Source organism: Epinephelus lanceolatus, chromosome 9, assembly GCF_041903045.1.
Source record: "Epinephelus lanceolatus isolate andai-2023 chromosome 9, ASM4190304v1, whole genome shotgun sequence".
NCBI lineage: Eukaryota > Metazoa > Chordata > Actinopteri > Perciformes > Serranidae > Epinephelus > Epinephelus lanceolatus.
This window is the reverse complement of record NC_135742.1, coordinates 7,648,684-7,763,891: the sequence shown is the minus strand read 5'-3', so window position 1 is coordinate 7,763,891 and position 115,208 is coordinate 7,648,684. Positions and strand designations below refer to the sequence as shown.

At 40.2% G+C, this 115,208-nt stretch overlaps 1 protein-coding gene across 1 annotated transcript; it reads right to left on the bottom strand.

Moving 5' to 3' along the window:
* Positions 1-34,667: 34,667 nt before the first annotated feature.
* On the bottom strand, positions 34,668-89,716 carry npffr2a (neuropeptide FF receptor 2a). The gene is made up of 4 exons (XM_033620069.2): positions 89,474-89,716; positions 79,810-80,144; positions 64,114-64,213; positions 34,668-52,407 (listed from the first exon to the last, which is right to left on the bottom strand). Exons 2-4 carry the CDS (start codon positions 80,135-80,137, stop codon positions 51,555-51,557), a joined length of 1,281 nt encoding a protein of 426 aa, XP_033475960.1. The 5' UTR covers positions 80,138-80,144; positions 89,474-89,716; the 3' UTR covers positions 34,668-51,554.
* Positions 89,717-115,208: the final 25,492 nt, after the last annotated feature.

The following is a 115,208-nucleotide window of genomic DNA, read 5'->3' as shown; positions in this document are numbered from 1 at the left end:
ATTCTCAACCAAACATCTGCAGTACTTCAGTGACCGGCTGTCTGCAGATCTCCTGTTTTGAGTCACCTCCACCCTCTGGTTCAAATATGGTCACTTCTGGCTCCAAAAAAACAACATGACAACAGCCAAAATGCCGAATTTGAGAGCCCAGTCTCACTCCACAGTCATCTAAATCCGGTGCTTGGGCAATGACTTGTGGCGTCAGAAACCAACAAAAAACGCCATTCTTTAACGTTGGCATGTTACGTGGCTAGTTGCCGTTAAAGTTTAACAGCATCCAGCGGCTTCAGGGGGAATCACGGCAGGACAAGGATGAAAGTTAAGGCTGCAAAGTCCGAGTGGGGTGGGCAGGTGGGGTGGTGGATGGGTCCAACAAACACTGACTTTCACCCGAGAGAGTGGTGTTTGTGTCCTGTAAGATTCTAACGCCAGACCCTGTTGTTTTTCCTAAACCTAACCACATGTGTTTGTTGTTGAAAGAAAAAAACATGTCAATTCGCGGTGTTGTACTGATGTAGTGCTTTTAAAGAAACTGTGTGTAAACGTTAAATTTCCTGTGAAACGGAAGTGCATTTTGAAAGAAGACAATGCATGTGACAGGCAGAACTTGACACGGCTTCTCAGAACATCAACATCCAACACACCCAGGGTACCTTGCACATCATACGTGGATGTGGAAAGTCCATGACCATCAATATGTGACGAGGTCGGAGTGAGAATGTGTTGAGGCTTCAAAACAGGCATCCACAAAGCAAAGGGTCCATTATTTATACAGTCAATGCCTTGAACCCATCCAACACCTTTGGGATGTACTAGACTGTTTGTTTTTGTAGGGTGTGGAGCATGAATCAATGCCACATATGGATGTAATGTTCAGGTCTTCAGATACTTTTGAACATGTGTCATGTTACTCATTTTAATTATATTTCTTATGTAAAACTTAAAATATTAAGCAGCGTTGCATAATTTTGTTTAGCAATGTGTTATATTTAACTGCTCTTCATTGAATCTGTAAATTACAAAAAAAACAAAAGTCAAACAGCAAAACAGAACATGCACATCTCCCTGTTTGTATGCCTTTCTGCAGCATTTAATTTGTCTGCACGGCATGATTCAGATTCTGGTTATTATAATTCTGACAGCATCGACAAAAGCTCAGTGTGCCTGAAAGCTGTAGAGCAGCGACTATCTCCCTGGTTTTAAAATCCATTTACACTTTATGCAATTGCTTATATTGTACATAGTATGCGGCTAATATGAACAACAATAATCCAATAGTGGATAAGTCTGGTTGGCTATTTCAGCCTTTTAATAGGGATCTAGATTATTTCCAACAGCGATGTAATTCCCCCACTACAAACACTTTGCTGGTTTACTGTACTGCTGCAGATTTTTTAACGCTCAGATCAATGGGATGAGCTGCAAAATGGATTTCTATGTGAAATGATTAGGTGGAAAATAAGTCCAAATGCATAGGAAGTAAGTTTTCTGCCAAGTACAAAACCACTATTATTCCAGCTCAGCATTCTCAATCTGCTCAGCAGTGCAGTGCATCTTTTCTGAGACGCTGAGGAGAGACATAGATAATAATAAAATCCTAGAAAAAGTACCACGGCTGGAGACATCAGTGCATGTAAGCCTCTGAGCTCTCCTGAGAAATGGGATGAGACAGAGGAGCCCAGGACACAGCGGCAGAAGGAAAGGAGGATGACACACAGCCAGGGGGGCGGATTATAAGTGAGAACACAACGTCCAGTCTGATTAAAGCGACATAAAAGAATGATGTACAAAAAACGGCCTTCATTACCTTTTGTTATGTTTCTTTTTGTGTAATCAGGTTTCATGAAAAGCAGCACATGGCGGTAATGAGCACGAGCAAAGAAAAATGTGGCTTACGTGTGTGACTTACTTCCATGTGTTGCTTTTCCTACTGTATGGCGCTCAGAGCGTCTGACACTGAGCCAGTAGCCACTGTGCACGTCTGATAAGGGCTGATCCTCTGAGCTGACACACTATAAACTACTTTGCACTTTGGGTGGCTGCTTTTGGCAAATGTTGCAAAAGTGGGACGCTGATGTTACATCTCCTGGCTTGACATCTCAGCATGCTCAGACGCTTTTTAGTCTCTTCCTATCATTGGCTGATGGATCGACATGTCAGCTGCTCTTACCGTCAGTAAGGAAGTCTAGATTGTGCCTCAGTATTCTCTATTTCAGTCTCAGCTACGGATCATATGAGCAGTGCAGCCCAGTCGACAGAAGGAAATGCTGCCATTTTATATTTCTGTAAAACAGAATTTGATACTTTTGCAGGTTTCTTATGTATCATGTCAGCATATTTAAAGTGACAAAGTCTCTGAGCTGACCTCGTGGAGGGGATGGCCACTTTTCCAGACCAACAACACCAGCATGGCAACATTACTGTGTTTCCTGCCAGAGTAGCTGCTTGAAAGAGGTTGTATTTTCACTGTATTTACACCGGGACTAGTGGCACAAAAAACAGTTGTTTTTTACCAAGACATTGCTGAGTTTTCTGTCAGAGTAATGGCACAAAAGAGGTTGTATTTTCATGGAGATTTCACTGTGTTTACAGCGGAGCTAGTGGCACAAAAAGCGGTTGTTTTTTTTAATCAAGATATCGCTGTGTTTCTTGCAGGAAATGTCATGGTAAAAAACAGTTGTTTTTACCATGAAAGCGGTTCTTTTTTATGGCAACATTACTGTGTTTCCTGCCGGGGTAGTTGCATGAAAGAGGTTGCATATTCACTGTATTTACACCGGGACCAGTGGCTTAAAAAGCGGTTGTTTTTTACCAAGACATTGCTGTGTTTCCTGACAGAGTAATGGCACAAAAGAGGCTGTATTTTATGAAGACATTGCTGTGTTTCTTGTCAGGATAGTTGCATGAAAGTGGTTGTTTTTATGGAGACATTACTTTGTTTCCCACTGGAGTAGTGCCATGAAAGAGGTTGTATTTTCCACACAGACTACACTGTGTTTACACCGGAAATAGTGGCACAAAAAGCAATTGTTTTTTACCAAGACATTGCCGTGTCTCCTGCTGATCCTACTGCAGTTGTATTTTTACTAAGACATGGATGACTTTTCCAGCTGTGATTGTGCCTCCTTTTTTAAGCCCCAATGTGACCTTTTCCTAATCGTAACCAAGTGGTTTGTGTGCCTAAACCTAAACACACTTAAACCACAGCATTGATGAAATGTGAAGCTTCAACACATCTGCTTCATAACGTACACATGTAATATATTTGTGTTTGTCAGAAGCATACAATACCAACATTATTTCTGGTGATTGGGTCAAGTGGAGTTACAGTTGCAAATAAATGCTCACACATTACGTGTGAACATGCATACACATGTTTCTGAGGAAGGAACCACTGATAAATGAATTAATGACTCTATTGACTCTGATTTATGCACTCTCAATGGTGCTGAGAGTACCCACATTTACCTATTGATGTGTTTTATAGTGTGTGCTACTTTATACTTGCTCCAGTGCATTTATCTGACAGCTATTGATACTAGTTACGTTACAGATTATTTTTTCAATTTAAAAATGCATTTGATACATTTACGTAATGAAAAACACTTTTATAAATTAAACCAGTGCTTCTAAACCTTTTTTGGCTCGTAAAATGGTTTCACTTCAGCAACTGCTCATTCCCAATGAGGTGATGTCATCTCACATTAACCCAAGAACAAAGATAAGAAACAAGTCCACAACATAAATGATTATAGATACAGCAGAACTTTGTTTCTACATCTCTCCTCTCACAGTAATCATTTCATGCCCTCTCAGATTTATCTTGTGACACCCTGAGAGGGACCCAACCTAACTTTGAAACCACTAGATTATGCCAGGCAACCAAACTGTATATGAAGTTGTTGAAACTAGCTTCACCTCGAGCAGCCAAGACAATAAAATGCATCCGTCACAGTTGCTTTTCGTGGCACCATCCTCGCTGAAACACAGAGACAGATTGCTGCAAAACACCCACGTGTGGAGCCTAAAAAGTTGCTGGAAACACAGTGATGACTCACTCAACAGTTCTGTCGTTTGTTGGTCTTGAACATTGTTCTGCTGCTTGGCAGGGATCTTGCTTAGGTATCACACCGTCCACTATCCCTTTGACCTCCAGATGACAAAAGTCAAGAATACTTCTGTAATTTAACTTGAGTAGGATGCTTATCTTGTACTTGTACATGCCTGTTTGCACAGGTGTAGTGTAGATTTCCTTGTTTGGAACATGTGCATTTGTCCCTGTGAATAAGAATATGAAAATAGCAATGGACTTATTTTGTTGTTGTTGACAAAATGAAAGAAATTTACACTAAAAAGGAATGCATAAATCGCATAAGAATCACCAGAATACAGGAAATTATTTGTTTGATGCTCAAAGTTTTCTGTCCAAGCACCCAAAACCCAACAAATGGTAAAACAAAAGCTACGGCCTTTGTCTGTAAGTGTTGTGGTCCAGGGCTGTGTTTCATGCCTTGGACCTCTTAGTTCCAATTCATGGAAATCGTAATGCCACAGACCACCTAAAACCAAGGACACATGCAAGAGTTGCGCCATCATCATCATCATGACTCCATGGTTGCCGTGGTTACTGTTTGCATCCAGCCAGGGGACGGATGATTGTTTTTCTATCAGCTGACTTCGTGGTGTGTGCAGCCAAAGCAGCAGTCCGTCCCAGTGGCAGGCAGGCGGCCAAGTGTGGCTCAGCGTGTGTGAACATTGGCGTGACAGTGTCTCTAATTGCATAAGCCCCTCTGAATGAGGGGTGAGCTTGCCAAAGCGTTTCCATGAGATGGCTTGGCTTGGAAGACATGTGAGGGGCTTCTTGACAGACTCTTGGCCAAACAATGATGGTTACATTTGATGAACATCTGTGATTAGACTGATATGAGCTGAGATAACAGCAAGTGCCAATCTCAAATGAATTCTGAGAGAAGCCCGTTTGTCCTAATGCAACAGATCAGTCATGTTTGTTACTGTCTGTTCATGTGAGATGAAAAACCAGTGATGTTTGTACGTAACTGTCACAAGGCGGAAGTACTAGTTTTATGGTTGTCTTTTCTGTATGATTTTATATTTTGCTGTGCTTTTATGTGTTTCATGTTTTTGTTGTGCTTGGTTTTACTGCTTTTATTTGCATGCTCTTTTTTTATATAATCCCATGGTTGTTATGATTTTAGTAAGTTTAACTTCCTGCTGTGGTCCCACTTCATTAGTGCCAAATAACCTGCATCTGGCAGAAAAGTCTTTTACAGATGGACAATGAAGCCGCCCAACCAGACGAGACTGTTCTGGATAACAATTAGTGAAGTGGCGGAGAGGAGGACTTCAGCGACAAAGGTGCAGTAATAAAGAGGCAAGGTGAGGCGAGGTGAGGCGAGGTCGGATTGGGGGACAGCCAGGGAAAATAGCCTGACTGGACGGCTTGAGAGGAGCACCAAAACTGGAGCAGAAGAACCATGAAGGAAGCAGCACGGCAGTCAGCAGTCTATCCAGGGGTGGTCCACTGACAGAGGCCAGTGCAGAGGAGTGACCAGCAGCCACAGCACTAAGGGGCATCATAGCTCTTGAGTGAGTATCTCCCACCTCGACATAGGTGTTGCGGGTCATAGTGCTGTGGACCAGTGACTGCTGGATGTCTCTTCCAACTTGAAGGAGTGGAGCTACAGTGTCGCGACGCCATTTTGGCCAGAGCCTGCTGCCAGATAACCCTGCCTGACTGAGATAATGGGTGTGGTTACATGATGGCTTCTCATTTGGAATGAAATAAATCTGAATGAAATCATTCGGAAATAAAGTCTTTCCAGGTAGTTTACATGGGAAATATTCATTCCGAATGAGGGTTTACATGGAGATCAGTTTTATCGCCTTTTAATCACCTTTTTTCGGGTCCGTGCAAGGTTTGGGGCAGGGAAGGTTTCTGATTGGATAGGGGGCGGGGTGGATGTTATGTGTTTAAGTTTACCGGAAGAAAACACTGTAGTCCTCGCTCAGGATAACAAGATGCTTGACAACGCCGTTCTTAGTGCCTTTATCAGGCTTGTTTTGCTTATATTCTTGAAGCAGCAGTACGACAACAACCTTGTTCTGCTAATGCTTCATCTATTGAGGAGGAGAAGGGAGGTAGAAGGTCGAAGAAGGGAGGTAGATGACCGCTCGGGACCATGTCTTGTTTTTAGAAACTGCCATCTTGTCGCGCGCTATATACGTCATCGTCAATTTTCAATCACATTGGCCATTTTCATTCCGAATTAGGTGTTTACAAGATCACTTTTAATAGGAATGAACTTTCATTCCAAATGAAAAGGGAATTAAACTGTCCATGTAAACGCACAGCTGATTGTTTTAATCCTCGAGCTGCTTCCCTGGACATTTTTAAAAACATTTTTACTTGGGCCTTTTATATATATATATATTTTTTTATGACTGTTCCCTGCTTTTTAGTAAATAGTATTTCAGTATTTCAGCTTATTGTCTTTAAGGGTCTTATCCACACCACTAGAGGGTTTTTAGTACTGTAACCATTTTAATCTTTGTAATTAATGTTTGTAACTTAACCTGCACTCCTTGGTTATTTCAGAGTTGCTCTCCACCCAATTTTAAAATCTACAAGGTATACTCTACCCCCTCAGGTTACTGAGAGTAACCTGTTTTAACCAAGGAGTCATTTTAACCATGATGATGATGTCTGTTTACCCTGGCGCCCCAGCTGCCAAAGTTTAAAGGCTTTAGTGATGACTTGAAATACAATGGATTCAATCTTACATAACATTTTTCTTTAATTATTATTACATAACAAACCTGCTATCTCGCCTCTTGGTTACGTGATCATGTCTTTCCTGGACCTGGGGAAGATAAAGTTCTCACTGCAGGGTTCAGGTGCAGAGTTCTTCAATCACTGACTGCTTTAAGAATTTATCCTGTCTCTCCTCTGATTAGTTATTTAATATCATCAAGATTAATAATCACCTGGAGGGAAAAAACACATGCATAGCAAGATCTTGTATAACATGGCATATTCTGCCTTTTATCCATTAAACTTTTTTATTAGTTTATTCTTACTATTTATTAAATTTTTACAGTAAGTGATGTATTTCTATATATGTGTAAATATACATATGAATACTGGGGTATGTGAATACATGTATAGGCTCTATATATGAAAATGCAAGCCATATATTATAGCACTATAAACTATGGTGAGCTACAGTAGCTCACAGGGAATAAGAGTGGAGAGGGATTTAGTAAGAGATGTTTGGGTCTTATAGGTTCATTATTTAAAACATTCCTTGTGATGCTGATGTCTCTGTTACTGTATTTGTCACAGCAATTGCCAACACCCACTCCAGGTGTTCTTGTAGTTAAAGATATATAATAGATGCCTTGTGTACACAATAGACCAACAGCAAGAAAATTACAGTATAAAGACATTCAGGATGACAGAATTATAGATAGACTATTAACATATATGAAGATTATGGATCCAGTAGGATGTCAAGCAGCTTTGAGGCGTCTCCAAACAGCCACACGTCCTCCTCTCCACCATGGACAATTAGTGTTCCCAGTCCCAGTGCCGTCCTGGAAATACAAAAGATTTACAGTTACACCAGCAGTCTGAGTAAATCTTCACTAACGCTGTCAGCTCTGCTGGATGTGATGCGCTGACTCACCTGATGACAGGCCCTCTAAACTCAGGCAAACTTTGACAATCTAATATGACACATGGAAGGCACACAGACAGATTCGGCTCATTCTGCCTCACAGAGCTCCAAAAGTGCTGTTTTGGTTTTAATATGAGATCCACTCAGCACACTGCTGGATGTGTTTGTGACTCTGCAGGTGTTGGCAAATAATAATGGAAAACATATTTCATACAAGCTTAAGTGCATTCCTGAGTGGCACACAGTGAGTTAAGGTGACATCTGTAAACCATTTTGCAACGTTGTGGATTCTCTGACACTGAGCTGCAGCCACTCAGGGAGAAATCCTTCATGCACGCAGCAGAGAAACTCATCTCTTCACAGAGCCCCAGTGGACAATGATGCAATGCAAACGCTGCACCTGCCACAGTGTTCATTAATTATTCATATCCTCATGCATCAACATGGTATTCTAGCAGGTTCATTTTCAATCCGTGGGAGCTGTCAAATTTCATTCAGGGAGATCAATGTGGGAAATCAGTAACTAATGTAGAAGTGGTCAGCTCTTCATTACGAGCTCGATCATAGGCACGCTCTGCTGTTGACACCAAAGCAGCTGAAGATGGATTTTCATCATGAAAACAAAGTGCTTTACTGACAACAAATAAATCAATAAATGAGGAGAAGTTGTCTCTTGTTGCCTTTCAGTCCTCCACTGTGGTCTCTCATTGGTCACCTCCCTGTGGTTTGGTGGTGGGTCGCTGCATATCGGCTCATTCGCCACACTGAGGCATGTTGTTCCAGGGCTAAATTTGGTCCAGTGTCTCACCTTATTCTTTCTGTCTCAACTGAAGGATGGGTTCACAATTTTTCAGGTCAGGTGCCCACATGAACAGATTTTACTTGCTGTAATCATTCCTCTAGTTCAGACTGGACAGTTAGAGAACCCTCTCTGTGATGGGGGACAAACTGCACAGTGCTAGTTTGGTGCAGAAGTACACCCAAATTTGATCTTCCTTAGCAGCCCACGAGCTAGAACCAGCCGCCAAATGGTCCAATCTGGCCCACTGGATGACTTTACACACCAAATATTGATGCACTTCTGAAGGCTGAGAGGTGCCAGGTTTTAGGAGTGAGTTAAACAGTGAATGGTCTACTTCATAATAATGCAGAACGGCTGAAGGCTCTAGAACCCATGGTGGTCAAGCCGCAGATGGTGATGTGAGCTGGATTGCAGAAGAGGATCTAAGAGTATGGGAAGGTGTGTGGATATGAAGGAGTTCAGTTCAGACAGGCAGGAAGGGGTTTAGTTGTGAAGCAGAATCTCGAAATCGATGCGATATTTAACAGGAAGCCGGTGAAGCTGCTGGAGAACAGGAATGATCTGATCTGTGGAGGAGGTTCTGGTAACGATACGACACTTGAGAGGGAGGCCAAAGTTGCAATAATCAATAGGAGATGTAACCAAAGAGTGAACGAGGATGGCAGCACTCTGAGGTGTCAGAGACGAGCGAAGATGATATATATTTCATCGATAAAAGTATGCAGACCGAATGTGTGCCTCAAAGGACAATGTGATGCTTTAGAGGCTTTTCCACCCTGACCAGAATACAGCTCTCTGAAATAACAACAAATACGTATTGTGGTCATATTAAAAGATAAAAATACATTGTGCAAAAATATTGAGCTTCATTGCAAACGAATCTGTATCATGTTGAAGAATTTTCAGAGCTGATGATTTAATAGCTGAAGAAGACCTCAGGAGACTTTGATGGGTCACACACAGTATTTAATGAAGACTTGATGGAGGAGAATCACAGCTGAGATTCTGACGGTGTCCTTCCAGTTCTTGCATTTAACCCAAACAGTTTTCTCTTTGTGAGTTACTCCACTTTCCCAAATAAGGTTGTTCTGTCCTGATCTATGGCTTTGTGATGTTTCCACTGGTTACTAACTTTCAACAACAAGTACTCTCACCCGGCTCGCACATTATGTAAAAAGAGACTTTCATCTGTTGAGCCTGGAGCACAGGACAATCTCCTCTTAACCTTGGGAGCTATGGCAACAGAGCCAGCTAGAAACCCTTATCGGGGCAGCAGTACTCCCTCCGCCACAACTAGGAGACAATAGATGGAGTGCGTTCATAACGAGGTCAAGTAGCCTGACCTCGAGGCCTCTTTTAGGCCCTTTGTTGACCTGACTGTTACCTAAAGCATAACTATTATCCATTTCCTTTACTGACCAAAGCTAAAGGCTGAGCCACGACAATACTCCTTCACATATCACACTTAAAACAATATTGGTTGAACCCTATTGCTAAGGAACTGCTAGAACTTCAACTCTGTAAATGGTTTGTAAGGCAGGGAATACTTAACCTGCTTCCTCAGACATCCTCTTCATCTGTTTAATAAATGAATGACCGTTTTCAGGGTGTACTTTTTTTTACACTAAAAGAAAGGGAACATTTTGGAGGTGTTGTTATTTATAGGCTAGCAGGCACTGGTTTTTAGGGTCCGGCCCATTTGAGATCAAATTGGAAAATATTCGACCTTAAAAATAATTGACACCCTTAATGCTATTGGGTTGCTTTAATATGCAGTTTTTAGGAAGTATTTTTAACATAATAAGGCACCTAGAGGGTAGAGCTCAGATCACCTCTGTCTTTAAACAGATATGTGATAATCCTGATTTCTTACCAGGTGTAACAGACCCTGGCCTCCGGATTTGGGCAACAAAAGGCAACTCTAACCTTGGTGACTTATTTGGTGGATCCACATTGATGTTTTTTAATCATTTAATTGAAAAATACCATATTTTAAAACAGGACTTTTTCTGTTTCTTGCAGATAAAGAGATTTTGTTCGTAAGGACACTACTCTCAAACCAGAGTCCTTCATGTACAAAGAGGCAGCTTTTCTTATTACAGGTGGGAAATTCCATAAACTTTTTCACGCATGGTACAATAGGCACCTGTCACTGGAAGGAAATGTAGGAAAAGGAGCTCAATATAAAAATGACAGATGATAAATGGGATGATGTCTGGGAAAGAGTGAAAATCCTAAGTGTAGAACAAAAGCTATTCAACTCAAGATTTTACACAGAGCTCATATATCATCTTCCCAATGCCATAAGTGTAATACGGACTTCTCTCTTTTATGTCTCAAGTGCAAAATAGACACAGGTAGTCTCACCCACTGCCTGTGGTCTTGCCGTAGGATACAGTAGTTTTGGGATATTATAGGACAGGACATTAATAACATCTTAGCAACTGATCTAAGAAATGATCCAAAATACATGCTACTTGGTTTATGAAATGGTTTTATTACAAATAAGTTTAAAGGTAAACTCTATAAACTGCTAAGATTATGTGCAAGAAAGTGAATACTTCTGAACTGGATATCAGAATTCCAACTAAAACACAGTGGCATAAGGTTTTACTTAAATATTTTTCTTTGGATTATTTTACATGTTTCTTGCACTCAAACGATGATGTGGTTCATAAAACATGGGAGCCTTTTATGTCCTATATTGGACTGGATATTTCAACTGTTCTTACAGGAGGGTTTATGTCCTGTACTCCTGGGGGACTAACGTGTCTTGTCATTTGTTTTCCTTTATTTTAATTATAGTGTATAATTCCTGAGTCTCTTCCCTTTAGAATGTTTGATCTGTGAGCCGAGTTGACTTTGTTTGTATATTTTGTTGTATGTTATATGTATTATTTTCCCTTAAAAAAAATCAATATATATTGAAAAATAAAAATAACATGATTGTATGTGATTTTAAAACTGCATTTCACTGTTATTCTTTTTTGTAACACGGTTTGTGTTTTCTTTCTGATTTTGATTTTGTTTGTCTACAACCCATTGTTACGTCTCCTTATCTTCTCCCAGATTCTCTTAAAAGGAGATTTAAAAAAAAAAAAAAAATCTTGGCAACAACGGTGAAGCAATCCTGGTTTAATAAAGACCATACACTGTCCTTAAAAAAAACAAAAGTCTATCTGGAGCAAATTGGTAGCCAAATGATTACAGTGCATGCCCGATAACTGCAACATCCCCTCACACCCATCTCTTGCTTCCCCTGTTTTCAGTCCACCTCTTCACAGTTAACTGTCAAATACAGGCAAAGATGCCCCCAAAAATAATCTGAAATTTAAGAAAATTAAGACATCTACATTACATATAACCATTGTTGCAACATCGTTTGAACAATCACATTTCAATATGAAGCAACTCCTAACTGCACAAAGTAAAGATATTAAAATGCTAACTTTAACCTAAACGAGCCAGGTCTCACGCCAAAGCTGTCAAAATCCTGTGACATGTGGCGTCAGACACTGATGAAAAAAGCTGTTCTTTAACGTCGGTATGATATGCAGCCGGTCGCCTTTCTTGGTAGCATCAGGGGGAGACGCAATGCGACAAGAACGAAAGCTAAGGCAAATAAAGTGGTGGGTGGGTCCAGTTTTCCTAAACCTAACCACATGCTTTTGTTGCCTAAACCCAACCACATGTGTTAGTTGTTGAAAGAATGAAAATGTCAATTTGTGTAGTTGTACCGATGCAGTGCTTTTATTTTGAAAGAGACTGTATGTAAATGATAAATAGCCTGTGAAAACAGAAGTGTATTTTGAAAGAAGACAATGCATGTAACAGGCAGAACTTGACACGGCGTCTCAGAGTGTCAACAACCAACGCACCTAGAGTACCTTTCACGTCGTATCTAGGCGTGAAAGGTCCATGACCATACAGCGATATGTGACGAGGTCAGAGTGAGAATCTGTCGCCTAAACATGCAGCATCTTTTAACATGCATACAAATCAACATAACCCTGCTTACTGGGAAACAACCAGCCCTATCACTCTTCTCTCATTGTGAATCACGGCTCATCAAAGTGACTGTGTGGATGTGAGCTCCACCAGGCCTGAGTGACTCAGTCTATACCGGAGTATCAGCTGTGTTGTGAATCCTGTGTGCATGACTCCACACCACTGGAGCTGGTGCTCCTTTCACTCACTCTATTAAGTCAGGCTCACTGGACCTTGTCACTGTCCCCTGCAACATAGCTTCTCTTCAATCTGCCTTATTAGTGGAGCTGTGGTGAGCCATGCCACTGTATTTAAGTGTCTTATGAAGCTCTACAACTAGGAGTAGTTCTGTGGAGTGATATCCCTGTTACACACTCAGAATCTACTCATCTTAGAAATAGTATGTTTTAATTATTCATTATTTGATTAAAGAAGAGTTTGTATTTTAGATTTAGGTTGCTGTGATGCAAAATAAATTGCCCATTTGAAGTGTGACTGAGTGAGGTACATATTCATACAATTGTCCCAGGTGTGACATGTGATGGGAGTGAAATTAGTCAGATTAAGCTTTGTTATGATGTGCTTTTGATGTCAGCTATTAAGGTGGAGGTGAGCGATAAACAAAGAAACAAAGCTTGGCGGATCACACAATAACCTGAGGCATGCAGAAAATCACATGACTAATACTGATTATGCAACGATGTCATCATTGTTCAATTTTAGAGAATATAACAGAATAAACAAACTGTCAAAGATTTGTTTGTGTTCAGGGGCTCGAATCCATCACCAAAATGGCTGATGAACACTCATCCAACTGTTATTGAAGGAGACATTTGTGCTGTCTTGGGAAAAAGTTCAATTTACCCTCAATTAATTTCACCCCCAACCATTCCAAGAGATGTCAAAGGGCCTCACTGATGAATTAAATCAATGCTGTGGCTAAGACACTGGTCCTTCCTTTTTCTTTTTAAAATAGATTAATTTAGAATATTTCCTTTTCTAACATTTGTTAAAACAGATTGTCTTTCATTTTGTCTGTATTTGTCACAGATTTGCCTTTAATCAAGTACTCAAGTGTAGGCTTATTGTTGATAATGTTGTAAGTATGTTCTTCTTGTGTTATTATAAATATTCTATGTTCAGTAAAAATTAATTAAACATAGTGTACGTTTTGAATTACGACGCTTTCACAATGATGTATAATTGGGTAACTGTCCACCATTTTAACTGCAAGGTGCTTTTTGTTTAATGACTTTGCATCACCGGCGGGGCGGTGTCAGCTACCATGTAGGAGTCATGGATGTATTAATAGATATTTAAATGCATATTAATCGAATAAGTAGCTCTTTAATAATCAATTGATAATCAACTGTCTGCGCAGGTCAAACGGTAAACCACAATATGAAGTGCTAACACCGCCTCTCCGGACGAGTTTCGGCGTACGCCTGGTGAAAGTACAACTGCGCCCTGAAAAAACAGTCGGGTTAACTGAAGAACATCTACTGCGCATGTCAGAGCGCGATGGACAAACTGACCTATCTGCTACCTGTACTGGATCATTAAGTCTTACTTTTGTGAGTTTTAGCGCTATAAATATGTAAACTTGATAACTTTAAGTGATGTTACAAACAGACAAAATGTCTGTCTTTCTCGCTGGGTGGCTTTGGTGAGTCTTGCTTCATTGTTTTGGTGAAAAAACACTAACCTATTAAAGCTAGCTTAATTGACAGGCATTAAAGCTAGCTAGCATTAGCTAGCTGTAGCTGGATAAAAGTATGTTCTCTGTAATAATGCAAGTTAATTTAAGCCTTGCTCTAAAGCAGGAACTGTCAGTTTTAAGTTATATTGATTATGATAATTTAAGAGGGTAGCTACAGCAAAGGCTGACTGTGCACATTTAGTTATTGTAATACCCTAAACTTAAACCCTAAAATATCAGTTAGTGCAATATGATCTTAGGCATTATTTTGAGCACTATCTGTATTTGAGTGCATTCCCTCTTTATCCAGGTCATGGGCTTGCTATCTGGAGAAATGCATTTGCCAGCATGGTGACACAAGGGGTGAGGACAGCTTTTGACACCAGTCAGATGCCTAACATACTTTTTTGTTGAATTGCTGTTACATATCAAAGAGGTAGTGTGTGATTTTAAATTTTGGTGAGGTGATGTAATGGAACAGGGCGTCTACAGGTCCTTCAAAAGTCTTAAAATGTCTTAAGTTTAATGTTACAACAGTAAGGCCTTAAAAGTCATTGATGGACTTAACTTCTACAAACATTTTTATCTAATTTCATTAATACATTTTTTAATTAATTTTCTGAAAATAAGCCTTTCTATGTAAAAGTCCACATTTATAATGTTACAAATCTTTAAAAAAAAAACAAAAAACTATTACACTGTCATTTACTTCATACAAGATTCAAGATTCGCTTTATTGTCATTTTCACCGGGTACTAGACGCAGAAAAAATCGAAATACTGTTTCTCCATCAGTGCAGACAGTGCATTAAAAGTCAATAATAAATATTAAGAAAATAAACAAACAAACAAAAAGAAAAATTAAAACAAGATAGTAAAATTTAAAATCACACAACATACTCATACAGTCACAAATAAAGTGCTGGTAGTGCATCGAGTCCAATCTGTTGCCCTGACAGGTGGCTAGCTGTCAGGAAGGGGGATGAGTGTGTGTGGGTGTAAGTGTGGGGAGGGGGGACAGTCCATTGACCAGCCTGACAGCCTGAGAAAAGAAGCTGTTCAGCTTCCTGGTTGTCTTGCAGCTGATGCTGGCGTACCTTCTCCCTGAAGGCAGTAGGGAGAAGATGTGATGGGAGGGGTGATGAGGGTCCTTAATGATGGAGGAGGCTTTGCGGATACAGCGCTGCTGGTATAGATCTATCAGGCAGTGAAGTGGAGCACCAATGATCTTTCTGGCTGTCTTTACAGTTCTGTTCAGCTGCTTTTTTACCTTGGCACTGCAGCCGCCTAACCAGGAAGTGAAGCTGTATGTGAGGATACTTTCCACAGTACCTCTGTAGAAAGTGATGAGATGAGAGAAGGGAAGGTCAGTTTTTCTCAGCTGCTGCTGAGCTTTCTTGACAACTACCAAGGTGTTGGTGGAGGAGGTGAGGTCATTGGCAATGTGAAGGCCCAAGTATTTCATGCTGTTGGCCCTCTCCACAGCAGTCGGGGTGCATGTTGTTTGTGAGCTCTCCTGTAGTCACCACAACCTCTCTGGTCTAGTCCACATTGAGGGAGAGGTTGTGATGTCTGCACCATGTTGTTAGCTGCCTCACCTCTTCCCTGTCTGCAGACTCATCATTGTCCTTAATGAGACCTACCACGGCTGTGTCATCTGCGAATTTCACAATGTGGTAAAAGCCATTTTGAAAAGATGTGTTTTGAGGAGTGATTTGAACTGGGAGAGGTCAGAGCAGCTGTGGAAAAGGCTCTGTAGCCCCAGGTTCAGTGCTTGGTCCTGAGTGGTGGAGTTAGGAGGCTGGCATCAGAAGAGGGGAGACTGCAGGAAGGAGTGTGGCGGTGGAGCAGGTCAGTGAAGTAGGAGGGGGTTTGGTTATGCAGGGCTTTATAAGTGATCCTGACAGCACTGACACATAGAGACAGACAACCATTCACGCTCACATTAACACCTACGGCCAATTTAGAGTCGCCAATTAATCTAGCCTGCATGTCTTTGGACTGTGGGAGGAAGTGTGATAACCCACCGAAAACCCATGCTGACAAGGGGAGAGCATGCAAACTCTGCACAGATGCGCGCCCACCATGGGCTTTGAACCCATTACTCATTACATCTGTGGGCGGCTGCGGCGGTCGTCCCCCCTCATGGCCCAGTTGTTGAAAAACGCGCGCTAAAGTGCCCTCCTGGCAGCAAAAATGTCCTCCTGGGAGCCAAAACGCGCGCTAAAGTGCCCTCTTGGCAGCCAAAATGCCCTCCTGGGAGCCAAAATGCATGCTTAAGTGCCCTCTTGGGAGCCAAAATGCGCGCTAAAGTGCTCTCCTGGGAACCAAAATATCAGCTAAAGTGCCCTCTTGGCAGCCAAAATGCCCTCCTGGGAGCCAAAATGCGCGCTAAAGTGCCCTCTTGGCAGCCAAAGTGCCCTCCTGGGAGCTAAAAATGTGCGCTAAAGTGCCCTCTTGGCAGCCAGAATGCCCTCCTGGGAGCCAAAATGCGTGCTAAAGTGCCTTCTTGGCAGCCAAAGTGCTGTCCTGGGAGCCAAAACGTGCACTAAAGTACCCTCTTTGGAGCCAAAAACACACTTAACTGTAGGGTTGGGTTGGTTCTTGGTAATACCAATTCGTTCCGGTACTCCGTCTTGGACTGGGTTTTATTTTTTGAGACCGACTGGACCGCATACTCGGGCAGAACGTACGTGGAGCGGACACCGCGGAGGTCTGCCCGGTAAAAGTGGACGTCCGCAAGCCCTGTGCGCGCAAAGCACGACCGCGCGGACTTCGCTCCGCTCACCAGTGTCACACAAAAGACTGTTCGGCATGTATTTTTCACATCCCGGGGATTTTTCATGTAGTCCGCTCCGTTTATAGTAAGCCCAAGTCTGTGAGCACCTGTGTCTGCCTCTTCATCAAGCGCACAGCAAGCAGGAGAGAGAGGGGGGTGGGGCGGGGACTGAGCTAGGAGGTGCGAGTGCGCATGCGCCTCTACTGTAGCCTGGAGTTTGTTTAATAGTGACGGGGAGTTGATAATGGCGGACAATTTAGTCTCAACGAAATCAAGGAATGCGCCACTATGGCAACACTTCGGCTTTGAGCCAGACGAAGGAGGCAACCCTTGTTTGCACTGATTGAGTAAGCTGCAAAATTTATTTGTAAGGAATAAAAGAAACAACTTGTTACTGTCACTCTGTTGTCCTAAGGTTGTTTTTTATTTTAAATGAGTCAATTGCGCCCCCAAGTGGCGAAAATCCGGTATTACCGACTTGATGCGGTTTTTTTGTTTGTTTGTTTTTGTTTTTTGTTTTTTTACAAAAACCAGACCTTTTTTCTTTTTTTCCTCATACCGACCCAACCCTACTAAACTGCCCTCTTGGCTGGTTAAAACATGATAAACTGCCCTCTTGGGTGGTAAAAATGCGTGCTAAAGTGCCCTCCTGGTTGGCAAAACACACTAAACTGCCTTCTTGGGTGGAAAAAACAAACTAAACTGCCCTCTTGGCTGGTTAAGACATGATAAACTGCCCTCTTGGGTGGTTAAGACATGATAAACTGCCCTCTTGAGTGTTAAAAACATTACTGTTGCAATGACTTTTATGTTGGGCCCTTTTTTGATCTATACTGAGCAAGAACTATATCTCGCAGAACCAGTTTGGATTATCTGGTGCTAATATGGTGTTAAAATGCACTAGAATACAGGAAATGGCATCTGCTTAATTGAAAATGTTCTGGGGGAGGACCCCAGACCCCCCCAGGGATTTATTTCTTTCATACATCCATGTCTCTGTGTGTTCTTCACAGTCCAACATTGAATCTACACAGTTCTGGTGGATGCTGATCCTAACTACAAACTAACTTGAGTAGTCTGTCTAGTTTGTCTGTTTTAAGGCTATATAATGTGCCATTTGTATAACATATAAACATGTCTAAAGTGCCCTCAAAAACATGCGGAACTTAGTGCCCTCTTCAGTGGAGAGAATGCGCTGTATGTGCCCTTCTTTTTTTCTTTTCGCTGCTGGGCTTTTAAAAGTCCCTACAATCATAATTCAGACTCATTCTATTATTCACTGGGTGAATTCAACTTCAGAAACTAAAGCAGCTCTTCTCAATCTAAGAAATGTTCATTCACTCTTTCCATAAGACAGAATTATGTTAGCCTATTTTTTCTGAACTCCTACACTGAACTCATTGACATTGACCTTCTTTATTTTGTAAAAATAAGTAACACAAAGAACCATACTTTCTGATGTCTCGGAAAAAGACTTCTGTGAATGACTGGGAACTCTGAGGGAACACAAGATGTTATAACCTTAAAAGAGAACCTAGGAATATGGAGGTCATATTCCTAGGTTCTCTTTTAAGGTTATAACGCAAGATGTTATAACCTTAAAAGAGAACCTAGGAATATGACCTCCATTCCAACAATTTAAGTGCAGCTGCATTTGCAGTTGCATCAGGAGAGATGCTGTTTTACATTTATTCAGCTGCTAATCTACGTTTGTGTTGTAGCAACTCCCCAGCTGGCCACATTTAAACCATCAAAATAATACTGCTCCTGTATGATATAGCTGTTTTTGACTTAAATCATTATAGGATTAAATGGGTACATGCAATACAATGCATAATGTTCTTTAAATTGTTTAGTAGTCATTCTGGATTGCCTTGGATTTAGGATTGTTTTTGGATTTCCCTCTTTTATTGCCTCTCATTTCTCGTATTTCATATTTTGCCCCTCTCCATCTTTGGGTGTCTTTGTCTCTCTTGTCGTTTAAATTGCTGTTTGCAGTTTGAATAATTACTATAAAGAAACTGCTTTAAAAAGACAAGGTAGCATAACATGGTTGGTACCAGTGTATGCCTTATGTCCTCCAGTTTAATGTCTTTACTGTAGCTTCAAAACCGAGCCAACTACAGCAGGAATTATTTGCTAATATAAGTCTGCCTCACTCTTCACCTTCACCTTCACCTGCCGTACCTGTTGCTTCTTCACATTTTTTTTTGCGAGCCATTTTTCCACAGTCTCTCTGGGGGGGCATGTTGAACTGTGTTTTAATGATAAAAATAGATTTATTTATAATCTAAATACATATAAATTGTCAGTGGTATAAGTCAGTAAGTAAATTGTAGTACTTGATTCAAGTTAAAGGTCAACCATAGACCTTTTCATGGGCCCCCCCTTGGCTTTGGGCCGGGGTCATCTGTACCCTTTGACCCCCTTGACAGTGGGCTTGTATGTTAGTTAACTGTAGTTGTATTGTGCAGGCATTTTTGTGTTGAGCAAGTTACTCAGCAGAAGTTATTTTCCTTAAACTTAGAGTGTTGTTGGCCGGTTTGACAAGTGGTTTATTTTTTTTGTCTTTGAAAGGAATACTTCACCCCTAAATATCATTTGTATATGTTTTACTCACCCCGTGTTCCACTGAATTCAGGAAGAAAACTTTGCTTTTCCTGCATATACCTTTGTAGTGAATGAAGAATCAAAAAAAGCCAAAAATTCTGAATGAATTAAAGTCAGCAGAACTATATCAAATGTTTACAAACTCTCACACTACTTGTGCAGTGTAATCCCAGGCTCATTTATCCAGTCATATGCTCAGTATTTCCCAAACATGCATTTTCACTTAAACATAATATTAAAAAAAAGCGCAGTTGCTCTACTCGTTAAATCTTCAGGTATTAGTCTGAACTAAATGTAGCTGTTAAGCAGACAACTGCAGGATTTGTCTGCTGAAGCTTATTTGTTGTCTGTTGGTAATTCACTTTCCTCCCACAAAACTTGTATCTTTCATTCCTGAGTTGTATTTTAGCACAAGAAAATTATGTTTCTTAAGTTAAGTTTCTTGTTCTCTGTTCCAAATACAGTTTGCCAGCTGCCCTCTGCACAACCTCTCATTTGTTTTAAAAGTCTACCAGGAGATGTAAAGTGAAAGTCCCAGTCGCAGTTAATCTGCCATAAAATTACAGTGTCTGCAGAAAAATACAGCGCCAAGCACTTCTAGTGGGTCATAAGTGATGATTGAGAGGGACTATGTCTGCGTGAGTTTAAACATTGTTTTTAAGGAAAGTATGTCTTCCAAAGACCGTGCAAAAAAGAACCAGCAGATTTCTGAAATGATGAAGTACAACAAAAAATACTTCAATATTGCAGAAGTTTTAAGGGATAATGTTTCATGCTGTCTTTGGGCAGAGGGGTGTCATCCATCACTTTTTTAGGAACTACTACTCAGTCTCTTAATATTTCATAATTTGGGTAAAAATCAGCAGGATGGAGCTGTGAATGGGGCCTGGAAGGTTCAACACTCACAACAAAAATACGTTTTACTCCTCTTCCCAGGGCCTTTGCTGTTTGGCTACAAATCAGTGCATTCAGAATATTTGATTCCATAGATTAATGGACCAACAGATAAGAAGAGAATGAACTTTTTTTTTTAAATAACAAATGGATAAATATTATGTATTAAACTTAACATTTAAGGTTGTAATAATGCCCCTTTATCATGTGTAGTTCCAAGTATTGCATTTCCAAATATGGTGGTGTGATTTCCTAAAAAAATAAAATAAAAATTAAAAAAAACATTCTACATGCTACAACCTCCCAGTTGTAGCATGTGGAGTTGTGTGAACCGTACAGTATTTGAAAGACAACCCCAAAGCAGTCAAAAATATTGACGTTCTTGGAAGGACGGAGACATCATCAACCTTGCGACCAAAAGAAAGTGGAAAGCAAAATTCCAACAAGAAATGTCTGTGGTGACGTGGACATCCGATCTAATAGCTGGTGTTAATTTAAATGGGTATGGAAGCGAATCGTGACTAATATTTAAATTAAAATGTATTTGCAGAAATGCTTTTTCATTTTAAGGTTGTGGCTGCATTATTTGACTCATAAATAAAATTAATCATCAATCATCCTATTTGCATTTTAATTTTCTTCTTCAAGACTGCTCATTCTTTTACTTAGTTAAAATGAAAAAGAAAAAGTCATTTGAGATTTAATTTTCAAAATATGCCCCAGCAAATAGATACCAAAATTCAATATGAAATGTAAAATTTGAAAATTAAAATGCATTTACAGAAATGCTTTTTCATTTTAAGAATGTGGCTGCATTATTTGACTCATAAATAAAATGAATAATCAATCATCCTATTGCATTTGCATTTTCTTCTTCAAGACTACTGTCAAGTCTCTTTGTTGAAATACCAATCCCCCAAGAACCAGAATTGGAATTGAAAAGAGAAGTCCTTCCTGTCATCTTTACCAGTGGTAGCCATGATACAAGTATAGTTTTTAATATCGTATGAAAAACTCATTTTGTGATACTTGTGATATTTTGACTGGTTAATATATATCGACGTCATACTGCAACAATTATGGTTGAAACTGTATCACTCGTTGCAATTCTGTTTTTTTTAAAATTAATATATATACATTTTTTTCACTAATCTGTCATATCGTGAAGAATATTGTTATTGCAAAAATACCCTGAAATATTGTTATATTAATTTAGGGCCATATCTCCCACCCCTAGTGACCAGATGATTGCAGTTTATTAAAAAATGCAGCACAATGACAATGCAGACATACACCAGACGTGTAGACGCAGACCTGCTGATGCGCATTCAACCCACATTGGACCCATTATGTGAGTCAGCCCTCACTTGGTCACTGTTAGTAGAGACTTCTGAATGCATTATGCACTCGCATGAATCCAGCCAAGGGAAGGGATACTTTCATAACTCTTGAAAAACTTTAAAAATGTCTCACGCACAGCTTACTCTAACAATTGCCTGCAAGAAATGAGCCGACCTGTGAGCCTTAAACATCTGTACAATTGTCTGCAGTTTGGTACATTTTGTGTGAAGTAATCCTTCCACTCATAAAAACAACGTGACCAGAAAAAAAACTTGTTCAGTTTGAAAAAGATGTCATTCAGTTTGAAGAGTAGGAGTTATGCCTTTCATCATCCTATCACAGGCTGGGACATGCGTCATGATCCAAGACTGACTTTTTATTTTGGCGAATGACAATTTAGAAGAGAATTAGAGAATGTTCTCATGTATTAGAGAAGACATTTCTATGAATGTTTCTGTAATTTGAGAATACTTTTAGTTGAGAATCAAAACACAAGTTATCAGTGTTTAATAAAAATAAAAAAAATCACTGGATATGAGTTAGCCTGATCTACCATACAGCCCACAAACTACTGCATGACCTTGAGATAGTCACCCACGCTGTCATCTCCTCCTGTTTGGACTACTGTCACTCTCCTCACAGGTACCCAAAGGAGAGACCATATCACATCTGTTGTAGCCTCTCCCCACTGGCTGTCTGTAAAGTTCAGGATTGATTTTAAAGTTCTCCTGTTTGTTTATAAAGCCCTTAATGGTCTGGCCCCATCCTGCATTGCAGACCTCCTAAGCCCTTATTCTACACCAGGTCCCTCAGGTCAGCTGACCTGGAGCTCCCAGCTGTCCCATGCTTCAGACTCAAGTTCAGGGGTGATTATACCTTTGCAGTGTCTGCCCCCAAACTGTGGAACAGCATCCCCTCCAAATCAGATCTGCCCCCTCTACTGATTCTTTTAAGTCCAGGCTCAAAACCTACTTTTAGTCATTAGCATTTGAGTCCCCTTGATGTGATATTGTGAGCCATATCGCCCACCCCGAGCAGCCATTAAAACAGTTACTGTAAACTGATGAAAACCTCACTGTACCAACATTCCAGTCAACACATAACTGAGGCTCCACGGGAATTAAGTCTCGAGAAGGTAGATGGAGCCCTGGTGTGTCAGTCATGATATGAGAAAATAAAAATACGACAAAATATGTGCCACTGTCAGCACTTAATGTCGTGAGGACTTTCTGTTGTGCCTGAAGCATGTCTCATTTCCTTAGGAAATATTCTGTTGGCTTCCCAACACATCCTGGCAGCTTTATGTTTAAGTGTCCCCGGAGCTTCGATGGTTTGGGGGCCTCATTTGACAGGATTTCACCACATTCAACACGCTGTATTTTCTGCTTGGCATCTCTGCCTGCCATCGTGAATCCAAATGTGATGTATTTAGGGTCATATTTCCTCACTAGGCTTTGGAGCTGTTCTTGTTTTTCTCCCACATCACTTTTTTGTTTCAAAAACCGATCCGTTATGTATCACTGCTTTCGAGGGAACCTGATGTTGTGATTTGTGTAGTGATATTTAAACGTAACTGGTCACTGACATCATTACCCCCCAAAATTATTTTCAACTTAATCTAATCAATTGTAACTGCAGTAACCCCTTGGCCCACTAGATGGCACTCCAAGGTCCGAGGATCGCTGATCTTGGGAAAATGCTGTAAGGGTTAAAAGATGTCTGAAGATGTAGGATTATTATAATAAAGGAGTGTGAGATTCAACAATTTGACTTAGCTAAGGAGACCCCAATAATAAAAATCAGGCTTTCCACGATCATGGAAAACCTGGAGAAGTCTTAAATTAGTAACAATAATTAAAAGTTTTGGAAAAGTCATGGAAATCATGGTCTTGTTGTGTGTAATGAATTGTTACAGTAATCTTCCGTGGATAATCTTAAACAAATTTAATTTCTGTAGCTGTCGAGGTAACGTTGCTCCAACACGTGTGCGCCACCCAGCTGAAGTAAGGGTTGAATTGAGTTTGTATCTGATATCTTTAAGAAATGCCGGGCAAGTGGTCGGGGAAAGTTTTTTATATTATTGGATCTTGAAAAGTCATAGAAAAGTTTAGAAATTTAGTCCATGAAAATATGTGGGAGCCCTGTAGAGTTATGGAAGTATACAGTTTTGCACATAATTTCTTTTCTTCTCTGCAGTCTGTTGTCCTTGCACAGAATCACAACCAAATTGAGAAAGTGTTCAATAATTTTTGACCTGCAGGAAAGGTAGGAACAGGTCAAGGTGGCTCTCCTCGACAAGTTAAGTTGATCTGGTCTGGTACTTTTGAGAAGTGGGGTTTGTTATGTGGAAGGCTGCAATTAGCGCTCGCTGTGCCCTTTTCTTTAGTTCGGAAATTCTGTGATTTCTTACAAGGTCCTGACCCAGCACCACTGTTTTGAGAAAACCTCTTCCAGTTATTAAATTAAACCAAGTTTGGGAACATTGAAAAAACTCTCTGTGATAAAATATCCAGTTTCAAGAACAGACCAGGAACACAGACGTAAATAGTAGTAAATTCATTCTTCCTTTATCTCTGGTATCTGAGAGCACGCTGGCATCTGTACTGACAACCATGATGAATTTATGTAAAATGTTTATGTATACTCTATGCTTGCTGGAGGGTGATGTCACGCTTGACTAGAAGTTGGCGGTGGCTTTATGTCTACAGTACGTAGTCTCACAAACAAGTAATTTGTGTCGTCTCAATCACTGAAAGGAAACTACTAATTTAAAGAAAATGTTTTCAGGGATAATTGTTGAGGTACATGTTGGAAGAGATAATTACACAGCAACTGAAGCGAAATATGTAACTGAATTTATCGCCTCACAAGCTCAAAGTTATACTCAACTCAAATCTATTTATAAAGCACATTTAAAAACAACTCACGTCGACCAAAGTGCTGTACAAACGGAATAAGACGCTAAAAACACACACACAAAAGGCAACATAACTGTCAGGTACACAGCTCAAACATTCAGAGACACAACAAACTAGGGCTGCCCCCCGACCAGTAATATTCCTAATTGACCACTAGTTGTCATTTAGGGCCATTAGTCGACTAGTCGCCTGCATGTTTATGCTATTAATTTTATTATTAAATGATATCTTTGAGTTGAAAGTGTGAGAAAGAATAGTATCAGTAACATTGTTAACACTGTGCTACATTACAGAGAAATACAAAACCGTACTAATGAACCTTCATTAATATAGGCCTATATTTTATCTCCAAGTGCACGTCACACACTGAGCGAGCCGCCTGTTAATGACGCTGTGGGCTAATGGGCATGTAGCTACTTCCATGTTTCAGATGATACGTCATGTTTGTAGTCGACCTATGAAGATGAGTTTACATATCACCTTGGGTTCGTCCTTCACCTTCTCAAAATGATCCCACACTTTGGATTTCCTGTCCGACATGTTATTAACTAGCCTGTGGAATAACTGCAGGTACCAGCCCTGAAAATTAGGGGCTGTACACATGCTGTGTCTTTGACCGCCTGGAAAACTTGAGGTTGTGCGCTGGGCCCTACCGTTGGGCCTTTTTTTGTGCCAGCTTTCAAGATCGCGTTGGCATTTGAGGTTGCTAAGCAACCTGTACAAACAGTGCAGAGCTGATCTTCTTCCAGGCCCTATTTATAAGTGCGTAGGCCTATCGTCCGTGGGACAGATGTAAAGCTCTGGGTAGCCCTGCACTAACGTGATCAACTTTTCTGTATTTATCAGACTGAATATTTACAGAAGAAGGGAAAGATATCTGTTGGCTGTGATTGGTTTGTAACCTGACTCCTATCTGACTGCTGAGCGTGGCCACTTCCTGTGTCTTTTTTTGCAGCTAAGCAACCAATGAAATTTTGCAGACTAATGACTTTTCTGGTCAACTAACGTTTGGTCAACTATTAGGGGACAGCCCTACAACACACACAGGCATCCATCAGAGAAAGCCACATCAAGGGGACTCAAACGCTAATGAATAAAAGTAGGTTTTGACCCTTGACTTAAAAGAGTCAATAGAGGGGGCAAATCTGATTTGGAGGGGATGCTGTTCCACAGTTTGGGGGCAGACACTGCAAAGGTATAATCACCCCTGAGCATGAGTCTGAAGCATGTGACAGCCAGGAGCTCCAGGTCAGCTGACCTGAGGGACCTGGTGTAGAATAAGGGCTTAGGAGGTCTGCAATGCAGGATGGGGCCAGACCATTAAGGCGCTCTGTAAACAAACAGGAGAACTTTAAAATCAATTCTGAACTTTACAGGCAGCCAGTGGGGAGAGGCTAAAACAGATGTGATATGGTCTGTCTTTTGGGTACCTGTGAGGAGCCTAGCAGCAGCATTCTGAACCAGTTGGAGGCATGACAGGGTGGACTGACTAATAACAGTAGTCCAAACAGGAGGAGATGAGAGCGTGGGTGAATATCTCAAGGACATACCGTGGTTTGTGGGCTGTACGGTAGATCAGGCTTACTCTCATATCCACTGATTATATTTTTTATTAAACACTGATAATTCGTGTTTTGATTCTCAACTAAAAGTATTCTCAAATTATAAAAACATCCATCGAAATGTCTTCTCTTATACATGAGAACATTCTCTAATTTTCTTCTAAAAATTTTTATTGTCATAGTTTTGCCAAAATAAAAAGTCAGCCTTGGATCGTGACAAATGTCCCAGCCTGTGATAGGATGATGAAAGGCCTAACTCCTACTCTTCAAACTGAATGACATCTTTTTCAGACTGAACAAGTTTTTTTTCTGGTCAGGCTGTTTTTATGAGTTCTTTGTGCTCTGGTTGAGCTCTTGTTTTTTGGAAGGATTGCTTCACACAAATTGTACCAAACTGCAGACACTTGTACAGATGTTTGAAGCTCACAGGTCGGCTCATTTCTTGCAGGCAATTGTTAGAGTAAGCTGTGCGTGAGACAATTATTTGAAGTTTTTCAAGAGTTATGAAAAGTCTCAATTTGCCTGTTTAACTTAAAGCCAAATGTGGGATATGAGACAATTTTTTGTGAGTGCATCAGTGCTACTGGTCTCAAACTCTGGAGCCCTGAAATATGCTAAAAATATTCCCAAAACACTCAGGCTGAGTAAAAAATGTATCAGTGTTATTCACTGCATGCCAAAGGTGTGCACAATCTCATTTTTCATGGCCTCAAAGTACAGTACCCACAGGCATGCCTGGGCAATATCTGTTCATCCGGCGAGGTTAACTGTGGACACTTCAGCTCCTCCATCTGACCTGACACTCTTCCCTTAGGGAGGCTGGTTAACTCGTGGCAGCAGCATTCTCTCTCCGCAGTGCTGTGGTTTGGTTCATGTAGCGCTGAGGAATGACTGACTTTAATGAAATGTGGTTAGAAATGCTTCTGACAGAGTGGCTTCATGCAAACATATTTGCTTCAGCTGTTTTGTGACAAGTTAATTCGTCGGCTGTGGTCATGTTCTCCTGCACGGCGCTAAGTGGTTTTAAAAGAGAGACGTGTTGATGATGAGCCAACAAAGAAAAAAATCACCCCACACTTTTTATTTTCCACATCTGATAGCACAAGGTCAGCCTAAGGAACTGGCGGTTACATTTATGTGGCATTGCTGCATTGCCCTTTTTTTAAACTGTGTTGTTATTTACACCAACCCAACAGTCATATATAATAATCAAAATATATTGATGGGAATACAGTATTATTATATAGTCCAAAAACATCAGATTTGATGCTCAAGAGATGACAGCATAGTTCGTAGACCTGACTTAAATATTTTACGAACTGCTGATTGCCACAAAATTTTGTGCAGACATTCATGGTAGGCATAGACCGATATGGATTTTTTAGGGCAGATGCCGATACCGATTTTTTTCCATCACCCTTAACCGATGACTGATTATGGACTGCCAATTTTCTTGAGCCGATATTTGGGGCCGATGCTGCTTTTGCTCCCTCAATTTACATAAAAAAAATGACACAATGATAACAAATATTACAGGTCTCAAGTTTAAAATAAGAAACATTTATTGAACAGTAAAAAATACTAAAACAAGATGGAAAGTTGAGGTAGAACAGGTAGAATATTATTATTATACATTCAAATAAAAAAAAGAGTTCAGTGCTCTTAAATCTTCCAGTAATGTCTTATATAAATAATAATAAATATAATAAATAAACACATATTTAAGTTGAAGCATAAATAAAACAACAACTACTGTACACAGTAGGATTCAACAGCTTTGTTCAACTTAACCACATACTTTCAAATGAAAAAAAGTGCCAGGGAAAAATAAATCCACAAACCCACGCGCGTATTGGCCGATGCCGATACAAGTAAAAAACTCAAATATCGGCCCAGTATATCGGTCGGCCGATGTATCGGTCTATCCTTAATTCATGGTACCCGGATTATGAATCCGAACTTTTCCTCATGTCACCTTAACATTAATATTTATGGTTTTACATGTTTCAGCAACTATTGAAGAGATTCAGATTGCCATGAAAATTTGAAAAGACATCCATGTCTCCCCTGGATGAGTCATATTGATTTTGGTGATCACCTGACTTTTCATGTAGCGCTATCATAAGGTCAAAATTTTAATTTGTCCAATATTTGGTTTGTGACGTTCTCCCACAAGTAATGGCATTTCTGTCATCCTCACCTGCACTTTGGGCTTATCACTTACAGGTAAATGTTAGTGCGGCTTATTACTCATTGGCAAGTATAAGATGGCAAACATCGTGAACAATATACCTACTAAACATGAGCATGGTAGTGTTGTGAGCAAATATAGTCTCATAGGCTGAAACCTATCCCAGCACAGCCCTGTCATCAGAAGACATGTTGGCATTGTACGTTATATTTGTATCTATTCATACATTTCTAAAGTGACATAGTATATGAGCTGACTTTGCCATCGGGAAATGAGGGGATGGTGGACGGTGTGACCTGTTGACCTGTTATTATGTTTCCAGCAGTTTTGTAGCCACCAAATGTGGGTGTTTTTTAGTAACCCATTACTGTTTTTCCATCGGGAATAGTGGCACAAAAAGAGTTTGTCTTTTACCAAGACATCGCTGCATTTCTTGCCAGGACAGTGGCATGAAAGCGGGTCTATTTTAAGAAGACATAGCTGAATTTCCTGCTGGCATAGTGCCACAAAGCTGTTGTATTTTTACTTAGACACTTCATGTGTTTTCTGATGGGATAGTGTCACAAAAGGATGTTTTTTTTACTGAGACATTGATGGCTTCTCCAACTTTGATTGTGCCAAGAAAACAGCGTTTTTTGAGCCAAACATAATCTCTTCCTAACCATAACCATGTGTATCATGTGCCTAAACCTAATCACACTTTAACCACAGCATTGTTTAAGTGTAAAGGTATCTTTCTTTACAATATAAGGTTTGCAGAAAGGTACAATACCAAGAAGCACACTCTATCACAGTTCACCAGTCTGTCACATCTACCCTCTAAGTTCTAACCTCTATATCTGTGGACTGTGGAAAGAAACCAAAGCACCCAGAGGAAATCTGTGCAGGCAGAGAACGTGTTAACTCCTTACAGATAAATGTATTCAAGTATGATTTAATTCTCCTGATCTCGACAAATTGCCGCTCTTTGTCACTGAGGCACCAGGTGGTCAAAGGCCACACCATTGAATCCTCAGAGTCATGGGATTTTAAAACCGTCTAGGCAGAATAACATTATTCCAGTCAGACCATTATGAGCATCAGAGTGTAATGGCTCTGTTCAGTGCAGCTTCTATGCCCAGACAGAAAGACATTTCACACAGGGAAGAGCAGACTAAACCAAAAAGACAGCTTGCTATAATGGCCCAGCACTGTCAATCAGTGTTATGTGCACATGCTGCGACAAGGGCTGCATCTAAAGACGGTCTTTATTGAAAATTAATTTTCCAGTTATTTTTCAATAAATCTTTTAGTTTATTCTCAAAAGTAGTGAAAATACACATCACAATTTTTTAGAGCCCAAGATAACATTTTATGTTGCTTGTTTTATCTGAAAAACAATACAAATATGCAATTTAATATGCAAATGTATTCTTTCTTTTAATTTTATCAACAGCTAATGTTCAAATCTGCTGCTACCCTCATTTTATTACTCCTCTTTTTACACACTATTACCTGTGTTGGTTTAGAGCTAAACATGACTACAGAGAAAAGCAACATTTGAGATGTATGAACCAGCAACTGGTTGATGCAGTGATGTCCTTATCAAGGTTTTTGTCCCCAAACTGAGTCATTTAATATTGAGTGCTTAAACTGAGTCCCAGTCCTTCCACTTTCTAGATAATTCAGCTGCACAGTGCATACTTCAAGTACATTAATGCAATTAAAATCAATCCAGTGAATATGCTTGATGATTAAATAGCTCTGCAGTGCATGAAGAAAAAAGTTCCCGGCATCCAAGCTGTTCCTAAATTATTATTTTTTTCTTTTAACAAATAATCAAGTATAAAATAACAAACTCTCTCTTTTATCATAGTGGCCTTGTTGTCTTGAGTGGATTTCTCTTTTCCTGTAAGCGAGTATTGCCCAGTGTTTGTCGCTTCAGTGCAGTCAGGGCTGAGTGAATTGAATTCCATTGAGTGTTTATTTTTATTGTCTGTGTACATCTCTTGTGCAGACTAGGCAATGGTAATACTTGAAATAGCTTTTTACTACTGTTTTTAGCATTTTCCTTGTGGGGTGTTTATTGCACTCTCAGTCATGTGATGAGTGTAGTTGTCAAAAGCTCTGCACCCCGTCTCTCCACCGAGCAGGACGTTGAACAGAATGGACCACAAATGAAGCACAATGCAAGAGACTCTCGCACTGAGTTGAAATGAAATGAGTGCTTATAATTTTGTTTATTAAAAACAAATTAACAGTCTTTTACTGCATTTTGCTGTTGTTTATGGCGTGTAATGTTGCGCCACGGACAAGGCTCTGTCCACACAGAGCTTGGCGAAGTGGAAGAGGGACAGAGAGCAGAGAGTTGGAGAGTTGATGACATGTTGGTGAAGATTCTCAGTCTAAGATACACAGGTGTAACCCCTTTGTAATCACCAATATTTTTATTATTAACTGTAATCCAATTACATATTTTCTCTCGGTAACTAACTTATTACAATAACATTTACATTGTAATTTACTGAGATGTAACTGCTTACAACACAGGGTGTCATATCTAGATTATACACATTCATTTTGCCCTGCAGCAGCCACCACTGAATAGCATTCAGCTGTTTTATGCGTAGTTGGTGGGACCAGCTGATCATCAGCTCATGTGGATGGTATAAATTACATCATGTGTCATCCCAATACTGTGTTATGGGTCTCATGTCATGCACGAGATTCATGCATTCATTTATGTGTCATTGGTATATTTAAATATTCTAGTTTACCCAGTGGGAGAAGAACTGCTGTGATTGAAACAGCTTGCCAGTAAATAGTAGTTTTATTTCAGAGAAATATATCTTTACCTTTCAAAAATTGTAATTCGTGAAACAGAAAGGCCAAAATGTCAATACTCTGAAGGCTTCTCAATGAGAAAAAGTAGATTGGGGAAAAAAATTATCTTTTCACTGAAAGTTTGATTCAGATTCACTTTTTAGTAAAATATGGAAGCATGGTGAATGGAGGACATGAATTTCAATTATTCTAATTTCTCTGCATTGAATATTACGAGGTGAAACTAGAACGTTTTCGTTTTGTACCACCGCTTTTAGTCTGACTGCTCCACCACCTTAACAAAAGCTTTATTCACACTATATGCTCTGGGTGAAGAAATATGCCGTAAAAACTCCTGTGAATCAAAGTCATTTGAAACAATTTTTACACTTCCAAGGTTAGAAGTGTTTGGTTTCCTAAACCTTTAACAGCCAATCCACACTGAAGGTGTTTTTTAGGTGCGCCCCCCTTAATATAATGGTAGGGGAAACAGAAACACGGATCTACATCGATTAATTAAGGCTCCCAGGCAGGTTCCCCTCACTTGCTATGGTGAGTGGGGAAATAAAATTACTAAATCCATACATAAAAACACTGATTTCTACTGACATGAAAACTATTGAATTTCTGCTGTCAGTCAGCTTGGTAATGGCAGGTTAGCACCATCTACTCAGCTCTCCATCTACTGACAGGCAGCTGAGACGTTTACAAAGCTGGAGTAAGTGTGGATTGGATGATAAGACCACTCATGTTTTGCTTATGTCTCACTTCCAATCGGGATTCCCAGTAAGAGACAATTGATATTGACATTGGTGTTATCTTTGGCTTCACCTTGGCAGCCAGTGACCCAGGAAAAAAGTCAGATTCATTTTTATGAGGCTGTTTAAACTGGCATCACATGATCTATTTAATTTTTAGAAGCATGAATGGTTGGAAGTTCTGAAGTTCCGAGTGTGAAAGTACCATTGAAATTCTAATTTTTTTTCAATTAAAAATAATCATTGAAAAAGGAAATGACTCAGAACATGACTCACAAGATCATTCAGTTCATCTCTTTCATTGAGGGTCTTTCGTTTTCTCTGTGCACCAGCTGACCTCCGTGCGCCAGCTGCTTTACTCCAGCTGAATCCTCTCTATAGTGAAGCCTCTTCTGACAATAAGGCGCCCCAACCATTGGTTCCTCCTCTCCTTTATATAATCCATCTGGACTCTTGACTTGCTCCTCGCACACTTAGAATACACTGTGTTTTAAACCAGTTATCAGTTTTTTAGAAGCTCAAGTGTCCTAGTGATCAGCCATAATCTTTGTCACCTTTACACATGTTCTGTTTATAACCTGCAGTTGAGCTTGTCAGTTGCTTTGAGTGAAGTTAACAACATAATATTACTGCCTACTTGTGGAGTCCCACCGACACGGCGTCCAACAGCAGTTTAACCAAATCAGCTACATTCTAATGAAAAAGAAGTGGGTTAAAAACTGGAGGAATAATACCAACAATACATGTTTTTGACTGACTTATTAACCTTTTTTTAATTATTATTAAAGCTACTTATAACCAATATTTTGTGTCAAATATTTGTGCAGTTTTAAACAATTTTAATGCCTTAAAAAAACATCTCAAATGTGACTGTAGTCTTTCCTTTTGAATGGTTTTGTTTTGTCAAACAAAACCATTTTAGCATTGTTGACTATGTTAGCACCACTAGCCATGTCGACACTGCTAACAGTGGTAACATACTAAACAATGCTGAAGGGGTTTTATGGCTCAAGTTATTAGGAATGCAGGGTATTGGATTTTTTGCCGATATCCGATATGCTGATATGTTACAACTCATTTGACCGATAACTGATGCAAATATCAATATAGCCTGTTTTTTCTTACTTAATAAAGCGATTGAGTCTCTTCTGTAGTGGAATTAACATCATATTCTGCCTGCATACTCTTATCATGTTGACCCACCAGCAGATGGAGACATGAAGTACTATGCTTTTTAATGTATGTAATATTTATTCATTGTGCAATAAAAGAAAAAGCATGTTGGCAAATTCTGAATTTAAAGCTGAAATTAGACAATACCGATGATGTGCCAAAATCATTGTACAGCCCTACAATTTATTGCTGCTTATTCACTGGGTCTAGCTGGGAGGAGATCGAGGGCAGGCACAATGTTTCCACAGTGATACTCTTGGGTCGGGATGGCATCCAAATAAGCAATGCCGCTAGCTAGCTAGCTTCTACCAGACCTGGGTGGTGGGCAGTGCAGTAGATTGAAGAGTGGCAAAGTTGACCTATAGACCGACATGTAACTGGTCAAAAATGTTCTCAGTGTTTAACCAATTAATGGTAAACGTTGACGTCCCTAGTATATATGTTTATATAGATATATGTATGTAATGTATATGTACTGTAATTTATACGCTACAGACCTGTATAGCTCTAAAGTCACATCTTCTGAATGTTCCTCACTCGCAAAAAAACCCCAAAACAATATGAAGCTTGCAGAGATCTGATGTTTGCTTGCAGAGAAACTAACTTTTCAATTCACTATTCATGTCATCTCATTGAAAACAGTATTTTCTACTAGCCACTCACAGTTGTCATTGTCTGATGTGATTTTTCAACCCGGTCTCACCCAGTTGTTAAAAGCTGGCGCTTGGTCAATGACTTCTGATGTCAGACACCGATGAAAAAAAGCCGTCCTTTCACGTCAGCATGATACACGACTGGGTGCCGTTTCTGTTTAATTGCGCAGGGTGGCGTCAGTGGGAAGAGCGACGGAACAACAACAAAAGTTAAAGAGGCGCAAGTCCGGATAGGGCAGGCAGGAGTGGTGGTGGATGGGTCCTACAACCACCAACTTTCATCCGGGTGGACTGTGTTTGCTTTCTGTAAGATTGTAAAGCCAAAGCTTGTTCTCTTTTCCTAAACCTAACCATGTGCTTTTGTTGTTGAAGGAAAAAAACTTTGCTTCACAGAGTTGTACCGACACAGTGCGTTTATTTTGAAAGAGACTGTACAGTATGCAAACTGTACATTTCCTGTGAAAACGAAGTGCATTTTGAAAACAAACAATGCACGTAAGAGGCATAAGTTGACACGGCGCCCAGAACGTCAACAGCCCCCACCTAGGGTACCTAGCATGTCATATCTCAGCGTGGAAAGTCCATGACCAAACATTGATATGTGATGAGGTCGGAGTGAGAATGTGTTGGATTTTTGGTCTTTAAAAAAAATAAAAACATCAGTCAATATCCACTAAATTTCTGATCTCTCACAAAGCCCAGAAGGAGCTGCTTACAAATGAATCGCACTAATTACTGTAAACTGCAATGTGTGGCATAGTTTCTTTAGATTGTTGACACTGAATCAATAACTGTGGTGGAGAATGATTTTAGTACTTTATTGTTTCCAAGTTAAGACCAGTATCTTTATTAATGCCCATTTGGACATTCTGCTCTTAACAAGAACACAGATGCACCCATTCACAGTTTGGGCACATTGAAATATGTCTTTAAACAAAGGCAGGACAGAAATGAGCTTGACAATTTTAATTGCATAAACAGAACCACAACTTTTTTCCCATTAATTCAATACTACATACTACATATTAACAAAATAAACAGGGGAATTATACACTCAGTGACTGGAGAAATGGAGCCTCTGTTTCTTCAGACAACCATTAATTTTCTGTTATGTAACGTGAAGGTGTGATTATTATTGGGACTGCAGGGTGAGTGGGTGCCCTTGGTGGATAATTGTGGGAGACCCTTGGCTTTCAACTGCTGCACGGTGGGCCATTGTAATACCTGGAGGTCAAAACCTTGATGCCAGAGCTCTGCTTAACAGGTTATCAGAACAGTGCAGGTTCATCCACTCATGGATTTTATGTATCCCCAAAGGAATGACTGAAACCTTTAAAGAGGGTCGAGAATGAATTCTAAAACTGGAAATGTGTCAGAATTTTTGCACTTGCAATTCCCTCATCTTGAAGTCAATGAGTTGTTTGAATGGGTTTTTGGTCAGGTGCCTGAAATAAGGTCTGTGGTTAACACAAGCAGAGGAAACTTTCACATTTTGTTCTGTGACAACTAAATGTTCATCTGTGCCCCACTCATGAATTTTGATGAATTTACGTGTCTTAAAAAAGGCGGTTGCTAACAAGTGGCTAAATGAGACTACAGAAGTTAGCCACTCAGACGACCTTGGTGTAGCCTAATGTCAGCTTTTTACTTCTGTGATTGCATCTATGCTTCAATAATCATAAAATGGGTATTCATTTGTGAAAATTTATTTTGTTGAACAAAACATGCAAGTATCATAAATATTTGCCACAGAGCTTTTTTTTCCTGCAGTAATCCAAAATTTGAAAAACTGGGAAATCCATTGGCTTTTTTCAAGGGAACCAAGGCAGGTGGTAACTTCTGGGTTGTCCTACAAAAATCTTCATCCATTTAGCACTCTATTGCCTCTCTGGTAATCTTGCATGATTAGTAGGGATGCACGGATTTTGAAATTCTGGGCCGATACCGATGTTTTTGTATTTTAGTTTATTTTGGATTTGTTGTTATTTATTGCCCCTTTTGTACCAGGGGAAAAAGAAATCTGAACTATAGAAAATGAACTGTTTTAAAGTAATTAAGCCCTCTATTACACTACCTTTGAATGAGCACAAATTCAGTCATACATATTTATGAAACAACCTTTGATACAACATGAGACATCTCTGTAAAAAGCTGCTCCAGAAGCTTTTTCTGCTCATAATTCCCTCTCTAATATCCATTTTATATTGCTGTGAAAAACATAAACAAATTTCTTCTTTAAACAGCTGTATTTATTCAAGTTTCTCGCCAAAAATTACATTTTACAAGATTACACTGAACACATCATGAGAACCATATAATTTTCCTCTGCCTAATATTTAATTTTACTAAATAGAGCTTGAACGCATCATAATGCAACTCAACGCAGCCTCCGTGAGCTGTTGTGGCCACGGGCTGCTGATGAAGAAACAGCTTCACCAGTTTGATGACACATGCACAGCATTTAGAAAAGGGGGACACCAAAAAGTGATGCACACAGCTGGGACTAACTTTATATTACCATTGCATAAAACTTAATTTTAATTTGGGTGATTTTCCAGCACAACTACAAACCACAACCACAAACCAGGCCAAAAACAAGTGCCGCACATTGGTCATCAAATTGATGATGATGTTTCTTTATCTGCTTGAGTTGTGTCTATTTGTTTGTGCTCTCTTAATACACTGTACATTAAGCTCTCAGGCTCAGCATACAAAACACTGAGCACACACAGAAAGCGTATCTGACATCCAGCCATGATGTAAACCTGCAGCTTAAGCAACTGAATAGTGTATGCAATAATACAAATGAGGCCTCTTTCAAAAAGACATCCTGTCTAAGTCCAAGGACACCAAATGAACAGTTCAAGTAACATTCATGTTAGAAAAAGCTAAAGGTAATAAACAGGGGTCTTTTTTTTCGGGTCACTGAATGTATGTAGAACACAGAAAGACAGAAGGCAAGCAATATGCTTTTCAGTTACAGTAGGTACACTGAGAACAAGGCAGAAAAGAACTCAATCAATAGAAAAGTTGTGTCGGAAATCACTCACAATACAGGCTGTATAGTGTGTTGGTTGGGAAAGATATGACATTATTCTGGTCATGGCTCTTTGTTGAAAGTAATTTCAGTTCAGCAGTTAGTGGCTTTGATAACCTTTCTTAAATTTCCATGTCATACTGTGGGATGTTATGAGTACAAGGTATGCGAACCCTCACTGCACAGCTGGACTCCACTACAGTATAAAATGACAAGTATATAGTAAATGATTTCAGACAAAGCCTTTTTGTTTCCCTTGTTCTCCTGTAAATAAATACACTTTTGCATCTTTTTTCATAGACAAAATGGTAAACATATAGTTCAATAGCCCAGTATTTGTTGAATGAAATAACACAACAACAGTATGAATTGTATGATGAAGAAGTTTTCACTGTTTCACAGATTTTTAAAAGAAAAACACATCTTTCAAAAGAAGGAAAGCGCCATGCCGGGATGAATTCAGCACAGATATTGATCTAGTCAGTTCTTTCTATCCTTATCATTATCACAAAAGAACAGAAATATTTCCACATTTCTTTGCAAAATACAGTAATAAATAGAAGGGTGTTTTGCTTTGCCAACATTCCAATTTATTTGATGGCACAAATTAAGTGGTTGTTACATAGTCAAAAAGAACAATACAATAGAGTCAGTCAACCTTAAAATAGCTTCTAGCTTACAAACAGTCGCCCTACTGGGTTGTCAAAGGGGATTTGGCTGTGATTAGTCATGTTCTGTTCCATTCTTGCTTCCAAAAATTCCCCTAAATGAGTCATTCCTTGACATTAACATTGACTGTGTTATCAGAGTATTGACTGTATTCTGTATAAAAACTTTCTTTTTTGTCTGTTTTTTCTTAAACTTCTCTGTTTAAAGCAGCTGTGCGGAACTTTTTACCATTTATAAAACTGCCCCTAGTTTGTATCACCCCCCCCTTGAAGATCCACATATTTATTTGAACCCAACAGCGACAAAAAAAACTTTCTCTATATGGCTATTTAGCGTAGCCTCGGTTGGGTCAGACACAGCGGAAATCAGCAAACCAGAATACGGCACCTGGAGGCGGAAGTAAGTCTGCAAGCCTGCAGCGGCCCGCAGCCATTAAACCACAGAAGAAGAAGAAGGAGCCGTGTTTACAAGTAGGATTTAAGAAACAGGCTAAATGACATGTAGTAGGGAGTAGTCTCTTGTACAGTAGGTGGTGGTATGCACCTGGAAGTTGTTTGCGATCCGCCAATAAATTGAGAGAAGAAGAAGAAGAGCCGTGTTTACAGAGAGTGTCCTTCGAGCAAGCGGTACACAGTGGGCATTGCTGAACACATAACAGTTTTACCAGATGTATCTATAAGGACTTGGTTGTACTTTCGATGTCATGGCGGATAAAGAAGGAGCACCATCTAAAAGAAAAGAACAGAAGAAGGCTAAACGGGACAGTGATAGGGCTCGAGCCCAAATCCATGTAAACCTCGGTCGGGCATTCACCAAGTGGAGAGAGCTGAGAGATTTGAAAGGTTTTAAAACTGATCCCTAGTTGGCCCTTTTCCTAATCGACAGGTATGTAATTTTTGTTTTTATTTAGAGAATATACCGCAATTTGTTAGACGTTGTTTCACTTCAATATATGACGACATGGAAGTTATAAACAAGCTAAATGTACCGTTAGCTGATGTGAACCACTTTTGTCTAGTGACGTTACAACAAACGCCACAAAATTATCTGTGACTGTGACCATGAACACAAATACACAGCAGGCAGTTGTCCTCAGTTTATAAGAAATTCAGAGCTACACCAGAGCATTTATGATTTTCCTCTCACTCTCCAAAACAAATGCATGCGGTAATTGCCGGTTGCAGTTGAGATTTTACGAATGAAGCCGAAGGCTGCAGTCGGAATTTTACGACACTAGGCTGTGGGTGTCATACCGCTTCGACCAAAAGGGGCGCTATAATCAACAAAAACGGAAAGTTCCGCACAGCTGCTTTAAATTGTGTATCATGATACTGGTTCACGATCTAGCAACTGGTCTGAATCAGTGTGTTGGACATATTAAACTGCAGATACCCAACTAAAACTTAATATGCAACTGAAAAATTAATGGTGCTTTCACACCTGCCCTGTTCCTTTGCCCCCTAAGTTCGCTTCGTTTGGGCAGGTGTGAACACAGCAATAACACTCAGGTGCGCACCAATAGAGACCACCCTTCAAGAAGGTCTCAGTCTGGTTACAAACGAACTCTGCTGCGGTTCATTTGTGGTGAGAACATGATCCGACCTGGATGTGAACCAACTGCAGTCACATGACACATTGTTTGGGTTGAACATGAGCATGTTACAGTCCTGGAGGATTATTAATGTGCACCTCCTCCTGTACTGCCTTAATATGCACATTCAGCACATCCAATGCATCAAAACATTGTTTTCTAGTTGGAGCCGCGCCTCGTTTTCAAACTGTATGGTTTGACTAAAATGAACAATGACAGCAATATAGTCCACGATGAGCAGCGCTACAATCAACCTGCGTAGTTGTCCCTCCATTGTGACATTAGAAAGTGTCACATTTATCTTTCAAGTGTACTCTTCTTCAACGTTTGCTTTACTTCCTGGATTTTGCCCGCATGGAAATTCTGACCAATCAAGAGCAGCTTTCTCACACAAGGTATTTTATCTGGTCCACTTGTAAATGCTGCCGTGAGAACACGAACCAACTCTAGGCAATTATACAACTTTATAACAAAATTAGTCCTTGATTCAGACCAAAGCAAGACAACTCTAGGTCTGAAAGCAGTTTAACATTAAACCAACTACAAACACACTTAAAAAAAGTGGATGACAATTTGAAAACTTTCCTTTTTTCTTTGGTCGCTGACCACAGTATAAGCGCTCTAATTCCCTCTGAGCTGTTCTGATACATGAGCAGGCCTGGTGAAGGAAATGCTTCGGCTTTCTATCATGGTGTTCTTTACCTTTACCTTGTCTGTTGTTTTCAAATGAATCAGAACACCTCTTTGTGCATTGCTTATATTATGCAACCTCTACAATTCCTTGTGAAGTCAGTTACCTTCCAGTGTTATACCTCAGATGCTCTTTCATGTTAGTTTTCATGATGTATGAGTTTTGAGTTAGCAGCCACTATCAGATCAATCTGAGACCAGCATGAAAAAAAAAATGCAGCCAGTTTGTCAAACGCTCTATTGTTACTGTTCACCTCACAATTGTAAAGATGAAAGATAAAGCAGTTTCTGTCATGTTAATTTTCCAGAGTTGTAAAATCCTGTCTGTGGTAAATACAAATGTTTGTGCAGTGTTTGGGTGTCTTTTAAGTCTTCAGATGCATTAACCTGTAATCCAAAGGGACTTCCTGGATTTTATTTCATTGTCTCATCAGTATCTAAACAACACTAAGACAGGACATATGTATTTAAGCAGTTAGATTGCCATGAGCATAACATAATCCTAATGGGATTAGTAATCAGAATGCTTTTCTTACTTGATTTCATTGCCTCCATCAGGCAAATATAATATTGAAGTCCACGAAAGTAAATGCTATCATTAGACCCACTTTGTATTCCACAGTGTGTCAAAGATTTCATTCAAAATCTGTTTGAAATTGTATTTAATTATGAGAATTTGCTTCTTACCAGAGACACAGCAGTGAAATCTTCTTATAATTAAATTCTTGATCCTCTTGATATACAGCAGATTACATCAGATCATGTGCAAATGAAATAATAATTATGCTGCAAAGCAGTGGCATTCACAAGCCTTTGTTGACACTCTGAATCTTGACGATAATTCTCGCAGTTATATTTTTTGCAGACAATCACAGAGGTAATATATAATGTGATGAATAGCCCTTCACAATTAAATAGGACACCATTCACTTCCTTACTTTCTGTAAAAACCTACTATCTCCATTCCTGTAAAAACAGCAATCTGCAATTTGTGTCCCAACAAATAAATCTTAAAAATTGTTATTTTTGATATTATATAAGAACGCGTAGGTTCAGACACAAAAAAACACACATGCTAGTACACAAGATATACACGTGCAGACTATATAAAGGTACCAAGAGTCTCTAGATCCCCAAAAGGAAATTCACAGTAATGTGTCCATACTTAAAAACGATGATGCAGAGAGAAAAGTTTTTTTTCACCACAGGCACCAAGAAGTACAAATTCATTACATTCATTACTGAAGTGTCACACTTTACATTTTGTTTGTGCTGAATGTCTCACAGGCAATGCTCATAATGCCAGCAAGTCTAAAGGTGTTTTAAATTATAATAGATGCCACTGACTTTTTGGCAGCAATAAATCAATGGAAATGGCTGCTTAAAACAGCTGTTTGAAAACAAACTAAAAATTGGAACAAAATTTTTTTTTTTTTTTCCATTTTTAATTACTCTATTTTTGGTTTTACTATAAAGTAGAAAATGCTGAATTAGAAGCTGAAGTTGTGAGTAGCACTGGGTGTTGAGTACTTTATGTGCACCTATGTGTCCTTAGTATCAAAAAGTGTTGAGAATTGGAAGTTGGCATCGAATAGTTGGTCTGAATTTCGGGCTTGTTGACATATTCTTTGATAGCTTTGTCCTGATCTAAATCAGAGAAAGAAATATAAACTTAATTATATATAAAATGATACAGAAATTACATAAAAACTATTTATATATGCTGTGGACAAAATGTTTTTTTTAAAAAAAGACAAAAGCATTAAGGGCCATTCACAGGTTGCATCTAAAAACGCAAGGCAAACGCCAGCTCTGTGGCTTTCATCCTTTAATCCAAGATACTTGGGAGGTTGTGTTTGCTGTTACTATGCAACCAAAACCTGTGCAAAGCCATGACTACAATGATGATGTGAAAATTTAGCAGTCAGCTCACTGACAAAACTACACAAAATCAAAACAAAGATAAATAGATTTCTGGCACCGTAAATCATTGACAGCAGGCTGACCTCTCAACCAAATGTCGTGACGTCCCTAGATGGAAAGGCTGAAGCAAATCCTGTGGAGCTGATTGGTTAATACTTATCACGTGACCTGTGGTGTTCTTGCTACATTCGAAAATGTTGAGATTTCTCCATCTCAGTGCACCCATTGACTGCATAAAATAATGGATGTATTATGATGTTACCCGTTTTGAAGCATTTTAGCTGTCGCCGTCTTGTTTTTCTGGAGCCAGATGTTACCTTATTTGGACGAGAGGCTGGAGCTGTGGAGGAGTGACGGTTGGATCTGACACTGACTGTAGCGACACTTAGTAGAAAGCCTATCACTCAAACGTCCCGCCCTTAAATATGCACATCTTTGAGCCTTAACAAAATGTAAACTATGAGTTATAAATAAGATATCTATAGAGACCACCATCCCTTTATGTACCAGGCTGTTAGCATGTTTATTTCTGTTGTAGAGTTTGCCATTTTATCATGAAGGTCATGATTTACTCTGTTTTGGAGCCAGCCACAAGCCTCAAGTTTTTGGCACTTTGCATCGTCTTAATTCCTCAGCCTTGGAAGGTGCTGCTAGTTACACAACAGACACGATCAAAAAATACAGGTGCATTGCAACGAATTTGCCCCGTGACAGCTTTGCTTTCAGTATTAAGCGTGCTCGTCAGATGTCTCCATTTGAAATTATAAATTTGTATGTGCAAAAGACACAGCATGTGGATGGCCCCTTAAGCAGTGGCCTATGATGTTACAGGAAAAAAAAAACCTAACCCTGACATATTTACTTTCTCCAAGTATGGTATCATAAAAGGTATTAGTTTGGGATCAGTACCAATCAGTGTTGGCACTGAAAGCTTACATTTGCCCAGCCATAGCTGTGATGCTACAAAGGAAACAAACTGACTTGACCTCCCTGATGTTTTTTAACACTGGCTTATTCCCACTTTAGGCTTGTAAATGCTGGACTTCTGATTGCTGGTCCCACTTTGAATCCTGATTCTGAGCTGGTAAATCACCCTGATTTCTATAGCTTAACTTAAAATATCAGAAATCTAAACTACATTCAATTGATTTAAAGGAATTCAGATTCACACCCCAACATGACTTGTGGCCCACAATGCTTTGTAGCGTACATAACAGCACTCACAAATGCATTCAGCATGTTCAGTAGCCTAAAGGAATTGCATCTAATTATAAACTGGATGCATGAACAGGGTTTCCACATGGTCAGTCAGCCAGAAAATCACAGCAGGATAAATTCTGCAGGAGTGTATAATAGATAATAGCACTTCCCCCAAGTGAACAGCACTATTCAGTGAGGAGGTGTGAACTGGCTCTTCAAAAAGGGGTCAAAACAGGGTCACAGAGGAGTTTCACAACTGCATGTGTTAATAAGCACACCCGAAATGGAGACAGGATGCCTCCAAACTGGAGAGGTCAAGGTCTCACTGCTGGGTGCAGTAACAAACCATGGCAGGATGAGTTATGAGCACAAAAAAGAAGGGTGTGAGGGTGTTAGAAAGCCATGTCTGGTGTCATGTTAGAGGTCTCCTGGAGAAACGGCAGCTTGTTTGATGATCCCTGTGGTGTTTCTAAATTCACAATTATTTCATAAGCATTGAGGCTAACTTGGTCTAACAATTCATAACCTTAGTCAGTAGGGCCGTAACGGTACATGTATTTGTGTTATTGGGCGCAGGATATTATTTTATTTCATTTTATTTTGTTTTATTTTAATTCCGTTTTTGCGAGCCGAACCATTTAAAATATCTAGTTCCCCGACGGACATAATTGAGTGATGGACCGAGTCCAACCGTAAATCTCCGCTTTCACTTTGTGCAGCGCATTCTTGCATTTTGACAACATGGCAAGTGAGCCTGACGAACCTGAAGACCCACCCGCAAACCTTAAGTCCTCCGTTTGGGAACACTTTGGTTTCAGGGTAAAATACGAAGATGGAAATAAACAAGTTGATAAGACAAAAGCAGTGTGCCGACACTGCAGAACAGCGGTCGGGTATGTACTTGGAAACACGTCTAACATGCTAACGCATCTATAGTGACACCACCCGAGTTTGAACGTTAACCAGCACGACTAGAAAAAGCAATCTGGTGCAAACCACGATATTGTTGTCATTTAAAAAGAAAGAGCGTTTCCCTGACCATCGCGCTAAAGAAATAACCAACGCCATTGGAGTTGAGTAAAATTGTTTAAGCTGCACTTTAGATATAAGCATGTTTTGTTTACTGCACTTTAACAAAGTAGGAAAGCTAAGTAAGTTCCTAGTAAAACTGAATCTGAGCAGGCTTTAAAGCTGACCAGCTGCACTATACTTTTTGTTTTAATTGAGTAAAATAGTTTAAGCAGAAATTTATATTCTTCATTCAAAAAATGTGTTAAAAAAACAGCAGGATTTTATTTTTCACTTTTATATTTCTATTTTCATTCAAACAGTGTGAAAAAGCAGGATTTTATATATATTTGTTTCATTCAAAAATTGTGTAAAAAGAGTTAACTGCTGTGGTGGTATGTTTTAATAAGGTTACCAATAAGTAAAAGATATTTAATAGTTGTCTATTTTTTTCATTACTGTACCGAAAAAAAACGAACCGTGACTTGTGTACCGAGGTACGTACCGAACCTTTATTTTTGTGTACCGTTACAGCCCTATTAGTCAGGGATGGCCAAACTACAGCCCGCAGGCCAATTGCAGCCTGCTGCCCATTTTTAAATGGCCTGCGGCTAATTTTTCAAATAAAGTAGAATATGGCTCAAGCATATTTATAATAAATTGCACCGCCCAGTTTAAACACAATGTCACTGTCATCTTAAACAACTAGGCTACCACTAGCAAGACCTGCCATTGCACTTAATTTAAACTCTCAATGTCGCTACCTCTAGTCTCATAAAAACATTCCCTCAGTAAACATGGTGGCAGGCCTAAAATTTTTGTATTATGTGGGCACACTAATCAAACAGTTTAGTAGTGTTGTGTAGTACTTTTGATAGAAAATTAATTGGGCTTTCCTAGTCCAGAAACACTGACTTTCTTGCTGTGTAACTGCTTGAAAACTATGCATTTACTATTGTTTGTATCATGACTCCTTTTATTTTTCTGTTTATGGCCCACAAACAAAAAAGTTTGGCCACCCCTGACCTGAGTCACGTGTCTCTGATGAGTCTCATGTGACAATATTTGACCCCAGTAAATCTCATTTTACACCAATGTGCCAAATGTCACAAAGGCTAAAATGCCCGAAGCCTGCAGTCATTTGTAAAAAGCTTCCTCCAGTTGATTTTGACTAGTACTTGTAGACGTCGAATGATTAGGACAGTGATTTTAGTGGTAAGATTAGACGTGTTTGCTTATGACAAGTGTTAAAATCTTGTAGTGCTGTCTGAGCCATTTCTTTCCCCTATGATTAGTTCGTTTTGTGTATTTTTTCTGGTCAGTTATATACAAAAGCAACACATTGATGATACAATTATGAAAGTAGTTAATATATCAAATCATAAGGCCTATATCAAAACAAAACAGAATCAAACATAATATTCTCTGACCTAACAAAAAAAAAAAAAAAGGTGTAGGTTGAGCCTGAGCTTATTTTGCCCACCTATACCCTTAATAACAGCAGCAGTGGCAGTGATCCCAGCGCAGAGCTACTCTCAGCTATTCAAACAATTAAAATCTGCAGTCAAAGTGCTCAACTAATGGCTCAGATGATCTGGCCCTACTTTACGTCTGACCTGTCACACCTCACGAGCAGACAAATGGCCTAATGTACACAGCATCCAACTGCGTCACGCTCCAGCTCCATCACAGCTGCCATCTCTGAGGCGTGAAACTCATTTGTGAATGTATAGAAATGCCTACTGGCAACTGACAGGGATTAATTTTTAATGGTGTGTTTAGCTAGTTTCTGACTTTCTATTCACACACACAGAGTGCGCTTTTTTCTGTTGATGAAGTCAGAGAGACAGATGGAGAAAAGTGAGTGGCCCAAATGTTATTTCAGTCCTCTCCTGCTCTGTCAGCGCTACTGTGTTTTAGTGCAGTTGAATTCACAATATAGTTGTCCTTGCTTACATATTTTTCTGTTTCTGTTGTCCAATAATGAACCAAGTGTAAAATTTTGTGGCAGCTCATAACTATCACACTATGCTGACCAGCAGCCATTACCAATTTGCTGATCTGCAGGTGATATCATTGTTTAATAATCATGGAAAATAAACAAAATTAGAAGTTAATGACAGCAGCTGTGCCGGGAGGTTGCCTTTATTAACATTTAAAACCACACGAAAAAAAAAATAAAATCAACTAAAGGTTGTCATAATCAAGTACAACCAAACAGCATCTGTCAGCACATCTAAATGAGCTGCTGTATTTATGCTTGCAAAACAAAAATAATGTCAGCAAAGCATGTCTCATGAAGAACAGATGTCCCACTTCTGAAACGTTTCCAGTGGACATTGAAATGTGGTGCAGCCAGACACTGTGTACACTTGGCTTACAACTTGAAAATTGAATTGTGCTATAGATCTGCAAACGATATATGGATACCGTATGGCGCTTTGTCAGTGTCCTGAAAAAGCTGTTGGGTTTTGCAGATAGAACAGTTTACTCAATCTATCACTTGCTGTTAATAAATTGTGCATCATTTTCACACTGCTGCTGTCAGCACCCATTAGGAAATTTAGTTCTGTCTGAATTGGCACTGATGTATGACTCAGCTGGTTGTGCCACAAAAGAAAAACTGATGATAAATTAGGTGAAGCAAACAAAAGTATTTGTTTAAACTGCCTAGAATAGATCACAATCAGTTTGTCTTTGAGTTTTTACTCGTGCGCTTTAGATGATGTTAAACTGTTTTGAAACCTCTGCCACTTGTTGCTGCTAATGTAGCAGCTTTCCAACACATCCTGTTGCCTTTTGTCTCTCTGTAGATGTATGAACACAGCCTCACACTGAACAGCTGACACTGTTTTTCATTGAGTTAACCTTAATTATCCGTGAAGCACAGCTCTTTATTTCGTCTGTTTAAGCAAGATGTTTGTGTTCACAACAGGTGAGAGCAACAACAAGCTGCAGAGGGTCCTCGCTAGAAAAAATTGGGGTGTAAAGGTTCCTATGAACAGAGTAGTGTCACTAGTACACTGCGACTGAAAAGACAGAAGCGCTAAGGACCTCCAGTATGGCTGCCAGATAATGTACCATGTCACTTTGCTTTTTGTACCTTCATTCTCAAATTAGTTCATGACTGTGTTGTTAGAGAAATGCATTGTTTCTGGTTCTTACACCTTTGCTGTACAAATTTTGCAAATGGACCCCTTTAAAAATGTATTAAACGCCACACCAACAATAGATGTTTAAAGTATGTAAAACACCTTTGACTCAAAGGTTGTCTGGTTCACTACCCTGCAAGAATTTTTCCCTAATAGCCAGTTCACAAAGACAGCTTCACATTATCACTTGTTATCTAAGCTTTAAACTCAGTCACAAATACTTACAGCGGACGATAACATGTTTTGGGGCCAATGCATGCCCACTGTTTTCCCGTTTACTGTACGAGTTAACTGCACAAGACTGTTAAAAAAATAAAACAAACAGCAAAACACTTTCAGATTTACATGGCACATTCGTAACAGGCTCATGAGATATTCATGAACAAATAATTTTAAATTCAGCATCATTACACCTTTTATGTACATGTTTACAGAGCAGATTTCAGAATAAAAACCTAGATAAAAATAATTTGTAAGTAGTTCACTCACACACAATCAAAATCACGGTTCTCTTCTAAGCTCAAAGGTTTTTCAAGACAGGTTTAAAAAAAATAATGAAAGCATTAACATGCGTGTCACTTGCAGAATTGGCCTTTTGCTTTTGTGTGCAAAAGTGTGCAAGATTTCCTGCCTAAATGTCTGTTTTATCATTAAAATAAGCCATAATTTAAATGGCTACGGTGAAGTAATTTTAAGTGACTCACTAACGATCTTCAGTTTCAAGTAACACCTTTATAATTAAAGGTTTTGCAGTTTCACACCAGCAAATCATTGTCACATCAATTGTAAGTCATTAGTTAAATTGCCAGGAGTAAAGCTGTCTGATGAAGAGCATAATGCTCGAAACGTCACTTCATTAAAACTTTAGCACAGGAGCCCTGCAGTGTGCGAGCTGTTTATTTTTTCATCTCAGGAGTAAAGCAGACCAATAGAAAAAACATTTAGCAGCTTCTATCAGCCTCTGTACTACACCTCACATTGTGTACCACTGGTCTGGAGTAATATTTGCTGGATTGCTTTAGCCTGGTTCCAAACCTTAGTAGCAGTCGAGCCAGTATGCCCTGGATTTAGGACAGGGATGGCACCTTCTTGGGTCATAGCCAGACATATATATGGGTAGAACAATGGCCACAAGTGTGGATGAGGCTGACACACTTGAAAAGGTTGTTGTACATCAACTCACAGATCTGTGTATTTCTTTAATCATCATTGCATTGTTGCAAATGTTAAGCGCTCTCAGTAACTGCTTCCCCCAGCTTCTGTCTCAACTAAAAAAGGATGTTGGCTGCGGCAAAACAAATACATCCCCCTCTCAAACAGAAAACTAGCAGACTCAAGGCAAGATGTACAGTAGGACGCTTACAAATTAGGTACAATGATTCGTACTGTGCCTGAGTACAATTGCCCCCAGCCCCCTCATTGCCATCCATTCCCAACACTCAGCTTTCTTTAGTAATTTTATTCCATACCTAAGTACACTTGCATCATCATCTACATGACATTTTTGTTGTGCTAGAGTGTGGCAAAGGGCGCTGCAAACAGTGCATTGCTGCCCCAGGGGCCATCATCAGCAGAGACCGGCGGAGCAGCAAGGCGCAGCTCTGTTGCTGGCCAGAGGAGAAGCCACTGCTGTCGAGCTCAAAGCTTTCTGCCTTCCGCCAGCAGAAGCTCCGGGGGCCATTGACTGCAACTCAGTGTAAATATGAACTGTACTTGAGATGACCTTTTCAAGTGGACCAGGGCACGGCTTGCTGTACTGCACCAGTATTCACACTGATCTAACAAAGTGAGCTTTGGGGTCATGTGTACTGGGATCTGGGCCCAGGTCACTGAAGTGCAAACACAAACACAATTCAGTGTGATAATCAGGCTTGGATTGCTTTATGGCACAAAACAGTGGAAGGGTGTATTTCGTCAGCTGCAGACTAAACTAAAACCGGTCTACACTAAAACCGACACAGGAACAGTGAAATGTGGATTTAAATAATCCTTACTATTTCAGTCCCATTCAGTTAATTGAAAGCAAAAACTTTTGTCCGAGAGGAAGCTGGGACATGTGGCCTGAATTTTGAGAAGCACCAGCAACAACAGTCTGACTGGTGTGAGAGGGTACAAGTGGTCTCCGACATTACAGTAATTACACTACCATAAAATTAACTTTTTAATCAGCATAATGAATCTTAGCCATTGGCATGCTGTCAGAGCCTCATATGCTCCAAATGCTAGTGATTATTCTTCATTAAAATGGCAAAATGCTCAGATCTACTTGCCAGATGCCATGTTATCCCATAATGAAGACAGAAAACCCAAAGGATGTTTCAACTTTTCAGAAAAACTGAAAAGATAAAGACCTCTGTTTCACTCTTCATAGGCCATTAGCTGCTGGCAAAACAGTTTCAGTAGACTAGTGCTGCCCCAGACTGAGAATTTTCCTAGTCGACCAATGGTCGTCATTTAGGGCCATTTGTTGACTAGTTACTTGCATGCTTAAAATATTATTTTAATTATTAAATGATATATTTTGGAGGTTTGAGTTGAAGGTGTGAGAAAGAATAGTATCAGTAACATTGTTAACACTGTGCTACATTACAGAGAAATACAAAACCGTACTAATGAACCTTCATTAATATAGGCCTATATTTTATCTACAAGTGCACATCACACACTGAGCGAGCCGCCTGTTAATGACGCTGTGGGCTAATGGGCATGTAGCTACTTCCATGTTTCAGATGATACGTCATGTTTGTAGTGGACCAATGAAGATGAGTTTACATATCACCTTGGGTTCGTCCTTCACCTTCTCAAAATGATCCCACACTTTGGATTTCCTGCCCGACATGTTATTAACTAGCCTGTGGAATAACTGCAGGTACCAGCCCTGGAAATTAGGGGCCGTACACATGCTGCGTCTTTAACCGCCTGGAAAACGCAAGGTCGGGCGCTGGGTGCTGCTCTTGTGCCTTTTTTGTGCCAGCTTTCAAGAGCATAGTGGCAGGTTGCGTCCAAGGTTTAACAAGCATTGTATAGCCTGTTTACCTGAAATCCTGAGTGCAGAGCTGATCTTCTGCCAGGCCCTGTTTATAAGTGTGTCGACCATCGTCCATGGGACAGATGTATGATCAATGATCAACTTTTCTGTATTTATCAGACTGAATATTTACAGAAGGGAAAGATATCTGTCGGCTGTGATTGGTTTGTAACATGACTCCTGTCTGACTGCTGTGCGTGGCCACTTCCTGTGTCTGTCCTTTCAAATTCCCACATGGTCCAGTCATATAGGTTTTGATTTATTTTGACAAGGCACAGCTCCTTACAGAGTTACACTTTTTTTTCTTTTCTTTTTTTTTCTGTGACTAAGTGACCAATGAAATCTACCTGACTAATGACCTTTCTGGTCAACTAACATTTGGGTGACTATTGGAGGGCAGCCCTACAGAAGCCTGGTACATTTTCTCACATTTTCCTCACAAGAATCAACTATTCAGTAGGAAATGTACATTACAGCAATGTAAGTAGCCTGAAAAGCTGTAAAATAATTTGTAATCCTGACTTACTTAAGACTGAGTTACGTTGCTAAGGGTTCATTGTTGTTATTATGTTTAAAAAGAACAGTATGGCTACAGTTTAGAGGTAGGCGGGCTTATTCTCTGCAGTCTGTCAGAAATGCTGCTGTGAAAATCATCCTAACAAAATAAAAGCCTTGATCAAGTTCAGCATCCCTCTGAAGAATTTTGTTCTCTGAAATAAAAATGTGGTTGTGTAAAAGGCCATTATGATACTTGAAAAAGTGTTACTTCAACTTCTGTCGCTGTGCTAAAGTCTTTGATTTGTTGTTGGAGCCCTTTTGAAATCTGCTCTGCAGACATCACTGTACATACATGTTTGATGCATCTCTATACATTTATACATACAGGTTTTATAAGGTACGTCATGGAGCAGGACAGTAGCCTGTTATCAATGCAAGTTATGCAGTCCAACGAAATTGTTTTCCCTTTGTTGATAATTTCAACAGCACATCCTGCTGCCATTTTTAATGCGGCACAATATGTGCAACATACATTGTGTGGCTTAAAGGTGATAAGAAAAGGTTGACAACCAGTATTTTCTTTCTAAGTTGGTAATTTAAACATTAGTTTTGGATATGTATTTATTTCAGGAGCAAACACTGTGAGGTATCCTTCTGCGTTAATTGTTTCTATTGTTCGCAGGTCAGTCAAAACGATAAATTACAGCTTTACGTGTAATCTTATCCAATCATGAACTTTTGTTTTGCCTATTTTATTTTGACAGTTTTGAAATTGCCTCAGACAAATTACACATGAATAGTCAGTGGAGGAATGATGTTCAAAAGATAAAAACATTTTTTCTTGATAAGTGAACGCCTTTGCTTATCACCAAGAAGAATATATCTGTGTCTCCTCAAATAGACACTGCGGTCACACCACCACTGCTGCATGATGCCTTCTCCAGGTCCTCCATGACCAAGTCCTGTTCAGTGACGTGATTGGGTTGCCTGGAAGAGGTCTTATCCAGGCTGTTGAGAGAAATAGGCTCCAGGGACGTTGGTGCATTATTAGCTGGCAGCACGGAGTTTCCCTGAAGCCTGTGCGAGTAGGTTTTCCTCCGCTGTCCGTCCGCACCGCACAGGCTGATCTTAAACACAGCTTGAAATCCTCTGCGGAAATTCTCATTGAAGAAACCGTAGATGATAGGGTTGACACTGCTGTTGAAGAAGGCTAGCCAGTGGGCAAAGGGATAAATGTAAATGTTGATGATCCTGTACTGCTGCTCAGTCAGGCTGGCATAGTCGCTCAACATCATGAGGGTCCACAGAGGTAGCCAGGAGAGGATGAAAAGCAAAGCAACTATTAGAAGCATTTTAATCACCCTTTGCTTTTTCTTTGACACAGTGTGGCGGTTGTCGTGCCCCGGCTTTCCTCCCGTTGGGACTGCTGTTTTGAAAAGCGTAATGCCAATCCGGGCATACATGATCACAATGAGGGAAAGGGGAGCAAGGTAGATATTTGCAAACAGGACAGTGGTGTAAATCTTCCTCATATCCTGGTTCGGCCAGTTCTCTCTACACCAGTAAAACGGGGTCGTTTTGTTGTCATACCCCAGTAACACCCGAATGGTTTGCTCCTTGGTGACTTGTAGCATCACCCCAGATGGACACATAATGGATATGGCCAGAACCCAGATAATGACTATTATCAAGGTGGCTGTGGATATGGTCAGCTTTTGCTTGAATGGGTAGACAATGCATCTGAATCTGCAAAGGGATTAAAAAGAAAAGACTGGATCAGGAAGGTGCATTAAGACATTTAACCTGCTTTTAAAAAAATCTTTTCCACATGAAGTTAGTGACAGCAAAGAGAATTTACTTCAACATTAACTGATTAGAGTCACAGTAAATAATAAAGGGACACATTCACAGGTAGAGCTTTTCCTTTGGCACTTTTGGCTGCACTGAGTCAAATCATGCAGCATTGATTTGTGTTTCCATTGCCCATTTAATCGCACAGAGTTGTGTTGAGCCACGCCAAAGGTGGATCTCAGGAGTTGGGCCAAAAGCATGCCCTAATGCCTCCAGGCAAGTAGTGTTGATGTCTCACTGATCTCTGACCAATTATCCTACCCCCGTTAAACAAGCATGTGTTGTAAGACTAAACTGATGTTCGTGCAGGAGACCAGAGAGAAAGAAGTTTTTTAAGTCTTTGTGTGTAGCTTCTTACAGAGTATCTGTGATTTGAAGTTTAGTTTTAATTTAATCTTCACTTAAAATGCTACCATTTCAAAGTGAGGATTTAATTAAAATAAGTCATTCCGAAGCAGTGTGGACATAGAAATCTGATTTGTTTCCTATCAGTTCTGGCCCACTTTCATTTGTGGTCCTAAGTCCGATCAAACAAATTCAATCATTTGCCATTAAACCACTGTGACAACAGTTATATTGGAAAAATTGTGTGTTTTTTCCCATATAGCCCATTTTTCATGTCATACTTCACTGCACAGGAACAGATCATTTATCATACAGTGTCAGAGCTGTCTGTTGAAACTACAGAAGGATGCAGAAGCTGTACTGCTGCTGTGATAGGCTGCCCCGATAGCTAGCCAATAGAGCATGACTGCCAGACACTTTCTGAAGCTTTCTGATGTGGCCCTAGACATCTTAAAGTTCTGGAGAAAATGTGGTTCTCGGTGAAACCCTCCACATCGCAGCCCCACCACTCCTGACTCCTCCTGCACCTTCACCTCTCTCCACAGAACCACAAGCTGCTGATAGAGCTGTGGCTTTTGTGTTTCTTTGTCTTCTCACTTCTATGCCTTTGTTCCAACGGCTCATAATTCCAAGCCTCTATAGTCTGAAAAAAATATCCTATTTTACGACAGCTCGGTATCTTGAAACAAAGGAGCCATGTGCCCCTTCTCAACATATGGCAAATTGTCTTCAGACCTGTGCAGCAAATCATTCTGATGATGGATGTTTGCACCACTTTGTCATTTTCCCCCCAAATGCCTTTGTCTCAAAAATATGAGTTTGTGTTGTTGTTCCAACATGCATGTTTGTGATGTTACTGGTTGCATGTGAGGCATGTCACGGCAGAGATAACTTCATGCTGATGTCAGATATGGGTCACAGAAAAAACTGGAATTGAGCATTAAGCCTTGTCCTGCAGGGAGGAACAGAACGAGCAGAAACAGCCACCATGAGATGCAGGATGAAGAGCTGCAGACAACAGGCTTTTACTGCTCCTCTGATGGCAGCTCACCTCCAGCAGGTCAACTTCTTTTACCTGCTGTGCTTTGTGATGGAAAAACACTCCCAGCAAAATTACAGAACTTTTAGCCATGGATCGGCCTGCTGCTTTTAAACTTTATTGACTCAAGAAACGCGCACTGTCAGTTAAAGGCGTCCCTTCAAGCGGGTAGCCCTGTTGTAATGGAGATGCAAATCCCTGTTGCTCTGGGCTGTCAAGCCAACTCAAGCCAAGCCAGCATGTGTGTGAAAAAGCAATAATGGAGGGGCTGTCGTCGGGAGACGTGGGGTCACACTTGTATAGATGTTACAAACAGTATTTATTAAGTAACAACGAACAATTAAATGAAAGCAAATACACAAATTTTGACTGTTGGACTGCTGCTCTCACTCTGGTACACTCATGTTCAGTGTTAAATAAAGAACACTGATGTCTCTGTTCATGCTTAATTTCCCATTTTCCTGTCTGTGTAACGCAGTTTTTACCGCAGACTGATATATGAACCTTCTATGACCCTGAGGACATCTGGGGCTGGCCTATTGACTGTCCCAAGAGCCAGAACAAAACATGGTGAAGCAGCATTTTGTTATCATGCAGCACAAACCTGGAATAACCTAGCTCAAAATGTTCCTTTTCTACACTGCTTACTCCACCCTGTAATGACTGCAAACTTATTGTTAAACTCAATTTTAAATTATTTTAAATAATCTTTGCACCTCTTATCTGCACTCTTGCTCTGTGTTTTTTTTTTTTAAATTGTTAATCATTTACTAATTAATTTCACCTTTTATATCTATTTTTCTCTTTAGTCTTTTATTGTAAATCTGTATCCTTATTCATGTTTTATATTTTATTGCTCTGTAAAGCACTTTAAATTGCCCTGGTGTATGAAATCTGCCACACAAATGAAGCTGCCTTGCCTCGCAAATCAATTTTAAAACATCAGGAGCATAATTAACCTAGATCTCCTTGATACCATCACTGTGATCCACGACTAAATCGGCACCTGTTTATAAAAAGGTACATAATGTCAACAGCAAACTGTGCACAAATGTTTTTAGAAAACCTTTTTCACAGCGGATTTTTTAACCTGTCAGTGGGAAAGCACAAGCGTTGCTAACGACACTTTGTTCTATTCAAGAGTCCCAGTGTGAGCAAGCATGCACAATACCAGGATTCTGAAATTAAAGCTGCTTAATTGAATTCAGCCATTGTTAATTTCATTATTTGTACTTGTGCTTTTCTTGCTGTGAAATTGTTGTCCATAAAAGAGCCTATGGTGCTGAACAGCTTGTGGAACATTTGAGATTTTCAAGGACTGTTGTTTTGAAGGTCTGTGTAATTTTTCTTTGCACAGCACTGCTTCCTGAGCCTGGGAGGAGGGAGACAAACAGCATGGAAGTTTGCACTGAGATCAGCCTGAAATGTTATTTAAATTCTCACGGAAGGCAACTGTACATTTTTATATTTGTCGATCCGCTGATACAGGTGTGCTCTCTGTATTTTTCCATCTGCATGTGTCTCCCTGCAGTCGAGCAACGCAGTGTGTCTAAAGTTGGCAGCCACAGTCAGTAGTAATAACAGCCTGAATTTTTTATCACGCCTTTCAAGGGCCCTAAGGACGCTTTACATATAGGAAGGCAGAACGAATCACACACCAATAAGAAACTGCGATATGGCCCATAAGCTGTGACTGCTATTGGGGTTGCTACTGTAATGTGCTTTCTGGCCTTCCTTTTGATGTCAGAGCCATTGCTGCTGTCACTTTGCAGAGCTGAAAACATGTATGAGTAACCACAGCAGTGACCATCTAGCCATTCTTCTTTTATTCTTATTCTTATATATTCTTATACTGTCAGAGACATCTTACCTATTGACTTTACTAAATATTTTTAATTAGATATGGAGTTGATACTTGCATGCTCACATGGATAGGTTTGACACTAAAAATCCATCTCCACAGCAGCTTAATGCAAAACAGACAAAGGTATTACACAGAACACCTATACAATACTAATTGGCAATACATTTACAACTGCACATGTATATCAAACGGTTAGTGATTTACTGGTGAAAACATTGTTAAACTCCTCATGCAGAGACGCAGGAAAATGTGTTCACTCTGTACAAACACTCCTATAGATCGACCTTGGAATTTGAAAATGGGTTGCTGTTATAGGAGCTTTCTGCATGATGTTGAACTCCATGTATCTTTGAATCAGCCATCACTGTCAGACACTATTAATTTTTCAATGTATTGTCTGAATGAATAAACATAATTCTATATGATATGACTCATTCAAGAATGTTTATTTGTGTTTATACGTGGGTAGGTTTTGCTTTCATAGTCACCAGCATCACAAAACCTTTATCCACAGTTACTTTTTAACAGACAAGTAAAACTGCAGAAGCCAGCGCAATAAACTTAAAGTAGAGATTTTAATGGTTAGCCATTAACTGCAGAGAGAATTTTTGATGCCCTATACAAGCGGTACTTCCTGGACCAAAGCATGATGCAGATTTCAGTGCCAGATTGTGTGCGTAGCAAGTGTATAGCCGAGAGAGAAGAAAGAGTGTGTGTGTGTTTGTGATGGTGACGGTGAGGCCGCATATAAGTTAAACATAGCAGTGCAGTGTGTGTACAGTTAAGACTTTTTGTCAGTGAATAAATGCTACAACCCCTCAAGATCCAAGCCAAGCCCCTGTGTTTTGCTTGCCATCTTGCCTTTTGTATGTCACATCATTTTGCTTTTGTTTCTTAGAATTAACTGGTTGGTTACAGGTTAATGGAAGTTGGGCTACTGAGAGAAAAATTAACCAAAACCTATATCCGTAACTTCAAGTACTAGACTACAAGTACTCATTATGCAGCAGTATAGTCCCAGTTATGTATTGATGTATGAACATATAAGAAGCCTTTTAACATTGCAGTTGGTCTTAGTATAAATCAGCACACAAAAGAAATGCCCAATTGACCTTTCGCAAAGCCACGCCACTTTGTGATGGTCCGACAAGCTGGGCTCTAGTTTCCTGGTGCAGCGCAGGGTGGCGCAGGGTGGCGAACCCCACGCAGAGCTAGTTTCGAGCAGCGCAACCCGATGCGCGCTCAGTTTGGTAGTTTAGCAGACCGAGGTGCGCTGAGATGGGTGTGGCGGCGCGGCGGGGGGAGGTGTCGACAGATCCAGCTTGGCGCAGTGACAGTTTCGTGCCAAAAGGCTTCGCCGAAGGTGCGCTAAAAGCTTGCCAGCTGAAACCAGGTCTACTGTCAGCGCAGGCAGAGCGCAGCCGGTGTAAGCCGAAGTTTGGCTGACCGGCGGACAGTGTGCACACGTCACCAAAACCTCACAGGCAGGTTTCCAGAATATCAGGCACATTAACGATGCAATAAATACCCAAAAAAACACTATTCAATGCAACTATGTGCAATCAGCACATAAATGTATCTCTGTATCAATTGTCCCGTCACATCTGATGTCAGATCAAAGGGGATTGGCACCGTTTGGCATGTTTGGCACACGTAATGGAAACCCAACCTGATTTGATTAACACAAACTAATGAGTTCACGTCCCTGTCAGCCAACCACAAACAGCCACAGCATCAGATAGGGAGTATATATTCAGCATCTGTCATCTTAGAAAAGTCAAAAGAAAAGAAACAGAGTGAGACTGCGAGAGAGAAAGAGAGAGAGTGTGTGCGCGCGAGAGAAACGCAACACTGATTTACAATTGTGGTGACCTCCTCCCAGGCTACCTTTGCATCATCAGCCCGTGGAGGTCTGCTCGCAGTTCCGTATATTCGGACACTGCGAGCTTGGACCTCCCGGACCAAAACATCAATTTCCTCCTGGGAGAAGTTTGGCCATCTGACGTTGCTGCTCTCTTCTGCCATGGCGAATTGAGTAAACTCTCATTACGCCTTCGCGCGGCGCATTTAAGGGCAAGGAGAGGGGCTCATTTGATTGGTGTGATGTGTGTAAAACCCACTCTACGCCTTCTCTCCTCCCTCTTTCTGACTTGCGGAGGTAGGAGGGATGGAGGTGGGAAAGAGGAGTAGCTGCGCCAGGCGCACACTGTGCCAAACTTGCAAAATCCGCCTGGCCACACCCAGTTGACGAAGCGCAGGTGTGCTGCACCCCCGCCTTGCCCGGTCTGCGAAACTAGAGCCCGCTGTTGCAGTAAGCATGGAGCCCACACTGTAACTAACTGCACTCCCTGAAGAAATATTATCATATTTTTGGAAAACCGAAACAGTGATTCCAGAGAGAAGCAGACAGAGGGGTCTACAGTCTGTGTTTGAAGGATATATCCAGGATGTCAAACTGACTCAGCAGCAACAACAGGTTAAAAAGACAAAGATAGTCAGAAGCTAAAGCCGAACTATAGGCTACAGATCACAGTGTAAAAGTGAACCACCACATCACTGCTGATCACCACACAAGACAATGAATATAAAGGGAAACTTTGCTGATATTGAACCAGCTGTGTGGCATCACAGTGTGTGCAGATGAACAGTGTTTGGCTTTGTGCGGCTGCTAGCACCCAGACCTCTGCTGCAGGACGGGCAGTGATCTCCGGGGAAAGTCAAACAAAGTTTCCCTGCTTCCCTTCACTGGTTCCTGTACAGCAGGGTCGGTCTTTGTTTCACTGTTACAATCATTCAAAAGCAAAAGCAGCATGTGTATACATTCAGTAGGCTGTATCTTCAGTAGCTAGCTAGCTAACCCTACACTTTTCAGGGTTTGATTTTGGTTTTGGAACAGGGAAGAAACGTATATCTTTTTCCAACCTCTCCAGGTAACGAGTATCATTAATACACGACGTGCCCCAGGCACAACATTTAGCTCCAAATCCACAAAACCAGCCTGAAAATGAAGGAAATCTGAAACGACTGCATTAGAGTCAGTGGAGCACAGCTGTGTTGTTGTCGGACACTGGTCTGAGCCAACACGATGCTGGGTTATGATTGGTCAGTTTGCATCCAGGTGTGGGACGAAGGGTCAATTACAACTCTGGGGTACTTATAATTAAGAAGTTTTAAAAAAAGGTACTCAGTTACATCACTTCTAGGAGGAAAGAAGGTCACGGATGGTTTACATCATATTGGCCCTGCTTGAAAAACACTCTGCCATTGTTAAACTCAGTCAAAAATAGTCAGTTATTATAGACAGAGCTGGAGGTTTGTACTTTGAAGCAGCTGCAGGCTTGTGATTTACAGTCAAGGGGTTTGTTGGATGGAAATCAATACAGCTGAAACTAAACTGCCGACTCCCATGTTGGGTGGGATGTGGAGTGACTCGAGCTCTCACCAAGAGCGTCTTATTATTGTTGGTTTGAGAATAGAGACATGCAGAGACAGCCAGACTGATCGATTCCTGAATGACTGCAGTTTGTGTTAAGAAATAGAGGAAAAAGGGGAATTAAGAGTAATTGTATAATGAATGGTGTGATAGCAATGAGCAGGAGGTGATTTGTTTGTGAATGTGTAAGAGTCCGTCTATTCTTGTTTTTCATTATCTTCTTTTCTCTGTTTAGAACACGCCATGTGAAATTACTTTAATCTAACTCACTTAAATCTCCAACTATTGTCTCTCGTCTCATCTCTCGCCTGTATGTGCATCTCAATCACTCGAGTCACAATGCTCAGTATGAAATTTGATTGGCTAAGTATCATCATATGAGATGATTGATAATGCATCCAATGGAGTGGTGCAGGAATGGGTCCTCAAACCAGGAAATGAATCAGCATTTTTGCACCCACAATTTGTCTCAAATACAGTGGATTTTTTGGTGGTTTTTGGTTAGATGACTGAACTAAGGTCTGTGGTTTTGTTCTGCAACAAAAAATATATCATGAAGTACCCCACTTGTGAATTTAGAAGCTTTTCGAATACCAGCAAGTGGTTAAATCAGAGTACAGGGTGTCACCATGCTGAGCACGGCTTTACAGCCTTGTTGTGGTGCTGACATTGAAGTCATGCGACTATGGTGTAGTTTGTTTACAGTGTAACGTTAGCTTTTTAATTTTGGTGATTGCATTTACACTTTAAATCATTGAAGTGGTGTTCATTGGTGAAAATGATCTTCGTGAACAAAACGTGTGAGTCACATAAATGTTTGTTTGCCACTGAGCTTATTTTCTGCAACAATCCAAAATCCAATAGAAGTGTCCTATTGGCTCTTTGTCGAGGGACCCAGAGTGATGTTAGTGATGTTTGTTGGCCTGCAAAAAATGTCGTCCCTGCACCAGTCTATTGGTCTGTAAGTTTCCTTAGCTGCTAAATCAGTGTCATAAAGGCGAGAAATACTGTGGCGGTTAAAATAGAAACGCTCTGTCAAAATGTAATAATTATGAATAATTTATCAGGAAGAGGTCTGGGTCTAAATGGAACAACGTCTGGTTCTAGACGTGGGGAATGAAGAAGGGATGTCAGGTTAACAAAAGGGTTTGCATTTTAGTCATTTGCTAACAAGGGAGATGTCATTCCCCCCTCATCCTCCCCCCAATGGCAACAAGGTCGAGTTAGAATAGATGCAGCCAGTTATTAAGATCTGGCTTATCTGTGCATGAATACACTGTTCAGAAGAAGAAAGCCTGTTATCTCCTCATTTATTCAAATCTTTTTTTTAATCATGTGGCTGATAGATATGTAGAGTGAATTTGACTTTTGGGTGTCAAAGCATTTCAAACTCCATCTGGCCTTTCCAGAGGCAAAGACACTCTCCCATGATTTAAAATTGTGACAGTGACATCACTGCACATCTAGTGTGTGAGGACCAGATGATGATAATATCCCAGCTCGGACATTCTTACAGCTTGAAGAGCTATTATAACTCCACTAAATGTGTTGTTTGCAGTTTCCAACTGTGAGATTCTGCAGCTTCCTCCAGTGGTTTATAAAGTGATTAAACACGATTAACAGCCAGCTGGCGCCATCTCCATGGACAGCAATTAGGCAATTCAGCACAATCATTCAAAAGAGGACAAGTACCAGATAAAGATGAGAGAGCTGTACAGTCCTGCTCATTTGTCTGTACCGATAAGTGGCGGAAAATAATACATCGGGCCAAGAACAAATTACGTGATTTTGGCTCATTTGTTGTTGAAGATTTCTGAACACAGAGACTGGACATTTTTGCTATTTTTTTCATGAACTAATTCAGTTACGTGAATTAAGAGAATCTGTTTTTTCCATGTTCACACAGGATTCTAGTTTTTAATCTGCATCTTATATTTGATTGTGATATTTGTAAGCCTATAAAGCTTTGTCTTGTACTCCAGCAGGGGATATTCCTGAAATGCACCATCCATCTGACCCATTGCATGCCTCGTTACTGTCAGAGCGCTGTGTAATGTTTGTTCTCTCTGCTTCCTACAGGGTTGCAAAATTCCATGATTATTCAAGGTGGAAACTTACATGGGAATTACCAGGGACTTATGGGAAATAATGGGAAATATTGGGGTTATCTGCTCAGGCTGTATTTACATGTCACATGCCGATTTAAACAAACCTTTTACCATATCATTAGCAGACATAATCTATTAATTTGCCGAAGAAATCCATTAATTTGTCAGATACATAGGAAGTTGACATGTGCAGTGAGTGCAGTGAGTGGGTCATGGTACTGTGAAAATTTAAGCAAAACTTTGTAAAAATAATTTATAAAAGAAATGTTTTATAATAATGAGTGAGTGGGATTGGATAATTACAACTCTACAGTGTGCAAAGTGCACCATTTATGATTAAAAGGTTATACAATTTGTACTTTGCTTTAAGCTACAATCTGCTGATTAACTGAAATATCATACAAAATACACACTGTATTTTCAGTAATATAACAAAACTTTCATGAAAACATGTTGCCCTTTGGCTCAGACAGTGCAGTAGTGTTGGCGGTGGTGTGGGCTGCACGGGGGATGGGAGAATGCACTGTGCATGCAGAGGGTCGCAGTTTTACTGCATTCCTATTGAAGAGGATTCTGGCTAATGATGTGTACATGTGATGAAGAATGCTGAATGCAGTGCAAGGTTACAGTTCAGTCAACCTTATCCACTCCTCCCGTCCCAAACATGGACCCATTTTTGTCTTTTTTTAGGTCACAGGGGTACCTTAGGAGAAAGCAGGTCAACAGCATATGTTCCCTATAAAGTGTTAAAGCTGTGAATGTGAAGATTATTTTTAGGTGCAGCCCCGCATTGTGTGTTAAGTTTATCTAGTCATAAAACATTGTCTTCTGGTCAGGCAACTATTCAAACTATAAAGTTTATGGTGTATAGGGGCTTAGAACATTATGATGGAGGTATATGATGGCCATTTCCATGCTCAATTATGTCTCATAAGTTGTTGCAGCAATTCTTGGGTTGTTGATACATAGATTTGGTGCTAAATTTGAACATTTTCACCTCTCAAGCTTGATAGAAATATAAAAAATCCCTCCAAAGTGATACATCAAGACACCAAGACCTCGAGGAACACCGCAGAAAAACTCATGCTGTAATTTGGTATCAAGAACTATTGACATTTGGAGATTTCTTTTAGAATGGTATTTATTAGCAATTGGTTTGTGAGCACTTCCTGTTCTGTAAACTGCTGAGAAACCCTTATTGTTAATATAACTATGAAAGCCATTCATCCTCTGAAAGCCTGAAATCTCTAGCTTGTGGTTGTTGCTGCATTGTGTGGGTACCAGCATAAAGTGGGCATGTCTATAAAGGTTAAACTGGTTGGTATCCATAGAACACATTTTCACTCAGATATTTTGAAGTGAGAGGTCAAGGAGCCTCTGTGAAAATGGCCATGCCAGTTATTCCCTCTGCAAAATTTAGCCCAAATTCAACACATTCTCACTCCGACCTCGGTCTTGGACTTCCCATGTCAGGATACGACATGCAAGGTCAAGTTCTGCCTGTCACATGCACTGTGTGTATCCAAAATACATTTACGTTTTCAAAGTAAATGTACAGTTTGCATACAGTCTCTTTCAAAATAAACGCACTACATCGGTACAACAACACAACAAATTATATTTCCTTCAACAACAAACGCACATGGTTATGTTTACGTACGTGGTTGGGTTTATTGAAAAAGAACAGGGTTTGGCTTTACAGTCTTACAGGAAGCAAACACCGGCCTCCTGGGTGAAAGTCGGTGGTTGTTGGACTATCTACCACCCTTCCTGCCCACCCTACTGGGACTTACGCTGCCTTAACTTTTGTTGTGTTTCCCCCCTGAGGCCGTTAAACAACAATGGTGATTGGCCGCATACAATGCCAATGTGAAGGGACGACCTTTTTTGTCAGTATCTGACACCGGAAGTCACTGACCAAGCGCTGGGTTTCGAAGACTTAGGAGTGAGACCGAGTTGATGAATTTAGAGTGTCATTTGACCCCCATTTGACCCTCATCAAGACAAGCTAGCATGACATGCTTTTACCAATGGATTCCTTAGGTCTTCTAGTTTCATATAAAACCAGCATCTTTACTCTTTAAGACTTAACCCACTATAGCCCCTTAAAGACAGTAATGTAGGCTGAGGACGCTGAAGTCTTTGCAGAGTTGAAGAAGTTAAATGGGCAGACTTAAACCAAAACATGCCAAAAGACCTAGACTTGCTTTTTATGTGAGTTTTCTCCCCAAATAAGTTCACCATTAAAAGGTATGATTTTTACATTGAAATAATGCTAAAAATGACAAAATTCCAGAGCTTAACTTCCCTTGGCAGTTTTTCTGGAAATGTATGTAAAATTTTCAGACTCTTTGCAACCCTGTTGCTATTGCCAAGTGAAGAACACTGTGCTGTGGATAATTGTGACACCAAATTGTTGCTTCTTTACCAAGAAGTAATGTGAGAAAGCTTTTGAATTGTTAGTTTGAATTTGTTCAGACTCGATTTTCTTGAGAATCACATCCAAGTGAATCTAGAGGAGCTTTTGACCACATCTTTCATTCACAGAAGACGCCTGTGAGAAACAGATGAAGGCTCTGGGGAAAAAGGCAGTCAGTGACCCCTGAGTTTAGAATATTTTATCACATAGCTGATAGGGTTGTGTAGCCTTTGTGGGGGGTTTTGCTCTCTGAATTGTATCTGGTTTCATCTGTTGTTGTTTTTTCTGCACATAAAACACTATTTTTAAGGTACCATTGAAGTGTGAAAGGAGCTTGGGAAAGGTTATACTGTTATATGTAGCAGCAGTAGTAATAATTTACAGCCACTGTACCTGTCAACAGCAATAGCAACCAGAGTGAAGACAGATGCTGACACGGAGATCCCTTGAACCATGCCGCTCATTTTGCAGACCAGGCTTCCAAAAGGCCATCCTGTCGACAGGAAAGATATATTCAGCGGATTTTAAAGACAATGCATTGTGCCTCAAACAGATTGATATCCACAAACACATAAGAGTACAGGGCAAGCTCATGGGTCTTGCCATAAATTCACTTAAGTACTTAAGTATCTTGGGGGGGAACAACCCCTTTTTTTTTTAGCACGACTTCATCAGCGCTGCTGGTGACTGGTAGCAGACAGGCTGACAGTGTAGGTGTCGTACTGTGGCTGACTCACAATATTCAGACTGCAGGCGATCATCAGTACAACCCCGAGTTTCTGTAACCTGTAATTTTGCTTGATTCTTTGTCATACACTTTCATAATTAGGACGACTGGGGATATAAAGCTATCTGGAGTTCACTGCAGTGGTTATTCATGGCATGAGTAAGGAAGAAACAAAATCAGAGAATTAAGATGTTGATTGTTGAAACAAGGGAGACAAATTTGAAGGGAAATTTTACAGACATTCCAGCAATTTTACACCTCAAACTCCGTTTGCTTGGCACCAGCAGTGCTACTCAATGGGTGGAAATGGTTGTGTAATATCTTCTGTGGTTTTGAAGTCTGAAAGAAAATAAACCTGATAACATCAGGGTTATCACTGCTTGGGTTTGAGACTTAAAGCTTTTAGCAGTAAGGCTGCATTACAATCTGGGGTTGTGAGGTTTGAAAGAAGTGGGAATTTAGAGGCCAGCGGGGGGTCTGATGAAAGACGCTACAGGCTTGCATTATGGGAATTGCAAGATCTAGTATTTTTTGGAGCTTGACTCATGCTGCTAACTAAATTCTGAAAATCTCAACCTCTGCTGCGTCGACTTGCTGGATTATCCATTTAAAGAATTTGGTTAGTACCAGATGCAAAGCAGGGTGTAAGGTGATAGAAACAAAAAGCTTTCCCTTGCATTTTTGTCTTTAGTCAAGAAGTTTTATAAGCAATAAAATGATTCACATTTAAAGCCCTTTCGTGGCAGTACTACACCATTATGGTATGCCTAAGGTGTTGCTAGATGTTTTAGAACAATGTTTTGGTAGTTCGGAGGGGTGGAAAAAAATTGATACGCTTAAATATTCTATTTTTTTGTTTGTTTGTTAGTGATTTTTTTTAATCGCCTGAATCACCATAATTCAAATGCAGAGGTATAAAGAAGTTTCTGTTTTTATTGTGGTAATCTACGAGTAATGTGACGCCATATCTGTTCCAAGAAAACAAAGCCAAAGCAAGAAAGCAGACAATGGTGGACAACAACACAGACCTTAAGCTGTTCAGATAGCAACTCTGATATAGCCAGCCCAGTGCAAACTCCACACTGGATCAGCAGACTTTCTGATGCTGCAGTTACAAATGAACAATGGTGTTGGGGTTTGTGCCGGCTGAATTTGAGTTGCGACAGCCGGTACTGTAAGCTCAATTTCCGAAGCTTTGGCCAACTCTGTCCCCGTGAATAGTCTCTTAGCAGCTGGGAGAGGCAGAGATGCGACAGGGTAGCTAAGGGTAACCAAGCAACTCTACAATAAAAGAAGGCTTTACCCATTTTATATACTAAAATAAATAGAATATCAATGAGTGGCAGTCAGTATTGATACTGTGGCAGCTGCCACAAATGAGTCAGTGTATGGAAAACACTGCAAGCTTGATGAACAGGGATTGGACAGCTACATGTGGCAGTTAAAGTTAGCTTCAGAAAGTATTCTTTCAAAAGTGTTTATAGCAAGATTTGTGATAAATCCTAATATCAAATTGCAATACTTATAGAATTGCTTTACTTAAAAATTGGAACACATATTGAATCAGTAACTTGGTATTGTGATGGTATGGCATCCAGGGGTAAGCAAATCGCTTGCCTTCACTGATATTGTATAACCAGATTAAACATACAGTAGTTTTTTTTGTTTTTTTTTGCACATCTTTTCACTAAATAGTTGAGGAAACTTGCACATACCCGTTGAGCTCCTTGAGAAGACAAAGGTCACTTCAAATACCTTTTAAGTTGATAATCAATCTGTTGGGTTGTCAACACGTGATAAATGGAAGACACTGCATCGTGTTGGCTTGAGCGCTTGTTTTTCATTAGAGACAGTGATGACACTGAAGCTTGTGGCAGCACTACTGCTCTAATTGTTATTTCCACTGACCTGATTTTTCACCTCCCTGCTCTGCATTTAATTGAAATTATTTGAACTTTAAGTGTGGACATTGCTGACCTTTCAAACATGCCCAATCAGATTATAGATGAGCAAGAGATTTAAAGAGGGAGAAATCATATCTATCTCCAAAGCTAGATTGGCGTGATTTTAATGTTTGTGTTGGCATTTCCTCAGCATGAGTTTACAGTTGATGTGTTGGCATCAGGCTCAACTCTTGAAACCATCTCTGTGATCAACACAGTGAAGGGTGCAGCCCAGTCTGCTTGTCATATTGCTTTTTACACTCCAGTCTCTACAAGATTTACTGATCTTTGTTCTGTTAGATGAGGACGGTGAATGCAACTGAAATGTCATCTTCATAGTTTTTTCTTTCACTGTTGTTAATGGTTTCACTTGCACTTTGCTCCTTTTGTTTCTATATTATGTACTTTGTTCCTTTTTGTTAGTGTTATGTTGGCATTCAAACAGCTCCTTAATCGTTTTTCGGAACCGAAATCTTCGCTTACAGCAGAGCCAGACTCCTTTGCAGAAATGCCATTACCACAGCCAAAGGCTCTGACAGGTCTTGAGCTGCCGACCAACCCACATGGCAGGTGCAGTTGATCGGTGTCTTTTTCAAGAACATTGTTCAAGAACATTAGACTCATTTACAGATTCTTGGTTGTTGTAAGACAGGTGAGTTCGCAGCTGCTTGGACAGTCTCTAAAAGAAACAGTTCACTTAGATTTCTAACTTCATAAAAGTTCTAAGACCTGACAGGTTAAGGTGATACTAATGCAGCTCACTTGTTGTTTAATAATGTGACAATCTTAAAGATTTCAGTCCAGGTTGATGAAGCGACACCAGATATTACTGGTTGTAAAAGCAAATGTGGTGTAACACTACAGGTTGCAGAGTTCTGGGGGTGGCAAAACAAACTTGTAGTTTTTTGTGAGGAAGGCAAAATTGGCCTTTTTTCCCTCATTCTTTGAGCAAACCTGATCTGATTTCATGCTGCACACAGCGTGAGTCTGCGGACAGCAGGGCCCACTTAAAGGAGTTGCTAGCATCGCCAAGTTGAAGGCATGCAGCCTGTTGCCTGCAGCTCTTCATCTTAGAGCTCGCTGTGGCTGCTCCTTCTTGTTACCTTACTCCCTGCAATATTTCAAACTTATCCGCTATTAAAAAATGCTGAAAATGACCGGTTTTGTTTTGTAGGTGCATTTTTTTATGCTTTTTGATTACACTGTGACTACAGAAAAGTCAACTCTTGTTTTGCTATTTACATTTTCTTTAAGGAACAATCGAGCTGAATATCAAAACAACACTTTTCCTCTCACCTGCAGTCCTATTTATCAGTCTTTATTGTTTTGGTGAGAGTTGTCGAGTGTTGGAGATATTGGCTGAAAAGATGTCTGCCTTCTCTGCAGTATAATGGAACTAGATTGCATGCAGCTAGTTGCGCTCAGAGCGCCAAAAAAAAAAAAAAAATGCATTTAAAGAAAAGCAACAGCAATGTCTCTTTCTAGAAATTATGATAATTAAGATAATCCCTAGTTTCATGTGAGAACTATTTTCTTTCTACTAAACCACACCTGCCAACCATATCACTGAGCCAAGGGAAATGTGTATCTACTGCTAATTCACCTAGCACCACAGAGCTCGCTAAGGTTACAGCTCCGCCCAGGAGGACGCCATTAATGTTGACAAATTGCACTGTTAGGAGCATGAACCTGTGGTCTATGAATAGATCCACGCTTCCTTCTGTGTAGTGATTTGGTTTGCGGTGGAGTTCAGTAGAAAGAAAAGCATGTCACAAGAGGGTCTGTGGATTATCTCAAGTAACTGAGTCATGATTTCTGAAAAAAACACATTGCTGCTGAGATTTCAAGTGTACTTTTTTGGTGCTTTGAGCACCACAAGCCGAGTGCCATCTAGTTCCCTTTAATGTGAAGCTGCAGCAGTAGGGAATGTTCTCTTTTCATTAGCAGAAGCTCACGACAGCATTTTTTTCTATGAGTGTCGCTCTCAACACCCAGTTCATTACACTGCAGATTTATAAATATTACACTACTCTCATTAGTGGGCCATAGGCTCAATCACCATTGTCTTACCTCATTTGGTGATAGATTGTGACTTCACAAACATTTATTTGAGTGTAAGTCCTCGAGATTATTACTTTAACCTGCAGAAGTTTGCAATGTGATGATTCAGTCCCATTATTCACAGTATCTTTAAAAGCAGATTGGTCGTTCTTGAGGTCATTTGGAGAACACTTTTGGGTGACACTGTTGCTTTCATCTCGTTATTGTGATGCTTCTTTTATGTGCTTCACAAATTGTAAGGGGCTGATAAGCATTAATACAGATGACAAAAAACCATTATGGTCCATTAAAGCATTATTCCCTGTAAACATCCTGATGTAACATTAGATGAAAGCTTTCTACTGAGAGACAATGGCAGATTGCCGGTCTTAAAAGAGCACTCAGAGGTTAAAGGAGAGGCTCATATCGCCGCCGTCAGGCAGACAGAAGCCGGACAGAGTTCTCTGGGTAGCTGAACTCTGACCTTGGTATTTTCATCAAAAACAGAGACCACAAACAGATAAACATGTCCAGAGGATATTTAAATATTCTTTAAAATCACATTTTTGAAGGCATTGAAACTGTGTTTTGAAATACTTGTTCCTCTGACTGGTGTGAAGTATTCACCTGTACACTCAGCATCACTGTCCTGTTACAGTGTGATTCATGGCCCTGACCAGTGTCAGAAATTAGCAAGGGCCACGGGCCATTTGGCCCGCAATTTAGCCAAGAATGCCCCCAAAAGCCATGTTCCGGGGGACAAAATTGCCCCCAAATTTTTGAAACAACTATATGTATTTATATTTTTAACAGTATTACAATCTGACATTAAAGTGTAATTTTATTTTCATTAAATTAATTTACCGTCGCATCTACAACTCATTTTCCAGACATAATCAGCAAGCTTGCACTGATTACGTGAGAGTAATCTGACAAAGAAGGGGAGGGGGCTTTGTTGTACCATAAGTATAAATTAACCATTTCTTGGGTGATCTGCATCTACACAATGACAAATTAATGAAAAATTAAGGTAGAATGAATGTTAAATTTTAAATTAACTTACTTCCAGGATTGCATCTAAGGAATTAGTACTGCTATAAGTAGATCAATGGTTAAATCATCACATTTAAACTGGTTGAATTATAGGAAATCTGAGTGATATTTTGCAACCATAACTTTATTTAACCCATTATTTATTTCATTTATAGTGGTTTCTACTGAAGAGTGAAGACACTATCTTAGTTGGTTTTGCTTTTCATGTGCTTATTGTTAGAACATAATTACAATTTTTTGATGGCCCCCAAACATTTTGAAAATGCCCCCATTTTTTAAGACCGTGGGGGCCAAAATTGCCCCCAAAATATTTTGTTAATTTCATACCCTGGCCCTGACTATTGTCATGTCTGAGTGTCACACTCCCTGCTGCTGAAATGCATTGGACAGCATGAGGCTGTCATCACAAAGCTCCCCGGCAGGGATGGTGGTAGACTGGTGATGAACTCTGCCTGTAGTCTGATTGACTGTTTGCATTATGCTACAGCTGACTGAGTTCAATTTTCATCTCTGTGACACCAAAAAAATCGTTTGCCATTGCTGTCCGGGTGTTTCATGTGTCTTTCTGCGAAGCCTGACTCAACTTGACCCCTTTTTTGCAGGCAGCACTTTCTCTTTTACTCCCACTCTGCTCAGATTCAAGAAGTGTCACTTTGACTGCTGTGCCTCCAGCAGGTCTCTGTTCGCAGAAAAACAGCACCATTGCTTTTTTCATGTGTATGATCCTTGACCTCCTCGAGGAAGGTTCATCTTGCCTCGTTGCTCAGTTCGGTCGAATGATCTCATCTAAATTGGAGTACTGCCATATCCGCTGAATGCCTGTAAACTGTAATGAATAATGTACTTAAATAAAATCTGGCTCTCCACTAGGATATGCCACATACTGTAACATAGGTGGGGTGTACAAACACCTTAACCTTGATGTTACATCCACTGTAATATGTTTGTTTTAAAATGTATAACTGCTATATTTACGCCCAGCATCCACACTACTCCAGCGCTTTGGAACGTGTGAGTTATGGCGATGTGCTCAGGAGTCACAGTTACACCTGCTCTGTTGCTAAATCTAAAATTAATACCACTTAAACAATCTCGTTTAACGTAAGGTGTGCATCAACGTGCTACAAGTGAATATGCCCAAGAAAGGAAAGAAAAACCAAAATGAGACAACTGAAGGAGGTTTTAAGGAAGACAACGTGCCTGGCTCAGATTTGGAAGTGGGGAGCGGATCAATGCACGGCCCGTTTTTGTCCAACGTTTGTCCAGTGCAAGCCCTTTGCAGAGAAGCAACACTGACGATGCAAAGAGCATGGAAAGCCCCTCTATTTTGGACATTATGAAGGCCATACAATCCTTCAGACAAGGCTTTCATACTGAAATGGACGGTGTATTATCAGCAATAAAAAACGTTCAAATTGACATTAAAGAATGCAGTGGGTGTATCGCAGAGGCTGAACAACGCATATCCACTGTCAAAAGACGACGTTAAGACATTTTAAAACTCAAAGTCTGAGACTTAAGAAATGATGATGACGCAGACGCCCACATTCATTTCTTATTGGGTCTTATCAATCATGTTGTGTCAAGCCAAAATACGAACAAAAATATGTTCTTGTGTTTCAAATACATAGGTCAGACGTGGACGTTGAAGAGGCCAGGGGGCTGGCACAGTGTAGTTCCTAGAGCACTTTGTCTTTTTGCAGTGTTGATAAGGGATGGGAATAAAGTAACATTGGTTCAGCATGTTGATCAAAGGTCCGTAGGTGTAAAGCAGAAAGCCCCCCACAATAAGGATGTGAGTCCTCCTCCTTTAGGCGTAACGTACAATTCCCTTTTTTGATTTTGTGTGAGTACTGCTTTCCCATTATAAATAATAATGCTCCTGGCACAGCAACCGTATTTGCTTTGTAGTAACTTCCAATTTATATTTTTTTTATATTGACTACCCGCTGGTGTTGCCTTTTGTGACAGTTCCACCTTGTCACTGGGCCAAGCAAAGACTTCTCTGATCTTCCTTTTTGCCATTGTTCTTCCTCCGTATCGTTTTTGTAACTTTGCAACCAGCCGCAGACAATCTGCCTGCTGTTTACACCAGTGTACGTGGATGATCATTTGATATGCATCCTTAGAAGTGTTAATATGGTCAGATATTATTTATGAAACTGTGCAAAAACATTCAAGTGTTCAGAGATTTTATCTTAAAAAGCCATTTAAAACTAAAATGTAGGTGAGTGTGGATGAAGCTTGAGATTTAAGCTTAGCACAAAGAACGAATGTACTTTATAATCATCTCAGTTTCATATCAGATTAACCCTGATCAAATACAGTTTATAGTTTCCTCTTAATGAAGTCCTACAGTGCTGTTATGAAACCGCAAGTTCTCTCAAGATCGGTGTCTTTCTGATTTCTGTTTGTTAGCCTCCGAACTGACAAGCTGTGGCCCCATGTGGGACCTTGAACAAACACGTGTCTTTTTTTTTTTTTTTTTTTTTTTTAAATACCATTGATAAGCAAATGTACATGGTACGATTACCGTCAATTTTCATACCACGGTATACCTTGAAACCTTTATAGCGCTGAAACCTTCCTCATGACTAATGCCAACCCTGACCTCACAAGTTTCAGCTTCTGAAACTGAAACTGAAGTGCTGACTTTTAGATTCACATGGGACACAAACAATGGTCTCCAGGGTCAAAGTCCTGTGCTTGTTGGATCCATATACCTCCACTCCCACCCCCCTCCTGATATGGACCTTCTAAGTGTCTAATAATAATACTGGGTTTACACTGCAGTTGGTTGAAATCCTGGTGTGTCTCATATTAGGGCTGCGGGGTATAATGGCCATGTACAATATGTCAATATACATTGATCAGCCAAAACATTAAAACCAGCGGTGGGTGAAGTAAGAAACATTGATCATTTTGTTACAATGCAATGTTCTGCTGGGAGACCTTTGGTCATGGCATTTATGTGGATGCCACTTGACACCCTCCACCCACCCAAACACCACTGTGGGCTAAGTAACCTCCCCTCATGGCAACAGTACTCCCTGATGGCAGTGGCCCAGCAGGACAATGAGCCATGCCACACCACACAAACTGCTCAGGAATGGCCCAAGGAACATTACAAAAAGCTCAAGGTGTCAATCTGGTCTTCAAATCTCCCCACCGTGGATTGGGGGTACCTCTGAGGTACCAGCACATCCCATGGATGCTCAATCAGATTGGGATCTGGGGAATTTGGAGGCCAGATCGATGCCTTGAGCTTTTTGTCACATTCCTTGGGCCATTCCTGAGCAGCTTCTGCAGTGTGGCATGGTGCATTTTCCTGCTTGAGGGCCACTGCCATCGACCAGTGCAGGTGCCATGACAAGCAATACTTGATCTGCAGAGGTGTTTGGGTGGGTGAAGCGCATCAAATGGCATCCTCATGAATTCCTGGACCAAAAGTTCCCCAGGAGAACATTGTATTGTAACAATCTGATCAATGTTACTCATTTCATTCGTTAGTTCTATTTTTTGGCTGATCAGTGTATTTTCAAGCAAAATATGAATATAATATATAACATATAATAAAAATATAGGGTCAAGTTGTGTTACATAACACATACCAGTGTGCATCTCTCCTTTCTCTCACTCTCAGCACAGCTTTGCCCCACTCACTCACTTACAGCAACATTCAGAGAGACACAGAGCTGCTCCTCTGTTTAATCTGTTTCTTAATTAGTCTACAGAGGGACATCGGTCTATATGTTGCATGTGCTACGCTAAATCAGTCTGTGAGATGAATGAAATGGCCACAGCACGTGCGGTGCAGCGCTGCGTTGCTAGTTTGTATGTGAGGTGGATCATAGCATGTTGCCATTCTTCTTGGTAGTTGTAGTCTGTTGTGTGACACTGAGACAGTGCCTGGATGCAGGTGACAGATCTGATTAAAAAATGCAGCAACAACACAGACATTTTATATGCGAGACATATCTGATGTGGACAAAATGTCTCGCTCCTTCCCTCCTGTTTCAAACTACAATGGATTTAGGCCTACTGGATCCTTTTAAAGTCATGTTATAGTTTTGTATCCTGTGCTGCAAACCTTTAAACCTCTAGCTCCAGTGGTGTGTGCAAAAAGTTAACGTACAGCCCTGCTCTTTATTTATATCATTTCTCATTTACATGTTGTGCAGCTGCATATTTTCAAACAGGGAAAAAATACCTGTCTTTGCATTTTATTTTGATCACAGTCTGTTTTTATAAAAGTGCTTGTGACATTTTCAAATGTGGCTTTGACTTGCAACTGAAAACATGTAGCTGATTTTGTAGAAAATACCAAGATAGATATTGTGTATCCCCAGTCAGCCTGTAAATATGGAGATATGAATTTCTGTCCATATCGCCCAGCTCTTTCTCATACAGATGCTCAAGGGTGCAATGACAGCAGGGACACTGCCCACGCAGCGTGTTTTGATGCCTTGGGAGTGAGACCATGCTGTTTCAAATCATTTATATTATATGTATTGTCGTTCACAGTTGAGACCGAAATTCCTTGTTAATAAATAACTTCATTTTACCAGTTCTAACCAATTTCATGTTGCTTCCCCTTCCCCTATCAAGCCGGGTCGTAACACCTGTGTTCCCTGTTGATGGAGACAGAATGAAAATGGCCTCCTGTGTTGAAGGCACATGCCTCAACAGATCTTTTTCAGGAAAACATGTTTGAACAAACATCCCATGCTGTCATTTTCTGGCGGGGGCAATCTCATGACAAAGTGAGAAGACCAAAAATCAATTAAGTTTGCATTGTCTCCACATGGCTGAGCCTAATGTTTTTGCTGATATCTGTTGCACTGGTCAAGCCCATGAAATGTCAAATCCAAAAGGCAGAATACATGAAACTTTAAAGCTCCACAGGGGATGAACCATTTACATGTCAGATACTCAGTGAGCTCTCCTCAGATCTCAACTTTGCACACAAAATGCCTCAAAACCGAATAGTCTTAAAATCCTTTTAGCCTATTAATCCTCCCATGGGAATAAGCCCTTTTGGTGTTAATGACACCATGGCCTCTCTGTAAATACTTTTAATCCCCTACTGGCTCTGAAAATTGTAAATCCGTAATATTTGTTCATATATATCTGTGGTTATGTGTGTGTAGGCGGTACAGCAGACAAAAATGAATTCATAAATAATGTACAATGTAAAGGTAATATACATTTCTTGCCAACCATTGGCACTCTTAATGCTATTTCATGTTTATTAAATCAGGTATTTTTGAGTTTATTTGAACTTTACTGACTCCCTTCTTGCATTTTATAGTTAAAATGTCTCTTACAAGCCAGTGTGCATTATTGATGTTTTTCTACCATAGGACATTTTATATTGTGCTCAGGAGGTGGAGATTTCGGAGGTCACTAAGTAGTCTGTCTGCCGAACAAGTTAAATATGAGCAAGCTTGCTGGAACTCCACTGTAGACATTTTAATTTTTACATTTATGCATTGTACTGTGAAGTAATTCCACACCTCTAAAGTTATGTGCAGGAAAAAACACATAAAATGGAGAGTCTGACAACGTCATTCACAGTTAAGCAGATGTTCGCTGATGTCTTATTGTTCTCTGCAAATGAAATTTCTTTTTTTTTCTTAAAAAACTTTGCATCGTTTTAAATGTGATAATTTAATGCAGAGCTAACACCATTCTTCTTGACTTGTGGTAGCTGCAAGCGATCCATAATAATTCAGGATTTAATTCTGTGTTATGTCATTGTAGCAGGAATTTAATCACACAAAGCACTCTGCCAGCTGGATCTCACCAGACTCAAACATGTTCGGGGTCTGACACATTCCTGATTCAGACAATGGCTGATTACACTGCTTTAACTGTTCTCCTTACGAAGCAATAGATGTATCATTTGTTAAAATGTCTATAGCCACTAAAATAGTCTCGGGAGATGAATATGGTACTTTAATCTAACAACATTCTTTGCAATCACAGCTTATTATTTTTCGGTTACAAAAGAGATGGGCTTTAATTTGTTATTAATCTAAAAAATGGATGGCCTTGATTTTAGTTAGTTGAGAGGCAGCTTGAATCCTCCTGAATTATTATGTCTGGTTTTTATCTGTCAGGCATAATCCATTGAAGGGATCATATGTTTGTACTTGTGTGTGAATGTGTGTGCGTGTCTGTCCGTCTGTCTGTCTGTCCCCAGTTAATCTCACAAACTACTGGACCAATCAGCATATTTTGTGTGCACATTTATGCTCGAAAACCACTTAAGGTTGTGGTAATTAAACATTGTTGAAACTGTTGACTCTTTCATACTGGACTGCACTTACATAGTGCCTTTCTAGTCTTCCGACCACTCAAAGCACTTTCACACTACGTCACATTCACCCATTCACACACTGGTGGCAGAGGCTACCATACATGATGCCAACTGCACCAACACACACAGCCAGCGGGAGCAATTTGGGGTTCAGTATCTTGCCCAAGGATACTTTGAAATGTGGATTGGAGGAGCTGGGGATCGAATCACTGATCTTCTGATTGGTGGAGGATAGTGTTGTCACGATACCAAAATCTTTGTTTCGGTACCAATACCAATATGAATTTCAATACTTTTCGATACTCTAAGGTACTTTTCCTAAGGAAAAGTCCTTTTGGATACAAACCTTTAGAACAATAAATAGTAGAGGTGTAACGGTACCAAAAAAATCATGGTTCGGTAAGTACCTCGGTTTGGTAACTCAAATGTTCCACCAAGTTTGTGTTGTCTCGTGTTGTCTCCCTTTGCGAGGCAGACTTTCTCTTGTCTTTTTTCACGTGCGCCAGCTGCTAATGTTGATACAGGTGTTGTCTTACACACCACTTGTGCAATCTGTGCTCCAATAAGAACAAGAAAGGCGTTTGTGTGCATAAATGAGTAAAATAAATTAACTAAATTAATGAATTGAATCAATTTCAAAGTACCGGTATTTTCCAAATGCAGTATAGTATGTTTGGAATACTCTAGTACCACGGTACTATTTTAGTACCGGTATACCGTGCAACACTAGTGGAGGACCAGCTCTACCTCTTAGCCGTAGACGCCCGACTGTTGATAACTGGTGACTCCTCATTCCTCTCAACTGACCGGTAGTGACTGCATGTTTTCCAGAAATCGGCTCACCTAAAAACAACAAGTCTTATCGTCTGTTGCAGGACACATCCTCATCTTCACCCAGGCTCAAAAAACAGCCATAGAAAAGTTTGTTCTGTTTGAACCGCAGCATCTGCAGAATAATTACCTGATATGATCCATTAAAATGATCCATATGAGATTGATAAACCCCCAGTTTTTGTTATCTTTGCCGCTGTCTTGACTGTAAAGAAGCCAGGAGGAACAAAACCAGTGGCCACAGCTCTCTGTGGTCAGGCTGCAACCCAGTTTTGTTTTATCCTCCTCACAGTGTCATACCACACTGGGCGCATGGAGCATTTTAACAGTCTATTTGTAGACTTCAAGATTTTGTTGATTTGGTCATTTTTCCTTGATACTTGTGCCTCTATTATCAGTAAGTAAGCAGGCTGTGTAGTTAAATGGTTTGTTTTTTTGTCTGTTTTAATTGTGTTTATGGTTGTTGAGTCTTACTTTGTTGTGCTGTATCCTACGGACAAAGTTAATGCTGTTAAACATCCAGTTATGAACAACATGGACCAAAGGTTTCTGGCTGTGTTCTAGTTATTAAAATACTGTCGTCCTCATAATTACACTGTAGGCAATGTATAGTTTACTACAGTGCCTGTAAGCAGGAGAAATGGATTTGCTCTGTGCAACGCTCCGTGGCTTCGTCAAATATAGATAAGGCGTGTTCTTTTATTAGTTTCCAGGAAGCTGCGATGCGTCTACTCGAATTACAATAATAGTCTAAAGTGGCTGTGATCAGCTCGGGGGGCTGCCTGGTGGAGATCTGCACTCTACTGAGTGAACTTTTTTAGTTTCTGTTTTGTTTTTGTTTTAGAACTGAAAAGAGGAAGTCATTGCAGCTTCTGCAGCCTACATGACAAATGTGAGCTTTCAGCCACTATCATTAGCCTTAAGAATCGCTCCTGTGAGATTTGAATCATCAAGAGTCAACTGTCAAGTCCAATCAACACAACGCGGGAAAAGCCCTGATCTTATTCATGCATGCAGGGCAGTCTGTCTGACTCCCCTGAGCCCTCTCTACTTCTGATAACTGCAGACTGTGAAGAAAAAGATTGCACTTTTTAGTCATTCCATGATTGTCTCAAGGTTCATTTTGCGTGGGATGGCCTCCAAATGCCTCTTAGAAATCCATATTAATACTAGTCCAAACTGAAAACAAAGCAACCCTACAGAGAATTAAATAACATCAGTGGTTAGGGATTAGGGAAGAGGGTTAATCAAAGGATTTACAGGGCTAACAGCCCTGTGAGGCTGTGATGCATCATTACAAAGCAAACAGCAAAACTATTTGTTGTGTAATATCTCTGTCTTTGCCACAGAGACGTTTACACCAAGCTGGAAAGAAAGCCCTGAGGGTGGCACCAGAGGAAATTTAAAAAGGTTTATGTTGGGATATCTCAGCTCATCAAGCTCAGCTCTGCTTTGTCAAACTTGACTCAACTTGAATTAGTCAAATCTGGAATTTTTCACATTTGACATCATCTGACCCGCAGTTGAACCTCATCAGCTTCAACTACTCTTAGACAAAGTTCAAACTCAATGGTACATACTATACACGTTAACATATTGATGTATTTGATATTCCAAACAGAGACGTTACAGTGCATGCATGAGTACGCTGATGCTCCTATTGTAAGATATTGGAGCTGATTATCCCCAGTTTGCATTTCCAAAGAACTGTGGGAGAGCTTTGGTCCAAGCCATCATTAGGCACACAATATCTGCCAAGCACAGATATTTGTGGATAAGATTTAGTAGCTGACAGCAATGAGATAGATGGTTTATGATGTATCTGATCATGAACTGAAGTGTTGGACACATGGAAATTTTTACCTGTTGGTGGCGCAAAGTCAGGGTTTTGACAAAATTGTTACAATTAATTCTTAAATGTCTTTACCAAATGTAATGGCAACCCATCCAATAGTTGTCGAGACAGTTCCTCAAAACCACAAATGTCTGCCTGTTAGCGGCACAGGGGGTTACTAAAGTCATTGGGATTCATCCTTCCAGGTACCATAAATGTCCTGATCTCTATAAACATATATCTGCATATGTATGTAGAATCTGTAGGCAACAGGACAAGATTTTGGTATCAGAAGCCTTCTGGTTTCTGTTTGTAGTCCCAGTGGTATTGACCGATCATGTTTGAGCACCAGTTTGTGTGAAAGGGCAGAATGCATTAGCCGAAATGCAATCTTGGAACCCATCAGCTATTGTCTGACTAAGGCTGGGCCCATATATCTGCTGACGACACTAGATCTCCTGAAATATTGTCTGTTGCCCCGAGAGGCTTATAGTCATCAGACTGTTAGCCGATGGCTCTCAAGATTGTGAAAGTTTTAGGGGCCATACACATGCGGCGTCTTTAACCACCTGGAAAATGCAACGTTGGGTGCTGGGTGCTACTTTTGTCCCATTGTTGAACCAGCTTTTAAGAGCGCAACGGCAGGTTGCGTCTGAGGTTGCTAAGTAACCTTAACAAGCACTGTATTATTGCATATTGACCTGAAATCCTGAGTGCAGGGCTAGGCACTGTTTGTGTGGGCATATTGTCCATGGGACAGATGTAAAGCTCTGGGTAGTCCAGCATCAAAAATGATCAACTTTTCCATATTTATCACAGACTGATATTTATGGAAGAAGGGAAAGATATCTTTTGGCTTTTTCCTCATCACGACATGACACGCTGCTGCGTTACAAAAGTTGAATTTGGTTTATCTCAGGGCGTTGGTGTTTGAGTGCGCTTGCTGCATCGTCTTCATTGAAAACAATGAATTTGAGGGTGCAAAAAAACAGGACATGTGAACTTAGCCACATTTCATGTAAATTCACCTAAAAGGTTATTGGGTTATGTTTTTTTAGGTATCCTGTCATGAGATTAAATCTTGGAAAAATTTTCCTGTTGGTGCGCTAGAAAAGTCATATGGATTCATCCTCTGGAGACCATGAGTGACTGTACCTATTTCACAGCAATCCATCCAATACTCGTTGAGACATTTCAGTCTGGAAAGTGTTGAAAAAAAAACAAAAACAAATGACTGACTGACAAGACAGCCAGCTTGACTAAAAAAACATGTCTTATTTTGACAGAAGTTAAACACAACAACAACATGATGAAAGCTTGAAATTACTGTGCTGCTCACCTGTTATTATGTTGTCAAGAAGTGTTGTGGGCATACAGAAAATCCCAACCAGGAGGTCACTGACAGCAAGGTTTAAGATAAACAAGTTGGTGACTGTCCTCATGTTTTTGCTCCTCAGGACAATGAAACACACCACGCCATTTCCCACCATGCACACGAGGAAGATCAGCAGGTAGGACACGATGAAGATGGCTGCTGTGGACGGCTGATGAAGGTAAAATCCAACATAGGTGATGTTGTTCCTGGGTATGATGGGCTCCAGGGAGGAGTTGTAAAATGTCCAGTTGTCATAGAGTTGAGTCAAGTTGTTGTCAAGTCCTTCGTTCATTTTAAACCTGAAAAATGAAGGACAAGCAGATGACTTCATGCTGAATCAGCTTACTTTATTGTGCAATTTTGAAGAATAGGAAATTATTGAAAGCATGATGAAGAGTTTTAGAAATTCTTACAATGAAACCACTTTTTCTACTTAGTTATCGAAAGAAGGAAGAAAGACAAATCACAGAAACTTTGAAATGGAACAGTAATGTATCTTTCTGTATTCATGCTAAAAAAAAACTTGTTTTAACAAGAAATTCATCGAATAATGGAAACTAGACACCACTGACAAAATGTTTGGTATATGGTCTATAGGTGTAGCTAGGTAGGTAGGTAACTAATTACACTGGTAAAAAACAGAAATGGATAAAACACATGCTGAAGCTTTAACCTACATTTAAATGTTTTTTGCCACTTGGGGCAACAGCTGTGAGCACAACACTGACATATTGTCACTTCTACAAGGTTGATTTGGCAAATGTTCACCCATCCAGCAGTGCAACATCACTAATCCTTTGCTGTCATGTTTGTGTCCACCTGATCATATTTTAAGTCCAATATCTTTCCTTCAGCGCTGGTTTGGCCTACACCAACTCCTAGTGTCTCTTTACCTGTTAAATTGTCCTCTATATTTTTACGAGGTAGTTGTTAACTTTGTCGGCTTGCCATTTGATGCTGGGCAGATAATGTACAGAGAAATTTTCAAAGCGTTTTCAATGAAAGCCAGCGCTGATAAGAATATAAGAATAAACAGAAAAACAGTAAAGTCCTCAGTAAAATCAAAACAATGAGCTAAAAGGCGCTAAAATACTACTCAGCGCTACAGAGTGAGGATATAACTCACCATGAGCGGCCCCCTTTCACATTAAATGTAGTCATTTGGCCCATTTGTAATAATAACATTAAAATAACTAAAATATTGAGTAGTACAGCCAATTTTAGTTCCAGTACATGTATTACGTAGTCCCAGTGTGCATAATTCATTGTGTCACCAGCGCTTTTATGGAAATGAGAAACAGCCTCAGCTCTTAACTCATTCCTTCACTGTGAAAGCACCAAATGTCTCAGAACATTAACAGGTTAATGCCAACAGTTACGACAGATGGAACACCTATCAAAGATCATTTACAATATGGAAAAACAGCACATACAGCACGACATTTCAGACCATGATGACTGCTTTATGTGAGAGGGGGAGGTAACATGACCTGAGGCCAGAAAATTAACAGTCTATAAAAAGTGACATTACAGGGAAATGATATGTAAAAGGGTTATACCTTTGTACTGTCATAATAAAGTTAAGACAGAACAGTAATTGAGATGAAACATCGTTGTCTCTGCTCAAACATCAATCTGTGATGTTCAGTGCATTTCAGACGTTGCTGTATTTCATGATGAAGTGCTATTGGCGTGCCAACTTTCCCGTAGCCTCCCTCATCAGAATAATAATCAGCTTATTTGGCCGAGTAGGCGTGAACATACAAGGAATTTGACTCTTGGTTCCACACCAGTTTGTCAGACTAGTTCCAGCCTAGTCTGACAAGCATGAACTGATGAAGCCTCTTGGATAAGAGGTGAAACGTCTTCTAAGACAAAAGTAAGTCCAGTTGTGTTTGATTCAATTGCCTTGACATAACTATGATCTGGATAAATAAGAATATCCACAGGCACAACTTCCATGGCTGAAAAAACAAAGCCAATGCAGAAGTGCCAAAAACTGCAGTTCCTCAAATGGCCACTTGAGGCTTGTAAGTCAATCCCCAATGTCAAAGTTCTCAACTTTTAAAAATCCAAGATGGCGATGGCCAAAATGCCAAACTCAAGGCTTCAAAACTGGAGTCTTCAAACATACGGGTGATGTCACGGTGGCTATATCCCTTATGTTACACGGTCTGTGGTTGCTCCCGATGTACAGAATAGAACAGAACAAAATACACATACAGCTAAAAACAAGGACATCAAATCTGAACCAGATGAACAAAGACACTTGACTACTATAAATACTGACTATGTTCAGATATAAATATATCTACTTAAACTCTAGTTTGTGAGATTCTAAATTCCAGAATATGACTTTAAACAGCCTCTCACAGAGGAAGCTGTAGTTGCTTGCTGCATACGTGCAAGTGAAGAGAGAGCAGTGACAATAGCAGAGAGGGGTTGTTTTTTCCCTTGAGTGAGCAACGGAAGCAGAGAGGGAACAATGCAGAAGTCAAAGGAACAGGACTGCAGTGAATTCATATCTGTCTTCTGTCTATAGAGAAACCAGTGTCTCAGTGTGTCAGCCTCCTTTCTAAATGATATCTTTCTGTTTGATTGTTGAATGCAAAATGGTGAGTTGGGACAGAAGTCCTTGCTCTTTGATTCTGATGGTTAGCTTTTAAAACCTGATGTTTAGTGTTGATACAGTATGAGGTGATGAAGCAAAATGTATACCATGGTAAAAATTGTCTGTCATAGTATCTCAAAGCCAGAAGTGAGGACTTTAAATTTCTTGTTTTGTCCAGAGATATTCAGATAAAAAAAAGCAAGAAATCATTACCATCGACGAAAACACAAGAACAAGGAAATGTTTGGCATCTAAAATATGACGCAATTTCTTGACGAGTCAATTAATTGATTCATCAAAAAAGGAACACAGCCTTGAGTTGAACTACTGACCCTTCTGGTTATAGTGGACTATTTTTTTTAACTAATTATATTCCTGTTTCCATGCTTCCATGCTTCTACCCAGAACCCATTAAGTGGCTTAAGCCCTTCCCTATTCTTTTATAGTTTCTAGTAAGTGGATTTCTGTTCATCACTGCAAGGTTCAGTGTGCACTGTCAAGCATTCTAATTGTTCTACGTGTTCAAAAATCCAGCAAAACATCCATTAAAAAAGTTTCAAATAATGAGGTAAAGGTATGTTCAATTAAGTCTTGTAAGCAAAAACCTCAGGCCTCTGAATACTGTTTCCAATGTTCTTTTCTACTTTGGTTATATGATGACCTGCTTCAGAAATGCTACTGCATGTGTTAACATTACATACACTGCTACGTGTAGCACATGCTAACCTCAGGGAAACACGTTATCTTGGTTGCCAGTGTTGTTAATTTTAATTTCTCCCAGATCTCGGATCATTTTCCTGCTGTAACATCCGGTTGTGTTCAGAAGGTGCCGCTTTTTCTGTTTCAGTCATTTCTCAGCTGCAAAGACGGTACAGACGCCAGGATGTGATTGACCCGGAACCGCTGACCAATCAGAGCAGACTGGGTTTTTTTAAGGAGGGGGGCTTAAATAGAGAGGTACCAATGCGGAGCATCTCAGACAGAAGGTGAATACAGCAACAGACAGTAAGAGGGAAATAAAGTGTTTTTCTGAACATCAAAGCATGTAAACACAAACCCTTTCAGTAAAGTCGACATTAAGTCTTGTCAGGGAATCTTAACATGCTGTTTGCATGGCCATTTCTTTCTTACAGCTTTGTCTGCAGTCCGTGTAAACATTTCCTGTTGTGTGACTCCATGGTAGCTCCAATGGAAGCTGACATATTGCGATAAATAAAAAAATAATTGCTGTTTACAAATGGACAACAAAATGGGCACAGAAATGCAAACATCTTCTCTTTCCACTTACGGCTGTTTCCGGGGTGCACAAGCATTTGGAAGTGGATTTTTTCCCTACAAGTCAACAGCAGATAAACAGCTGTGACACTGTCTACCTGTGCAATTACAGAGATTTGCAAAAGATAAGTGTAGCTGTTGTGATTATGAATCATGCTCATTATGGCTGATTATAACTGTGTGTAATCTTGATTGGATATGTAGTAATGCTTGAGGATTATAGCAGAATTTACATGGGAAAAACATATTTATTACCAGTCACACTGACCTACTGGGTAGAATATTGCCTTTATTACTTCTGTCACCTCCTCTGACCATTTAGCAACCCCTACTTTTTGATTGATGCCGACAGAAATGCCTCCAAGTACGAGCCATTAGTGACAGCGATAAACCTCACAGTTGCTTAATCGCTCTACAGACTTTCTTCTTTCTGCTTTGTGTGGATGTGTTGAACAAATGTGAATAAAACATGATGAGCAAATGGGAGGCGTGGGGGGTTAATTGAAGGAACTGAAGAATTATAAATTTTGAAAGCCATTCAAAGTGCACCCAACTCTGCAGTTTTAATGACTTATTTATAGAGACACAGATGTGTCCTGGTGGTCTGTGTGGGGTGTTGCGTATCTGAGACTGTGTGTAATAATTAAAGCTGTTTTTGAAGGACTGGGGTGAAGGTAGGTTGAATTGTAGCGACAATTATAGGCTACAGTTCCTGAAACTCTGGTCACAGCTATTTTTCTCTGGAACGCCAAGCAAGCTTGCTGCGTCCTGTGGACACGTTCTATATTAATCACTTTCCTCTTGCTTTTGCTCGGAGACTCGACGCATGTGGGCACCAAGATAAAATCTACAGAGTAAATGTAATATAAGATGTAATAGACCACCTAAAAGAGACTTAGACTGAAACCACACAAACAAGCACCCCCACTGTTCATTTATTCGTTTATCCCATGACTAAGTTAAAGTGTTGCCCTAGGACGCCTTAAAAACTTTGCTTAAATGCCGCAGTTTCTTGTTTAGGTGCATCTAACTGCCTTAATTTTACTTAATTACTTGGCTGAGATTTATGGTGTTTTCCTGTATTATTTACTTTCCCATTGCTTCCGCTTGGAAACTCAACGTATGCTGCCAACAGGTGGCAAGATAAAATCTACATCCCATAGCCTTAAATCTCCACAAACAAGGACCCTGGTAATTTTTGTTCTTAGTGAACAGTGTTGCAACAGACTTGCAAAATGCTTTTTTGACTTTCTTCTGCATAAAAGACTCAAGGTAGAATACTCAATAATCTAAAAACAATTTTATGCTCTGCTGGTTTCCTGCAGAGACGAGCAAATTTAGCCAGAATGAGACATGAGCTTTTTGTCTGTTATATCAGACAGTAAATGGAATCCCAATAGCCCCTTTAAATGTGACTGGTGTGAACTGTGCGTATGGATGTACCTCCACAGTAATCCTCTGGATTAGATTTTTTTCAGATGTGATGGGTGAAACGATGTGACATTAAACCACATTTCACCTGCTTCCCTTTTGCCTTATAACCTATATGTCAGATGTGGTGTTGAACATGGGGTGATGTATGGTTTCAGGTGGTTTAACATCACAAATTGATTGAGTGACTTCTTTAAACTTGGTAAAACTGAAAAGAATTTCCATGATCCTGAGGGTTTAGATCTACTAGAGGGAGAATGCCTCCAGATGCTTGAGCTTTACTTGTGTGACATAAGCAACCACCTGGTTCAGATATGTCACATTGGTGATTTGTAGTCTTGCTCACCAGACCTTTCTCAAGAAAAGAAAGGTCTGGCTGAGCCGACTCTCACTTTAAGATTGGAGGAAAAAAACGCCCCGGCTGCTTGTATTTCTTTCAACCAATCACAATCGTTCTGGGCGGTGCCACAGCAACGGTGTGCTTGCAAAAATATTGCCCGGGGGAAACAAGTTTTGGTGTAACACGCCCACAAAAATATCACCTACAGGACACGAACCATGGCAGAAAAATGGCTACATGCCCGCAAGATCAAACCCCGCAAAAGTTAGTAAAGGATGTGTTGAAAACGGTTGAAAACTGCTACACAACCGGAGGTGGTAGGGCGGGACTTCAGCGGGTGGCTCGTTCCGCCCAATGAGAGGCTGATCTATGCAGTGAACTTCTGCCAACTCAGACTAGGTGATTTGTGGTGTTCAGGGCATTGGCCAAGCACGTGTCTATGAGGCAATATAATAAATCCACCAGTAACTCATATTCTGTTACTTTTAGATTAATTAAACCCAGTTTCTGTGTCAATGTACAGCCATAATGAGTTTATTCAAATCACACTCTACCATAGAGCACAGTCTTGGCTAATGTTGATGTCAGAATCTGTACATTGATTGCTAAAGAAAAGAAATGAAGTCATTTTTTCTCCTTATCCATGTTTAATTCATAAGCCTTGTGAATTGCCGCCTGTCGTCTACTGATGGACCTACTGCTTTCACCCACAGCTAGTGAATGTGAATTGCGATAGTTTGACCAGTGATAAATGATTGTAGTGTAGTGTGGTATGGTAGGTCTTGCTCTCTCAGAATGTCAGTCTGAAATCATTAGTGCTCAGTAAAGGTCTGGTTTCACAGGCTTTTTCCACCCTGAGAGTAATAACATCAGCAGGAGACATTTAATAGCTTAGACTTGTGGTCGTGTTCATGCTCAAGCTGAAAGATTTAGAATTTCAGCACAAAGGTTCAGATTAAGTGATGATGCTTTTTTATCGAAGCATCATTCATAAACAGTGTAAAAAGCATGTAATATCAGTATGGTGGAGAAATTATACAATCCTAGTGTGATAAACATTGCGAAAAAATGTGCTCAGTAGGTTGACTAGACTCTAAAAAATTAGGGATAGACCAATATGGATTTTTTAGGGCCGATGCCGATACCGATTTTTTTCCATCACCCTTAACCGATGACTGATTATGGACTGCCGATTTTCTTGAGCCGATATTTGGGGCAGATGCTGCTTTTGCTCCCTCAATTTACATAAAAAAAAAATGACACAATGATAACAAATATTACAGGTCTCAAGTTTAAAATAAGAAACATTTATTGAACAGTAAAAAATACTAAAACAAGATGGAAAGTTGAGGTAGAACAGGTAGAATATTATTATTATTATTATACATTCAAATAAAAAAAAGAGTTCAGTGCTCTTAAATCTTCCAGTAATGTCTTTATAAAATAAACAAATATTTAAGCTGAAGCATAAATAAAACAACAACTACTGTACACAGTAGGATTCAACAGCTTTGTTCAACTTAACCACATACTTTCAAATGAAAAAAAGTGCCAGGGAAAAATAAATGCGCGAACCCACACGTGTATCGGCCGATGCAGATACAAGTAAAAAACTCAAATATCGGCCCGATATATCGGCCGGCCGATGTATCGGTCTATCCTTATAAAAAATAATCCACTCGTTCAGTTAAAAAAAAATGAAGGTAACAATTTGCATGCATTTTTTTAAGTAGTTCCAACTCTGCCATTATTGAGTAAATCCCAGGAGTCTTTTTTATTCTGACAAACTCAATCACTTTAGTACAACCAACATGATTTGCTTTGATCTCGAAAAACCTGATTAAGTTGAACCAACTTAATATTTATCCAAATGTTGTGTTGATATTTAGTGGTCAAACGATTTTATTTAAGATATTCTAACTTATTTTAGTTTTAGCCTTCTCAAAAATGTAAAAAACTTCTTAAAACAAGTCGTCACTTTTTTATTTTAAGCATTATCCACAGACCTGATTAATCATTTTTTAGAGTGTACATTAGTCCAGATACAATCTGGATTAAGATTTTATTCAGTCAGTTTGATTTAATAAATTAAAGACGTACAATATGTCACATTACTGCAGTATGCAACAATATTGTGCTGTAGGTGACCAAGCTATCCTAAAATGTGAACAATCAAATGGTCAACAGAAACCATGTCATGTAAATATATGACAGATACAGCATTTTATGATATTGTAATTTGCTGTTTTCTTTTATAATATTTACCTGCTATATCAATCACAACCTCATAAGTTATAGCAACCATAGCTTCTTCATTTATAGCCAAGAGAGAATCCAAATCTAAATCTTCTCGTCTGTTGTTTTGTTTATCAGATTTAGACCAGCCTCTGTCCACTTCATTGTCATGATGTTGCCACAATAGTTCAGTCTTACTAATATTAGCAGCTTATAGTAGCGACAGCAGGAGTCAAAGCTAACACTGTCCAGATGTCCCAAAGATGACACAACATGATTTTTGAGCTGAGCTTTGGCTATCACAGTGCATTTACCCCGTGAATAATTTAAACTGTCCCCCCAAAGACACCTAGAAAGCTTCACTATATGATGCTGCAGTTGAATGGCAGCCTGTTGCAGCAGCTCACAGAAGTTCCTGTGTCTTTTGGGGTTTTTTGGTGCATATAGTCGCCTTGCTTTTCCTCAATTTAACTCTAATACACTCACCTTGGACTCATACACTATGACACTATTGTGTATTGCCACTACACATGTATATATCTATAGAAAATAAACTCCTTCTTGTTTTAAGCTTTGAGTATAGTTTTTGCTCATTGTCAGTGTCTTTTTGCTGCTGTGACAGTACAATTTCCCACTGGAATAAATCTGTCTAACATTCATGATCCTTCACGTGCCTTCCTTCAGCATTACCATATAGGCAGCTTCAAATAAACTTCAAATGTATTTGAGTCTCAGGGGGAAGACAGCCCCAGAAGGTGCATGTTCACAAGCCTGCCACAACCTCCGTCTTGCTTTGATTGCACTTTCTACTTTGTCATGTTGCAGTGTGATCGAGTTTAATGTTTCACACAATATCCTTAGCTGCATGTAAGAAAATAGCCACATCAACAGAATATATAGCTGCGTGTTACACTGAGCATGCAGGTCATTATTTTTACTTCCAGCTCAGCAGACTGCAGGTCACAAAATGGAAATGTTCAGGGTCAAAGAACAGTGGATGTTTAGAGGCTTATTGTAATGCAACGTCTTGACATGTTTTAAAAACGAACCGAATATGTGTTTCAGTATTTCTGAGGGTCTTACTTTTTATCTTAACTGTATTCCTGTTACTGTATTCATGCCCTCAGACTCCCCACTGTCAGGTTTAGCCTCCAGCCCTCAGTGACCAACATGTACTGTAGCTTCATCCCTGCTTCCCCTCATTAGCACTGTGCGCAGAATTCCACAGCAGCAAACGGGACCTCCGCCGGTGGGTGCAGGCACAGAGAATATATGGATGTACATTTTGTGCCAACATTGCGCGCGTAGCAGTCTCTGCACTTGACATGCACTGATGGGAAATTAGGGTTCACCAGGGCTGTCTGGCTCCTGATTGTCCTCCTCTGGTAACTTTGCGCATCAAATTAGGCGATGGATGGCACAGGATGCAAACTTGAGGGAGCTGACTGTGCGCAAAAACACGCATGACTGACCACTCTTGACAAAGAGGTTTCTGTGTCCTAATGGAGCTCAGTGCATCAAAGTGGAGAAAGCTGGCAGGATGGAGAGCCGGACGGAGAATAAGGACGTGCGCGCACCGATACGCTTGAGTTGTCGACTTTATACGCACTCAACGAGCTTTGGCTGCATTGAGTCAAATTCAAACATCAAAAAATAATTACTTTTAAAAATGAATTTCACCAATTAATGCACACATTTGTGGCAGTAAGTAACGCCAACAAACTAACTTGTCTTACCTTGGTTTATTTCAAATCAAGCTGGCAACGGGCTGTGTGCTCCGAGGAAAAGAAAAGTAAAAAATGTCCACTTTCCTCTGAATAAAGACATACGTGGATCAAAGAAAAGACGCAAGGACAGAGCATGGGAAAAAGAAAGAGTCAAAGCTCCGCTTCCCGCTGGGTTCAATATCAGTACAGTTTCATGTGCGTTGCTGCGAAGCGCCACATGTGTCCAGCTTAGATATGCTCAGGCAGCCGATCAGAGCGCAAGTGGCGGGTTTACAGACGGATCCGTTCGCATTTGATGCGGTGACGTCGGGAGCGAAGGGGGTGGGATGAGAGCTAGATGAACAGGCTAATGGTTGAGTGATACACCCCCTGATCTCTCCCCGGCTGCTGTCTCTGAAATGTCAAGGGTCCACTATTAAAACAAACAAAAGTCTGATGTGATGCTGATTGTGAGGGGGCAGGTCACAGATGATCTGAGCCACAAAGCGCACTGCTGCTGCGCAATTAACGGCATGACCATAAACACAACCTATGCAGAAACACGAACTGCCAGCACAGAGAGAGAGTGACAAAAGATTTATCAAATTTGAGTCACAGTTAAATCCCCTAGGTGCCAGACTTTAATAGGCTCCAATTATTGAAAATTATTTTTAAAATGAGTCTTTCTTTAATGCTGCTGACAGTTAACTCCTATATAAATTGTTTTAAAGTACATCAATATAAAATATAGCCTGCAGGAAGTGAGAAGCATATATTGAGTCTGAATGTTACATTTATTTGTTTAATTCCAAATGCATATATACTGTAGTGTCTTAAGTTTCTCATTTTTAATTGATGAAACTTTTCCCTCACTAGACATCATGATGCTATAATTTATAATGCCTCAAAGGCAGTGAGTGTAAATATTTGAGCAGAGTTGTCTCATAGCTGCTGCAGCTGTCATTGTGTTTACGGCGCCTCCTGTTTATGACACCACACAGGGTTTAAACTTCAGCATGAAGCTGAACAAAGACACGTGAACAGGAGCTGTGGAGTTTTGAGGGATCATGTAAATGTGCTGCAAGCTGGTGATGAATGGTCACAGGTAGCAGTTGGGTGCATTCAGTGCACTTTGATTAAAAGTTACCTCGCTGTCAGTCAGCTTTTGTGCTTTTGGCTACATGTCCCGACTGCTGTCTCACAGGGAGACTGTTTTACTAAATGTAACTCCATCCACAGAGACCACCTACCTTATCTTACCTTACCTTATAACAAGGACTAATTAAATAAAAGCTTTGATTTAAAAGAATGATGGTAGTTGTTATTCTGATGTAAAAATACACAGACATAGTCCCAGTTCTGACAATTATTGCAGCCTGTTCTTGTGAAATACCGTCGCTTTGTTAGTGATTTCAGTGTCGGACACCCAACACTAAAAGCCACCTTTTGCGGTGATATAATACCATACACCATTAGTTAGTGTAGGAGCCATTTCATAGTTTAATTGTTTATGTGTATGTTTAGTTTGTTTTTTACCACTAGAGGAGGGAGGTCTCACTCTGATGCTATTTTTAGTTAATCACACGGGTAATTGGCAGCTGCACATTCACAGGTCTTAAAGGGTTTGTTGATTATCAGCAGTCAGAGCAGAGCGGTGGTGGAAGCACACGGTTCTTACTGTATGCCAGCATTTTGTTTTCAACCCAGCAACATAATTTGGTAATGTAACCCTTTTCTTTTGGATTTATATTTTTTGCAATAAATGGGAACGTCACCCAAAAGAGAAACTTCTTCTGGACAGTTTAATTTAATGGACTGGAGTACATGTTAAGAACATTCCTGAGCCACCGCAGGTGACTAATAAAATTTTTGGTTTACGATAGTCACCACAGGTAGTAACGCAGATGGACCGAACCTTTCGTGGTTTTATGATACACCGCTGGTCGGCTGGACAACACTTGTCGCTGCGGTATGATACGTAGCTGGACGGCTTCAGGTTGAAACGGTACTAACAACATAATATAAGGTGTAGGAAAGTCCACATAGGGCAGGTTGGAGGGGCGATGGATGGCTCCAACAAACCCTGGACTTTGGACCAGGATTTTCGTGTTGGCTTCCCGTACAAATGTAGAGATAAACCATGATGTTTTTTCTGAACCTAACCACCTAGTTTGATGCCTAAACCTTACCATGTGCTTTTGTTAACATCTCAGCCTTGGTAGCGGCATCGTGCAATGTCAACAGCAGATGCAGAAAGATACCTAGCACGTAGTACATGGACGTGAAAGGCCACTGACAAAACGGCAACATGTGGCGACTTTGGGTGAGAACGCGTTAATTATTGTCATTTATGGGGAATTCTGGTGGTTTCAAGGTTTAAAGTGGAAACTGTGTAATCACTACCTTACTGTTTCAAGCTCCCGTCCAGTCTTGTATGCTAGTTAACAGAAACCCTTAAATATTTTAATTCAGTATTCATTAATTATCCATAACCACTTACATCATTCTTTAGGTTTCAGACAAAACAAGCTACTTTAAGACTAAATCTTAAGCTACAGAAAATTGTGATGGTTGAGTCTACTTCCTGGCACTTTGAGACTGAATCCCCCTTACTACTACAATATATGTATGTTCCACATTATTGAGCACTGTTGTGATTGTTCTCATGCAAAATCAATGAAGGTGTCCTCTTTCCATTAAAGCCAATCGGACCTGTAGCTGATAAATACCTGATACTCCTGAGGAGTAATTTGTCCCAGGAAGGAATGTCGATTGTAACCCTTCCCATTGAATACAAAAGCCAGATGTTAGTGGGTTTTTGTCCAGAAGGAAAGAGGCTTGTGTAGCAGGTAAAACCCCTGCTCTGCTTCACCCCACCATACGTAACATGTCATGTCCATGCCCCATGTATTTCAGCTGTTATCTTGCCAATTAAAACTAAACACAATGTAGAGCTGAGGCTCATGGGACTGACATTAGTTTTGATCATAGATCAAAGAATATTTGACAGATCAAATTTTTGTTCTGATGGCCCGACATGAAAAAATCCCAGAATCATTTCAGTTATTTCAGGCCATCCTGAGAGGGACAAGAATGTGTGAACCAGATTTAATGGCAATCTATCTAATAGTTGTTGAGACATTTTAGTCTGGATCAAAGTGGTGGACCGATTGACTGACGGTGGGTTCAGGTTTTAACTAAAAGTTTTCTGAAGGTGAGTTCGGGTGATGTGCGTAGAAAAGGGTTTTGTGATAACCTTTGAGCTGCACCTGCAGTAAAGGAGAGTGGCTCATGGATGGCTCATATTAAGGTCAAAACACTTTGCTCTTTATCCAACCCACATGGCTCCGGGCTCTTTAAGGAGAGTTTGAGCTGTCACTTTTTCCTTATGGGGTATTTCTGTCTCTTCATTTCATTTTTCATTAAAAGCCGTGCTTGAGCGCCAAGGTCCAAGCCCTTGAAATTGCAGCTTTGAACTGACGGACCGCACAACAGATGAGAGGTCTGATTTACATATTACCTCGGCTACACCCAAAATGAACACTGCTGCCGCTGCTGCTGGGTTGATTAATGCTGTATCCATGAATCCAGCTTTGCTGAAGCTTTGGCTGATTGAAAGTGAAACAAATTTTGGTGAACTTGAGTAGAGCAGAGTGCATTAATACATAGGAATCGTAGGAAAATGGACTTTGCACTCACTTCTCAGCTCACCAGCAGTGTGCCAGGAGCAAATCTGCTCATTGCAAGCAGCAGCAGGAAGAAACCGAAAAGGATCAAAAATAAAAACTCTGTGCCTTCTCCCTGTGATAAGTCGAAAAGGCTTTAATAACAGACAGAAACCCAGCTGGGAGGTCTGACTCCTCGGGTAACGTTTCTTGGTATGCAAATGTTTTAAAGGAGATGAGGAGTTTTTCTAGAAAACCGTGCAGGCTGATAACGATGCGTTTCAGGTTCACACTTGGCCCGAAGGAATTACTGGTGCTTAACCTGGATGAGAACACTTCAGCAAGTTGGCATGTAAACTGTCTATACAGTAGAGCACTGTGCGACTATACATTTAGGTAAATTTATTAAATTGTTAAATGGTTATGATCTGAATGCTTTTTTCAGTATGGACATTTTATATTCACCTTTGTCTTTTGCAAATGTGCAACTTTATGATTCTGGCCATCTCTGCCAGTGTTGCTCTGCCTAAGGAGCTTTCGCTTCAGACGTCTGTCTAAAATGTGTTGTTTTTTTTGTTTTTGTTTTTGAGACAGGCCTTTACATAATTTGGTTGAATGCACTTAATTCCCATTACATCTCTCTGTTTATTTTAACCAATTTCTGTGTTCATGTCTAAATTTGACAATTCATTCTCCAGCAGGCATGTCTGTAGTCTCTTACACAGACGCCGATAATGTCAGCACGCTGGCTGACTCTGTCGTCTGTGGACATTCCCATAGGAAAGTTGTAATAGAACTAGCGCTGGCTCTGCACGGCAGTGATGTGATTGCTACTCTCTTCCTCGACCAACGGCTGACTAGCTTTGCCTTACACCCCCTTACACTGGAATTGCTGTTCCCAGAATTGTTGTCCGTAGTACAACAGAAAAGGAAGTGTTCGGTGCATTGCAAGAAGAGATTAAAATGGATATGATTTCATTTGATTCAGCTGCTGCAACGTCCCTGTTACATGTAACACATGTGCCGCACCTATGGCCGTCACATGGTCTGGATATCCCCGCCCATTTCTATTGCAAAATGAAAGACGAATGTCTCCAGACCCCCATTCCAAAGTAAGGGAGGCTGGTCACGCGAGACTAGCATATCTGCAACTATTTTTGTCAATGAATTTATCATTTTCATATCTTTTTTTTTTTTTTTTTACCAATTTTTTATTTTAATTTCTCAGTTAGTCGATAAAATGGTGACATATAGTAAAGGATGCCAAACACGCGGTCTCAGATTGTTTTGTCAAACAAACAGAGTATTAGCTTTGCAAGTAAATGAGATACATTCTCACATTGGAAAGCTGAATCCAACATTATAAAATTAATTTGTGCGCTCTGGTGATGTGGAGACAAGCATCCAGTCTCCCTGTGAGGTGAGGTCAGCTAACAGATCAATTTCTGTGTTGTTGAGATATTTTGGTTTGTAGCAAAGTGGTAGACTGATCAATTAACGTTGGGTTCAGGTATTACTAAAAGTTTTGTTAAAGTGACACTTACCTGCAAAATTTTACACTTTTCTTTGTTTAGGTTAAAATGCTATTAGTAAGCTGATGGCACACTAAAATGTAAGTGAACCAGAAATGACGTAACCACTCGCGTAACATCTCTCTTGCTCAACATCGGCTCTGCTTTCGAGCGATGGCAAAGACTGATGCAGCTTCATCCTGAGCTAAAAATGGACGAGATGGTCGCAGAGTTTCTGCTGGACAGGTATTTTTAGTTTGCCTCTAATGTAACATAGGCTATAACGTCATATATGACAACACAGCATCTGGTTGCTAATGGCTAACGTTAGCCTACTGTAGCGTAGCCTCTGAAACATTAACGTTATCTTCCTTGTGCGTTTCCACTTACTAGTAACGTTAATGCTACTATCTAACGTTAGCACTGTAACCTTATTCTAAAACTCGTCAGTCATCACTGACTCCGGTTGAGTTTTAAAACTCCAGGGTTGCGTTTGACTGTCTTGGTTGTAAGGTTACACTCGCTCTCCTCTTCCATGTATCTAACGTTACCTTGCCAACGCCTATGTCTATCATAGATGTAATGAGGATGTAATGGAGGAGGAGGGAGGAGGCCTTTGGAGGGAGGTGGAGTTGCAGGAGGGGGATGGGACTTTGGAGGGAGGCGGGAGTTGTGGATGTTCACATTTTTTATAAGTGCTGTGTGAAATGCAAGAAAGGTAAGAGTTGCTTTAAGGTGAGTTCAGGTGATGTGGTTAGAAAAAGGTTTTATGATAAGAAAGCTTGTTGTAAATGAAAACCTCATACTGAGAATTGAACTGTCAAGAGTCCTTTGACCTGCACCTGCAGTAAAAGAGAATAGCTCATAGATGGTTCATATTGAGGTCAGTGCACTTTACTCTTTATTGAACCCACAAACTCTCCTTAAAGAGTCTGGCTCCAGGCTCTTTAAGGAGAGTTTGAGCTGCCACTTTTTTCTTATGGGTTATCTCTGTTTCTTTATGTATATTTTTTTAACTACTCAGACAATTAATCAATCATTATAACTGTCAGCATTTAATTCAGTAATTAATGTTCTCTGCTGGTGTGGAGGCAAGGAGGTATTTTAGGTGAGGTGATCAGCTAACAGATCTTTTTCTGTGTTTCTGGTGTTGAGTTTAAAACTTTAAGATAAAACATTTTTCATTTGCGACAACTGCAACCTGTTATTTGTCTATGTACACATTGGCAACCCTAAGTGACAATGAATAACAACTTTTATATAAACTTTACTAGAGCAGTGATGTTGCTAGGTACACGTCCTGTGTCTGTGACACATTAAAATCTGAAAGGAGCATTAAACCCACGATCGCAGCGCACTTTTTTCCCTAATAATTCTACACTGTCAACAACAAATCCATGTTGAAATCTTATAGACCCTTTTAGGACCAATGTCACAATGATGTCAATTTATTTGCTGGAGGCAAAACACGACTCTCCACCACAGGGCTGTAGGCTACACAGGAGCCTTAAAATGTCGTCTTGTTGTGTTATTAGGAGCTAGAATGGAACGAGTCATGGCTCAAAACTTAAATTTTATCACATACCAGCTGCCAACTGTTCAAGTGTCGTCCTCCTTTATAAGATTGGCATGGTAATCAACCACAAAGCTTCCTGTGACATCATCCATCCACTGAGTGAGAGCATACGAGTCGGCCAGTCTGGTCCCGTTGGGCAGTGTTTACTTATTCAAGTAACACCTGAACATGGTCATTCACCAGAGAGTGATCTAGGCCACGCCCACCAAAAACATCATGTTGTTTACTTACAATAAAAGAGTCTATTAATGACCTAAAGAAACCTCACTGTCATCTGTCATTTCTTACTGTCTGCACATCTGTCTTACATAGACAAGATCCATTGTTGGATCTTGTGGTCTCAGTCATCGGGGAGGAGCTAAATGCCCTCCCTGCAACAAGCTGCACAGATTTCATTTCAACAGTCAAGGGTCCAAAATTGGTATTAGCAAATAAACTCATGTGGCCACTGACTGATGCTGTGTTCACTTATGTTGATGATGACCTGTTGACATGTTTTACCACCCAGGGGATGCGCCATGTTCAATAAATATTATAACTGATGGCTGATATTTTCTTACCATCTGCGCATATATCTTACGTAAGACAACAAGATCCCGGTTTGTTTATACTCTCAATGAATCAAAGAAAAACCATAAAACCTCCTCTCAGAAAGAGAAGAGAATAAGCCTATTTCTCAAAATATTGAACTTTGAAATTTATATAGTAGCTTATTTAAATTATTATGGGTTGAATCACTTTAGTTCTCTTTAGTTTCTAAAAAAAATGTATATATATGTATATATACATATATAAAACGATATATTAGGCTTGGGCGGTATCAATTTTCTCATAACTTTATACCTTCCTGAAATTTCTTCAGGGTATTCCCTAATTAAACAGAGAAATACAACTATACTCCTTCTGAATTACATTTTCTCTCTTTCACAGAACCACGACTATTTTACCATAAAACAGCCGTCATTCACCAAACTCACCAGATCTGTCCTAGTCTTGTTAGTTTAGTTAGTCCACTGTTCCAACAGTTACCAACTCTGATTTTGTCACAGTTCTGCATTCCTGGCCACCTGCTCTTTTCTGCCTACACACTCACTCAGCCCTCAGTTAGTAATTTTCCACTCATCCCACCTTTCTGCCGCTCCTTCCTGCCAACCAATCACCTGTCTATACTTATCCCACTCCTGCCTGTCAACAACGCCCACCTCATCATGCCAGCTTAGTTCACCTGTCCCTCATTACATACAGCCAGTACATATACACCAGCCTCTCAGTCACTCGTTGCCACATTGTTCCTCGCCACTCCTGCAAGACTCTCCAGCACTTTATTCTTGACTGATTTCCCGTTGCTGACCCTCCCTGCCTCTGACCTCCCTGCTTTGTCTGTCACAGTTTCTCCCTGCTGTCTCCTCTGCCATTGCTAGCCAGTTGTTTACAGTACTGTAATGTTATCCCCACCACTGGAAGTCACCATGTCTGTCAGCTCACCTGCCTGTTCCAACAGTAGAGACTGACCTCTAGTGGCACCGTATGTGCACTACAGAGAGTACATTCTGAATACAGCATATCCTTATGAGTTGAGGAGAAAGATAAATGTCTGTACATTTGACAATGTTGAATATCATACAGTGGGGATTTCTAAATACCCTGGTATATTGTCATACAGTGAAACTGTCCAAGCTTATTATTTAAATATTACAAAATGTTGATGTGAATAGTTGTTCTCAAAAAAAGTTGATATTCTGATTTGGAAAAAAGTGAGAGAGAAAGGAAAGCACCTGATTTAAGAAGCGTGGAGATAAACCTAACACTAATTTTAGTGGTGAATGACTCAGTCTTTTCTCTGCAGAGATTTACAGCTCTCTTCTGGGCAGTGACTCTCTGCTTAGTGAGAGAGTGTGTTCTAACCATGTTACATCACACACGTGTTTAACAATACAGCTTGTCAAAAAAACTCCCAATTTTAACGAGGACCCACTCCTGTGACCACCTGTGGGTCCTGGAGACTCACCACATTGAAAACCCTTTAACATCACTGCAAGTGATCAAGTTGTTTTGGCCCCGATCCAAAGTCCAGTTAGACAAAACAAATCCCTTTCCTTGTAATATGTATGATAAAATAATAATCCTTTATTTGTCCCACAGCGGGTAAATGTGCAACATTACAGCAGCAAAGAGATAGTGCAAACAGGAAGCATCTGTAGAAAACAATAAAATACAAAGCAATATATAAGTACATGAAATAAGTAAACTGTAGAAATCAAAGAGCAGAACAATAAGCAAACAAAAAAAACACAAAGAAATATTAAGGAAGCCCCAAAAACAAGCAGAATATAACAAAGAGACAGATTGAGTGGTTGATTTTTACATTAATGACCAATGGAAGTATAGATTTTGCACAGTTTAACACGACTGGTGTTGCACCTGAGTGATTGATTGTAAGCAGTAAAAAATAGAAGCAAGATATAATAATTAATAGACAGGCTGAGTGGCAGAATCTACATTATTGCACGTATCAAGTGTAGATATTTGGCAGTTAGGATATAAAGATACAGATATTGAACATGGATGATGATTGATTGTCCATGGTTTTCATATGTGTGGTCTACTGAGAGCAGTGTTGGTTGTAAAGTCTGACAGCAGCAGGAAGGAAGGACCTGCGGTATCTCTCCTTCAAACACTGCAGGTGAAGCAGCCTGTCACTGAAGGAGCTGCCCAGTGCTGTCAAAGTGTTCTGCATGAGGTGGGACATGTCGTCAGTAAAGGATGATAGCTTGGCTATCATTCTCCTTTCTCCCACCACCTCCACCGGATCGAGAGAGCATCGAAGGTAGAGCTGGCCTTCTTTATCAGTCTGTTGAGTCTCTACCTGTCAGCTCTCGTGATGCTGCTGCCCCAGCAACCCACTCCATAGAAGATGGCTGATGCCATCACAGAGGACATGATTGGCAGTAACCCATGAAGGTTTTCACACTGTTCCAGATTAAATGTAGCATTATTCATCTGTTTTCCCCACAGAAAGTGCAGTTCATGTCTTATTATAAGTAAATGATGATTTGTAGGGTTTAAATCTGTGAATCTGAAAAATGTACTTTTAGGTGTAGACGCTTCCAGTGGCCCCTCAGCTCAGCTAAATTTGTGCTAAATTGAGGCTCCTACCTCTTTTTCTCAAGTCTTGGTGGTGCTTTTTGTGATTGGCTTTGGACAGTGGTGGCATGCAGCTGCGAGTCACTCATCAGGATGAGTAAATCAACTCACCAGTCTGTAAACTCTCCTCCTGTCGACTTCTGCTAGCTAGCTGCTAGCTTGCCAGGTCAAGTTTTCAAAAGTAAACATTGAGGATAGAGAAGAATGAGCACAACCAACTCTAATATCCTTGATTTACCAAAGCTTGGCTTATCCTGGACAGTGTCATTCAACCAGGTGACACTCTTTCTGTATCCCGATCCAATAGAGCAGAGGCGTGTGATTTACGATGAATAAGGACTGGTGTGTCATTGGGATTGTTGAGGTCGGGATGTGTGGACAGTTAAATCATTTCACAGCCAGAAACAAAGGATTACCAGAACCATCTGGAATCATGTCCATGGTAAGAAGATGCAAAAAGGACTAAACTACAGTGCACAAATAAAAAGAAACCAATGAGTTCACATTTCACTGGAGTTGTACTTTAATGAGCATAGTGTTAGTTCAGGCAGGATACGATGTCAAGCTCAGCTCACATCCCAGCTCCATTAGCTGATCTCAAACAACCCAATCAACTGATGGAGCAGCTGATCACATGATTCCATTCAATGCAACCAACTGGCGAATCTCATTCAGGGTGCCCTATTTAAACTGCTCTGGCCTGCCTACTGTTGCTGCTTCCTCTGCAAGCTGCTTTGCAACCTGTCTCCACCCCAGCTCCTCCTTTTCATGCTGTGTCTGACTTATCATTGTCATTTCTGGTGGCCATTGATGCTGCTCTGTTCTTTTCCCAGGGTATCTTTGCTGCTGCTCTCCCTGCCATAGGCTTTCTATGTAGGGACATGGAAGGGCAGGGAGGTCTGCTCTCTCTGCCTCAGGCTTTCCTGGTTTGCATGTGGAAGGGCAGAGAGGTGTGTTCTCTGCTTTAAGGCTTTCCATGCAGGCAGGCATGCAGAAGGGTGGAGAGGTGTTCTCTCTCTGCCTTAGGATTCCCACGTAGGCGCATGGAATGGCAGGGAGGTGTGCCCTCTCTGCCTTAAGGCTTTCCATGCAGGCACGCAGAAGGGTAGACAGGTGTGCTTTCTCCGCCTTAGGCTTTCTTCATAGCCCTAGGAAAGGCAGAGAGGCCCCAGAACAGGCCATACCCCCAAATATAATACTGCAAATGGAAATAAAGTTTTCTTTTACTAAAGTGGTCCTGACTGAAGTATAGTTCCATGTGACAAATAAGTGATTGAATTAAATTGAATCTTATTAGACACATTTGTAACTTTGTTGAAAAAAAAAAAAAAAAAATTCTGTGGCAACGATCTAACTTTGCTAATACGTATCATTTCTTCAGAATAGTTTCAGGAACAATGATGGTTTGTTATTGTCCTGTTGCTGTTTTTGGGAGAACAGCTTTCGCCCACAGCTGTCTCTACTACTTTTGATAATAGCTGTTCAGGATCATTTGCTTTATAACTTTTCAAAAGTGAGACAACACTTGAGGGCATGGCATCAAAACTAATGAGAACTCTGTCTGAGTAACAGGAATCTGAATGTTGTCAATACATTCAACATGGTTGTAAGGCAGCCTCGAAATTTTGATAGAAAATATGATGCAACCAACAGAAAAGTGTAGGTGTCTAAAACTGAGAAAATGAGAATAGGATTGGAGATTTGTCAGTGTCACAGTTGTATAACAACTAACCACAACTTTTGAAAAACATCACTCACAGATGATGTAACAGGGTTTTAGTCAACTTAGTTATCCTCTGAATTGCTTTGTTGATGTTGAAGAAAACTGTCAAGTCTTTATTAGATCTTTGTTATTTCACACCTGAAAGGAGTCTGAAAGCTAATTTCAGTGTCACAGTGATTCACAGGGAACAGGACAAAACAAGTTATTAGACCTGTTTTCTGAACTGTAAAGGACACTGTCAGTCAAAGGAGGAGTCGAAGTCAAGTATGTTTTGAAACTCTTATGCAAAAGCTCATTTTATTTTTCACAGATTAAATTAGGCATAGAAAATAATGATTACTCTCTTGAAGTGTGAGTGCAGCGAAGTGGATGTACGCACGTTTATTTAGTTCTCCTGCTCCCTTCTTCTCATCTAATGAGCGCAGGGTGAAAAATGAAGCAGAACTCATCTCCTTAGAAGAGAAAAATAGTCAGATTTAAGTTTGGCTGAACCCCAACTTCACGCTTGACTTCTTTTTAATTTACAGAATTTGTTTATCCATTTTCTTCGCTTCCTTAATGTCATCTTTAAACCTTCATATGTATTAATTGTCTTTTCACTGCATTATTTTATGCTCTGTTGCCCTAATTACACTCTTGTACTATTCTCTTCTTATTTGATTTAGATCTTTTTGTTTTTTACACTGTATCTCCCCTTTTCCCCCATTTTATAACATCTCTCTTTTCTAAAAGATTTTAGGGAAAGATCAACGTCACAGACCTTAAGCATGTGAAGGACTTAATACCTGTACAATTGGGAGTGCTGCACAGTGTGTTAAACGAATTTTGTGTAAAAACTGAGAATCACCCTCCCCTGGTTTCACCCACTTCTAAGTAGTTTCACAGTCTTTGTTGTAGCTGCATTTCCTTTTGCTTTGTTGTAATTTCCGTCACGTTCCACTTAAATCTGCACTGTGACTTTGTGATGACTCGCAATTTTCCCTGTCAGACTGAGCATAGCAAAAGCACTGACAGGTTAACCTGCACTTGACCCACGAGCACACACTTTGATTGGCAGCAAACACAGCTCCGTGATGACAGCCTTCCCTGCCCTCTTTACAGCCAGATTTTTAAAAGTCACCTGTCCTACAGTGGTTTGACTTTTGAAAAAAAGAGCCAATCAAAATTCAGGACATCATCTAAATATGTTGGATGTGGGACAAGGGATAAAAATGCTGTGCCGTCCCGTATTGAGTGAGACAACTGGTCAGTTGTAATGGTTGCTGTTGGTTGTGGCTACATTGTTCATGAAAAAGGGAGGAAATCTCTGTGGGAATGTTTCTCATTGGGCAGAGCAGGGTTATGTGAGTAATATTGGAATGATATAGGTAGCTTCCAGAGGACTGCATTCAAGAGATCTATGAGCACTGCATTGGTATTAGATCCCAATGCAATCCTCACAAATCTTGTGAAACACAAATTGAAATGAAAATGAAAAAAAATGAAATTGAAAACGACCCCTGATAAAAAGTCTCTTTAACACAACTCTTTCTGTGTCTGTTTTTCAGGGTGTGCTTGAGAGTGTGTGGGGTCACTGGCCAATCACAATCAAGCTAGTAAACCTTGTGCTTATGTCATAGGCGACACCGAAGGCTACTCTGTCACTACCAAGCAGCAACTTCCAGAGCAGAAAAACTGTAGCCACCACAAAAGTACAAAAGTTCTTTGAACAGCAACTTGAGGCTGGCTCCAGAATTGTGAGTTAATCCCCACAGACCCCTATGATGACATGTCCAACTTTACAGCAGAAATTCACAGAAATTCCAACAGTGTGATGTATTTTGGTGGATGGCGCTTAGCTGGAGGCAAAACAGTTCTTCACAGACATTAGTTAGTGCTAGTGAGCAAGTTCTATTAGTTTGTTTTTGACAATGGAGGAAGATAATACGAGTGGTGTGTTCGGAAATACTCATTCCGAGTGCTGGAGCTCACTCTGGCACGAACTGTTCCTTTTGCAAATTCGGAGCGCTATCCTAATGTATCGTTTAGTTATCCAGAGCACCACACTCTCGGAGTTGCAGAACACCAAGCAGAATGAATGTGTGATTAACTTAAGTGTTTGTTAATTCATGAAGAAACATAATGCTCTGTTTTTTTGTCCAGCAGGGCTCTCGTTTTAGTGTAGAGTGTCAGACTGAATTTACGAACACACCATATCAGGTCACTCAATCTCCGGCACCGTGAGGGTTACTTGAATAAGACCACACTGGCCGACCCGTATGCACTCACTCAGTGGATGGATGTCGTTAGGTACGTTAGCTAACGCCCTAAAGAGTTATTGTTACAGAGAAATCTAATACTCCTCTTAATAGCCCCCCAATTTCTGATTAGGTGGATTAGGTTTTGAGCCATGGCTATTCTGGCTCCCAATAACACAACAAAACAAAACTTTAAGACTTTTATGTAGCCTACATCTCTGTGGTGGCAAGTCGTGTTTTGCCTCCAGCTAATAAAATTATGTCAATGTGACGTTGGCTATATAGGGGTCAGTAGCTATTTCAACATTAATGGCAACTGCCACGGGGTGACTTTATATTAAATGCACCCATTTACATTTTATCAAGGCTTAAATGTACACATAATTAAGGGTGGGGCTGCTCTGAGTGACAGGTTGTCTGCCAATAGTGTCCTCTCAATCAGATCCACCCCTCGCTCCTTCAAAGCTCCACCCTCTTGTCCTAATGTGGTCTCTTCTGACGTCAAAAAACAAAAGATTTCCACAGCCAAAAGTGCTAAACTCGAGGCTTCAAATTGGGAGTCAATAAATCAGTGGATGAGGTCACAGTAGCTACGTCCATTATTTTAAAGAGTCTTTGTTCGCTACTGTTGTGGTGGATAAATTGATATAAGTGTGCTAACCCCGGCAAAATGAAAGACTTGTTTTACCATCAGAATTAGAGCAATACAGTCCGTTAACATTTAGAAAGTCTAGTAGAGTTACACAATTTAGTTATTTTATTCCCATTCAAGTTAGCATAGGGCTGAACCAGAAGGTTTGTGTAGGTTAGGGCTGCAGTACATACATATGTAATCATACGAACCCCCTCAAACTGTAATTGACTGCCTGTATGCTTTACATATGATTCAGACCCTACAGAGCAACCATTCCTCCTCTGGTCCTAAGAGACAGGCGGAAGAACAACATATAGCATGTAGTAATGGTCTAAAAACCAGCAGTAATGGGCGAGAGCGAGATTAGGAAAATATCTCCATGCAGGGCTCTAATAGCTTCTCTACATTTTAAACTTACTTGTTCTGTGCATTCTTAATGCCAGTCGTGTTGTGATTTGACAGATAAATCCATTGCTATACAGTATACGCACATGAAGCTGAGCCCTGAGCTTTCCTGGTGTTTCAGCAACCTTCTACCACTGTATTTACTGCTGAGAAGTAAGTGGCACAACAGCGAGAGCTTGTTTCTTAGGAGGTAATGAGCAAAGGTTGTTTGAAGTGTTCAAACAAAGACCAGCGCTGTTGTTATTGTGGTGAGGACAGCCTCAAAACTCGATTCCAGCACAGATTTTGATTTTCCAAGCTCAACTATTGTTTTCATACAAATACATTAAAGTTTTTAAAATAGCTTTGGTTGATTGGTCTGTCTCTAACATGTCATCTTAATTTCAAATTGTTGAAAAAGTTATAATGATAGTGAAAAACTCATTTCTACCAGATGACACGGTTACTTATTAGCAACGAACAACAAAAATAGGCAGCCAGGAACAATACCTCACTCTGGATCAGACAGTGCGGAGTTTAAAATGAGAATCAGGTGTCGCGAAGTCTCTTCATTCTTCTGCAGAAGTGAGTGTCGTCTGTGTTTTAGCCCTCTGATGGAATGGCAGCCTGTTGTGTGTGTCTCCCTTTAGTCTGATGTGCTCCAGCACCCCATGACCATTGAATGAATTCAAGTCAGCTTTATCCTCTTGGTTGCCTGGGTCCAGACCTTTGGATCTGCCCATTCCACTAAGTGCGAGTTGACCGTTTCGTCAGGCATCATAACATGAAACAGCAATTTCTTGTTTAAAAATAAGACACAACCAATCAGCACCACAGGCAGGACGTACGCTAGTGTCAAGCAGTTTTTATTTTGCTCTGCTCCATTCTTAAAATCCCGGCAAAGCAAGTTGTTTGTGTGGCTACGCATCAGTGTGGACTTAAAATAACATCAGACTGGGTCCACTCCCGTTAGTGTGCCAGTGGTCCGCTTCATACATTAACTATGAGGGCCGTGGAAACAGTTTAAATGGAGTGCAAAAGGTCAGCCAGCAGCAGCAGCCATGTAATTGTCTTTGCGAAAACAAACAACATTGTCAGCCTACAGGGCAAGATCCATGGTAGCTTTCCCATTTCACAAATAATAGCCTGTATGGACAGTGATGTTCATGATGTAATGTTATTGAAGGTCAAATGACATTCATCCGTTCTCTGCCTAATCAGTCTCCCTTGGTTTGTGTGTATATGTACCATGTGGTCATGATGATGTAAGCTCCACTCTCGCTGCTGAAATTCAGAGACAAATCAGGCATATCTAGTGGCTACGACAACTGTCAAATACATTGGTCTCTAGTGATTGGTTAGGGAAAATCGAATATTGACATGTTGACAGCTCCACCTGATATCATACAATCTCCTCTGTGCAAAAAAAGAAAACCTTAGTCAACATTCCTCACTTGGTAGGATGTTGAGTATCAACACTGAACCCTCACAGTAAAGTTTGACCTTAAACTTAACCAAACCTTAATTCAAACTTAATTTAAATACAGGAAGCACATCAGAAAATGTCCATGAGTCACTTTTAAAGGTGAAAAATAACCAATTCAGTCAGGATGACTTTAGTCATTCGGTATGGCTGTGTTCTGGGGCCCCTCTGCCTGTCCTCGGGCTTACACAGAAGGCCTCTTTCGCGTGCCTACATGGAAAGCCTAAGGCGGAGAGAGCACACCTGTCTGCCCTTCCATGTGCAAATGAAGAAAGCCTATCAGACAGAGCAGACCTCCCTGCCCTTCCATGTGTCTACATGGAAAGTTTTAAGGCAAGGAGAGCAGCAGCAGAGACCCCCAGGAACAGAACAGAGCAAGCATCAATTACAAACAGAGATGACATTGATCTTGGAGACATCAATAGATAGTAATTTAGGTGTTGACTTGGTGGAGGTTCTGACATTTGTGATTTTTGCACATCTGGTACCATTACTTCTTCTAATGTACCACTACATACTGATAAATGTGGGTCTGTGTGTTCAGGCTTGATTGTCCCCCTTTTTGGCCCGAACACTCCTGGATAGAAGAAATGAATATGCTGCTGCCCTAAAGCTGTCTGGTTTGCAACATGAAGCATGGCGCAGCCGGACAGCTGCGGGACAAAAGACTTGGGGCTTCAGAAGTCTGACATCACAGTTTAGAACTGATGTGGAGACAGCAGTGAGGACCAGACAGAGGGGGAGTTCATCATCCAGCAGGCTTTATGTAGATTTCATAGACAAGGTCTGTCTGAACTGGATTACAAACCCGTCTGATTTGTTTGTTTGTGTGCTTTCATCTTTGTAGCTTCTTTTGAGCCACTTTTTATCCTTTCATCCTTTTCAATTATTGTTTTTGTTTTTAAATCTTTTTAAATAATTATTATCTTTTATGCCTTATGTAAAGCACATGTAGGCACTTTGAATTAAATTACTCCGTGCATACAAAGTGCTTAATACATTTGCCTTGCTTTTTGAAGATGTCGTTCTAGAAACATTTTGTAATAACTAATTACATCTAATTACATCATGTTCTAGAGGTATTACCCCTGATGTTTGGGCAGTTTTTCAAGGCAGAATAGAGAAGATTTGAAATGGTGTTTAGACCATAGAGTCAGACATAGTGCTGCCTGTATATACGTGACATTTACTGAATACAGCTGATTAATGAGGGGAAAAACGTGAAAAACAAGAAAACAGTGTGCCTGCCCCAGCCAATCCAAAGAGCTGTGATGAGACACCCTGCCAGTACATATAATCGGTGAATAGAGCATATTAGCATATATGTTGAATAATAGGGCTCTATCTGATCCTGTGGTGTGTATGATCCTGTATGTGCAGTGTTGTGTTTCTTCAGGTTGAAAGAAAATTGCCATATGAGATCACTGAAATGCAGTTAATGATGTACACTATATTTTACTATTATCTGCTTTTAAGTGCCTTCTGTCTTTGCCTCCATGTAAAATCCCAAAAAAGAGAGTGCATTAATTTGCAAATCTTTTTTTTTTTTTTTTTACCATTATTTGATTGACAGTTCAAAGACATGTTCCCAAAACGTTGGGACAGAGGCAACAAATGACTAGGAAAGTTGTTGAGTGCTCAAAAAACATCTGGAACATTCTTCAAGTAAACAGGTTAACAGGTATCAGGTGGTAGTATCATTATGGGGCATGAAAGGTGTATCCTCGAAACACTTGGGTGTCACAAGCAACGATGGTCACTTTGTAAGAAACTGTGTGGGCAAATAGGCCAACAGTTTGAGAGCAATGTTTCTTAGGGTGCTTTCAGACCTAGAGTTGTCTTGCTTTGGTCTGAATCAGGGACTAATTGTGTTCCAAAGCTGCATAATTGCCTAGAGTGTGTTCTCACGGCAGCATTTACAAGTGGACCAGATAAAATGCCTCACGCAAGAAAGCTGCTCTTTTTAGAATTACCATGAGAGAAAAATCCAGGAAGTAAACAAGAGTACACTTGCAAGATAAAAGTGACACTTTCTAATGTCACAGTGGAGGGACAACTACGCAGGTTGATTTTAGCGCTGCTCATTGTGGACTATATTGCTGTCATTGTTCATTTTAGTCAAACCGTACAGTTTGAAAACGAGGCGCGGCTCCAACTAGAAAACAATGTTTTGATGCATTGGATGTGCTGAATGTGCATATTAAGGCGGTACAGGAGGAGGTGCACATTAATAATCCTCCAGGACTGTAACATGCTCATGTTTAACCCAAACAATGTGTCATGTGACTGTAGTTGGTTCGAAGTCGGAACACGTTCTCACCGCAAATGAACCGCACCAGAGTTGTTGTTTGTAACCGGACCAAGACAACCTGTGATTGCTGTGTTCACATCTGCCCAAACGAACCGCTCTTAGGGGGAAAACAAACTTGACCTCAATTGAACCGAACCAATAAGGGCAGGTGTGAAAGCACCATTAAAGCACAATTGCAAGAATTTAGGATTTCACCGTCACAATCCATAACATCATCAAACAATTCAGAGAATCTGGAGAAAATTCTGCATGTAAGGGGCAAAGCTGAAAACCAACACTGAATGCTCCTTTGATCCCTTAGGGTTTACTGCATTAAAAACTGACATGATTACAGTCAGGTCCATAATTATTTGGACAATGATACAGTTGTCATCATTTTGGCTCTGTACACCACCACAGTGGGTTTTAAATGAAACAATGAATACCTGCTTAAAGTGCAGACTCTCAGCTTTCATTTAAGGCTTTTTTCAAAAATGTAGTATGAACCGTGTAGGAATTACAACCATTTCTTCACACAGTCCCCCGACTTTAAGGGCTCATAAGTATTTGGACAAACTAACAAAATCATCAATTAAACAGTCAGTTTCAATACTTGGTTGCAAATCCTTTACAGTCAATGACTGCCTGAAGTGTTGGACACATAGGCATCATCAGATGCTGGGTTTCTTCCCTGGTGATGCTCTGCCAGCCCTTTACTGCAGCCGTCTGCACTTCCTGCTTGTGTTTTGGGTGTTTTGCCCTCAGTTTTGGCTTCAGCAAGAGAAATGCATGCTCAATTGGATTCAGGTCAGATGATATGACTTGACCATTGCACAACATTCCACTTCTTTGCCTTAAAAATGTCTTTGGTTGCTTTTGCAGTATGCTTCAGGTCAATGTCCAACTGCACTGTGAAGCATTGTCCAATGAGTTTTGAAGCATTTGGTTGAATCTGAGCAGATAATGGTGCCCCAAACACTTCAGCTTTCATCCTGCTGCTCTTGTAAGCAAGACAAGACTTCACTAGAATAAATACAGAGGGTTTATCACAAGATGCAAACCAATGGTTAGCCTTAAAAATGGAAGGCCAGATTAGAGTTTGTCAAAAACCATCTAAAAAGCCTGTACAGTTGTGGAACAGCATACTATGGACAGATAAAACAAAGATCAACTACCAGAATGATGGGAAGACAAGAGAAGGAAGAAGGGAAGGAACTGTTCATGATCCAAAGCACACCACCTCATCAGTGAAGCATGGTGGAGGTACTGTTATGTCATGGCCATGTATGGCTGCCAGTGGAACTGGTTCTCTTGTATTTATTGATGATGTGACTGCTTACAAGAGCAGCAGGATGAAAGCTGAAGTGTTTGGGGCTACATTATCTGCTCAGATTCAACCAAATACTTCAAAACTCATTGGACGATGCTTCACAGTGCAGATAGACATTGACCTGAAGCATACTGCAAAAGCAACCAAAGACATTTTTAAGGCAAAGAAGTGGAATGTTGTGCAATGGCCAAGTCATATCATCTGACCTGAATCCAACTGAGCATGCATTTCTCTTGCTGAAGCCAAAACTGAGGGCAAAACACCCAAAACATAAGCAGGAAGTGCAGATGGCTGCAGTAAAGGGCTGGCAGAGCATCACCAGGGAAGAAACCCAGCATCTGATGATGCCTATGTGTCCAACACTTCAGGCTGTCATTGACTGTAAAGGATTTGCAACCAATTAATTGATGATTATGTTAGTTTGTCCAAATACTTATGAGCCCTTAAAGTCGGGGGACTGTGTGAAGAAATGGTTGTCATTCCTACACGGTTCATACTACATTTTTGAAAAAAGCCTTAAATGAAAGCTGAGAGTCTGCACTTTAAGCAGGTATTCATTGTTTCATTTAAAACCCACTGTGGTGGTGTACAGAGCCAAAATGATGACAACTGTATCATTGTCCAAATAATTATGGACCTGACTGTATATAAAGGACATTACTACATGGGCTCGGGAACACTTTGAAAACTGTTGCTGGTAAATATAGTTTAATACTGCATCTACGAATGCGAATAAGACTCTACTATGCAAAATGAAAGCTGTATGTAATCAGCATTCAGAAGTGCTGGGGCTTAGCTCATCTTAGATGGACTGACACAAACTGGAAAAGTACGCTACAGTCTTACGAAGCCAGATATCCAATTGTTTTTGGAAATCATGGACATCATGTCCAGATTGTTACAAAGTTCATCAGCCAGCAGCTGTGATGGTATGGGGGTGTGTTAGTGCCCATGGCATGGATAGTATGCACATCTGTGAATGCAGCATTTTTTGGGGGGAGTTTTTCCTTATCCGCTGTGAGGGTCTAAGGACAGAGGGATGTCGTATGCTGTAAAGCCCTCACAGGCAAATTGTGATTTGTGATATTGGGCTTTAAAAATAAAATTTAATTCAATTAAATTGAAAATTGAAGTATATCAAGCGAGAATGGGAAAGACCTCAACAGTTAGTCTCCTCAGTTCCCAAACACTTGCTGAGTGTTGTTTAAAAAAAGAGGTGATGTAACACTGTGGTAAACATGCTCCTGTATGAACTTTCAATAAAGTGTTGAAGGCATCAAATTCAGAATAACTGTATATTTACAAAAACGATAAAGTTGATCAGTTTGAACATTAAATATCTTGTCTTTGAACTGTTGTCAACTGAATAGAGGTCAAAAAGATTGCAAATCATTGTTTTTATTTACAGTGCCCCATCTTATTTTTGTGATTGGGGCTGTATTTATTTATTTTCCTTACAGTACATTATGTAAAAAAAAAAAAATAGATAAAGAGACATGATTAAATATTTTAATTCAGAGACTTTTTTTGGCCAAAAGTGGTTTTCTGCAAAATAAAGAGCAACTGTAAATTGTATAACGAAGGAGGATTGGACATCAGATGGGAAATTTTAATTAGAATATTTGTTTTTAATAAAGGTTTAGTGTCAGGAAGTGATGTACTAAACCTAAGCCCGCTAGTGGCAGATTTATCGTATAAAGCCAGTTTCCCCATCATAAAGTTGTATGGGAGTTCCTGGTTTCGACACTGGGACCTTGTTTTTATTCCAGTGCAAGCGCTTATGAAAGTCACCATGGTAACAGGAAGGCAGTCTGCCATTGGGGATGACAGTTATCCTGCAATGCTGACAGGGCACAGCTGAACACAGCATGACAATGACAGTGTTTTATATTCACAGAACCTGCAGAAAGTGGAGGTGGTCCTCACAGCTGGGACTTTGAAAGTTTAAAAAACTATACTACTATTGGGGCTTTGTGTGTGTTTGTTTTTCAGATATAGTGCATTAATTAGCAAAGTGGTTTGTGACCAATATTTGAAGAGAAATCAAAAGAGAGATAATTAGAAATTACCTAAATGTCAGACTCATTCTCCTTGTTTTAACAAAAGTCAAATATTCAACAGATGTTTGGATCCTCTTACCCTTCCCGACATCAGCTCTTAATGTGCCTGAACGCATCATTACAGCACTAATACACCTTAACTTAGACACATTCCAGCTTTACCCTTGCATGTCCTAAATATGACTGTGTTTTAAGTCTGGCCATCTCCAGTTTTTGTATTTTTTTTTCCCAACTGAGATTTGAATGGGTTTCATAAACCCAGAGTGCAATTCAGGCATGAGCAGGACAATTATTTCAATTACTGTCAATTAAGCTCACTAACTATTTTACCTGTGCCATAGATTCTCAGTACACAGATAATGACCCGGTCTGAAACAATAGCCACGGTCATGTTGTTATGGAACGAACACAAGGCTAATTCCAATAACCAGTAGGGGGGAAACAAAACCATAAATAAATACGCTTATGAAATAGGGCAAATCAGAAAAACAGTGTGTGTCTCTAATAATAACCTTGAGATACACGACACAGTGTCCTCAGCCACTATTGGAGAATTTACATAGACATATTTTTGTCCTGTGTTTGAGCTGTTTTATTACAGATATCATCCATCCTCAAGATGACAACTTGTGATGATGGTCTGAGGTAGAGTGAGGATACCCAACCCGAGCCTGATGGGGCCCATCGGAACCTGACAGGTCAGGCCAGGTTTGGATAACAAATCAGAAATTTCGCTCAGGTTCGGTTCGGGTTTGGCCCACTTGACATGCTTCTGTGTTGTGCTATGGCCTAATCAAGTGCTGGAATGCATTATTTACGTGACAACGCCTGAACGCATCACAGGCCAGTAGTTACATTTCAGGCAGGAGGCGTAAATATTCAGACTTGAAAACAATGGTAAGACTCTGATTCAGTTATCTTTGTGTATTATGTGTGAGTGTGGTGTGTGAGTGAGATTGCATGAAAGGTTAGGCCACAGCATGTCTATTAACTCCAACTGAGTGTGTGTGCTGTGCTGCGCTGCTGTGTGTGCGACGTGTTTAACTGTGCGTAACAGAAGCCTTTTGATGGTCATTTGAACACTGTCTATGTGTGATCAAAGTAAACAGACAAGCTGTAACCATGATAACAATAACTATGTCAGGTAACAAACTGCGTCAGGCTCAGGTCGGGTTCGGACTTAAAACCGAAAGTCTGTCAGGGTCTGGCCGGGCTCGGTTATAACTGTCTCGGACTTGGGTCGGTTTGGTCAGGAAAATGCGGCCCGAGCTGTGCTCTAGTCCGTGCAGCATTCACTTTGCAGTCAGGCACAAAGTCACAGTATCAATATTAGGGCTGAGTGTTGTTTAAAAAGCATGAAACCAGCACCAGTGCCAGTACCTTTAAAATGATACTGACACCAACACAGTACTTCATATCATTCCCATGAACAGGATACCTCAAGAAACCATTCGAGAAATTCTTCAGATTTGGCACAAATGTCCACTTTGACTCAATGATGAATCAATTAGATTTTGGTGGTCAAATATCAAAGTTACTGTGACCTTGCATCTGTCTTATATGTGTGAGCGTAATATCTCAAGAACACCTTGAGGGCATTTATTCAAATGTAGCACAATCATTAACTTTGACACAACGATGAACTGATTGGATTTTGGTGGTCAAAGGTCAAGGTCTCTGTGACCTTGCATCTCTCTTATTTGTGTGACCACAGTATCCCAAGAACACCTTTAGGGAATTTCTTCAAATGTGGTACAAATGTTTTCTTGGACAAAAAAATGAACTGAATAGATTTTGGTGGTCAAAGGTCAAGGTCACTTTGACCTTGCGTCTGTCTCATTCCCATGAATGCAATTTCTCTTAAGAAGTTTCCTGAAATTGAAGGTCAACGGTCAAGGTAACTGTGACCTCACAACACGCTTTTGGCCTTAACTCAACAAATTATCCACTTAATAGGATAAAATGTCATACTAACGTCTCACAGGATATAATGACGAAGTGACATCTTATATCCAAGAGGTCAAAGGTCATCTTCTCTGTGACATCATAATGTTCTGAAAAAAACAACAACACTTTTTAGGCCATTACTCACGTCATATCTCAGGAACAGTTGGGAAGACATTTGGTCAGATACTCAATTGGCAACTCTAATCTCGGGCTCCCTACAAGAAAACATGTTCATTGTATATCTTATGTGTTGCTGCTTGGTCTAATGACTACTTTACATTTAAACCTGCTACTGCTGCACCGCCTCATCACAGACCAACGGAGGCGTCTGCTGTGCCTAATGTTAAAACAATGATTTTGGATCGGGCCCTGTTGAACCAGGAGAAGGTGGGACAGTTTTGAGAGTGGGGTTGTTTGCAAAGAGGGGAAGTAAAACTTTTGCATTTTTAGAGCATCACTCGTATCTTTGATGAGTCAGTCCTCAAATCCAAGGGGGAGTCTATACTTATACACCATCAGTCGGAGACTAACAGAGTGGCACACCAAACTGACAAACTAGCCAACACTGCGCCACTTCACAAAGCTTCAACCAGCTCTTGTCATTGAAAAAATAACTCAGTCCATCGGTTTCATTTCAAAAGCCCGGCACCCTGCAGGTTTGGATATAAAAGGCAGCTTTCCCTGAATCGCTGCAGAGTTACTAGATATGTGATTCCAAAGGGGCGCACTTTCACACACTTTTCTCTGCTTTTTTCTCTTTATCGGACCAGTTGTGTGCCATATTGCATTTCATTCAATGATCAGATCTGAGTTTTTTAGGTCATTGCGATTGTCTCTTTAACTGCCAGGTGTAATACGGCACTGTGTTTGCTTTTTCTTTAAGGTCTCAAGTTGTTTTCCGAGGAAATATTTGACTGGACAAGCTTTACATTTATAACTGATGACAGCTAATCGGTTAGATTTGAGATCTTAAAAGATTAAGAAGATTACCTTTGACTAATTGGTTGCATCCCTCTGTAAAATCTTCACATCAGAACAAATCCATAACATGTCCACAGCCATGCCAACACACGCCTGATATAATCAGGTTTGTCTTCTTTAATCTGCATGGTGTTAGATAAACTCTGTGTAAAATGTGAGTTGAATGAACTCTTACCTCACACAACTCATTACCTTTGTTATATATTTCAGGATATCTTGAGCCCAGCACATTTCAAGTAAGTCACTGGCAGTTGAAGGGATTAACCAAGTCAAATATCTTATCTCACTTTTCCATACATGTTATTTTGAGATGTAATCTGATGATTTTCAGTGATGCTTGACATCCCAATATAGATTTACTTCACGTATCGTACATGTGTGTATTCTGTTGCTTTAAAGATTCCTCAGGCAGTGGTACATCTCACCCATCTTCCCTTACATCATTTTTGAATCACTGCTAGCACCAGATACCTTCAGGTGTCTTAAGAATCCCTTTATTTCCACAAGTTTGACTGATTTTGTGTTTATTCGTCACATAAAGAGTAATGATAGAGATGTTTGCTGCAGTGAGCCACATACTGATTTTAACAGTCCCATTGCCAGGAGAAAATGTTGGCATATTACATTTCTGCAAACCATGGATATGTTGCATGTTTTCTATGCCTCATATAAACAATTCTAAAGTGATGTAGTATAGGGGTGAGTGATATGGCCCTCAAATAATATCACGATATTTCAGGGTATTTAAGTCATAACTATTTTCTTGACGATATGACAAATTAGTAAAAAAAAATTTTTAT

What these genes read in the sequence shown, in the direction of transcription:
- npffr2a (XM_033620069.2), bottom strand. Translation starts at nt 80,137, where the DNA reads ATGAACGAAGGACTTGACAACAACTTGACTCAACTCTATGACAACTGG. An exon ending in TCTTGACAACATAATAACAG is followed by an intron (nt 64,214 to 79,809) that starts GTGAGCAGCACA and finishes TCCTGTCGACAG; the next exon opens with GATGGCCTTTTGGAAGCCTG. An exon ending in GTTGCTATTGCTGTTGACAG is followed by an intron (nt 52,408 to 64,113) that starts GTACAGTGGCTG and finishes ATCCCTTTGCAG; the next exon opens with ATTCAGATGCATTGTCTACC.